We start from the raw sequence: 125,914 nt of genomic DNA on the forward strand, positions 1-125,914 counted from the left end.
AAGCTATTTCAGTTTTTAGTTTTAATTAATCTTCTAGAATTTTTTTTTCACTTGGAAGTTGTGGGGTAGAATGTGTAGATAAATGGAAAAAAAAAAAATTCCAGGCTATAATGCAACAAAAGGTGAACATTTTGAAAGGTGGTGTATACTTTCTATAAGCACTATACCCAGCCTGGCCTTGAGAGGACCTTGAGGGTTTCATCTCTTCATGTTGAGAAGTTAAACATGTTTACTCAAACAAAACAGGCCCGGCCATTGACCGACTTTCTGTTCTAAATACCTTAGAGCAAAAAACGAACAAGCGGACGGACTCTCCAGCTCATCAGATGTGTGAAGGACTTGGTGGAGAGGATGACGTATTCATCAAGGAGGAACCCTGTACAGCATTGCAATTGATTTGAAGACAATCGAGTGCGCAGTCAGTAAGATGGTTTGCTGCTCTGGACGATGGTCAGTTTAGGGGTGAGAATGTCAGGGCAAGTTTGTACAACAAAAGCAGTCAATGCATTACACTATGTAACACAATTTTTGTTCCTGGGTAGTAAGTGTTATTTCTTAATTGCTTATGCCTCAAAAGTATAGAAAATGGCTATTATTCCCCACAAACTTTGCTTTTGTGACCAGGACAGGTAAATTTCAAAATATCACTATTTCCAATGGGAAAACGGGCGAATTTGTGTCTTTTTGTTCACATAAAGTCAGAAAAAAACAACATATGAATCCAAATTAACATGTATTTATACTAAAGTAATACAAAAATGACTACAAAAGATTTAGAAGTGAGTAGTTTTTCGAGATTTACGATTATACTGTAAAAAAAAACAGCCATCCTTTTCTAAAGATGTTTTCTCTATTTTATTCCAATCTACTTCTGTTAGTCTCTGTTTCAAACCATCATAGTTTGCCTTTCTAAAATTGTAAACCTTAGCTTTAGTCATTACTTTTTGGGTTTTAAAAATCACTTCAAATGAGACCATGTTTCTCTGACCTCTGTTTTAGTTACTCTGTCTTTGTTATTTGAAAAGACTAAATCAAGGCATGCCTCCCCTCTAGTCGGTACCTTGACAAATTGTGTTAGGAAGCAGTCATTTGTCATTTCCACCATTTCAATTTCGTCCGTCGTGCTCGGGTTTTCGCATTTTATATGGGGAAAGTTAAAATCCCCCATTAGTATGGTACACACATTTCTAATGTAATTGTTTAACAGATTATTTTGCTCTGTGCCTGAATTTGGTGATCTATAACATGCTCCTATTATTATGCCATTTGTTTATTATTCTGACCCATATAGATTCATCCAGATTTAACACCTGGGCTTCAAGACTGTTTCTCATGTATGGGTCTACCCCTTCACCTCTTCTGTCCTGCCTGTCTTTCCTATACAGTCGATATCCACAAATATTATATTCGTCCCCATCACTTTCAGACAACCAAATTTCTGTAACACCTATCACATCATAGTTACTTGTTAGTTCAGTAGCTTCAAGTTCTAACATTTTGTTTCTGATACTTCTAGCATTTAGATAAATACATTGAATGGCTTACCTGAGTTGTTGTTCTTGTTTTGATGCGGTCTCCCTTCTGTTTTTTTGTTGATTTCTCCCCCCTTCCTTTCTAGTTTAAATGCTTCTGAACCTGCTTGAGGATCATATATAGATAGTCCTTGTTGTAGAATGAGGTCCAATGTTCAAGATAGATGAAACCTTCTCATGTGCACCACGTTTTCAGCCATGTGTTTAGATTATTTATTTCCAATTGTTTGTATGCTCCTTTGCAAGGTGCCAGCAGTATCCCAGAAAATACCACTGGTCTTGTCTTTCAATTTCCTTCCTAGCTCTCTGAATTTGTTTTGCTGTGATTTTGGTCTGTCTCTTCCAATGTTGTTTGTACCGATGTGGATGACCATTACCGGGTCATCTCCTGTTTGTTTTAGCAGCCTGTTCACGTTCTCAGTGATGTGTGTGACAAAGGCTCCTGGAAGGCAGCACACTGTTGTAGTAAGGAGGTCCAGACTGCTCACTGAACTTGCTGTGTTTCTCAATATGGAGTCCCCAGCAATCATGACCTCCCTTCTTTTTGCTGTCTGGTCATCACTATTAATATGGTCCTGGATGTTGTTCCTTTCGTTTTCTTGATGTTGGTTTTGATCATCTAAATTTTGAAGAGGCTCAAATTTGTTGGATGTTTTGATTTCTGGTGGTTGTGTTTGACAAAGTTTCTTTTTTTCCCTGCTACTGCCTACCTGAACCCAACTGTTTTAATCTTCTTCTATCTCCCTGGTGGCTTTCATTCTGTTAGGGGTGATGCAGACTTCCATGAATTGTGGGTGTGTCAGCTCCTCAAGATCCTGTTGCTGTCTCATTTCTTCCAGCTTCATTTCAAGCATAGTTACTAGTTTATGTAAGTCCTGGATCGTGTTGCACTTTACACACACTTTTGCTCTGCTGGGTTTTCTCGGATTTCCCACGTCATGCAGGTGTCACAGATTACTGGCTTGAAGACCATGTTCATTTTATTTTTTTTGTAAGTTTAGTTTAGCTTCAGCAGCTGTCAACCTTCTTTCAAACTGTTTCTAACTGCTTTATACTTTTCCACGCCTGAACTTCTCCCACGCTCTCGCTTCCACTTGCAAAACCAAATTGACTACAATGTCTCTGTTGTCTGATGACATTTTTTTTTTAATTTGTAAAAAGCAATTTTAAATATTACTTTGAAGTGCTCAACGACTGAAGTTCAACTATTCTTACACCACTTACCCTTGAATTTTGCATGGATTGAAAGTTCTAGCTATAATTAATAATTAAGCTGTGAATGTTTTTTTCCAGGACTGTGGGGAATTAAGTCAAGAGCAAGAAAAACATAATAAAATAATAAATGTGTGTGTTTGTGTCTGTGACTTGCCACAAAACGCACACACACACACACACACACACACACACACACACACACACACACACACACACACACACACACACACACACACACACACACACACACACACACACACACACACACACACACACACACACACACACATGGCAGTTAAGATTAATAGGAATTAATTTTCAGCTTTATTAGAAACTCACTGACCAGCATTGTTGAAATGTCTGATTATGCTCATAGTAAACCAATTTACTATGGGTTTGAAAGCACAACATGGACATTATTTTTTCTGAAGACAAACTTTTGTCAAAGTTTTACTTCTAGCATTTCCAAACCAGCACATAACAAACAGAAATTAATGTGACGAGCCACGCCCCTGGATCTGTGTGTGTGTGTGGCGAGCTATGCCCCTGGAGCTGTGTGCTTGTGACGAGCCACGCCCCTGGAGCTGTGTGCTTGTGACGAGCCACGCCCCTGGAGCTGTGTGCTTGTGACGAGCCACGGCCCTGGAGCTGTGTGCTTGTGACGAGCCACGCCCCTGGAGCTGTGTGCTTGTGACGAGCCACGCCCCTGGAGCTGTGTGCTTGTGACGAGCCACGCCCCTGGAGCTGTGTGCTTATGCCTATTGTTCATGAATCATCCTGTACAGAGAGATACACATTGCCTATTTTCTCCTGTAATTCTGCTATTTGCTGTGTACCGTTGGCGTGTTGGGCGATGTTCATGAATCACCCTGTACAGAGATACACATTGCCTATTGATCATGAATAATCCTGTACAGAGAGATACACATTGCCTATTGATCATGAATAACCCTGTACAGAGAGATACACATTGTCTATTGATCATGAATAACCCTGTACAGAGAGATACACGTTGCCTATTGATCATGAATAACCCTGTACAGAGAGATGCACGTTGCCTATTGATCATGAATAACCCTGTACAGAGAGATGCACGTTGCCTATTGATCATGAATAACCCTGTACAGAGAGATGCACGTTGCCTATTGATCATGAATAACCCTGTACAGAGAGATGCACGTTGCCTATTGATCATGAATAACCCTGTACAGAGAGATACACGTTGCCTATTGATCATGAATAACCCTGTACAGAGAGATGCACGTTGCCTATTGATCATGAATAACCCTGTACAGAGAGATGCACGTTGCCTATTGATCATGAATAACCCTGTACAGAGAGATGCACGTTGCCTATTGATCATGAATAACCCTGTACAGAGAGATGCACGTTGCCTATTGATCATGAATAACCCTGTACAGAGAGATGCACGTTGCCTATTGATCATGAATAACCCTGTACAGAGAGATGCACGTTGCCTATTGGTCATGAATAACCCTGTACAGAGAGATGCACGTTGCCTATTGGTCATGAATAACCCTGTACAGAGAGATGCACGTTGCCTATTGATCATGAATAACCCTGTACAGAGAGATGCACGTTGCCTATTGGTCATGAATAACCCTGTACAGAGAGATGCACGTTGCCTATTGGTCATGAATAACCCTGTACAGAGAGATGCACGTTGCCTATTGATCATGAATAACCCTGTACAGAGAGATGCACGTTGCCTATTGATCATGAATAACCCTGTACAGAGAGATACACATTGCCTATTGATCATGAATAACCCTGTACAGAGAGATGCACGTTGCCTATTGATCATGAATAACCCTGTACAGAGAGATATACGTTGCCTATTGATCATGAATAACCCTGTACAGAGAGATACACATTGCCTATTGATCATGAATAACCCTGCACAGAGATACACATTGCCTATTGATCATGAATAATCCTGTACAGAGAGATACACATTGCCTATTGATCATGAATAATCCTGTACAGAGAGATACACATTGCCTATTGGTCATGAATAACCCTGTACAGAGAGATACACGTTGCCTATTGATCATGAATAACCCTGTACAGAGAGGTACACATTGCCTACTGATCATGAATAATCCTGTACAGAGAGATACACGTTGCCTATTGATCATGAATAACCCTGTACAGAGATACACATTGCCTATTGATCATGAATAACCCTGTACAGAGAGATACACATTGCCTACTGATCATGAATAATCATGTACAGAGAGATACACATTGCCTATTGATCATGAATAAATTGTACAGAGAGATACACATTGCCTACTGATCATGAATAACCCTGTACAGAGAGATACACATTGCCTATTGATCATGAATTGCCGTGCACAGAGATACACATTGCCTATTGATCATGAATAATCCTGTACAGAGAGATACACATTGCCTATTGATAATGAATAACCCTGTACAGAGAGATACACGTTGCCTATTGATCATGAATAACCCTGTACAGAGAGATACACATTGCCTATTGATCATGAATAATCCTGTACAGAGAGATACACGTTGCCTATTGATCATGAATTGCCCTGCACAGAGATACACATTGCCTATTGATCATAAATCGTTCCACTACACACAAAGATACACATGGCCTATTTTATTTATTTTTTACAAAATTGGACTTCTGTAGCCAAGCAATTGACCTCACGAGACAATGGAGTTCCTTAATAAAACAGCCAGGATAGCAGGAGTTACCCACTGAAAACTCATTTCACTAATCAGAAACGAAACCCACAGGTGATCAGGACTTGAAGGGCTTGCTCATAAAACCACAGTTTAGCTAAAAAAATAACAGCCTTTGATTACCAGAAGCAAAACGATGTCTGTTTGGCAATAATGGAAAACATGTAGATTTTTTTTTTTTTTTCTTTCCCTTGTCTGCTAGCTGGAGGCATTAAAACATCCAGTCAGGCTGAGCTGGATTGAACAGTATCAGCTGGGTTGGGGAGTGACCAGTCAGGCTGAGCTGTGTTGAACAGTATCAGCTGGGCTGGGGAGTGACCAGTCAGGCTGAGCTGTGTTGAACAGTATCTGCTGGGCTGGGGAGTGACCAGTCAGGCTGAGTTGTGTTGAACAGTATCAGCTGGGTTGGGGAGTGACCAGTCAGGCTGAGCTGTGTTGAACAGTATCTGCTGGGCTGGGGAGTGACCAGTCAGGCTGAGCTGTGTTGAACAGTATCTGCTGGGTTGGGGAGTGACCAGTCAGGCTGAGCTGTATTGAACAGTATCTTCTGGGCTGGGGAGTGACCAGTCAGGCTGAGCTGTGTTGAACAGTATCTGCTGGGCTGGGGAGTGACCAGTCAGGCTGAGTTGTGTTGAACAGTATCTGCTGGGCTGGGGAGTGACTTGACCACTGATATGGGACATCATGATTAGACAGGAGGAAAGGTGACAGAGTCAAACGCAACACCCAGGAATAATTAATACTGAGATTATTGACTGTGTCTAGCCAGGCTAATGCTGAGTCAATATTCTCCAGATAGGAGTATGAGACGTTCACACCCTGACTTGTAATGCAGTGAGAGTTCAGCTCTGTTCTGAGGAGGAATCAATAGCTGGCCAACGTTCCAGTGTAGATGTCAAGATCCTATTGATCGCTGGCTCGCTCGAGCACGACAACGTCTCAGAGCCTCTCAGCTTGTCAGGCTGCATGCTTTCCTGCTCCTTGATGCCTGTCCGTTATGAGTATTCAGATGAGCTCAGTCATGACGAGTATTATTCAGCTGTAAACAACAGTCATATTATTTATAGGAGTGATAGTGTAAGAGCAGAGTGCAGCACGGACACACGTCACCTTTCACTGCAGTGACAGTGTAACAGCAGAGTGCAGCACGGACACACGTCACCTTTCACTGCAGTGACAGTGTAAGAGCAGAGTGCAGCACGGACACACGTCACCTTTCACTGCAGTGACAGTGTAACAGCAGAGTGCAGCACGGACACACGTTACCTTTCACTGCAGTGACAGTGTAAGAGCAGAGTGCAGCACGGACACACGTCACCTTTCACTGCAGTGACAGTGTAAGAGCAGAGTGCAGCACGGACACACGTCACCTTTCACTGCAGTGACAGTGTAACAGCAGAGTGCAGCACGGACACACGTCACCTTTCACTGCAGTGACAGTGTAACAGCAGAGTGCAGCACGGACACACGTCACCTTTCACTGCAGTGACAGTGTAAGAGCAGAGTGCAGCACGGACACACGTCACCTTTCACTGCAGTGACAGTGTAACAGCAGAGTCCAGCGGGGGAAACATCACTCTTGGAGGATGTCTTTGTTAGGAATGGTTTGCTTACAGCAGCATGATGCAAACCTTTCAGGTGGCTTTTTAATCTCCCTGGGAATTGTCTGATAGCATGAACAGTCTTGATTGCAGTTTTTGTGCAATTAAAAACGAAATCGTTGATGTCTCGCCAGCTCAGATTGGACAGCTCATATTGATCGTCGTCACAACTGGTTGAGAACATTTTAAAATCTCACATAAAAAAGGGCACACAATGAATTTTAATATCACCAATTAAATGTGTGCATATAATTAAGACCCCAGAGATATGGATTGAAAGCATTTTAGAAAGCCAGCCTGGCACAACTGTGTTTTGTGAGCATACTGGCAATCCATTCGGGTGGGGTCTGTTCTGTGTGTTGCTTTATCAGCGGAGCTGTATGGTATGTTATACACTGCAGACATTCACAAGCACAGATTACTTTACACTTACCCAGATGGAGCAAATCCCACACACAGCAAAAAAAGCAATCGCATCGTTTGTAAACAGTGCAGATAAAAAAAAAGAGCCAGCTGTAATGACGTGAATCTCCAGCAGAGGGCATCAAAACACAGCAGCAGGGTAGGAGAAGCAAGTCAAAAAATGTTAACGGAATATAGAAGCGTGGAAGAAACAAAACATGTTAACAAGCTGTAGAATAAAACAGATTTTGGTCTGGAAAGCATGAACCAGCACACTGCCAAAGCATCTACCCAGAACACTGCCACAGCATCTACCCAGCACACTGCCACAGCATCTACCCAGCACACTGTCAAAGCATCTACCCAGCACACTGCCAAAGCATCTACCCAGCACACTGCCAAAGCATCTACCCAGCACACTGCCAAAGCATCTACCCAGCACACTGCCACAGCATCTACCCAGCACACTGCCACAGCATCTACCCAGCACACTGCCACAGCATCTACCCAGCACACTGCCAAAGCATCTACCCAGCACACTGCCAAAGCATCTACCCAGCACACTGCCAAAGCATCTACCCAGCACACTGCCAAAGCATCTACCCAGCACACTGCCAAAGCATCTACCCAGCACACTGCCAAAGCATCTACCCAGCACACTGCCAAAGCATCTACCCAGCACACTGCCAAAGCATCTACCCAGCACACTGCCAAAGCATCTACCCAGCACACTGCCAAAGCATCTACCCAGCACACTGCCAAAGCATCTACCCAGCACACTGCCACAGCATCTACCCAGCACACTGCCAAAGCATCTACCCAGCACACTGCCAAAGCATCTACCCAGCACACTGCCAAAGCATCTACACAGCACACTGCCAAAGCATCTACCCAGCACACTGCCAAAGCATCTACACAGCACACTGCCAAAGCATCTACAGCACAGCACACTGCCAAAGCATCTACACAGCACACTGCCAAAGCATCTACACAGCACACTGCCAAAGCATCTACCCAGCACACTGCCAAAGCATCTACCCAGCACACTGCCAAAGCATCTACCCAGCACACTGCCAAAGCATCTACCCAGCACACTGCCAAAGCATCTACACAGCACACTGCCAAAGCATCTACCCAGCACACTGCCAAAGCATCTACCCAGCACACTGCCAAAGCATCTACCCAGCACACTGCCAAAGCATCTACCCAGCACACTGCCAAAGCATCTACCCAGCACACTGCCAAAGCATCTACCCAGCACACTGCCAAAGCATCTACCCAGCACACTGCCAAAGCATCTACCCAGCACACTGCCAAAGCATCTACCCAGCACACTGCCAAAGCATCTACACAGCACACTGCCAAAGCATCTACACAGCACACTGCCAAAGCATCTACACAGCAGCATCTACACAGCAGCACACTGCCACTGCCAAAGCATCTACACAGCACACTGCCAAAGCATCTACACAGCACACTGCCAAAGCATCTACACAGCACACTGCCAAAGCATCTACACAGCACACTGCCAAAGCATCTACACAGCACACTGCCAAAGCATCTACACAGCACACTGCCAAAGCATCTACCCAGCACACTGCCAAAGCATCTACACAGCCAACATCTACACAGCACACTGCCAAGCATCTACACAGCAGCACACTGCCACTGCCAGCATCTACACAGCACACTGCCAAAGCATCTACACAGCACACTGCCAAAGCATCTACACAGCACACTGCCAAAGCATCTACCCACAGCACACTGCCAAAGCATCTACACAGCACACTGCCAAAGCATCTACACAGCACACTGCCAAAGCATCTACCCAGCACACTGCCAAAGCATCTACCCAGCACACTGCCAAAGCATCTACACAGCACACTGCCACAGCATCTACCCAGCACACTGCCAAAGCATCTACCCAGCACACTGCCAAAGCATCTACACAGCACACTGCCAAAGCATCTACCCAGCACACTGCCAAAGCATCTACACAGCACACTGCCAAAGCATCTACACAGCACACTGCCAAAGCATCTACCCAGCACACTGCCAAAGCATCTACCCAGCACACTGCCAAAGCATCTACACAGCACACTGCCAAAGCATCTACCCAGCACACTGCCACAGCATCTACACAGCACACTGCCACAGCATCTACCCAGCACACTGCCAAAGCATCTACCCAGCACACTGCCAAAGCATCTACAGCAGCACACTGCCACAGCATCTACCCAGCACACTGCCAAAGCATCTACCCAGCACACTGCCAAAGCATCTACACAGCACACTGCCAAAGCATCTACCCAGCACACTGCCAAAGCATCTACCCAGCACACTGCCAAAGCATCTACCCAGCACACTGCCAAAGCATCTACCCAGCACACTGCCAAAGCATCTACCCAGCACACTGCCAAAGCATCTACCCAGCACACTGCCAAAGCATCTACCCAGCACACTGCCAAAGCATCTACCCAGCACACTGCCAAAGCATCTACCCAGCACACTGCCAAAGCATCTACCCAGCACACTGCCAAAGCATCTACCCAGCACACTGCCAAAGCATCTACCCAGCACACTGCCAAAGCATCTACACAGCACACTGCCAAAGCATCTACCCAGCACACTGCCACAGCATCTACACAGCACACTGCCACAGCATCTACCCAGCACACTGCCAAAGCATCTACCCAGCACACTGCCAAAGCATCTACCCAGCACACTGCCAAAGCATCTACCCAGCACACTGCCACAGCATCTACCCAGCACACTGCCAAAGCATCTACCCAGCACACTGCACACTGCCAAAGCATCTACCCAGCACACTGCCAAAGCATCTACCCAGCACACTGCCAAAGCATCTACCCAGCACACTGCCAAAGCATCTACCCAGCACACTGCCAAAGCATCTACCCAGCACACTGCCAAAGCATCTACCCAGCACACTGCCAAAGCATCTACCCAGCACACTGCCAAAGCATCTACCCAGCACACTGCCAAAGCATCTACACAGCACACTGCCACAGCATCTACCCAGCACACTGCCAAAGCATCTACCCAGCACACTGCTACAGCATCTACACAGCACACTGCCACAGCATCTACCCAGCACACTGCCACAGCATCTACCCAGCACACTGCCACAGCATCTACCCAGCACACTGCCAAAGCATCTACCCAGCACACTGCCAAAGCATCTACCCAGCACACTGCCAAAGCATCTACCCAGCACACTGCCAAAGCATCTACCCAGCACACTGCCAAAGCATCTACACAGCACACTGCCAAAGCATCTACCCAGCACACTGCCAAAGCATCTACCCAGCACACTGCCAAAGCATCTACCCAGCACACTGCCAAAGCATCTACCCAGCACACTGCCAAAGCATCTACCCAGCACACTGCCAAAGCATCTACCCAGCACACTGCCAAAGCATCTACCCAGCACACTGCCAAAGCATCTACACAGCACACTGCCACAGCATCTACCCAGCACACTGCCAAAGCATCTACCCAGCACACTGCCAAAGCATCTACCCAGCACACTGCCAAAGCATCTACCCAGCACACTGCTGCAGCATCTACCCAACACACTGCTACAATAAGGAGGGCCAAGGAAAGACTCCGACCCAAATACGCTGCATCTACTGCAAGGCTGTACGTTTATATAGATTATTTACCAGTAAATACGCTGTCCAATCATGTGTGCAGCTTGCGTTAGTACGATACATGCCTGCAATGTTATCATTTATAGTATCTTGATATGTTACATGCACATCACGAATATATTCAATAAATCATTCAGCAGGTTTAATTGCCAGTCTGTTCAACATATTTACAAGCAAATTGCATATGATACTGCCAAAGCATCTACCCAGCACACTGCCAAAGCATCTACACAGCACACTGCCAAAGTTTTTGAAAAAAAAAAAAAAAAAAAAAAGGTATTTTATATAAAGCATCTACCCAGCACACTGCCAATATAAAAAATCACCCACTCACAAAAGGAAGAGCAATAAAAGCAGAGCTGGAAAATAATTCAACTGAAGCAACAATGAGGATGTCAGTCTCACGGTTCTTTGATTGTTCTTCTCTTTACATTCCCTGCTGTGCTCTGCAAGCATCAACATAATCATGAGGAATCAACAGGGAATTGTCAAGTTGGAAAAATAAATTAAAAAAACCTAATAGAATCCTCTCTAAAGAAATTAAAACATTTTCAAAAGCGAATGAAAGCAGTGCTGCAGCACTATTCATATCCCTCTTACCCAGAGAAGAGTACATCAAGGTCCAAGGCTTCAAACCCAGCAAAACAAATCCACACACTAACTGTATGTTATCTGTTAATAATAATAATACAAACACCCCCCGCATCTTCCTGTTCCACAATGTTTCAATCAGAAATCAAGGCAAGAATTAAAAACAAGACTAAATATTTCAAAAGATTGGAGATGAGCCATTGCATTTTATGAAAATCGTTGACTGACCAGCAAACCGAATGTTAAATGACCTCTTCAAACAACCCACATGGGGAAGAGAGATAATCAGCGTCTTTGTTATTTCAATGAATGTTTAAAGCATAGTGAAGTCAGACGCTGGGTAGTGGAGTTTGTTAATGAAGTCAGAGGCTGGGTAGTGGAGTTTGTTAATGAAGTCAGAGGCTGGGTAGTGGAGCTGGTTAACGAAGTCAGAGGCTGGGTAGCTGGAGGCTGGTTAATGAAGTCAGAAGTCAGAGCTGGGTAGTGGAGCTGGTTAATGAAGTCAGAGGCTGGGTAGTGGAGCTGGTTAATGAAGTCAGAGGCTGGGTAGTGGAGCTGGTTAATGAAGTCAGAGGCTGGGTAGTGGAGCTGGTTAATGAAGTCAGAGGCTGGGTAGTGGAGCTGGTTAATGAAGTCAGAGGCTGGGTAGTGGAGCTGGTTAATGAAGTCAGAGGCTGGGTAGTGGAGCTGGTTAATGGTTAATGAAGTCAGAGGCTGGGTAGTGGAGCTGGTTAATGAAGTCAGGCTGGGTAGTGGAGCTGGTTAAATGAAGTCAGAGGCTGGGTAGTGGAGCTGGTTAATGAAGTCAGAGGCTGGGTAGTGGAGCTGGTTAATGAAGTCAGAGGCTGGGTAGTGGAGCTGGTTAATGAAGTCAGAGGCTGGGTAGTGGAGCTGGTTAATGAAGTCAGAGGCTGGGTAGTGGAGCTGGTTAATGAAGTCAGAGGCTGGGTAGTGGAGTTGGTTAATGAAGTCAGAGGCTGGGTAGTGGAGTTGGTTAATGAAGTCAGAGGCTGGGTAGTGGAGCTGGTTAATGAAGTCAGAGGCTGGGTAGTGGAGCTGGTTAATGAAGTCAGAGGCTGGGTAGTGGAGCTGGTTAATGAAGTCAGAGGCTGGGTAGTGGAGCTGGTTAATGAAGTCAGAGGCTGGGTAGTGGAGCTGGTTAATGAAGTCAGAGGCTGGGTAGTGGAGCTGGTTAATGAAGTCAGAGGCTGGGTAGTGGAGCTGGTTAATGAAGTCAGAGGCTGGGTAGTGGAGCTGGTTAATGAAGTCAGAGGCTGGGTAGTGGAGCTGGTTAATGAAGTCAGAGGCTGGGTAGTGGAGCTGGTTAATGAAGTCAGAGGCTGGGTAGTGGAGCTGGTTAATGAAGTCAGAGGCTGGGTAGTGGAGCTGGTTAATGAAGTCAGAGGCTGGGTAGTGGAGCTGGTTAACGAAGTCAGAGGCTGGGTAGTGGAGCTGGTTAATGAAGTCAGAGGCTGGGTAATGGAGCTGATTAATGAAGTCAGGCTGGGTAGTGGAGCTGGTTAATGAAGTCAGAGGCTGGGTAGTGGAGCTGGTTAATGAAGTCAGAGGCTGGGCAGTGGAGCTGGTTAATGAAGTCAGAGGCTGGGTAGTAGAGCTGGTTAATGAAGTCAGAGGCTGGGTAGTGGAGCTGGTTAATGAAGTCAGAGGCTGGGTAGTGGAGCTGGTTAATGAAGTCAGAGGCTGGGTAGTGGAGCTGGTTAATGAAGTCAGAGGCTGGGTAATGGAGCTGGTTAATGAAGTCATAGGCTGGGTAGTGGAGCTGGTTAATGAAGTCAGATTATTGGACAATTAAACTGGACAGGTGGCAGTTTTTGGTAAAAGCAAGTCAAAACACAAAAATATAATGATGTGTGCATGTGTTTAAACATGTAGCATTTAAAACAGCACATGAATATTGAAGAAGTGCAGAGGCTGGCCAAAAGCGATGTCTCTCTAAGGATTGCCTGGAAGTCAGGAAGTTGTGTCTAGAGTTGTGAATGTTTCAGTACTTGTAGTCTTTATCTAAACTCAGCTGGCCTCTAATCAGCTCTGCTATTGCTTTAGTCTGGGTTCAGCTTGTGATGAACATGTCACAATGCACAGTAGAGGAGTTGTATTGAGGTTTTTGTGAACAGGTCACAATGCACAGTAGAGGAGTTGTATTGATGTTGTTGTGAACAGGTCACAATGCACAGTAGAGGAGTTGTATTGATGTTGTTGTGAACAGGTCACAATGCACAGTAGAGGAGTTGTATTGAGGTTTTTGTGAACAGGTCACAATGCACAGTAGAGGAGTTGTATTGAGGTTGTTGTGAACAGGTCACAATGCACAGTAGAGGAGTTGTATTGAGGTTGTTTTGAACAGGTCACAATGCACAGTAGAGGAGTTGTATTGAGGTTGTTGTGAACAGGTCACAATGCACAGTAGAGGAGTTGTATTGATGTTGTGAACAGGTCACAATGCACAGTAGAGGAGTTGTATTGAGGTTGTTTTGAACAGGTCACAATGCACAGTAGAGGAGTTGTATTGATGTTGTTGTGAACAGGTCACAATGCACAGTAGAGGAGTTGTATTGAGGTTGTTGTGAACAGGTCACAATGCACAGTAGAGGAGTTGTATTGATGTTGTTGTGAACAGGTCACAATGCACAGTAGAGGAGTTGTATTGAGGTTGTTGTGAACAGGTCACAATGCACAGTAGAGGAGTTGTATTGAGGTTGTTGTGAACAGGTCACAATGCACAGTAGAGGAGTTGTATTGAGGTTGTTGCACAGTAGAGGAGTGAACAGGTCACAATGCACAGTAGAGGAGTTGTATTGATGTTGTTTTGAACAGGTCACAATGCACAGTAGAGGAGTTGTATTGATGTTGTTGTGAACAGGTCACAATGCACAGTAGAGGAGTTGTATTGATGTTGTTTTGAACAGGTCACAATGCACAGTAGAGGAGTTGTATTGAGGTTGTTGTGAACAGGTCACAATGCACAGTAGAGGAGTTGTATTGATGTTGTTGTGAACAGGTCACAATGCACAGTAGAGGAGTTGTATTGATGTTGTTTTGAACAGGTCACAATGCACAGTAGAGGAGTTGTATTGAGGTTGTTTTGAACAGGTCACAATGCACAGTAGAGGAGTTGTATTGAGGTTGTTGTGAACAGGTCACAATGCACAGTAGAGGAGTTGTATTGAGGTTGTTTTGAACAGGTCACAATGCACAGTAGAGGAGTTGTATTGAGGTTGTTGTGAACAGGTCACAATGCACAGTAGAGGAGTTGTATTGAGGTTGTTGTGAACAGGTCACAATGCACAGTAGAGGAGATGTAGTGAGGATGTTGTGAACAGGTCACAATGCACAGTAGAGGAGATGTATTGAGGTTGTTGTGAACAGGTCACAATGCACAGTAGAGGAGTTGTATTGAGGTTGTTGTGAACAGGTCACAATGCACAGTAGAGGAGTTGTATTGAGGTTGTTGTGAACAGGTCACAATGCACAGTAGAGGAGTTGTATTGAGGTTGTTGTGAACAGGTCACAATGCACAGTAGAGGAGTTGTATTGAGGTTGTTGTGAACAGGTCACAATGCACAGTAGAGGAGTTGTATTGAGGTTGTTGTGAACAGGTCACAATGCACAGTAGAGGAGTTGTATTGAGGTTGTTGTGAACAGGTCACAATGCACAGTAGAGGAGTTTTATTGGTACACGGGAGGTTTATCCCTCTAAGATACAAAGGACGCATATGTCCCACAAATAAAGATATGCTAACTTACTTATTTTTGTAACAAGGTGCACAAAACAGGTTTCAAAAGCTGCTGACAGGTTGAATCTGGTCTTGTCAGTTTCCTTCTTATGATATTTGAATAACTGTCAAATGTATTCTAAAAATGCACAGTAGAGGAGTTGTATTGATTTGTTTTGAACAGGTCACAACACAGTAGAGGAGCCATTGCAGTCATTTTGACGGTTTTCACTTTTAAAATGTAAATTACTGTGTGTGAAAGATACATAGTTGTCCATTCTTGACTTTTCCTAAATATATGTATTAAATACCCTGATGGCATTTGAAAGGCAGGATCGTAAAAATAAAAATGTTATAATCCTTTCTACCTAGAACCGCCAGAGCAGTCATTTTGATTGCCTTTTACAATACATGCTTTTATTTTGACTATAACCTGCAATATTCTATTTTGTTTTTACATACAAGCCTGTTGTTATCTCTACTGGACCTGGCAGCCATCAATTCCTTCGTTTTCTACAAGGAATGCACCAGGGAAAATATCAGTAGGAGATTTCATCTTGAAGCCTCTAAAGCAGCAGCTCAACCTGGATTCAATGCTGCACCAAGTTACACACGCATACAAGAGAAAAGATGTTGCTTTCATTTTAAATAAACTACTACTTTTGTTTTTACAGTTTTGCATGTACATATTCATTACCTGTTTACACACTAGTTTCTTTTGAAATTATTATTTATTACAGTTTTTGATTTTTTGAAGTAGTGCTTTATATGTGGTAAGTAGAAAATAAACCATTTCATGTTTAATTGTTCATTTAAATACGCCGTTTGGGCTGTGCAGATGTTTGATATAATGTGCTTGAATAAAACTTTTGTCTTTCATTTTAGTATTGATGCTGTTTAAAATGTCAAATGTCACAAAGATGCTCGGATACATTGTGAAAAGTGTTGAATTTAAATCAAGGGAAGTAATTTTAAAACTGTACAATGCACTAGTAAGACCTAATCTTGAATATTGTGTGCAGTTCTGGTCACCTCGCTATAAAAAAGATATTGCTGCTCTAGAAAGAGTGCAAAGAAGAGCGACCAGAATTATCCCAGGCTTAAAAGGCATGTCACAGGCTAAAAGAATTGAATCTGTTCAGTCTTGAACAAAGAAGACTACGTGGCGACCTAATTCAAGCATTCAAAGTTCTAAAAGGTATTGACAGTGTCGACCCAAGGGACTTTTTCAGCCTGAAAAAAGAAACAAGGACCAGGGGTCACAAATGGAGTTTAGACAAAGGGGCATTCAGAACAGAAAATAGGAGGCACTTTTTTACACAGAGAATCGTGAGGGTCTGGAATCAGCTCCCCAGTAATGTTGTTGAAGCTGACAACCTGGGATCCTTCAAGAAGCTGCTTGATGAGATTTTGGGATCAATAAGCTACTAACAACCAAACGAGCAAGATGGGCCGAATGGCCTCCTCTCGTTTGTAAACTTTCTTATGTTTTTATGACTGTCGGCAGTGGTTACAGGTATGAGTACCGCAAATACAAAATAAAACAATAAATCATTATAAAGCAAACAGAATGAGAGGTGTATACAAACAATACTTTAAATAAATATTTGTAATCACACTTGTCAAGACTCAGCCGTTACCATAGATGTGGTCTGAAGGGAAATGGAAGCTCTGACTAGCATGGGTACATGTGTATAATATGCACCAGCACCAAAGATAAAAACAACAAAGAAATGTCTTGTGATTCAGTATTTCAAAATCACAGTTCAGTACATCATGCAACACTATTTAACTGCAGTTCACAGGTCAACATGTTGAGAATAAAGTGATCTGCCACAAGCATCAAACCCCAGCTCTAATGCATCGAGGTACACTGCATCACACCCCAGCTCTAATACACAATGAGACACACTGCACACACCCCAGCTCTAATACACACTGAGACATACTGCATCACACCCCAGCTCTAATACACACTGAGACATACTGCATCACACCCCAGCTCTAATACACACCGAGACACACTGCATCACACCCCAGCTCTAATACACACGAGACACACTGCATCACACCCCAGCTCTAATACACACCGAGACACACTGCATCACACCCCAGCTCTAATGCACCGAGACACACTGCATCACACCCCAGCTCTAATGCACCGAGGCACACTGCATCACACCCCAGCTCTAATGCACACTGAGACACACTGCACACACCCCAGCTCTAATGCACCGAGACACACTGCATCACACCCCAGCTCTAATACACTGAGACACACTGCACACACCCCAGCTCTAATACACACTGAGACATACTGCATCACACCCCAGCTCTAATACACACTGAGACATACTGCATCACACCCCAGCTCTAATACACACCGAGACATACTGTATCACACCCCAGCTCTAATGCACCGAGACACACTGCATCACACCCCAGCTCTAATGCACCGAGACACACTGCATCACACCCCAGCTCTAATGCACCGAGACACACTGCATCACACCCCAGCTCTAATGCACCGAGGCACACAGCATCACACCCCAGCTCTAATGCACACTGAGACACACTGCATCACACCCCAGCTCTAATACACACTGAGACACACTGCATCACACCCCAGCTCTAATGCACCGAGGCACACTGCATCACACCCCAGCTCTAATACACTGAGACACACTGCACACACCCCAGCTCTAAAGCACACTGAGACACACTGCATCACACCCCAGCTCTAATACACACTGAGACACACTGCATCACACCCCAGCTCTAATACACACTGAGACACACTGCATCACACCCCAGCTCTAATACACCGAGACACACTGCATCACACCCCAGCTCTAATACACTGAGACACACTGCACACACCCCAGCTCTAACGCACACTGAGACACACTGCATCACACCCCAGCTCTAATACACACTGAGACACACTGCATCACACCCCAGCTCTAATGCACCGAGGCACACAGCATCACACCCCAGCTCTAATGCACGGAGGCACACTGCATCACACCCCAGCTCTAATGCACTGAGACACACTGCACACACCCCAGCTCTAATGCACCGAGGCACACTGCATCACACCCCAGCTCTAATGCACACTGAGACACACTGCACACACCCCAGCTCTAATGCACACTGAATCACACCCCAGCTCTAATGCACACTGCACACACCCCAGCTCTAATACACTGAGACACACTGCACACACCCCAGCTCTAATGCACTGAGACACACTGCACATACCCCAGCTCTAATGCACAGACACAGACTGCATCACACCCCAGCTCTAATACACTGAGACACACTGCATCACACCCCAGCTCTAATACACTGAGACACACTGCATCACACCCCAGCTCTAATGCACGGAGGCACACTGAAAAGTCCTGTCTGAATTCAAAACACACATAATTCAGAGACAAGCCTGAAAACAGCAGGTAAAGTACATGTTCCTATTATTAATGTGCATGTGAACGTTTCTCTGCTGGGTGTACCGTCAATCAGGATTCTTAATTGAAACTCCAGACTGTGCTGCTTTCACTTCCCCCAATCTTCATCTCACCTGCAACCGACTGCACGACAATCTGACCTGCTCTTCATTTTCTTAATTGTTGTTTCCCATTAAAACTCAGCAAGTGCTGGAAACAATTTTTTAACTGCATTGAATTTTGCAAACGGATATGGTATCTTTTTGAACCGTGTGCTCTGATGAGAATAGTTTATTTGTTGAAAATATATCATTAGTTCAGACATGGGGGAGGAGGGTAATGGGCAGTGCTGTCTGATGCACTGGAATTATGGAGTCTAGTCCCCTTGTCGGTGAGATGAAATTATGAACTTTATAGCCAGGAATGCAGACAAGCCCGGCTCTTTTGCATAGTGGTTAAGACTCTCTCTTGCAGTGGGTGTGGTTAGCATAATATATGAGGAGAGTAGGACATACACATAGACTTCATATATGGGAGCTTTCTTCTGGGGCAAAAATTTGCTGTGTGGTTAAAATGTTATGGGGAGCAAAGGGACAGAACATTTTTCTTCTTGTAGACAATCTCTCTGTTCTACATTCCCCAGTCCTTCATGTTTGTCTGCACAGCATTGTGCTCTACATTCCCCAGTCCTTCATGTTTGTCTGCACAGCATTGTGCTCTACATTCCCCAGTCCTTCATGTTTGTCTGCACAGCATTGTGCTCTACATTCCCCAGTCCTTCATGTTTGTCTGCACAGCATTGTGCTCTACATTCCCCAGTCCTTCATGTTTGTCTGCACAGCATTGTGCTCTACATTCCCCAGTCCTTCATGTTTGTCTGCACAGCATTGTGCTCTACATTCCCCAGTCCTTCATGTTTGTCTGCACAGCCCCTTGCTGTTCTTTTCATGCTACCCCCTCCCTCCGACATGGTTTCATAAAGCACTTTCCATAAACTCAGCAATGACTGGCTTCTTCGGCTATATCCCTACTCTTTCAAAAGGAACACCTCCATTATGTTTATAGTAAACATGTCTGAATTGCTTTTCTTTCATGTTAAACCCCCCCCCCCCCCCAAAAAAAAAACCTCACATCATCATTATCAAGCAGAGCCAAGGCAATAAGAATCTCTCAGCAAACATAGCGCTGCCTTAATGGACCCTGATAAACTCTGAGTACTGCAGCGCATCACAATGAAGACACACTTTGAAAACTGCCGTTACTTTCTCTCCAAGAGATGTTCCGTTCTCTCTTGAAGCCACTTTGTTGTTCTATTCATTGATTCTCACAAGCACCTCCACGCTTGTGTGTCCAATCCAGCAATGCTCAGGCATCATTGCTCCTGCTTTAATATCCCTGGGAAGACTATAAGGCAACATGACAGTATCTTCAGCCTGCTGCTCCAGCCTTTGTTTCTTCTTTTTGGTAAAGCACAAGCAACTGGTCGGAGTTCTTGATGTGGCACAGAAATAAATAAACAAACAAGACACCACAAACACAAAGTTAACAAGAACGACTACAAAAAAAAGGAAATCAAAACAGGAAAAATAAATGAATACAAAAAACGAAATGAAATAAAACACTTTGAAAGAATGTGGGACCAGGTATTTTTATTGCAAACAAAACCAAAAACCAAAAAGTAAAAAAACAACATAATAAAAAGAGAAGAGAGGGAAATGGTCCCGGGAGTGATCAGGCAGAGTGCGCCGCAAGCTAGGAGTTTAAAAAGCTCTTGCACTCTGCCTTAATGGCAGCACAGTTAATGGGAACGAAGGGCCGGCGCGCCGCCTGGCGAAGCCGCAGCAGGTCCCGGCACACGTGGCGTGCCAGCTTGGTGATGCGCGTGGCCTGCAGCAGGAAGGTTTGCCGTGTCTTCGTGGACGATCTGGGGCTGCCGCTGTTGCGAATGGGGATGGAGTACGCAGACTGGCGCTGCCCATGCCCTCGAGACCGCACCTCCTGACAGAGAGAGACGGAGAGAGGAGAGAGCAACCCACATACACACAGGTTAGACTCAGGAGAGAGAAAATTTAATTACAAACCCGGCCTTCACAGCTCAACGCCACTGCAAATCCTACAAAACACACAATGAAATTCCAGGAGGGTTGGTTATTGACTACTATTCTTTTGGGCTTTACCACAAGGCAGTCTGGGTGAATGCATACCATTTTAGCCCTAGCCACTAGAGCTGAATGCAACGACCTTGGCGATGTTTGAAAAAAAAAAAAAAAAAAAAAAAAAAAAAAAACGCAAAAACGTGTGACAGCCTTAAAGAAAACTACAGTTCTGCAGGTAGGAGTACAATGAATACCAGCTTTGTACATCAAGAGACTGAAGTGAAGTGTGGAGAGACGTCTTATAGATGAGCTGCAGTACTCTGAACCCCACCCTCTACCTTCACTTTTAAGCACTGGAGTTCAGTTTTAATTGGATGCATACATTATGTGGAAGTGAACAAGGGCAGCACAGAGCAGGGCACAGCAGCTGTTTTCATAAGCTCAAGGCAAGAGAAAACACAGCGGACAGGGAAGGTGTGGACGAAGGGTTGAGGCCAGTAGTGCAAGCTTGCAACGGCTAACTCAGATCTGTAATGCTTATGAAACGCTGATCTTATGCTCATTACATCAAAATTCACTTGTGAAAATTAAAAAAATTGGCAGGGCACCCAAATTGCGGTTTGAAAAACAGGGTTCCGGTTGTGTTTTTCTCCTCTTTGATTATACACAGAATACGAATTTTAGGGCACATGCATAATCTAATGAACAGGATTCTCAATCGCAGAGATCTGGCCTAGCTTATGAAAAGAATTTTAAATGAACAGGATTCTCAAATCGCACAGATCTGACCTAGCTTATGAAAAGCATTTTAAGACTTAAAAGCTTGTACCGTGGGTACTGGTCTGGGCATCGGCTTCTCTTCTCCCTCCCCTTCATCCTCATCCTCCTCTTCCTCCTCCTCCTCCTCCTCCTCTCTCCTCGGCTCGGCATCTTGAGACCCCCGTACTTCTTCCAGTACGCCCAACAGGACACACACAGGCGGCACTGCATGCTGGGGGGTCCCCATGAGTACCACTGCGGAGACTGCAGAGCTGGGGAGGGAACGGAAGAGAGCAATGCAGTTAGTTACACAGGCATTTCTACCAAAAACACAGCATGCAAAACACACACACACACACACAGAAAAAATGAGCACAAATGTAGAGATCTAAAGGGGGACTGTCTCACATGTGCTGTAAGAGAGCCTCTCCAAATTTCCAAGCCATTAGTAAGCTGAGCTCATTTGAGAAACAAAAAACTAGAACACAGAACAGCCCTCATGGGCTTGCATGCCCTCGTTCACAATGACCGCAGCTGAACCCCACACACAGGCCAGCAATTCAGACTAATAGGGGTCATTTCAATGAAAAGAAGGTTAAACAGAGAGCAGAACTGCTGTGAATTTCATCTGGACAGTAATGCTGAGGCTACCGATGGAACATGCCGACCGTGAGCACCAGCAGCACACAGTGTGGTCCTGAATTCACACCAAGAGGGCATTTCATACAAGCTGCTGCCACGTGGATTCGCACACAACAGCTTGAACGCCACACACACAGTACAACCAACACCATTTGTGCAACATGGTACCCTCATCTCATTTCACAATAAGGGTATTAAAACCATAAAGGTTTAAATATGTTCAACACATTGTAGATTTCAATGTTCAACATGTGATTAATTCTCTCCAGCTGGATGACTTAACCCTGAAGAAATAGCTGTTGGGTTTTGACTACCGTTCGCAGTTCTACACCCTTGCCATTGCAGAATAGTGTTAATAACCTCCAACACTATGCACAACAGGCATGGCTATGAGACTCCCACTGTATAGCAGTTTGATCAGCTCCTGGTTTCACAACGAGTTTAGACGACACACCTGAGCTTGTTACCTACACACTGTGAAATCAAGCTCATATTAAACCCTGGAATGGGTGCATCTGCTATGCAGAAGGAGTCTCATTTCCACCCTGCAAAGGCTGGAGCTTTGTGGCTCGGTCCAGATACTCACAGAAGCAGCTCTCACAGGCCCGACCCGGCCCGGAGTTCTGAGACTGGGTCCCCCCGGCGCTGGATGCACCGTTCATCGCCAGCGGCTTCCCATTGCTCACTGAGATCTGATTGGGGTTGGGCTTATTACTGAAAGTGAAAGAAACACAACATGATATATATACAAAACGAAAAGCTCCGAGACTTCACTAAAATAAAAAAAAACTATAAAAGCATGCTAGTAAAGCAATGCACAGGGCACGGTACTAATCAAGCGCTCCTGAGCAAAGTTAGTTTTCTTCTGAGACTAATAATGTAAACATCTGCAGGACTGACTAGTTCACTTGGGTTGAGAAGCAACATTAAAAAAAAGCACAGCCTAAGCAAATATGACAGTGTCAATAATGTGCAATAATAAAATAAAAAAAAACGCAAGAGCCCTGGAAACACAACACATACTTACTAGGTTGGGATGTAAACTTGTTTCAGCTTGCTCTCAGCCTCTGAAGCCTTAAGGCGTTTCTAATTTTAAAAAAAAAAAAAAAAAAAAAAAAATGAAATAAAATTAAAAAAATGATATTAAAAGAACATACTGGATCTCATTTCTAATTAATTTAAGAGAGAAAAGATCCTCGAGCAGGTTCAGAAGCATTTAAACTAGAAAGGAAGGGGGGAGAAAATCAACAAAAAAACAGAAGGGAGACCGCATCAAAACAAGAACAACAACTCAGGTAAGACAACCATTAAATGTATTTATCTAAATGCTAGAAGTATCAGAAACAAAATTCTAGAACTTGAAGCTAACTAGCAGGTAACTATGATGTGATAGGTGTTACAGAAACGTGGTTGTCTGAGAGTGATGGAGACGAATATAATATTTGTGGGTATACACTGTATAGGAAAGACAGGCAGGACAGAAGAGGAGGAGGGGTAGCGCTATACATAAGAAACAGTCTTGAAGCCCAGGTGTTAAACCTGGACAAGGAAAATAAAACCGAATCAATATGGGTCAGAATAACGGACAAAAATTCAAAAGGCATAATAATAGCAGCATGCTATAGACCGCCAGATTCAGATGGTGAGCACAATAATCTGTTATACAATGACATTAGAAATGCGTGTAGCAAAGGAGAAGCCATACTAATGGGGGATTTCAACTTCCCCCAAATAAAATAGGAAAACCCGGTGGGTAGCGCGAAGGATGAAATAGAAATGGTGGAAATGACAAATGACTGCTTCCTAACACAATTTGTCAAGGCACCCACTAGAGGGGAGATAGAATAACTAAAACAGAGGTCAGAGAACCACTGGCAAACTCAGACCACAACATGGTCTCGTTTGAAGTGTTTTTTAAATCCTCAAAAGTAATGACTAAAGCTAAGGTTTTCAATTTTAGAAAAGCAAACTATGAAGGTATGAAACAGAGACTAACAGAAGTAGATTGGAGTAAAATAGAGAAAACACCCACAGAAGAAGGATGGTTGTTCTTCAAAAATGTAGTACTAGAGGCGTAAAACAATTATATCCCTGAAAGTAGACAAATCTAAATGTAAAACTAAATTGCCAAAATGGTTTAATAGATCAATTAAAAAAAATATTCAGCAAAAAAAGGCACTTTACAGAGCGTTAAAAAAGGACCAAAAAGAAAGTACGCAGAAAGTTAGAAAGGCCAAGAGAGAAATAGAAATGAACATTGCTAAGGGAGCTAAAACCAATTCCAAAATGTTTTTCCAATACTACAACAGCAAGCGAACATTCAAAGAGGAGATTAAATGTTTAAGAGATACAAATGGCAAAATCGTAGATGAAGAAAAAAAAAAAATAGCAAATATATTAAATGATTACTTTTCACAAGTTTTTACAAAGGAAGATACTGACAACATGCCCCACATGTCATCCAGTTCCTATCCAGTTTTAAATAACTTTAGCATAACTGAGGCAGAAGTGTTAAAGGGACTAGGAGCTCTTAAAATAAACAAATCCCCTGGGCCGGATGAGATCCTCCCAGTAGTACTCAAAGAAATGAAAGAAGTAATTTACAAACCGCTAACCAAGATCATGCAGCAGTCTCTTGACATAGGGGTGGTACTGACAGACTGGAAAATTGCAAACGTAATACCGATCCACAAAAAGGGAAACAAAACAGAACCAGGTAACTACACACCAATAAGCCTGACTTCTATTATATGCAAACTTATGGAAACTATAATAAGATCCAAAATGGAAAATTACCTATATGGTAACAGGGTACTGGGAGACAGTCAACATGGTTTTAGGAAAGGGAGATCGTGTCTAACTAACTTGCTTGATTTTTTTGAGGATGCAACATCGATAATGGATAATTGCAAAGCATATGACATGGTTTATTTAGATTTCCAGAAAGCTTTTGACAAAGTCCCGCACAAAAGACTAATTCTCAAACTGAACGCAGTTGGGATTCAAGGAAACACATGTACATGGATTAGGGAGTGGTTAACATGTAGAAAACAAAAAATACTGATTAGAGGAAAAACCTCAAAATGGAGTGTGGTAACCAGTGGTGTACCACAGGGATCAGTATTAGGTCCTCTGCTATTCCTAATCTACATTAATGATTTAGATTCTGGTATAGTAAGCAAACTTGTTAAATTTGCAGACGACACAAAAGTAGGAGGGGTGGCAAACACTGTTGCAGCAGCAAAGGTCATTCAAAATGATCTAGACAAGATTCAGAACTGGGCAGACACATGGCAAATGACATTTAATAGAGAAAAGTGTAAGGTACTGCACGCAGGAAATAAAAATGTACATTATAAATATCATATGGGAGATACTGAAATTGGAGAAGGAATCTATGAAAAAGACCTAGGAGTTTTTGTTGAATCAGAAATGTCTTCATCTAGACAATGTGGGGAAGCTATAAAAAAGGCCAACAAGATGCTCGGATACATTGTGAAAAGTGTTGAATTTAAATCAAGGGAAGTAATGTTAAAACTGTACAATGCACTAGTAAGACCTCATCTTGAATATTGTGTGCAGTTCTGGTCACCTCGCTATAAAAAAGATATTGCTGCTCTAGAAAGAGTGCAAAGAAGAGCGACCAGAATTATTCTGGGCTTAAAAGGCATGTCATATGCAGACAGGCTAAAAGAATTGAATCTGTTCAGTCTTGAACAAAGAAGACTACATGGCAACCTAATTCAAGCATTCAAAATTCTAAAAGGTATTGACTGTGTCGACCCAAGGGACTTTTTCAGCCTGAAAAAAGAAACAAGGACCAGGGGTCACAAATGGAGTTTAGACAAAGGGGCATTCAGAACACAAAATAGGAGGCACTTTTTTACACAGAGAATTGTGAGGGTCTGGAATCAACTCCCCAGTAATGTTGTTGAAGCTGACACCCTGGGATCCTTCAAGAAGCTGCTTGATGAGATTTTGGGATCAATAAGCTACTAACAACCAAACGAGCAAGACGGGCCGAATGGCCTCCTCTCGTTTGTAAACTTTCTTATGTTCTTATGTTCTAATGCAATAAGAAAATCACCACTCAATACTCTAACTTAAAAATTATCCTCTCCAAATAACAGACACCCATCCACCACATGGAACTGGTGCCCACACAACGCCTTTTACATTTGCTAGATAAAGGAGTGCAGACTCATTTCTTGACATTGTGATTCAGAGTCTACACCACTTTTCTTTTTCGGAGAAGCAATCGACAAAGTATGTGATGCTACATTTCATACATTCAATACAGGCTTGACACTGGCTTCAGCAGCCAAAGTTTAGCACCCTCCCGCCAAATCTTCAACAAATAAAACTAATAAAAAACATACAACACAAAATCTTTTATTCCGATACAAGACTATAGTTCTGAGACGTTCGATGCAGGATGCACTTCTACTTAAGATACACTGATGTTTCGTTGGGGGCTCTGAAAGTTTAAAGTTTGAGTATTGAACCAGTGGAGTACAGACACCCATGAAGAACTCGACTGAATGGAGCTGCAGATCAGAGACCGGCTGTCACAGCGAGCAGCACTCCCAGTAAACACGGCTGACAAGCCAGACTGGAAGCACTCGGACTCTCTCTCCAACTCACCTGCTGCACGTACCGGTCGGTCGTCTTCCACATGTAGTAATATTCAATGATGCTAGTGAGGGACTTCCAAGGAAGCTGCAACAAGGAGACAAAATGTGCATTAAAATAAACGGGGAGAAAAGGAGGACAGAACGTACAGTGTCATTCACTTGAAATAAAACGAAATAAAACTGATTTTGTTACAAATTTTGCAGGTAGCCACATGGTGCTGCAGCCACTACATAACACAAACTAGCAAGAGATCAAGTCAGAACATTACGGGGTAAGGAACGGAACCCTGCTGCCATTGCGAGAAGAGCGGCACATCAGTGCCTGGAGCAGTTTGTTAGATGGGCTTTAAAATGAAGGCGGCCAACTTGTAGCTGGGGTAGCATTCTAGCCAAGTAATCAGTGTTCCATGCATTGCAGAATTAAACAATCTAACATAATTTAACTACAAGCACCAGCACCAACACAGGAGGGTAACTCGGAGAAATAATGACATGGGTTCAGAGTCTTATGTAAATGTTACACTGGTTTAGTGAGCTGAGATTATCCTGAACATCGTTTTTTCTGGAAGGGGGGAGGGGATGCTTCATTGCAAGCATGTACTACGTGATGAAGGGAAAACGTATTTGTCTCCACCACATTAAAACGCCGAGTTATTTTAAAAAGGATGCTTTTGATTCCAGGGCACTGCTGTAGTGGGTATGATGCTGTATTAAAGAGACTGTGCTTTTGATTCCAGGGCACTGCTGTAGTGGGTATGATGCTGTATTAGAGACTGTGCTTTTGATTCCAGGGCACTGCTGTAGTGGGTATGATACTGTATTAAAGAGACTGTGCTTTTGATTCCAGGGCACTGCTGTAGTGGGTATGATGCTGTATTAAAGAGACTGTGCTTTTGATTCCAGGGCACTGCTGTAGTGGGTATGATGCTGTATTAAAGAGACTGTGCTTTTGATTCCAGGGCACTGCTGTAGTGGGTATGATACTGTATTAAAGAGACTGTGCTTTTGATTCCAGGGCACTGCTGTAGTGGGTATGATACTGTATTAGAGACTGTGCTTTTGATTCCAGGGCACTGCTGTAGTGGGTATGATGCTGTATTAAAGAGACTGTGCTTTTGATTCCAGGGCACTGCTGTAGTGGGTATGATGCTGTATTAAAGAGACTGTGCTTTTGATTCCAGGGCACTGCTGTAGTGGGTATGATGCTGTATTAGAGACTGTGCTTTTGATTCCAGGGCACTGCTGTAGTGGGTATGATACTGTATTAAAGAGACTGTGCTTTTGATTCCAGGGCACTGCTGTAGTGGGTATGATACTGTATTAGAGACTGTGCTTTTGATTCCAGGGCACTGCTGTAGTGGGTATGATGCTGTATTAAAGAGACTGTGCTTTTGATTCCAGGGCACTGCTGTAGTGGGTATGATGCTGTATTAAAGAGACTGTGCTTTTGATTCCAGGGCACTGCTGTAGTGGGTATGATACTGTATTAAAGAGACTGTGCTTTTGATTGCAGGGCACTGCTGTAGTGGGTATGATACTGTATTAAAGAGACTGTGCTTTTGATTGCAGGGCACTGCTGTAGTGGGTATGATACTGTATTAAAGAGACTGTGCTTTTGATTGCAGGGCACTGGTGTAGTGGGTATGATGCTGTATTAGAGACTGTGCTTTTGTTTCCAGGGCACTGCTGTAGTGGGTATGATGCTGTATTAAAGAGACTGTGCTTTTGATTCCAGGGCACTGCTGTAGTGGGTATGATACAGTATTAAAGAGACTATCCTTTCAATTCCAGGGTATGATACACTGTACAGCTGATCTACAGCCCAGCCGGCCTGCACTCACAAAGTCTTGCCGAATGTCATTGAAGTCCTTGCCATACTTCTCCAGCGCCTCCTCGAAGAGGTTTGCCTCGGAGGCGGACCACTCCTCCATCTCGTCCCGGCACAGCACTGGCCCGCCCTGAGGCACCAGGATGCTAATCGCGGTCGTCAGGTCGTAGTTCAGCCGGTGCAGGGTGTCCATTGCGTGGAACTGGAGGGGAAGAAACACAGTCAATATTTTTCATTTATTAATTGCTATATTGATTTGCCCCCTGAATCCAAGTCACACCCCTAAAAAAAGAGACCCCAAATACTGAAGTCAGTCAAATGTGAAGACACTATCTCAAAGCTTGTTATCTGTATGATATGACCAAGTATTAAAACACAATGTAGCAGGGAAGGGCACATTTCATAGCGTACCTGTAAAGGAACGTGTCAGAATCATAGAGCACAGCTGTGTAGCAAACATATTGTGTTAGAGGTCAATCTCATTTAGCATGCAGTGTTAATATAACCCTGCACATCTGGAGCTAGTATCTCAAATTGTTGAGATACTGGCCTCAGAAACTTTGAAAAGTTACTGCCAGAAAACAGCATTATATTTTCTGTACGATACCCACGATCAGATCTGACCTAGATAACCCCACCCTAAAGGATGTGTACTGAATATGAAGCCAGTATCTCAAGGGTTTTGTCGTCATCACCCGGAAACCACAAAATCACATGACCACAATACAGCAGCCAATGCGTCAACGTCGAAGGGTCCCGGTAGATTTTGATGGGGCTGCTTTTGAGAAGAGCTGCTTAACAGCCGCTTAAGAGCCAGCTTTTTAAATATGCCGAGTTCTGCAACAGGGTGAGGATAGCTTCGTTAGAGTGAGCATTCAGGTTAACTTGGAGGTAAAGGAGAAAAGTATTGGAGAAGGTTTATCAATAGCAGGCTCCCTTACCATCGTCATGTCTCTGAACTAGGGGGTAAAGGAGAAGTATTGAGAAGGTTTATTAATAGCAGGCTCTCTTACCAGCGTGATGTCTCTGAACTAGGGGGTAAAGGAGAAGTATTGAGAAGGTTTATTAATAGCAGGCTCTCTTACCAGCGTGATGTCTCTGAACTAGGGGGTAAAGGAGAAGTATTGAGAAGGTTTATTAATAGCAGGCTCTCTTACCAGTGTGATGTCTCTGGATGCTGCGGCAGCGCTCATGTGTAAACTGGGCTGCCTCACAGAGCTGCTGCAGTCAAGGGCTCGGGCGAACGTCCCCACCGCTCTGAACAGGACAGAGAACAGAGGTCAGCACAGCGCACTGAATAGGGCAGAAGAGTCAGCATAGTGCACTGAACAGGACAGAAGAGTCAGCACAGCACGCTGAACAGGACAGAAGAGTCAGCACAGCACGCTGAACAGGACAGAAGAGTCAGCACAGCAGCACTGAACAGGACAGAAGAGTCAGCACAGCGCACTGAACAGGACAGAAGAGTCAGCACAGCACGCTGAACAGGACAGAAGAGTCAGCACAGCGCACTGAACAGGACAGAGAACACAGGTCAGCACAGCGCACTGAACAGGACAGAAGAGTCAGCACAGCACGCTGAACAGGACAGAAGAGTCAGCACAGCGCACTGAACAGGACAGAGAACACAGGTCAGCACAGCGCACTGAACAGGACAGAAGAGTCAGCACAGCACGCTGAACAGGACAGAAGAGTCAGCACAGCGCACTGAACAGGACAGAGAACACAGGTCAGCACAGCGCACTGAACAGGACAGAAGAGTCAGCACAGCACGCTGAACAGGACAGAAGAGTCAGCACAGCGCACTGAACAGGACAGAAGAGTCAGCACAGCAGCGCTGAACAGGACAGAAGAGTCAGCACAGCGCGCTGAACAGGACAGAAGAGTCAGCACAGCGCAGTGAACAGGACAGAAGAGTCAGCACAGCGCGCTGAACAGGACAGAAGAGTCAGCACAGCGCAGTGAACAAGGCAGAAGAGTCAGCACAGGACAATGAACAGGACAGAAGAGTCAGCACAGCGCACTGAACAGGACAGAAGAGTCAGCACAGCGCGCTGAACAGGACAGAAGAGTCAGCACAGCGCGCTGAACAGGACAGAAGAGACAGCACAACAGCGCTGAACAGGACAGAAGAGACAGCACAACAGCGCTGAACAGGACAGAAGAGTCAGCACAGCGCGCTGAACAGGACAGAAGAGTCAGCACAGCGCACTGAACAGGACAGAAGAGTCAGCACAACGCGCTGAACAGGGCAGAAGAGGATCCACGATCCAAGTCTGTAGAACCTAGTAAAGTATGAGGAGTAGCCCACACTTTGACAGAGGCACCCTGGAAATAAGGCCATGAAGTTGCCATGCCCCTGGAGGAATGGGCTAGCGAGCTTTCTGGAGGGGGCAAGTTGGCCAGCTTATAGGCAGACAAGACTGTCTGCTATCCATCTGGACAACCTCAAGTGAGACAGGACTTGACCATGGGACTTTGTCCATGGACTGCCTCCAACTTTTCATCCTGTCAACTTAGGATGCCAGGGCCCGCACTGGGCAGAGCGGAAGGAGCTGGAGCTCCCTGTCAGACTGGAAAGGAGGAAGAAGGTAGCCTCCATTTCCAGACTGGTTGACATGGAATGTCGAGATTGTCTTTGGCACAAGGCAGGATTGATGTGGAGTGTAACCTTCGGTTTTCATTCTGGAGAATGCCTGCATCTCGCTCACCTGCTTTGCAGAGGTGACAGCAAGCAAACAGTCACTTCAGCGATAAATATTCCAGCTCAGCTGAATTCACCAGCTCAAAATGGATTAAGCACCACGTTTAACCTCCAGCGAGTAACAATGATTTCACTGTGTAACAAATTTGTTTTTGTTTTGTTCCTGGGTAGTAAGTGTTATTTCCTAATTGCTTATGCCTCAAAAGTATAGAAAATGGTTATTATTCCCCACAAACTTTGCTTTTAAATACAGTATAATCGTAAATCTCGAAAAACTACTCACTTCTAAATCTTTTGTAGTCATTTTTGTATTACTTTAGTATAAATACATGTTAATTTGGATTCATATGTTGTTTTTTTCTGACTTTATGTGAACGAAAAGACACACATTTGCCCGTTTTCCCATCGGAAATAGGGATATTTTGAAATATCACTGTCCTGGTCACAAAAGCAAAGTTTGTGGGGAATAATAGCCATTTTCTATACTTTTGAGGCATAAGCAATTAGGAAATAACACTTACTGTCCAGGAACAAAGATTGTGTTACGTAGTGTTTTCATAGGCCGCCGAAGCTGCTGAACCCCATTCAAAAATTGCTCCGGCCTGCCTGCCTGTTCAGCTTTGACACACAAAGTAGGTTCTTATTAACCAGGCACAGCTCATCCAGCTGTTGTGGTGAGGGCCTGTGACTGTCAGAGAGGGACCTCAGCAAATAGGACAGGTAGACTACCAGCATAATAAAGTTGCCCAGAAGTGCGGCGAACACACTGGCTGAATAGACATGCTTGAGGATCACCTCCGAGTTGCGGCACTGTTTGTTGGTGCAAATAGCGTCTTTGGACGGCAGCGATGCATTAGGTGACTGTACCAGCTTGGCAATTTATGCCTCTACCGGTGTAAATTGGACCAGGCCCAGCTTCTCCACACCGTGCACCCTATACAGGGTGTCCATAGAGCGGGAAACAGCAGATGATGTAGCCGGGTGACCCCTGGAGCTCAAAAACAAACTCCGGGTGCACTGGGCGACGGGGGGGACACGGGAGAGGTGGCAGGCTCGTCATCAAAAATGGACTGCCTTGTCTCATCTGTTGAAGGCCAGGGCACTTGCAAGACTGCAGTGGCCCTCTTGATCAGTGGTAGAAGCTCTGCCAACAGGAACAGCTTAATGTGCTGTCTGACTTCATGTCCTTCTACAGGAAAGCTGGCTCCTGTTTGCTCACCTCCTCAGATGTCATCCTGCTGCCAATCTGTGCTCGTAGCCCCCTACGACCCCAGGGGGCAGGCAGAGCCGAACGTTCATGCAATGACTGTGGCTCCGTTCCTTGATGGGAAACTGCTGCACAGAGCTTCTCCATCTCCATGAGAAGGAGAGGCAGAGGAGAATGAGGAAGACTGTGAAGAACGCTTCCTGCGTGGGCTACTTTTCCGGGTGCGTCGTCTCCCTTGGCACAGAGCCATGGGGGAGGACGCAGCCACCTCTCTAGTAGATGGTGATGGGGAAGAGTGCTGTGCAGGAGTGAGGGATGCAGAGCACGCTGTAGAGCTCTGGGAGAGACGTTTCTCCAGTGTGCACAAAATGTGCACGAGACTTGCAGAAGTCTTTATGCAAGTAGCAATGTAGTGTACAGTAACACTGTACCTGTGCTGCCTCAGTCTGCTTAAAGACAGGAATGGGCTGGGGATGCAAGCCCTGAACTGGGATGGTACCAGGACAGTTCGGTGACTTTAGTACCGGGTCAGTAAGGTACAGTACCGGTGCAGTAACCTCAGTCCCGGTTATGGTACCGGGAACGGATGGGGTCAGTGACCTCGGTATCGGTACGGGTCTTAATTGTTATTTCACTCCATGAATCCAGAGCCCCACACTGTGTCACTGGCAGTAACAAAACAACGCCAGTGCAGTGACTGCAGTCCACAGAAGATTTTGTAAATGTTATTTTGTCTCCCTGCTGGCAAAAAGATTATTTTTCCTGTTTGATCAAGACTACTAATTGTCCTCTGCAAAACCAAAGTTTTTTAAAATTTTTTTGCACCCACCCTACAAATTTGTATTAGTAATTAACACTGCATTAATAATTAGTTATGCAGTATTTAGACAGCTGACAATGTTCTTAACAGCAGCAATCGAGCGAGATGAATAAAGGCACCAGTAATGACAGAGCATGAGAGATTCTAGTGTCTTCCAAGTGAGGCTACTTACAGCAGCTGAGAGAAGACACACAGACAGACAGACAGACAGACACAGCGGTGGAGGGCTTAGCATATTGTGCATTAGAACTGCTACGATTAACTTGAAAATCAATTCTTCCATCGATTCCATTCCTCATTATATTACAGTATTCCTGCCAAAGACAAGCAGTGGGGGGTGCTCTTCTTTTCCTGCCAGTTAACTCGCACCTGATTTGCTGGTCGCATCCTTCCAATGAATCAGTTTTGAAAATGCTTTGTAGGTAAGCCCCTCTGTGTGTTCGATGTAAACAAAAACAAAAAAAATCACGCTGCCTTGAATCCAGAGCAGGACGCCAGGCTTGTATTCCTGGTAAACAGTCTGTTTTCATAAATTCGTGTCTAGTTTATATAGATTTCATTCCAAAGTAGTGTAAACTGTTTTGAATAAACATTTAGTAACACCCCTGTAGTACGTTAAACCTGCTTTAGGCTTGTTGTGAATGCTGTGGGGTTTTTTTTTTTCTCCTGACGGTACCAAGGCATAATTAACCCTTGCATTCAATTGTTCTGCACAAGCTTTTACTTAACAGCAATGATATTAAAACAATCACGTCTGAGGGAGAGGAATGGAGCGAAAATGTATGTGGGCGGTACAGTCATCGATATTTATTGGAATGATTATATTTTGTGTGCCCAATTAATCTATCGCTATTTTGAGCCCTATTGTGCATATTGGCAGCACCTTGCAATTTTAAATCTCTCCTCGCTACCTACATTATTGGGAATACAGAGACAGACCTGGCCCAGTCATTTTCTGTGACACTGTCTCCATGGCTACAGATTGCGTGCAGAGGGAGAGTCAGACACTGCCTGGCTGAACAGCACATACAGGCTGCGTGCAGAGGGACAGACAGACACTGCCTGGCTGAACAGCACATACAGGCTGCGTGCAGAGGGACAGACAGACACTGCCTGGCTGAACAGCACATACAGGCTGCGTGCAGAGGGACAGACAGACACTGCCTGGCTGAACAGCACATACAGGCTGCGTGCAGAGGGACAGACAGACACTGCCTGGCTGAACAGCACATACAGGCTGCGTGCAGAGGGACAGACAGACACTGCCTGGCTGAACAGCACATACAGGCAGAGGGACAGACAGACACTGCCTGGCTGAACAGCACATACAGGCTGCGTGCAGAGGGACAGACAGACACTGCCTGGCTGAACAGCACATACAGGCTGCGTGCAGAGGGACAGACAGACACTGCCTGGCTGAACAGCACATACAGGCTGCGTGCAGAGGGACAGACAGACACTGCCTGGCTGAACAGCACATACAGGGCGTGCAGAGGGACAGACAGACACTGCCTGGCTGAACAGCACATACAGGCTGCGTGCAGAGGGACAGACAGACACTGCCTGGCTGAACAGCACATACAGGCTGCGTGCAGAGGGACAGACAGACACTGCCTGGCTGAACAGCACATACAGGCTGCGTGCAGAGGGACAGACAGACACTGCCTGGCTGAACAGCACATACAGGTTGCGTGCAGAGGGACAGACAGACACTGCCTGGCTGAACAGCACATACAGGTTGGGTTCAGAGGGAGATACAGACAGTTAAAATTGAACAGGTTTACTTCACGGCTGGTGCAGGACACCACGCTGATTTGCTCAGATTTCAAGTGGAACAAATCAGTAAATAAAATCAAACGTCTGATGATGTTTTTATGTATTTATTTATTTTTAAAGCCAGTGCTGTTGCCCACAAGTTTCTAATGACATGGAGACAACAAGATACAGCATCAGAAAATATACGAGGAACACATCGATGACTATCTCATCAGGTAAACTGCTAATAGAAATGTGAGATGAAACCACTGTACCAAGCCCCCCTGATCATCTCCACATGAGAGAGAGAGGGGGGGTTCCACAGTTTAGTTAAGTTTTTTAACCCTTTGTGGTCCTATGTCGGACCCTGTCCGATATCATCAAAAAGACGTAAAGCACAGGTCTCTAGTCGTTTTCGCTGCAGAAAAAGCAGAGAAAACCTTTCCATGGTCGAGTGAGACCGATAGGAGCCAAATGAAGATGAATCCGAATCCAGTGCTCAAAGACTATTACGGACATTTGCAAAGCTTTTTGAGATGTTATAGTAATAAAATAATGACTTTGATCACATTATTGAGGAGTTTAGTGATAAAACGAATGAGCAGGAGAGGATTTATCAGTATGCACGTCTATAAAGAGGTATGTGAAAAACAGCCAACAATTGGTGGGGCTTGGCTGGAGATACAGTACTGAGTGTCCTTTTGTGATTAAACCTGTTTTACTCTGAAAAAAAAAAAATGTAAACAGTGCACGTAAAATAAACAGCATGTGTGAAAATAAATTGGACCTGACGAGCCTGACAAGTGTTGAATAAATGGACCGCTAAGGGTTAAATTAGCCTCTTCATATTATACAGTCCTGTTCCCGATACCCAGGTGAGTCGCTCTGCTGTACAGTCCTGTTCCCGATACCCAGGGGAGTCGCTCTGCTGTACAGTCCTGTTCCCGATACCCAGGGGAGTCGCTCTGCTGTACAGTCCTGTTCCCGATACCCAGGTGAGTCGCTCTGCTGTACAGTCCTGTTCCCGATACCCAGGGGAGTCGCTCTGCTGTACAGTCCTGTTCCCGATACCCAGGGGAGTCGCTCTGCTGTACAGTCCTGTTCCCGATACCCAGGTGAGTCGCTCTGCTGTACAGTCCTGTTCCCGATACCCAGGGGAGTCGCTCTGCTGTACAGTCCTGTTCCCGATACCCAGGGGAGTCGCTCTGCTGTACAGTCCTGTTCCCGATACCCAGGTGAGTCGCTCTGCTGTACAGTCCTGATCCCGATACCCAGGTGAGTCGCTCTGCTGTACAGTCCTGTTCCCGATACCCAGGTGAGTCGCTCTGCTGTACAGTCCTGTTCCCGATACCCAGGGGAGTCGCTCTGCTGTACAGTCCTGTTCCCGATACCCAGGGGAGTCGCTCTGCTGTACAGTCCTGTTCCCGATACCCAGGTGAGTCGCTCTGCTGTACAGTCCTGTTCCCGATACCCAGGTGAGTCGCTCTGCTGTACAGTCCTGTTCCCGATACCCAGGTGAGTCGCTCTGCTGTACAGTCCTGTTCCCGATACCCAGGTGAGTCGCTCTGCTGTACAGTCCTGTTCCCGATACCCAGGTGAGTCGCTCTGCTGTACAGTCCTGTTCCTGATACCCAGGTGAGTCGCTCTGCTGTACAGTCCTGATCCCGATACCCAGGGGAGTCGCTCTGCTGTACAGTCCTGTTCCCGATACCCAGGGGAGTCGCTCTGCTGTACAGTCCTGTTCCCGATACCCAGGGGAGTCGCTCTGCTGTACAGTCCTGTTCCCGATACCCAGGGGAGTCGCTCTGCTGTACAGTCCTGTTCCCGATACCCAGGTGAGTCGCTATGCTGTACAGTCCTGTTCCTGATACCCAGGTGATCATATTTCCTGCTAGGAGTACTGCATACACACACTGTATATGTCATTGGAAAGCTCCTACTCTGTACTTTTAAACAAGCCAGGTAGGTGTCTGAGTAATATGTGCATACTCACAGGGCTGAGTGTAAAGATTTAAATAAATATTTGCATGAGTACAATATAATGGGTCATTTTTGTAAAACTGTATTATCTGGCTGAAGAGTCAGGGACATAACCCCAATTTATAACATTGTTCCTATGGGAAAATGTGCTTTGACTTGCAACGCGACTTTCAGGAACCAATTGTATTGTAAGTGCGAGGACTGCCTGTACTGCTATTTCTTCTCCAGAACTATTAAAACACTACTAAACAGTGCTGAATTTGAATGATGGAAATACAACAACTCACACTGCATAGCAGTTTGATCCATTGCTGGTTTTACTAGGAGTTTAATAAGACACACCTGTGCTTGTTACCTATACACTGGGGTGAATTAAGTTCATAGTAAAACCTGGAATGGGTGAAACTGCTGTGCAGTAGGAGACGTGTTTCCATCCCCAATGATAAATGTTTCCTCTAGAAGTCCTATTCAGTGAATCCTATGTTTCAGTGCACCTGTTTGCAGCTATGTCATAACATCTTTTCCTCTTTGAGTTTACCTGTTTGTTCTATCAGAAAGGATTTAAACATTTTATAAACAGCCATACGAGCTCTGGGTGTAACACTGACCCCAGTTTCCGAGCTTCATGCTTGTGTGATTTTGAAAGTGATACTTCCATTACCAGGTGAGGAGTGTTTAAGGGAGGCACAGTGATACTTGCATGACCAGGTGGGGAGTGTTTAAGGGAAGCACAGAGATACCTGCATACACCAGGTCGCTGCTTAATGCCTCAACCTTGGCTAGTCTGAAGAGATTCCTTCCCATTTACTCTTCAACAGTAAAGATTAACATTTCAGATCACAGGCAGCTTGCACAGAGCCCATATCTTGCTATTGAAAACACTGTGTGGGAGGGGCATGGTTCAAAGACAGAATTACACTTCAGCAAACACTGTAATCATTATCATTTTAACTTTGAAATGTAAATTGCAGGATGAAAGGAAAGTCCAATTACAGATAAAAGCTCTAAAAGCACATACATCCATGTATAAAATTATATATTTTATGTATGTATTTATTTAGTATATTATTTAATAACATATACTGGGTGTGTACTTTGGGTGTGCAGGGACAGTATATATTTCCATTGAAGTCTGTACCCATGCCTCCAGTGGATCAGTTACAGCGGTAAATACAGGGTGACAGTGTGATCTCAGATGGGTCTCTTTCAAAACCACACATCCAGTCTAATGTGTCCCCAGTGTTTAAACCCTACTGTGTCACCTGGTAGGCTAGTCTGTGCATTTATAGCAGTGTAAAAAATGTTACGGTTATGGTTCTAAACATTTCACTCAGCAAAATGTAGATGACAAAAGCAGCAACACAACTACGCATTCACAGCACAGGGCAGCATTACAGGTGCACTTTTTAATTAGGTCCAGCTGTAGTCAAACCCCACATAATAAAATCCTGCTACACCGATGAGCAAAAGGTGAACAAAGGGGGGCATAAACGGTTAGGGTTCAGGCACAAACTGCAATTCTAAACACGTCTCAAATTCTGCAAACCCATAACAAGAGTCTTACAGGTGTGTTTGTGTGATTGAAGTTTCCAGTGAAAATGTCCATTTCCAGTCTGCCCAGGTTGTTTCTGCAGTTCCGAGAGGGATGCCTGCCCGGACTGTACATTTATAACCCTTACCTTCAGTGAGGATCAGAGACCTCACTGACTGACTCCATAAAACAGAATATAAAATAATACAACACGGAAAAAAACAAGCAGAAAAAAAAAATCTTTGAAACCTGTGATGCATTTTTTTTTTTTTTTTTTTGTAAAACAGTTATTTTGAGAAACCCTAAACACTGCTGGAGATAAAAAGAAGTCTGCACTTAAATAACACTGTGTAACAAACCGGCTTTGTGTTCCTGGGTAGTAAGGGTTATTTCCCAATTGCTTATGCCTAAATACAGTATAATCGGAAATCTCGAAAAACTACTCACTTCTAAATCTTTTGTAGTCATCTTTGTATTACTTTAGTATAAATACATGTTAATTTGGATTCATATGTTGTTTTTTTCTGACTTTATGTGAACGAAAAGACACACATTTGCCCGTTTTCCCATTGGAAATAGTGATATTTTGAAATATCACTGTCCTGGTCACAAAAGCAAAGTTTGTGGGGAATAATAGCCATTTTCTATACTTTTGAGGCATAAGCAATTAGGAAATAACACTTACTACCCAGGAACAAAAATTGTGTTACATAGTGTAATCAAACAGCAGCAGAGGTGAAATTGGAAGCCTCACCGAGCAACAACGAGAAACTGGTCTATCTGCCTGTCCGTCAGCGGGCAGTCTGGGTCCCAGGTCTTCACTTCCAGTTTCGAGAGGTCGCGGTCATCAGGTTCACCTGCAGAATAAAGAAAGAGAACAGAAATAAATACAGGCTGGAAGTCAATCTCCACAAATCGCAAAGGAAAACTGTTCCAAAGATTTCCCTTAAGACAGGAGTCAGTCCTGGGAGCTCCTGAATGGTGCAGCCAGTGAAGATGCTCCGTGTGGAGTGCAGGATGCACCCTATAGTCTGGACGTCGCCGGTTCGAGTCCAGGCTATTCCACTACCGTCCGATGACGGGAGCTCCCAGGGGGCGGCGCACAATTGGCCGAGTGCCACCCGGGAGGGGAGGGCTAGGTTGGCCAGGGTGTCCTCAGCTCACCATACACCAGCGACCCCTGTAGATTGGCCTGGTGCCTGTGGGCTTGCCTGTAAGCTGCCCAGAGCTGTGTTGTCCTACGACAGTGTGTGTTCGTCTTCACTGCTCCCGAGGGTAGGGGTGGCAGCGGTGGGCTGAGCCAAAATACAATTGGGCATTTCAAATTGGGAGAAAAACGGGGTAAAAATGTATTGGCGACTATAAATTAAAAAAATAAATAAAAAATACCGTCATTCCCTCTGGATTCACACCCTGAACTCCGTCGCCCTACCATGCACACAGACCGGAGCGTGAATCTCATACTGTCATTCCCTCTGGATTCACTCCCCGAACACAGTCGCCCTGCCATGCACACAGACATCCAGTGTCTCAGGGTTTGTCCCCAAGGAGGTCTTTCCTGTTGGAACAGCCTGGCCGGCAGCGTCTGTGCCGACACACAGACTCAGGCTCACATCTGGGTTACAATGAGGCTGCAACACGAAAGCAGATATGCAAAGTGCAGCGGATTTTAAAGGACTGGTGACATAACGTGTGCAGCAGTCTATCACTTCATATCCAAGTCCAGTTGGCATGTTAGATTTGTCCATCACAAGTAAAGAGTCTTGCAAACTATGGGAGCCAAGAGATGCTGCATGTCAAGGAGGTGTGTCAGTCACACACATTAACACTCAAAGTGAACCCCCTCCCCTCAGAGGTTCGACCTGATTACAAACTGCAGTCTTGATTCAGAACGCCACTGTAACACCTTCTGTATGTCTACTGCCTTAAGCATTCACTCGAAGAAGGAAAAAAGCAATTTAACAAAAAAAATATATAATCATCATCATGGCATGTGTGGAAGGATGCAAGGAAAATGGAAATCCAGTTTGAACTGGCTTGTATCACTTGGGGCACCTTTTGAAAAACGTATTTAATTAAAATTAAAGAAAAAATACATGAAAATGTCACCATTTGTCTTTCCCTAGATTAAATTCAAACGAGTTAAATTATGTCAGTAATACTGCCTGCATCCCCGCGACTATCGATACAGAATAAGATCCACTTGGATCACGAGTAGATCACTACCCACAGTACAGCTACATGTCATACTGCACGTTTTGATCATGAGTAAATCACTACCTACAGTACATCCACATGTCATACTGCACATGTGACATTATGTACTTTTTTACATGATATATATTATCGCAATAGTATCACTTATTTTGTGTCCAAGTGTGGCGTTAAATCATTAACACTAACTATACAGAACACAATAAATACAATAAATAAACAAATCAATCAGAAATATTTACAATAAATCCACAACTATAATAAGAAATGAAGTGAAATATCTAAAGTATATAATAAAGATGGCAATGTGACCCTGTACCCCCACACCTGGAGGTGCAGGTTGAATATCAAGCAGTTAATTAGCTGCCAGTGTCCGTTTATTAAGCCACTGCATTAATATGAATGTGCCCACCATCCTCTTTCACAGTGTAAATGTGCTGCCAAAACTGATCTACTCTGAAGTCTACCCTCCCGAGGGGATGGGTCTATGCAGGGTCAAGTTCTTTATATGGGAATCAATATGAAGAGCGCATCGAGGTCAGCAATGAACTGATGCAAAACAAAAACCTAAAAGTTTAAAATTAAAAGAAACCACACAGGATGCCTGTCCTAGACCTGGATTACATGTAAATAATTCTTTATTAAGCATGTCCACAGCGGCGCCATAACTGTTATAATAGCATGGACAGGACATGTGTAATTTAGCCCTCAGTTACTGAGATTTACAGAACAGGGCAGGACTGAGTTATGGGTTTAAAAGTAAAGGGGTTGTATCAAATAGATTTGTTAGGAGATGTCTTGATTGGGAAAGTCACAAATAACATCAGGTTGTAAATTATCTGAACAATTCAAATCTATGAACAGCCCCAGGTCTCAGTTATTGTAATAGATGTATGTATGTTTGTATATAGAAATGGGATGCCTAAGGGCATTCAGGGTTAACAGTGGTTGACAGATGATGAGGTAGCCATATTAGTCCAGACATGATAGACAAAGGAGATGTGATACATTTTATTGGACTAACTAAATAATTATTCACAAGCATTCAAGGCCTCAAAGGTCTCAGGTGAAAGTAGGAAAGAGAGACTGATGTTTACATTCAAAGGCTGCATCAGAACCAAGTTGTCTTGTCTTGTGTGTTTTTGAAATTGCCCTTTAAAACAAGAACCATCATGCAGAGAATGGTTAGGCATGTTAAAATGGTTGCCAATAGGAGTGCTGGTAATGTTGTTGCTGAGGGTGTGTCTGTATAGATTCATCCCTGTCTGAAGATGTTGTTTGGTTTCTCCTATGCAAGTACCATCAGAGCATTTGCTACATTTAATCATGCAGATAACATTTTTGGATCTGCAGGTAAATGATCCTTTTATCTCCAGTTTCCCTTGCGCTGTGAGGATGGTATTGTGCATAGAGCTACGGGGACAGGTTTTGCATCTCTTGCTACTGCAGGGTTTAGTTCCATTGTGTGCTTTGTTTAGGTCAGTTGGTAGTTTGCTCCGGATGATAAGCTGGGTCAGGCTAGGTAGTTATCTGTAGGATAGGAGAATGGGGTGTAATTGTCAGATGATTTTGCAGAGGTCGTAGGGTTGGATTGTACATAACAAACGAAGGGTACTCTATTAGACTCAGGGTTTACTTTGTATTCCAACAAGTTTTCTCTTGGTATTCTGATGGCACATTCCATTTCTCTGTCAATCTGTTTTGGAGAATATCCTTGTTGGACGAAAGCATCACGAAGACTGCAAAAGATGTCTGTTTCTGTCAGTAGGTTCAGAGCAGTTTCGGGGGTAATGAATCGACTGTAAATGACAGATTTATGTGTGCGATGTGGATGAAAACTACAGATGTGTTGGTATTATTGGCTTTCGGTGGGTTTTCTGAAGATGGATGAAGTAATATTGCCGTTTTTGATGGTTATTGTTGTGTCTAAGAATTGAATCATTTCTTTTGAATAATTCATTGTCAGTTTAATGGTGGGATGGTAATTATTGAGAGCGCGGTGGAATTGGTGTAATGAGGCTTCACTTTCTGTCCAGTTAATAAAGTTGTCATCTATGTATCTTAGTATTAACAGTGAAATAGATGCATGGCTAGACAAACTGCTGCGGTTTTTACTTATGTAAATGGAATTGCTTTAAATTATTTTAATCTATACCGAGTCAATCTGCCGCAATGCTGTTTCTGGTGAATGTGTGCATTAGTTCTGTCATGTGGTCTAGAGTGAATGTGCAAGACGTCTAGGCTATCTCCAGGGATACAGTGACCTAGCATTCCTCCAGCGGAGGGGCTCAACCAATCCAGCACCAGCACGCACTCCCCTCTGTCTGATCCAGCACCAGCACGGCACTCCCCTCTATCTGACCCAGCACCAGCACTACACTCCCCTCTATCTGATCCAGCATGAGTAGGGCACTCCCCTCTCTGACCCTGCACCAGCACGCACTCCCCTCTATCTGACCCAGCACCAGCACGGCACTCCCCTCTATCTGATCCAGCACCAGCACGGCACACCCCTCTATCTGACCCAGCACCAGCACGGCACTCCCCTCTATCTGCCCCAGCACCAGCAAGGCACTCCCCTCTATCTGCCCCAGCACCAGCACGGCACCCCCCTCTATCTGATCCAGCATGAGTAGGGCACTCCCCTCTCTGATCCAGCACCAGCACTGCACTCCCCTCCCCTCTATCTAAAGAAAACAGCTTGTTCAGCAATAGAGCAGCACTGAGATCCACTCTTAACCCATTAATGATCTTTCGGGCCTGTGGTACAGTACACTATTTCAGGAGCTGTTGTGTTCACTATTGATACTTGAGCTGCACATCATAGCTCTCAGGTTTCCTGTTTTCTGGAAGGATCCTTCCGAGGAAATATTTCTTCCAACCCTATCCATGAGAAGTATATTGGAGGAAAAAAGTTCACTGCAAATTAAACTCATGATACAACCACAAAAGCAATTACATTATCAGCTGCAGCCCACAAACTGCTGACCTGTACTGTTCAAAATCTTTTTTTATTAGGATACAGACAATGAATAACCATAAAACAATAACAAAAACCTGACTCACTCTCTGTGCTTCACCGGCCTGGAGATATTGTACAATATAGCCACCTGAGACTGGAGATATTGTACAATACAGCCGCCCGAGACTGGAGATACTGTACAATACAGCCTGAGACTGGAGATACTGTACAATACAGCCGCCCGAGACTGGAGATACTGTGCAATACAGCCGCCCGAGACTGGAGATACTGTGCAATACAGCCGCCCGAGACTGGAGATACTGTGCAATACAGCCGCCCGAGACTGGAGATACTGTGCAATACAGCCGCCCGAGACTGGAGATACTGTGCAATACAGCCGCCCGAGACTGGAGATACTGTGCAATACAGCCGCCCGAGACTGGAGATACTGTGCAATACAGCCGCCCGAGACTGGAGATACTGTGCAATACAGCCGCCCGAGACTGGAGATACTGTGCAATACAGCCTGCGACTGGAGATACTGTACAATACAGCCGCCCGAGACTGGAGATACTGTACAATACAGCCGCCCGACTGGAGATACTGTACAATACAGCCGCCTGCGACTGGAGATACTGTGCAATACAGCCGCCCGAGACTGGAGATACTGTGCAATACAGCCGCCCGAGACTGGAGATACTGTGCAATACAGCCGCCCGAGACTGGAGATACTGTGCAATACACCAGACTGGAGATACTGTACAATACAGCCGCCCGAGACTGGAGATACTGTGCAATACAGCCGCCCGAGACTGGAGATACTGATACAGCCGCCCGAGACTGGAGATACTGTGCAATACAGCCGCCCGAGACTGGAGATACTGTACAATACAGCCTGCGACTGGAGATACTGTACAATACAGCCTGAGACTGGAGATACTGTGCAATACAGCCGCCCGAGACTGGAGATACTGTGCAATACAGCCGCCCGAGACTGGAGATACTGTGCAATACAGCCGCCCGAGACTGGAGATACTGTGCAATACAGCCGCCCGAGACTGGAGATACTGTGCAATACAGCCGCCCGAGACTGGAGATACTGTACAATACAGCCTGCGACTGGAGATACTGTACAATACAGCCTGCGACTGGAGATACTGTACAATACAGCCGCCTGAGACTGGAGATATTGTACAAGGCAGTGTTGTCCAGTGCTTGTAACCAGAAGGTCACCAATTCAAATCCCACCTCTGCCACTGACTGACTCACTGTGTGACCCTGAGCAAGTCACTTCACCTCCTTGTGCTCCATCCTGCGGATGAGATGTTAAATCTTAAGCCCGACTTAAAAGTAAATTCCACTGCAAGTGCACCGGAGCAGAATCATCCCTGGTGTAGCAACAACCGTGTTGCGACTGAGGCACAGCAGAGAAGAAAAATAACCCTAGCTTCACGCATTCTCGAAGCAAAAATGTAATGAAGAAAAAAAAAACACTTTACATATCAAGAAATGCACACACTGCTGTCTCTATATAAAGAGAACAAGGAAATTCTTCACTCTAAGCTTAACACAACAGTACCATTGAGTCAGAAGGCGGCAGCATTCCTTTGGTTCATATACTGAAGGTCACAATGCATTTCATCTAGAAGACAATGGAGATTGTGTCTTGGTAAATCAATAGCGCTGACAGAGCTCAAGATCAAACATATCCAGTGGATTCAGTCTGTCCCGTATGATTCTTTCGATGCATGCACAGTGTTACCGTAAATTAGGGTTTTTAAACCTTTTTTAAAGCTGTACCTTTTCTGTCAGGAGGTTCCAATTAAAGTACCCTTTACAATTTCCGCTCACTGAATGGTACCACAGTTGCAATAAAAGGCAGAATAATCAGATTAACACATTGCTTTTTTCTCCCATTTATTTAACGTACAGTATAATTTTATAGTGGGACTGAAATTTCTGGAAACCAAAAACAGTAGGCTTCATTCTTAAAACTTAATTACATGTCTTTGGATGCAAAGAATTAAAAGGTAGTATTTAGGAATCTTTGGAAAGACTCATTCACTTTCTATTGGGAAAAGTCATTACAAATAATACAACAGTCTGCACTGTAAATGTTTATCACGTTACTATATTTACTTCCCACCTCAACAATTGTGTGTCGTTTAAAATGTTTACAGTATCAAATACATTAACCTCAAGATAAAACTATAACTAAAAACAATCCAAAAGGGTCTCTGTACAGCTATGTCGCTTTGCACGTTCTGACTCGTGTTTTCCTTCGCTTTTCTATTGCAAGTAAGAAATGTATCAAACACCAAACACACATTCAACCAGCCTCCCATTACTGTTAATAAAATGCAGCCGCGTTAACAAACAAAAACCATCAGAGTATGAATACTGTGATGAATACCAGAGCATTTATAATTCTAACAAAAACACTGTGCTTCACTGATACGACAAGATGAAAACAGCAAAGATCACGAGCAGCACAGACTGCTCTCTAGACACAATTGCCAGGTGCCTGCTTCAGCTACATATGAGAGAGGAAATCCACGCGATCGAAACCGGGCATGCGAACAGGAGGAAAACGTGGACTTGATAGATTCTGTGTTTTATTTTTCATTAGCTGTTAACTTCGAGCTGCTAACCAAAGATTAAGTAAGTATACACCGTGGTTTAGAGAATATATAATCCCGTTAAAAAAAATTAAATATCATTATTTTCTCTTACTTTTGGGGAAACTAAAAAGGGGTTTAGCAGACCGCTTTATGGAACATTTCTGAAAATTATATATATATATACACACACACACACAAACATTTCTTCACAAAGTTGATGCACAAGTTTTTTTTTTTTTTTTTTTAAAGGCATTTACCTTATACACACACATATAAAGGTTAATGTCTACAAGAGAAGTGCTCACCTGCCGTGTGGAACAAATGACAATGTCAAGGTACTTGCGTCGTCTATTTTACAAACTTTACAATGGAACTGCTGCTTGGACCACACAATTTAAAGAGACATAAAATAAAATCTATAAATCTATTAACAAAACTAAATGTAAAAACTACTGTAAGCTCATTATTTCACTTTGTGCAGTTTCCTTCCCTTGGTCCAACACTTCAAAGCCCAGCATGAAGTAGGATTTCTCTTGCTTGATGCATAACATTCGTTATGCTGCAACAAAACCAGGCAAGCCTTTCAACATTGCAACAAAACCAGGCAAGCCTTTCACCACTGCAAAGAAACCAGGCAAGCCTTTCACCACTGCAAAGAAACCAGGCAAACCTTTCAACATTGCAACAAAACCAGGCAAGCCTTTCAACACACTATCCTCTGGATTTATCATCCCAGTTCATTTCTGTTTCAGTGAAACAGATTTAAAAAAAAAGATTGGTAGCCCATTACTTTCAGCAGCATGAATCACACTATTTATTTATTTATTTATTAAGTTATAATTAATGACACCTAAAATAGCGAGAGGTTTCATAAATCACACAGATTTAAATCAATGCATTTAATATTCACTCAATATGTTACTGCCGCTGAACATGTCTATTTTCACAATTTGGAATTAAAAGTTTGTTATTCATTATTATTATTTTAATCTTTTCAGATGTTCAAGGAAACTTCATAGTTCTAAAATCCATGGAATTCACAAGACATCTTTTATCAGTGTTAAAGCAAATTAATAAATGTCAACACGTCTCAACCATTTTTCAAAAAAGTTGCATAAGCTGGGCAAAGTCCCCAGCTACAACTACCAAACCAGTGTCACATATATAGCATCCTTCATGTGCAAGCATCCCAGGGCGCTTTACCATTTGCTTGAAAAAAGTGCACAATGAAAGAGGGCTGCAGGAGTCTTTAAAAAGTAATGCCTCAGCTAGAGAATTCCGTTTCAAGATGTGTATGTAGAATGAATCCAGCAGCTGTGGCAGAGCTCCCAGAACACCACAAGCCAACAGCACCTCATGTTCTAGGGGAAGAAACAGTTACTCACACCCGCCAGTTAGTTTCAACTGTCCAATTGAGCCTCGAGAAAAGGGAATAACAAAACAAGGAGAAGGAGAGAGGGGGAGAGACAGTGCGATAGGGGTTCTTGTGGGAGCAGAGCGCTTCTGTGTTTCCATCCCCAGGCTGATTGCTCTGTAGGAGCAGAGCCCTTCAGAGTTTCCATCCTCAGACTGACTGCTCTGATGGAGCAGAGCCCTTCTGAGTTTCCATCCTCAGACTGACTGGTCTGAGGGAGCACAGCGCTTTTGCTTCAGAGTTTGTTCACAAGCATGCCTGCTTTGCTGAGCAAACGCTCGCTCGGGACTGATGCTGCAGGGATACTTAACATGCTCTTTGCCAAGGCTGCTAGGTTGGGAAAGTGTGTCTGGTTATTTTCCCACCAAATCAGGGGATCTTCGCTGATGTTAAATGGAGTTTCAAAAACATAAATCGTCATGTCATTTTCGAGGTTGTCCTGCACCAGCTTCACTAGTTTGGAGGACAGTGCTTCAGACACATGGGCTTTCGCTTGTTCGGATGGCGAAATCGTGGAAATGACACAAAAAGCAGTGGCATAACCTCATTACTTGGGTCATTCAGCTCATGTAAACAAAATCGCCGAGACAAATTACGCAGTAGCTTCTCTCTCAAACTCCATGTAACCGGAATTAGCAAATCAGTTGAATTTGAAGACGACTGTGTCTGCTTTCATCAGGAACTTCAGTCGGTCAGTGTTTTATCCCTGTTGCAAGTGGGTACAAAGAAATAGCCATAATGTTTTTCTGTGCACTCAACAGTACTGTAGCCAGTTGGAATGGCTGTAGTAGAGGTATTATCTCCCCTATTAGCTTCCACTGCTCAGCTGCAAGATCTAAAGTAGCTGCGTCAGACTTTTTGGTCAAATATAGGTTTGACAAAACAGCAATAACTTGTCATTTTAACTCAACATATAATAAACAGCGTTCCACCTTGTTTGTATGTCATGTATTAACTTGAGTGGTGCTTTCTGTGTTCAGCATTTCTGTGTTTCCTATTTAAAGCACTTGTTGCCATCTCATTCTTTTTAAAATATGCAACCAGTCTCCTTGCTGCTGCCACTAACGTATGGACTCGTCGTACATCCTCCAAAATTTTCTGAATGCAGAGATTTATATTGTGCCCTGCACAGCTCACACTTGCCTGCAGAAAGCAAAGACATTGCTCTGCACATGCTGGCCACGTGGTCATGAACACAAGCTATTACTTTTGTAGCCACTTAAAACTCTGTGTTTATCTGACTGATCTCTTCTGATAAATTCACAGCTGTGTGTCTCTCGTGCTGTTTTCGTGTCGCAATACTTTTGACTCGAGTTCCCAGTTTTGCTTACGTAATGGCAGGTGACTGTTAAAAATGCTTCTTGTGCCATGCTTGTCCATATGTTGGTAGTCATGGACATTGAACTACACTCCTGACAAGTCCTGTCAAAGCTTTTAGTTGGAAAACATGGAACGAGAATTGATTAGTAGTTTGCTACGCATGCAGACTGGCAGGGCTATAATGGTGTTAATATTGCAGATAGCAGACTATCTGGTTCAAATTGCATGTACTGCTAACAACTGATGAGAGCCTTTGTACCTACAAGCTTCATGCCCAGCATTGACTGCTGTTGGACCCAAAGGGTCTTGGGGAGAAATCAAGATAATGCCACAGGACTCAAAGGATCTCAAGCAATAAGGAGAAATATGAAGAAGGTAACAAAAAGCAGGTGTAGACCTTTTGGGGCACCAGGGGTCTGAAGAGGAATGCACTGAGTTCAGAGGTCGCCACACACACACAAACACTAAATTAAATACATATGGTAAATAGTAACAGAATAATGTCTTGTCCCTTTGCTGTTGGTTAAGTTCAGAGAGAGCGAGAGAGAGAGAGAGGGGAGAACCATCTATACAGAAGGGTATTTAACATCAAGCAAAAATTGTAAGAACGAGTGATGTTTGCCCTGTACCTGGGACCAGACTCCCTGTATGTTTCAATAAACCTAAAACACTTACAGAAGAAAAAGACTGTGCATGTTCTTAAATCTACTTACTCACTTTCCCCCCTTTTTTTTTGTAAAATCACTTTTCCTTTGCACTTTCGTGATCCAGATTAATGAATTTGGAGATTGTCTTTCGACAAGGCATTTCATAGCCTGGTGCAAGATTCACAATCAGATTTTTAAACGCAGCTCCCTCTTCTATACTAACAGGTCTGATATCTTGTGTGACAGCATCCACTATCAGGCCTGTTATTTCTTTTGCTCTGACCCTTTTTGGATCAACTTTCTTTCCAAAATAAGCTGTCACTGAAGGTGTTGCTTCCTTTAGTTTTTTTACTTGTGTTTTGTGGGGTGCTGTCTTACTAGATGATCCCACAGGTTGGTGGTTTTGCCACAGAAGCTCATTAAAGCAACACAAACAGCGTATTTTACCTTTCCATTTTGTTCTTACGTAAAAAACTTAAATGTCTGACGGCATTATTTAAAATTAAATCAAAATTGACAATTTAACTAACAAAATCTGATCCTGAAATGCAGCCTACCTCTAGGATTTGTTTCTTTTGTCACGCTTATTACTCTGAAAACGGACGTGCTGCATAGTGGGCGCGTAACGTTATTATTATTATTATTAAAGGAGCCTAATGAATGGCAAGGAGTAAGAGTGTAGATTTCAATTTTGCCGGTCCCAGTAAAAATACGATCCTATTAAATGAACTGATGCATTTTTTTTTATTTGTGGTACACCCACAATTCTTGCACCCCTAACAGACTGAAAGCCACCAGGGAGACAGAAGACGGTCAAAACAGCTGGGTTCAGATAGGCAGAGGCAGGAGAAAAAAACCAACAAATAAATAAAATATGTAAATAAATAATTTGTCAAATACAACCACAACGGGGCTCCAGTAAAAGGTGCTCTGCGGGGAGTGCAGGATGTGCCCTATAGCTTGGAGATTGCAGGTTCAAATCCAGGCTATGTCACTGCCAACCGTGACCAGGCATTCCCTGGGGTAGGGAGGGCTTAGGTCGGCAGGGCAATCCACGGTTCACCGTGCATCAGAGACTCCTGTGGCCGATAAGACGTCTGTGGGTCTGCAGTGTTGTCCTCGGTGCCATCGGTCTGATGGCTTCGCTGTAGATCCACAGTGCGAAAAAAGATGGCTTGGCAGGAACATGTCTCTGAGGATGTGTGTGTCATCCGCTGTTCCGTTCCCCCCAAAATTTAGATGATCACCCTATTAACAGTGCTGGCTAGAAAGCAAAAAGGAGAGGTCATGATTGTTGAGAAACAAATCAAGTTCAGTGCGCGGTTTTTACCCTCTTACTACAACAGTGTGCTTCCTTCCAGGAGCCTTTATCACGCACATCAGTGAGAATGTGGACAGACTAGTCGTCCACATCGGTACAAACAACATTAGAAGAGACAGACCAAAATCCCTGCAAGACAAAATCAGAGCACTAGGAAGGAAACTGAAAGACAAGCCCAAAACTGTGGTATTTTCTGGGATACTGCCGACACCTTGCAAAGGAGCAAACAGACAGCTAGGATCCCCTTAAAATAAACAGATCCCCTGGGCTGGGTCAGATCCTCCCAATAGTACCCTCAAAGAAACGAAAGTAGTTATTTACAAACCATTAACCAAGATCATGCAACAATCTCTTGACACAGGGGTTATACCAACAGACTGGAGAACTGCAAACGTAATACCAATCCACAAAAAGGTAGACAAAATCGAACCAGGTAACTACAGACCAATAAGCCTGACTTCTATTACATGTAACCTACAATAAGCTCCAAAATGGAAACAAAGTGGTAACAGTGTCCTGGGAGAGTGTCAGCATGGTTTTAGGAAAGGGAGATTGTGTTTAACTAAACTGCTTGGTTTTTTTGAGGATACAACATCAACAACAGATAATTGCAAAGCATACGACATGGTTTATTTAAATTTCCAGAAAGCTTTTGACAAAGTCTACATAAGTTTAATTCTCAAACTGAACGCAGTAGGGATTCAAGGAAACACATGTACATGGATTAGGGAGTGGTTAACTTGTAGAAAACAGAAAGTACTGACTAGAGGAGAAACCTCAAAATGGAATGAGGTAACCAGTGGAGTACCACAGGGATCAAATTAGGTCCTCTGCTATTCCTAATCAAAATTAATGACTTAGATTCTGGTATAGTATGCAAACCTTGTAAATTTGCAGATGACACAAAAATAGAAGGATGAGTGGTACACTGTTGCAGCTCAAAGGTCATTCAAAATAATCTAGACAGCATTTAGAACTGGGCAGACACACGGCAAATGACATTTAAGAGAGAAAAGTGCAAGGTACTGCACGCAGGCAATAAAACCTAAAATACAAGTTTAGTGTTGATACAGAATAGATCTGTTAACAAACCCTTCGATATTTTTTTTCCGGTTGTTCTACAAGCCTTTTTTTACAAAAACACTTTTTACAACCGTTAAATTAGCCCCCCTTCTCAATAACAATTCTTTGCCCAATGTTTACGTCATTATGTCTGGAGTAGATCATTATGACACTACAATTACCCCGTTCTGGTCACCTCGCTACAAAAAGGATATTGCTGCTCTAGAAAGAGTGCAAAGAAGAGTGACCAGAATTATTCCTGGTTTAAAAGGCATGTCATACGCAGACAGGCTAAAAGAATTGAATCTGTTCAGTCTTGAACAAAGACTACTAGAGAGCAATCTGATTCAAGCATTCAAAATTCTAGAAGGTATTGACAATGTCGACCCAAGGGACTTTTTCAACCTGAAAAAAGAAACAAGGACCAGGGGTCACAAATGGAGATTAGACAAATGGGCATTCAAAACAGAAAATAGGAGACACTTTTTTACATAGAGAATTGAGGGCCTGGAACCAACTCCCCAGTAATGTTGTTGAAGCTGACACCCTGGGATCCTTCAAGAAGCTGCTTGATGAGATTCTGGGATCAATAAGCTACTAACAACCAAACGAGCAAGATGGGCCGAATGGCCTCCTCTTGTTTGTAACCTTTATATTCTTATGTTCTAATAGAAAAAAAAAAACACATTATGTAACAAAATTTGGAGTGCCATACCATTTAATGTAGAGCATTTACTACTGTACTGCCTTACACAAAAAGACATTGAAGCAGACAATCAACTTCACACAGGCAGGATGTCTTTCAGTGTCCTACGAGTGAGTCTGACAATGGAATTTAAACCCCCACCCACACACACTTTATTCTTTCTTTTTTTCTCTCCAACATGTTTCTTGAATCTGTATCCCTCACACAAACAACTCTTTGATTTCTACAGATGTGCGGTGGAGGAGATGTTACAATCATAAACGAGATCCAATACAGCAAGCCTTGTAGTTATTGCTACAGATTCAATTGACGATGACAATCTGCCAACATCGGGCTCTGAAAAGCAGTACCCAGCTGTCTGAAATGTATTTTTGTCAAGAGGTACAGTTGCTGTTTAGTTTATTAAAATACAGAAAAAAAATCATATTAACAGTTACATCTGGCTGGCAGTGGCAGCACATCCACTGGGACTCTGCTACACGAACACCCATCACGAACTGCTGGTGCACTTCACCTGGGACATGCCTAAAGAGATCCTGAACACTGACTGCTGGTGCACTTCACCTGGGACATGCCTAAAGAGATCCTGAACACCGACTGCTGGTGCACTTCACCTGGGACGTGCCTAAAGAGATACCGAACACCGACTGCTGGTGCACTTCACCTGGGACGTGCCTAAAGAGATCCCGAACACCGACTGCTGGTGCACTTCACCTGGGACGTGCCTAAAGAGATCCTGAACACCGACTGCTGGTGCACTTCACCTGGGACGTGCCTAAAGAGATCCTGAACACCGACTGCTGGTGCACTTCACCTGGGACGTGCCTAAAGAGATCCTGAACACCGGCTGGTGCACTTCACCTGGGACGTGCCTAAAGAGATCCTGAACACCGACTGCTGGTGCACTTCACCTGGGACGTGCCTAAAGAGATCCCGAACACCGACTGCTGGTGCACTTCACCTGGGACGTGCCTAAAGAGATACCGAACACCGACTGCTGGTGCACTTCACCTGGGACGTGCCTAAAGAGATCCTGAACACCGACTGCTGGTGCACTTCACCTGGGACGTGCCTAAAGAGATCCTGAACACCGACTGCTGGTGCACTTCACCTGGGACGTGCCTAAAGAGATCCTGAACACCGACTGCTGGTGCACTTCACCTGGGACGTGCCTAAAGAGATCCTGAACACCGACTGCTGGTGCACTTCACCTGGGACGTGCCTAAAGAGATCCTGAACACCGACTGCTGGTGCACTTCACCTGGGACCCTAAAGAGATCCTGAACACCGACTGCTGGTGCACTTCACCTGGGACGTGCCTAAAGAGATCCTGAACACCGACTGCTGGTGCACTTCACCTGGGACGTGCCTAAAGAGATCCCGAACACCGACTGCTGGTGCACTTCACCTGGGACGTGCCTAAAGAGATCCCGAACACCGACTGCTGGTGCACTTCACCTGGGACGTGCCTAAAGAGATCCTGAACACCGACTGCTGGTGCACTTCACCTGGGACGTGCCTAAAGAGATCCTGAACACCGACTGCTGGTGCACTTCACCTGGGACGTGCCTAAAGAGATCCTGAACACCGACTGCTGGTGCACTTCACCTGGGACATGCCTAAAGAGATCCTGAACACCGACTGCTGGTGCACTTCACCTGGGACGTGCCTAAAGAGATCCTGAACACCGACTGCTGGTGCACTTCACCTGGGACATGCCTAAAGAGATCCTGAACACCGACTGCTGGTGCACTTCACCTGGGACGTGCCTAAAGAGATCCTGAACACCGACTGCTGGTGCACTTCACCTGGGACGTGCCTAAAGAGATCCTGAACACCGACTGCTGGTGCACTTCACCTGGGACGTGCCTAAAGAGATCCTGAACACCGACTGCTGGTGCACTTCACCTGGGACATGCCTAAAGAGATCCTGAACACCGACTGCTGGTGCACTTCACCTGGGACATGCCTAAAGAGATCCTGAACACCGACTGCTGGTGCACTTCACCTGGGACGTGCCTAAAGAGATACCGAACACCGACTGCTGGTGCACTTCACCTGGGACGTGCCTAAAGAGATCCTGAACACCGACTGCTGGTGCACTTCACCTGGGACGTGCCTAAAGAGATCCTGAACACCGACTGCTGGTGCACTTCACCTGGGACGTGCCTAAAGAGATCCTGAACACCGACTGCTGGTGCACTTCACCTGGGACGTGCCTAAAGAGATCCCGAACACCGACTGCTGGTGCACTTCACCTGGGACGTGCCTAAAGAGATCCTGAACACCAAGCCTGGTTCATTTTAAACAACATTCTGTGCTTTTAAAAAGGAGAAGGATAATTAAGTTTGGACTCGAGTTAGTTATTTATTTATTGCTGGTTTTAAGAATACACAGTTGGGCAGATATTTATTTTTTGTATTACATTTCTATAGCAATAGTCAGGGCAGATGCCACTAGGTCAGCTCAATAAATCACACCACCTCTGCCTCAGCAAAGGAAACTAACACAAGAAAATGAACAGATAAAAATGCATGAATGAGAGGAGGCCATTCGGTCCATCTATACACTTCCAGTTCCTCGTAGCCGATTGATCAAAAACTTCAAGTTTGGTCTTGAAGGATCCAAGTGATTCTGCCTCCAGGTAACCCATTTCATCGCCTCACTACTCTCTCTAGAAGCATTTCCTTCCCCCTGTCCTGTCTGCACTGTGACTAGGTAACCCTTCCCCTCCCCACACTCTGTGAAGTGTCTCCTTCCCCCTGTCCTGAGCAGCGTTCTCTCTAAGGCTAAAATACACACATTTTTCGCAGTAACTGGCAACAACCTTTGCACTCAGTTTACTAACTTTTGCAAGTTATTATCATAAATATCAACCTCAAATCGAGACTCCAGTCTCTCGAGGTGAACCTATTATTTTGAGACCATTCTTACAAAGCATTAACATAAGCATATGCGTGTGTGTCTTGCAGCTGATTCTCTGATTTCCCTGTGTAAAAATCCACGTCACATTAGTGCAGAGCTCGCTCGGGCACCAGCGAATCTACAGGCTGGGTGAAGCAGGCGTCTGGCGATTCTGCCTCTATAGAGATCTCGCTGCTCAGTGCTGCTCATGAACTTTACTGTTTTTAACTCGTCGTATAATTGAATACTAAAATCAGTGAAGCACAATCATCCTGCATTATTTAGAAGTATACATACTCAGGTAAACAAATATAAATCACAACACTCACATGTCTTTTTATTTATTTCCCTTTTAAAAAACGTCCATTTCAGAAATCTCTTCATGCGTTTTGAAACTGATAAAAATGTAATCGGCACATTAGTCGAAATACACATTTAAGTGTATAGTAATTGAAGGGATACCATGTCCATTATTTTATTTATTCATCATGTGACTTCGCTCCATGTCACTGCTGAAACTCAACCCAACGAAAAAAAAAAAACGCGGTGTTTCAGTAAGACAGAGCTAAAAGAAATCGGATTATCTAAATGAGAATGGTGCGATAGTATTCTTTAAGTTTTGCTGTAATTCATGTGATCATGTACAAGCCAATACCATTAAATATCGTAATGCCAGGCAAACACTCAGAGAATAAGAAAGCAAATAAGACGGCAGCGTTGTAAAGCACTGCGTTCTCTGCTGAGGTCCTGCGCTCAAGGCAGAGCTTTCCAGAAGTAAGCTAAATTAAATTGTGTATTTCATTATCGTTTAGTTTATTTCCTTCCACGCTACCTGCCTTTAATGAAGTTATAATCAGCAATTTTAAACCATGGCCGTTTCTTAATTGAATTATATTTTCTGACGACGAAGAAATTGGCTCAAAACAATTTTTCTAGCTATACAATAATTAATGGAAACTGATCACTTTACTGTGTAAAGGATGTAGTCACTACACTACACACCGCTGGCTTCATAAAGACATTCTGTCTGGAGACACATCTTTAAATCTTGCAAATAACACTGCAGAATTAGGAAAGACAATTCCAAGGATTAATTATGCGTTTATTAAAAGGGCCGCTATTTAAATTACAATCAAATTACAAAGCAACAAGTCAGTCAACACACCTTTATCAGTGTTTCACATTTTATCCTGGTTATTACTATAATGCCAGTAAAACGCTAAACTGAATGTGTGGAGTACTGTACATAGGATTACTCTCACATGACATTGCTGGACTGTTACTAAGCTGTTTCATATTGTAATGCCAGCAATAAGCTAAACAGGTCTTTTCAAAACACCTTTATTTGTAGATTGAACTACTGTGTTAGTGGAAGACTGTAAATATGATTCACACAACTGTGCTGGACATTTGGTTTTCTGAACCTTTGTAATATAATTCTTAGGTTTTCCTGCTTATTTTAATGCCAGCAATGAGCCAAGTGATGTCTACAAACATTATGACAAGTGTCTGCAGGTACTTTACTTTAAAAAAAAGAAAAGTGCAAGGTACTGCACGCAGGCAATAAACCTAGGAGTTTATGTTGACTCAGAAATGTCTTAATCTAGACAATGTTGGGAAGCTATAAAAAAAGGCCAACAAGATGTTCGGATGTATTGTGAAAAATGTTGAATTTAAATCAGGGGGAAGTGATGTTAAAACTTTACAATGCAGTAATAAGACCTCATCTAGCATACTGTGTTAAGTTCTGGTCACCTCGCTATAAAAAGGATATTGCTGCTCTAGAAAGAGTGCAAAGAAGAGTGACCAGAATTATTCCTGGTTTAAAAGGCATGTCATATGCAGACAGGCTAAAAGAATTGAATCTGTTCAGTCTTGAACAAAGAAGACTACGTGGCGACCTAATTCAAGCATTCAAAATTCTAAAAGGTATTGACAGTGTCGACCCAAGGGACTTTTTCAGCCTGAAAAAAGAAACAAGGACCAGGGGTCACAAATGGAGATTAGACAAAGGGGCATTCAGAACAGAAAATAGGCACTTTTTTACACAGAGAATTGTGAGGGTCTGGAATCAACTCCCCAGTAATGTTGTTGAAGCTGACACCCTGGGATCCTTCAAGAAGCTGCTTGATGAGATTCTGGGATCAATAAGCTACTAACAACCAAACGAGCAAGATGGGCCGAATGGCCTCCTCTCGTTTGTAAACTTTCTTATGTTCTTATGTTCTTACTATCTATTATATCAACAAGAGTCTGATTGAAAAAAATATATATTTATGTTCAAATGCCATATGTACTTAATACATTGATATAAAAGAGGGAACAAATGGAATTGGCCATTTTTGAAAAACGGAATTTGGTATTCCCAAGAATGGAACAATTAGTAGCCCTAGAGATGGTTACAACTGAAGGCAGTGCAGATGCCAGTGTTTTACGCAGTAGTATCAAGCAATTATATGCAGGCAAACAGTTAAGCATGCCGTCTAAATCTATGATAACCGACAGCGCTACACAGGATCAGGGGATGATTCAAAATCAGAGGCAGAGCCACAATAAATGTCTTGTTTAAAGTAAACTTTAAAATTGTTGAGAAGCTTGTGTTGGAATATTGTTTCAAAATTGTATAATGCAATCAAAATATATTAAAAGGGTTAATGCATGGCCAAAGGTTTCTCATTGCTAATGTAGCCTTCCTCAGTCCAAAGTTTCTCAGTATCTACAAAGCTTAAAGGGAACGCTGGTCCTGAGTCTGTCTCCACTATGACGAGGTAACCCCTCCCCTCCCCAAGTTCTGTGAAGCATCTCCTGCCCCCTGTCCCGAGTCTGTCTTCACTATGACTAGGTAACCTAACTAATTATACACATTCAAACAAGCCTGGAGCAGGGCTTGCATACAGAGATCGAACAAGAATGAAATAGGGCTCCGATACAGACAAATCAAACAAGCCTGGAGCAGAGCTCCGATACAGACAAAATAGGCCTGGAGCAGGGCTCTGAAACAACTAGATGAGCCTGCAATACATCCACCTAAGCAGGTCTCCCATAGAGAGATCGAACAAGCCTGGAGCAGGGCTCCGATACAGACAAAATAGGCCTGGAGCAGGGCTCTGAAACAACTAGATGAGCCTGCAATACATCCACCTAAACACACTACAGATACATTCATTCCACAAGAATCTGTACAGTACAGTATTATAATGGCATTGCCTGCCCGGAGATTACAGACAAGTCAACAGCAGTTTAAAGATTGCATGCAGAATGATGGCAGATAAGATTCACTTTGCAGAACGCAGTATTAGCAAAAAATCACCTGGAGTGGGTTTTGATTCTGTAATACAGCCCATTCATAGTGAAAGAGAAGCTGTCTTTCAGGAACTCCTCAAATCATTACAAAATGTTAACATGATCCTGTTATTAAAAGGTCATTGCAAACAAATCCAGTCGTAACTTGCACCTAATATGAATCAAACTACTTGCCTCACAGCGCTTTACAGACACAAAAATAACTAAATTGAGAAATAGTAAGAGACAAGATGATAAAATACTCCTTTAAAATTACACACGTTAAAATGTATTGGTAATCTTACTTTAAAAAGCAGTGACAAAATGTACATCACTATACAAAAGAAATAGTGTAAAATAGGATGATTAATTTTCCCTTTAAAATGTGTATGTTAAATTATAAAATCACTATCACAGTTTGCTATATAAAAAGACAGCATCTGGTAAATTAAATGAGATTTATTTTATAGCATTTGGTATTCAAAAAAATAAGAGCTCTTTTAGTACACATTACAGCCCACAGTTGTGGGAAGTCACACGAATTCAAAAGATACTGAAAACCCACATGCCACTAGGAAAATAACGACTGACTCCACACTCACTGCTTTCACCAGCCAGACCACCCTAACCTCTCCACACTCACTGCTTTCACCAGCCAGACCACCCTAACCCTCTCCACACTCACTGCTTTCACCAGCCAGACCACCCTAACCTCTCCACACTCACTGCTTTCACCAGCCAGACCACCCTAACCCTAACCTCTCCACGCTCACTGCTTTCACCAGCCAGACCACCCTAACCCTCTCCACACTCACTGCTTTCACCAGCCAGACCACCCTAACCCTCTCCACACTCTGATTTTACCAGCTACTAACCCCTTCTCCACACTCACGCTTTCACCAGACGACACCTACCCTAACTCGCCAAGGCGCACTGACTTCACAGCAGACACAACCTAACCTCTCCACACTACTGCTTTCACCAGAGATCACCCTAAACACTCTCCACATCCACTGCTTCACCAGCCGGACAACCCTAACCTATCCACACTCTTGCTTACCACCCTAACCCTCTCCACACTCACTGCTTTCACCAGCCAGACACCCTAACCCTCTCCACACTCACTGCTTTCACCAGCCAGACCACCCTAACCCTAACCTCTCCACGCTCACTGCTTTCACCAGCCAGACCACCCTAACCTCTCCACACTCACTGCTTTCACCAGCCAGATCACCCTAACCCTCTCCACACTCACTGCTTTCACCAGCCAGACCACCCTAACCCTCTCCACACTCACTGCTTTCACCAGCCAGACCACCCTAACCTCTCCACACTCACTGCTTTCACCAGCTCACCCTAACCCTCTCCACACTCACTGCTTTCACCAGCCAGACCACCCTAACCCTAACCTCTCCACGCTCACTGCTTTCACCAGCCAGATCACCCTAACCCTCTCCACACTCACTGCTTTCACCAGCCAGACCACCCTAACCCTCTCCACACTCACTGCTTTCACCAGCCAGACCACCCTAACCTCTCCACACTCACTGCTTTCACCAGCCAGACCACCCTAACCCTCTCCACACTCACTGCTTTCACCAGCTCACCCAAACCCTCTCCACACTCACTGCTTTCACCAGCCAGACCACCCTAACCCTAACCTCTCCACACTCACTGCTTTCACCAGCCAGCCCACCCTAACCTCTCCACACTCACTGCTTTCACCAGCCAGACCACCCTAACCTCTCCACACTCACTGCTTTCACCAGCTCACCCTAACCCTCTCCACACTCACTGCTTTCACCAGCCAGACCACCCTAACCCTAACCTCTCCACACTCACTGCTTTCACCAGCCAGATCACCCTAACCCTCTCCACACTCACTGCTTTCACCAGCCAGACCACCCTAACCTCTCCACACTCACTGCTTTCACCAGCCAGACCACCCTAACCTCTCCACACTCACTGCTTTCACCAGCCAGACCACCCTAACCTCTCCACACTCACCCTAACCCTCTCCACACTCACTGCTTTCACCAGCCAGACCACCCTAACCCTCTCCACACTCACTGCTTTCACCAGCCAGACCACCCTAACCTCTCCACACTCACTGCTTTCACCAGCTCACCCTAACCCTCTCCACACTCACTGCTTTCACCAGCCAGACCACCCTAACCTCTCCACACTCACTGCTTTCACCAGCCAGACACCCTAACCCTCTCCACACTCACTGCTTTCACCAGCCAGACCACCCTAACCTCTCCACACTCACTGCTTTCACCAGCCAGCTCACCCTAACCTCTCCACACTCACTGCTTTCACCAGCCAGCTCACCCTAACCTCTCCACGCTCACTGCTTTCACCAGCCAGCTCACCCTAACCTCTCCACACTCACTGCTTTCACCAGCCAGCCCACCCTAACCTCTCCACACTCACTGCTTTCACCAGCCAGACCACCCTAACCCTCTCCACACTCACTGCTTTCACCAGCCAGACCACCCTAACCTCTCCACACTCACTGCTTTCACCAGCCAGACCACCCTAACCTCTCCACACTCACTGCTTTCACCAGCCACCCTAACCTCTCCACACTCACTGCTTTCACCAGCCAGACCACCCTAACCTCTCCACACTCACTGCTTTCACCAGCCAGACCACCCTAACCTCTCCACACTCACTGCTTTCACCAGCCAGACCACCCTAACCTCTCCACACTCACTGCTTTCACCAGCCAGACCACCCTAACCTCTCCACACTCTCACCCTAACCTCTCCACACTCACTGCTTTCACCAGCCAGACTCACCCTAACCTCTCCACACTCACTGCTTTCACCAGCCAGACCACCCTAACCTCTCCACACTCACTGCTTTCACCAGCCAGACCACCCTAACCTCTCCACACTCACTGCTTTCACCAGCCAGACACCCTAACCTCTCCACACTCACTGCTTTCACCAGCCAGACCCCTAACCTCTCCACACTCACTGCTTTCACCAGCTCACCCTAACCCTCCTCCACACTCACTGCTTTCACCAGCCAGACCACCCTAACCCTAACCTCTCCACACTCACTGCTTTCACCAGCCAGACCACCCTAACCCTCTCCACACTCACTGCTTTCACCAGCCAGCTCACCCTAACCCTCTCCACACTCACTGCTTTCACCAGCCAGACCACCCTAACCTCTCCACACTCACTGCTTTCACCAGCTCACCCTAACCCTCTCCACACTCACTGCTTTCACCAGCCAGACCACCCTAACCTCTCTCCTCTCCACACTCACTGCTTTCACCAGCCAGACCACCCTAACCTCTCCACACTCACTGCTTTCACCAGCCAGCTCACCCTAACCTCTCCACACTCACTGCTTTCACCAGCCAGCTCACCCTAACCTCTCCACACTCACTGCTTTCACCAGCTCACCCTAACCCTCTCCACACTCACTGCTTTCACCAGCCAGACCACCCTAACCTCTCCACACTCACTGCTTTCACCAGCTCACCCTAACCCTCTCCACACTCACTGCTTTCACCAGCCAGACCACCCTAACCCTAACCTCTCCACGCTCACTGCTTTCACCAGCCAGATCACCCTAACCCTTTCAACAATCAGCAGCCTAAACCCCGGGAAAGATTGAGTTGACTTTTCCACACAGATAACTGACCGAGGTCCCGGAGGCAGGAGCAAAGCTGGCCTCATACACTCAGTGTTCACTCTCTTTGTTCACTGTCCTACAGTTTGGAGAAATCCTTAGATTTATATTAAAAAAGCAGCTACTGTACAATACCTCTCTGCTAGTAATCAAAGTGTCAGCAATAAAACCCACAATCCAATTCCATCCAATCTGTAGCACGCCATCACCTCAACCCTATAGTTTAGAGGCTCCTGTGGGATTTTAATGACATTTCAAATGGTCTCCATTAAGTGCTAAACATCCCTGTGCAGCTACACTGTTCTCTGCTGCTGGCTCCCCTTTGCTTAACCTTTTGCTTTCCCTCCTGTGCATTCAACACACTCTTCAGCTACGAGAAAGGCATTCCAAACTCAGGGCAGGCAGGTTTTCCAGAAGTCATGGAGATGCGAACGTACCATACAGGAGGTGTCGCAGCAGCTGGCTCATTGTAGGCAGGGTATTAAACTTAGAAGCCATCGGAGCAATACTTATTTCAAATCTAACTATGATAATAAGGCACACACAAACAAATACATATATATAAACAGAGTTTAAGGGAAATGTACCAGGTACACTGTGCTGACAGGGCTTCTGCGAGGAGGACAAGGGAAATGTACCAGGTACACTGTGCTGACAGGGCTTCTGCGAGGAGGACAAGGGAAATGTACCAGGTACACTGTGCTGACAGGGTGTTACGCAAGAACAAGTCAAGCTATTTCTACTGTGTAAAATTCCCCATTACTGAAACGCACAAAGGATCCCAGACGGTCTTTCTAAGTAATTGCAAGGATATCAGCACCTTGTGTCAGTAATGTACATTGCAAAACAGAATCTCAAGGTCACAAAGGCAGCTACAACATAAGTGTGCCAATCCCCCAGGGAGGGATTAGAGTAGGTTGATATTTGGTCTCATACATTTACATTTCATCTACATTTAGAGTTTGTCTCGGCTGTGCCGTTACACCTCTGGGTCTGGCTGGGTAAACTACCTGCCATCATCACCTGCTTTCTCTATTTAAAAAAAAAAAAAAAAAACCTTCAACTGAGCAAGCCCTGTAACTACAAGAAACTGTCCCTCTGAATGACAGCTGCTGTATGGTGCTGCAAGAGCAAAGTGATCTTGCATTAGATCGGACTGGATTCAAAATCAACCACGTGTTCCTGTGTTTCAAAAGACCACATGAAATATACCAGGGATGGAAATAAGAATCTTACTGCTTAGCAGTTTCATGCATTCCTGGTTTTACTAGGAGTATAATAAGACAAACACCTGAGCTTCTTACCTTCCTATACACACTGCGGTTAACCAAGTTGCTAGTAAAACTGCTGTGCGATAGGAGTCTTATTTCCACCCCTGTACACAGATGGGAGCAGCAATGATTTGCTCCCTTGGAGTCAATGTAACAAACCCCACCCTGTCCTCCTCACTGTTTATTAGTAAATGTGGAGTACAGTGACAGAGTTTACTACTTCATCTCTGAAACGTTGGGTTTAAGCATCATCATCATCTTTCCTGGAAAATAGCCCCCTTTAAAAGGCAATTTAGTTTAGGGGAGGGGAGCGGGTCTTCAACAGGTCACACTTTCGTTACCTCAACAGAATAACTAGAGAGCGCCTCTTCTATGCCCATTACAGCACCCATGGTAAAGAAACGCCATCAGCCTGGCCATCAGCAGCAGATTCACAGCGGGCTGGGAGTTGTAACGTGCTTTCAAAGGAGGAAAGAATGAGTGACAAGAAACATATATATAAATCTAAAAAAATTCATTTAAAAAAGAAAAAAAGTTATCCTTGAAAGAAAAATAATCTCTAAACCACTCCAGTCAGAATTTTAATTAAGGGACATGGGAATTGCTGTTATGAGGCGATAACGAAACTCTCAAGTTTATTTGAACGAAGGAGTTCCAGAATTATAGAGAAACTAAGTTATATATTTATTCCTCACAGCTGGTCTGAAATAATCACAGTAGTCCACTGATAAGAGTTCTGAGACGCATTTCATCAACTAAGCAGTGCTTTTGGAAGAGGTGTCATTAATTAGTGTCACATCCGCTGCTCTTTATTCACAGTTCCGCTATTGAGAACAGGACAGCAGTGTCTGGTCGTTGTGTAACACAAGAAGTATATTTTCCAATGCAGGGATGGAAATAAGACTCCCACTGTATAGCATTTTGATCCACTCTTGATTTCACCACAGGTTTAATAAGACCTACCTGAGCTTGATATTACCTATACACTGGCACTAATCAAGCTTGTATTCAAAACCTGGAATGGGGGAAACCACTATGCAGTTCCATTACTTTATTTGTTAAGAACTAAATGTGCACCAAAATGTCAAATTAAAATGCAATAGGGTTGAGTTGCTTATAAACACTAGGACTGTGTGACAATCGGAACGTGACGATGGAATACCATACACACTCTCCATTGTTCACACTGCACAGCGAGGTCACAGCGAGGTCACAGCCTGTACTTGACCACACTTCAGCATCATTGCTTCTCAACAGCCATACATCAAAATGAAATGGAGAGAGAATTGCTTGAGATATCACTCAGTTACATTCGGGTGATTAAGTCTCAGAAACCCTCCCTCTCAGTGCTGCTAACTGGGCAAGAGAGTTCTTAGATATTCAGTGCAAAGACAAAGAACTCCCCACTCAAGAACCCCCCCCGCCCCCCAATGACATTCTCTGAAGCTGCAGGTATTATCAATGCTCCTGTAGTTCCTATCTTAGTGCCAGTAATTGGCTGGTCAGGCTCCAGCACACCTGATGACTACATTTTCTCTGGAATCACTGAATGGGCATAATCATACTTTTCAATTCCCAGGAGAATCTAGGCCAGCAAGCTGTTAACTGCATTTATATAGAAAAAAACAAGAAAAGAAAAAAAATCTCTTCTGATGACAAGGGGGGGAGGGGGAAGGGATATATCGTTGTAGCTTTTATCATTGCTTATAAACATCAAACACTGAAGACTTTGTTAGTGGTGGTGAAGTCTGTCCTAATGTGGAAGAAACAAACAAAAAAGCTATGCAAGTATTTTATTATTATTTCGGAACTGCACTGGAATAGCCAGACTCGCCTTCCAGCAGCTTGTCAGGAACGTCTGCCTGGAATCGAGGTCCCACTCGGATCTCCCCCTTGTCTGCCAGAAGAGTCTTCTGTGTGGGGTCGTACACCAGGGAATAGAAAAACAAGTCCTGCAGGGGAGAGAAGGGAAGAAAGGGGGTTCATGAGTGCTATCTGCTGCATTATTACAGCCATCAGCTAATACTCACCCAGATTACAGGGCTCTGTGCTTCTAAATGGAATGAAATACAGACATGCCCCCTCGGACTCAAACAGAATACTCTCATGAAGAGGCTCAATACAAAAAGCCCATTCCTTATTGTTTTGCATTGCCAGACTCATCTCCTTATCCACCCTCGTCTTTCTACTGCAGTTCCTCAACCTAATTAGTTAGGTCTTTTGTATTTACTGCTCATCTTTCTACACAACTACCTTAAATACATATTTTATGCAATTGAAGTATCTGCCTATTAGATGTGTGCGTGATCTTATCTATGAGAAATAAATAAATCAAAGCTCTCTTTGGTTAGAAAAACAAACCCATGAAGTTCCCCACTTGTTGAGACAGAAGGATCCGGCTGCCTCATCAGCACTGATTAAGGATGAAGGGAACATCTGCAAATTATAACTGGGAAGTGGAGCAGAGGGTTCCTTTAAATACACCGGTGGAGGAAACCGAGAAAGTAAAGGGCAAATGAAGAGGGAACGTGGAGCCCTCTAGCAGTACAAATTACCAGGTACAGAATTAGAATAAGAATGAACAATTCCATTTCAAATCAGACAGTCATTTCGATTTCAACCCATTCATTAGTACCAAATACATTTCTTTGAAAAAAATACCACAAGCTGCATTTATGTAATTTGATATATTATAGATTAACTTTCGCAGTTAATAATTTAGAGTAAATTATCATTACAATATAGTTAGGGCTTCAGGTTTTGGGGTTTTATTAATTGCATTTTTAGGTGCTTATTTTGAGCTATTTTTGAGTTTTATGTTAATTGTTTTTTCGGGGTTTTCTGTGTGAAATTAGTGCTTTCGGTTACTTTCAAAAGTACTTGAGCTTTTTTTTTTGGGTCGAAATATGTATAGTAACTAGACAGTACTTTCACACTAAAGCTGTACCTTCTTTCCTTTGCTGTCTTTCACAACACAATCCCTGTGGTCACGGGCACATTCTCCTTGGGTTTTTGTGTGGAGGCATTTTACAGGTTTTAAATCCTCCGTATCTTAACTGTAATACAGGTTTAAATCCCACTAACAAGCCTCAATCCTGACTGAAATCTCATTTTAAATCTCGCAAGTGGAGTCTCCAATAGAGACATAGGAATGTGCTATCACTCAGTAGTTGGGGCGGGTTTAAAGTATTCAGAACTAATCAATGACAGATACAAGTCAGGAAGGCGGGATATTGCCCAGCAGCACTGGGAAATGTTTTTATTATTATTATTTTTGTAGTAGGTTTTATTTTGCTATGTGAAAAGGGTAAAGTCAACGTGAATTGATGAACCATTTTCACAGGCTTTCCAGTGTTTGTTAGCTAGCCACCGATTTCATTTTTTTTGTATTGGGGGTGTTTTATCGGTTAAAACTGAAAATTAGAGGCCCTAAACATACTTAAAGGGAAAATGTAAGTAGACGGTTGATGCCAGTTAAATGCTCGCTATAAAGCAGCCTGTCCTGAAATGAGGACAACGACACTGAATGGGTTAAGGAGAGTGAACGTGTCCTTGATCTCTACTGCGAAACATCCTGGGGACTATGAACTGATTTAAGCAGTGGCAGACCTACAGACCAGTAAAACACCAGGTTTGTTCAGATTTAAAATTAAAAGACTAGAGACTCGCACTCAGTTACAGATCTCGAATATCTTGGATAGACCTCTTCTTTTTAAATGATTGAATTGACTGTGGTAATCGACTGAATAAACCCCCTCGCGTTATTAATTTCAGCTCATACTGCCCCTTACCTCTTTGTCAAGGTAGCCGAGCACAGCTTCCGTTTCATTCAGGAGGGCCACGCTGCACTTCCCCCTGCCAAGGAAGAGACATTGAGAGAGTTCACGGAAACGTCTCTGAAGCAAAGCGTAAAACAGGGTTCCTTGTGCATTCTCGACTCATCCGAATCGAAAGAAACGTCACTGAAGACAGACAGCAAGCTCACAGTTATGTGAAGATAGCGACTGAGATGCTAGACAGGTCCAGGCACTGTCAGGCAAACACAACCCCACACCAATCCACTTCCATAGTCTAACACATTAACACTCCTGAAGTTCACACTGGTTTAAAAAGGGGGATTGGTGGGTATTCAGAGTGAGAAAATTGCATGTATCCAATATTGCCTTTGCTTCATTGGTTCAGAGAATTAGGGATATAACAACACACTAGTCTCACGATATGCAGCTTGCAAAATGATACATGCGATTGTCCCAATTGGCTAGCAGGTTGCAATATGATACATATCACGATACATGAGATTGTCCCGACTGGCTACTTGAGATCATTGATTGATGGACCATTTAGTTAAAACTAGTGTTAAATGAGTTTGGGAGAGTGTGTATACCATCTATAAAACACACTTATTCTTCATCCAAGAACCACGTGCTGAGCTGCAATGAGCTACAGTATGTGTTGTCACGATACCTATGATACAAACCCCTATTACAACAAGATACATCAAGTAACGAAAGTATCACGATTCAGCGATACATGGTGAATCGTTACACTCCTACAGAGAATATAATACTTAGAAAGGGTTTTCAAACTAGCTGCCACTGGACTTGGACTTCACTTGTACTGACTGGTCTGGAGAAGTTCCTGAACCTGACAGGGCCAGAATGGAGTGTCTGCAGACAGGGAAGACAAAGAAATGCAAGAAAGAGCAAGACTGTCCGTTACACAGCTTCACAGACTCGGGATCAATAAGAGATTAGAGCAAACATCACTGTGCCACTAATTTCACTTTGTCAAAATCAACAAGGCTGGAAGTAAAACGTTTTGTTGAATGAACATGTACAGCATGTCACACACATAACTGCCACAATCAGACCACTTAAATAACAGTACACACAATACAAAAGCAGCAATTTTAAAGTTACATTATAACCCACTAAGATAAGAAAGCCATTTTATAAAAGTGCGTTTTTGTTCTTAACTTGAAAACTGTAATGTTCCCAGCTTCCCTGACAAACGAAAGCAGAGCATTCCATAATTTAGGAGCGCTACAAGAAAAAGCCCTCCCTCCTCCCGTATACAGCAGCCCTGTATCCTGTGATCTCTGAGTGCGGCTTGGAAGACATGGGGTCAGTAACTCCTGCAAATAACTAGGTGCTAATCCACTCAGTAAGTTAACAGCAAAGGATGTAAATAGCATATCTACACTCGACTGACGGTTTGGACCTGAGACTGTTGCTGCACTAAGTAATGTAAGTTACAAGCAAGCACCATACATTTAAAATAAAATTACCGGTACATTTTATTAATGACATTAAATAAATAAAAAAAGGGATGTCAACATGCTACGTGCTAAATCTGAGTCACAGATAATAACTATTGTATTCGATTTTTTTTTTTTTTTCTGGGATGGGAAATAGCGTTAACGATTTAATAAAGGTAACAAGCTAACAAAATGTGAATCTTAGTGAACAGAGTACTATAGCTTGTAATTCCAGTCTGTAACATTGTTTTAAAAAAAATCATAGCCTTCAATACAAAAGTATATATTTTTGCTGTCGCAGTGTCCATTTTACCTTTCGTTTCACTGCAGCAGACAGTCATGTGACATACACCGGTGTGCTGACTAGATAAGACTGCTTGAGTTGTTACACGGGGCAATCCTCGCGGGATATGGTCACAAGCAATGTGTACGTGTACGTCACCCCGGAAATCACTCAAGCATTACCAATGAAAAACATTGATCCCTCTAAACGGGTTTTACCAGGATGATCTGTGAGCGGAATCTCGATTGAGAAACCGCTGCTTGATTAAAGCACAGAATGTTATCTTGTTAGAGAGTAAAATAATCAGGATTGCCTGTCGGGCAAGCAGCCAAAAAAAAACATGTTGTCCGACAGATTTTTTTGGTTGTCACGGAACGTCGGGCTAGCGATTTTGCGAGCCCTGCTCTGTTTTATCTGAATTCAACATAAGAAATGCTGTGACATCCAATGCTTGACGTCTATAAGGCAAGTAGCTAACAACATCCAGGCAGAAGAAATATCTTCAGCATAGCAATGGAAGTTCACTCCGTGTCTGTGGATAATGTCACCTAACGGTAGCATGTATAATGAAAACAACAAGAGACCTGGAACGGAGCCCTGTGGAATACCACAGACAACTTCCGATAATGCTGATTTTACCACCCCAATAGAGACAAACTGAAACTATCAGAAAGATAAGATTTGAACCAGGATAGGACAGACAATCCTCCTGTGCTTTCAAAACGATTCAGTAGGATTGGAATGGTCTACAGTATCAAAGGCAGTACTTAGATCTACAAGAACTAAAACTAATGGAAAGCTCGAGTCACAGCTTACAGGCAGATAATTTCTAGAAGGTACTTCAGTTATATGCAATTTTAGTTTATATACAAGACCCTGAATCTTCTGTAATAAAAGTCGAGATCTTCTAAAGACACACCACATTGCACTTTGAATTCCAAGCCAAAAAAACCAAAAGCACACCACTGGCTTTGAAAAAAAATATATCCATATATCGCACAGACTGCAAAGCCAACCATGCCCTGACTGTTCGACATCCAAATTAGTCAATTAAAGTGCTGCCTGTCCCCCAAGAGGGTTCATTTATTCTGCAGTGTTGATATAACTGCGTGGGTCCAGATATTGAAAGCAAGCATAGTAAAACTTAGCAGATTTGTTTTTTCTGGAAACAAAATCCTTCATTTTCTAAAAGCCCTGCACCGAAGGAGAGCTTTGCTGCCCTTTAGCAGCTCAATGAGCTCCAGGGCTCTGCGTTCACACCCCGGCTGCACAAAGGCAGGGCTCTTCAGGATCAGGGTTCTCAGAGTTGGGGTTGATTTTCAGTGATCCAGATTTTGTAATATTTTATCTGGATCATTTGACCCAGTTTTTCAGAAAATGTCACTGCTGGATTACATTTATCCAGATAACAAATAATCATGACTATGAAATCCACTTTTTGAGTAGGCTAGTTTAAAGAAGCCTTATTTATGATTAGACTTGTACTATTTGATTTTAATTTTTTTGCCAAATCGGCGATTAATATTGACGTTTATGTTAGAAAGAATTTACTGGGTTTTTTTTATCTTTGTTTTTCAATTCAAGCAGAGAATGGGTGAAAATCGACCTTTATGCTTTAACACTAGAACTGGCGGACTTTCGAACTTCCTAGAACCGCCACGTGGGTCACTTTGACCCATACATTTTTAAACTGTTTCATCATGAAAATGAAAGACATACTATCAGATACAACCGAAAAGAAATTAGTATTGTAATGCATGGGTAACATTGACCCACGTGTTGGTTCTAGGTAACTGTTTAAAACTATAATTTTTGCGATTCTGGTTATCAAACGCAGTCAGGATATTTAATTCATATATTTAGGAAAGGTCAAAAACAGACATACACATATGATTAACAACGGAAGAGTAATTAACATTTTAAATGCAAAATGGGTCAAACTGACCCGCATGGCGCTTCTAGTGTGTTAAAAAAAAACAAAAAACAAAACAAAACAGACTTTTTATGCCGTTGAGAAACGTCTCATTTAGCAAAACCCCTTTATCATATTTGACATTCTACAAAACCATGGTTACTAACATTCTAATTGAAATAAAGTCTGGTCACAGCTGAGCTAAACATTAGATAGTGGAACAGAACTAACTTATCATTCGGAGTCTGAGCTCTGCCCCTCTCATGCTTCAGCGCAGCTGAACTCAGAGTCACAGGAGGCAAGGCAGACGGGTCAGCTTCGTCCTGCCGCGGAGACTTCAGCCGTCGGTCAAGCTATTGTGCACAATATTCATTAAGTGTTTTTCTCTTGCACCCCGTTTTCAAATCAAACTATTAACTGTCACCGTATAACAAACAAAAGCTTACCTACTGCTTAACCCGCTAATTTCAAAGTAGGCGCTTTGAATGACAGGCACTCATGGATACAAAACTTAAATAAATGGGTAAATATTATATTCTAACACTATTTGGCCATATAGCGTGTGTTTGCTAAGACAATTCAAACAAAATATCAATGTTCTATGACCATTGAAAAGCTAAATCCACCTGGATCAAAGTAATCCCGATTTCTTTAAATTCTGAAAAACCCAATAGCACAACATAATCCAGATCAAAACACAGAAATCCGATTACCACATTTTTGAAAAACAGCAGCCTGGATTGCTGGAGGAGGGCAGCACTCTGGCTGAAACAGCCCAGTATACCCCACAATACAGCCCAGTATACCCCCCCCCCCAGCCCAGTCCACTCCACGACACAGCTCACTATACCTCCCCCGATACAGCCCACTCTACAGCCCAGTATACCCCCCCAATACAGCCCAGTCTCCTGGGGGTCTCCATGTCGGGTCAGCCCAGTATAACCCCCCCAACACAGTGTATACCCCCCCCACTGGGGGGGCTATGCCCAGTCATACCTCCCCCGGGGCTACAGTCGGGTACATATGGGAGGGGGTGTGTCGATGGCATATACCCCCCCCCCCCGATACAGCTCAGTATATACCAGATTCCTTTATTCTCAATAACATGTTCCAAAACAAGTCCAGGTTCACTTGATATGTAAAAAAATAATAATAATTTAAGTGTGATATGGAGCCAGCACCCACATATCCTCTACAGACTAATGTACACTAAAAAGAAATCACGCTAAAGAAGCAAGTTTCATCACAATAAACACTAGTATAAGACTTAAAGACGTAAATAAACAAAGTGCTCAGCAAGGTCGAGGGTGTCTCTGTGACTGTGTGCCAAAGGAAAGTGTGGCTACGTGCAGGGCAGCACAATGTCTGAAATCACTGGGGCACAGACACAAAACCTTCTGGAACCAAATAATCAAACATTTATAATTAACAAGAGACAAGTTATAGGATACACTTAATATTTCTATTTCACTTGTGTCTGAGTGATTACTCATACCTGATGGGTGGGTGGGTGTGTGTGTGAGAGAGACTGCTCATACCTGAGGGGTGTGCGTCTGTGAGCGATTGCTCGTACCTGAGGGGAGTGCGTCTGTGAGCGATTGCTCGTACCTGAGGGGTGTGCGTCTGTGAGCGATTGCTCATACCTGAGGGGTGTGCGTCTGTGAGCGATTGCTCGTACCTGAGGGGTGTGCGTCTGTGAGCGATTGCTCATACCTGAGGGGAGTGTGTCTGTGAGCGATTGCTCATACCTGAGGGGAGTGCGTCTGTGAGCGATTGCTCATACCTGAGGGGTGTGCGTCTGTGAGCGATTGCTCATACCTGAGGGGAGTGCGTCTGTGAGCGATTGCTCATACCTGAGGGGAGTGCGTCTGTGAGCGACTGCTCGTACCCGATGGGTGTGCGTCTGTGAGCGATTGCTCATACCTGAGGGGAGTGCGTCTGTGAGCGACTGCTCGTACCCGATGGGTGTGCGTCTGTGAGCGATTGCTCATACCTGAGGGGAGTGCGTCTGTGAGCGACTGCTCGTACTCGATGGGTGTGCGTCTGTGAGCGATTGCTCATACCTGAGGGGAGTGGCCCTGTCATGCCTTTGGGGAGTGGCCTTGTCATGCCTGAGGGAAGTGGCCGTGTCGTACCTGATGTGAGTGGCTGGCAGCGACTCATACTGCCGGGACAGGAAGAGCTCCCGGTGTCTCAGCTGGTGCTTGTGTTTCTCCGTCAGCTCAGGCGCGCTGGGGCTCCGCTTCTCCTCTTCCAGGTCCTCTGAACACGACAGCAAAACAGACAGGTTAAACACAGAACAAATCGCACCGCACACTGCAGAGACTGCATCCCCAGGGCTGTGCCAAGCTGCACACACACTTACATGCATATACACAACCCTGGTCAGCCCCAGCCTGTGCAGTGCAGCAACACAAACAGATCATTCAATTGTTGGGATTGAGCTCTAGCTGCCTGGGTTTGTGAAGATTGACGTTTTTCTTAAGAACAGCAAGCCAGACAAATCCTAGCAGCTTTTTCCTCACTTGTTTCACTTGGAATAGCCCAATCAACACCAATGGCCCTCACCTGTAGAGAGCTTGATCTGGACAATCGAATAATTGTTTTGAATAGCGGCGCAGTGGAGGGCAAAAACAAGAACCACCACATAGCGTGTAGCATCCCTTAATAAAGGCAGTAGCAATTAATGCCAGACACTGTCACGAAATGTCTTAATTAGATGTGCCATTAGAACATCAATTGCTTTCAATTACTGCTTATTAAGAAAAACAACAGCGTGTGGATTGCAAGACAAGATCTCGACTGATCATTGACTGTAGAGTGTCTCCTTGCAGCTGTGCAGGAAATCATAACGTGAGGGTCTCTGTCAGAACAGTACTCAGCCTCGCTGGAAAAACCTTGAAAGTTACTACAAAGCCCATGACATGTGTAACCAACAGATTCCAGCAATGCTGTCTGCTGTAGCCACTACACTTCATACCAGCACTCTCCTTCACAGTGCATGCAGCCACTACACTTCAAACCAGCACTCTCCTTCACAGTGCATGCAGCCACTACACTTCAAACCAGCACTCTCCCCTTCACAGTGCATGCAGCCACTACACTTCAAACCAGCACTCTCCCCTTCACAGTGCATGCAGCCACTACACTTCATACCAGCACTCTCCTTCACAGTGCATGCAGCCACTACACTTCATACCAGCACTCTCCTTCACAGTGCATGCAGCCACTACACTTCATACCAACACTCTCCTTCACAGTGCATGCAGCCACTACACTTCAAACCAGCACTCTCCCCTTCACAGTGCATGCAGCCACTACACTTCATACCAGCACTCTCCCCTTCACAGTGCATGCAGCCACTACACTTCAAACCAGCACTCTCCTTCACTGTGCATCAGCCACTACACTTCATACCAGCACTCTCCCCTTCACAGTGCATGCAGCCACTACACTTCAAACCAGCACTCTCCTTCACAGTGCATGCAGCCACTACACTTCAAACCAGCACTCTCCCCTTCACAGTGCATGCAGCCACTACACTTCAAACCAGCACTCTCCCCTTCACAGTGCATGCAGCCACTACACTTCATACCAGCACTCTCCCCTTCACAGTGCATGCAGCCACTACACTTCAAACCAGCACTCTCCTTCACAGTGCATGCAGCCACTACACTTCATACCAGCACTCTCCCCTTCACAGTGCATGCAGCCACTACACTTCAAACCAGCACTCTCCCCTTCACAGTGCATGCAGCCACTACACTTCAAACCAGCACTCTCCCCCTCACAGTGCATGCAGCCACTACACTTCAAACCAGCACTCTCCTTCACAGTGCATGCAGCCACTACACTTCATACCAGCACTCTCCCCTTCACAGTGCATGCAGCCACTACACTTCAAACCAGCACTCTCCTTCACAGTGCATGCAGCCACTACACTTCAAACCAGCACTCTCCCCTTCACAGCATGCAGCCACTACACTTCAAACCAGCACTCTCCTTCACAGTGCATGCAGCCACTACACTTCAAACCAGCACTCTCCCCCTCACAGTGCATGCAGCCACTACACTTCAAACCAGCACTCTCCTTCACCATGCAGCCACTACACTTCAAACCAGCACTCTCCCCTTCACAGTGCATGCAGCCACTACACTTCAAACCAGCACTCTCCCCCTCACAGTGCATGCAGCCACTACACTTCAAACCAGCACTCTCCCCTTCACAGTGCATGCAGCCACTACACTTCAAACCAGCACTCTCCCCTTCACAGTGCATGCAGCCACTACACTTCAAACCAGCACTCTCCTTCACTGTGCATGCAGCCACTACACTTCAAACCAGCACTCTCCCCTTCACAGTGCATGCAGCCACTACACTTCAAACCAGCACTCTCCCCTTCACAGTGCATGCAGCCACTACACTTCATACCAGCACTCTCCCCTTCACAGTGCATGCAGCCACTACACTTCATACCAGCACTCTCCCCTTCACAGTGCATGCAGCCACTACACTTCAAACCAGCACTCTCCTTCACAGTGCATGCAGCCACTACACTTCAAACCAGCACTCTCCTTCACAGTGCATGCAGCCACTACACTTCAAACCAGCACTCTCCCCTTCACAGTGCATGCAGCCACTACACTTCAAACCAGCACTCTCCCCTTCACAGTGCATGCAGCCACTACACTTCATACCAGCACTCTCCCCTTCACAGTGCATGCAGCCACTACACTTCATACCAGCACTCTCCTTCACAGTGCATGCAGCTCAATACGGAATCAAGAGGAGCCATTGCTTTTTGATATCATTTTTTTTCCTCTTTTGTGTCTCAAGGGGAAACCAGGCTTAGATCTGACAGAACTCATTAAAGGTGAGAATTTAGAATGACCTGCATTACCTCTCCCACAAACATACAATTCAACTAAAGCACTGGGCGGCTGAATCACAGAAATAACCATTTCCGTGCACATTGATAGTCTGATGAAGTGTGATGTACGATCTATTATTATGGTGTTGCACCTCTAGTTCATCAGTTGATTAACTGATCCCGGAGGCAGCACACAGGAATGGAAATAATTGTATTATAAAATAGCCAATGCACAATATTAGCTATACGGCCAGGGCTTAACATGCAGTATTCTATGCCTTCACTGGCTTCAGCTTTGCCACAAAACTCTGCCAAAAGAACCAAAATTACTGAACGGTGGCTTTGTGATGTGAGCACCAAATCAAATCCAGGTTTATTTATAAAGCACCTTTCATTACAGAGAAGTATCGCAAGCACTGCAAGACAATACAAAGTCAAATGCATTTGTAATGATTTAAAAAAAAAGAAAAAAAACAGACAGAGAAAAATAAAAGCAATAAGAACGTGTACAGATTAAAACAATTACATTTTTTTTTAATAAAAAAAATGCATGTTTAATTTTGCACTTCTGTTATGAGGTGACAATGCATTCTACAATAGGGATGGGACGGTATGAAATTTACACGGTATGATTAAAAAAAATACAGTGGTAACCTTAACATCACGGTACACAGTACAGCATGCAAGCTATCAAATACAGGCTCAAATGAAGAAAGACTAATGCAAATCACTTAAATGACTAATTCATGAAAATAAAGCCAACAAAACACACACTTCCTTTCATGGAACGATTTAAACATTTGGTATTGAGCATTTTACTAAATAACTTGGTACGTTTCTTTTTCATAAAAACAATCAGAATAATAATTTTAAAAAAAGTGAAGTTGTACACTCTCAATGTTATACTACAGCAGTATTAAGATCTATTATTTGTTCAAAATGATGTGGTGCTGTAGTTTGTTAAAACATTAACATATAAAATTAAATAAACAAACAAATAAATAAATACTTTGTTTAGCTGATGGCAAACAGAATTGGGAAATGATCGGTCTTATTGCTTAAAACACAAACATGTACCCTTACAGGATATTATTTAAGAGCAGAGATGAGTCTTTTTTTTTTTTTTTTTGCTATATATATTTTATTTATCTGGTCGAAAAAAATAAAGTATTTTAATACTAAAATGTGTTAATGGATTTACATTTACGACACTGCACAAGTAAGCGTCCAATGATTATTATGTGGAGTTTGGGGGAAAAAAAAAATCTCTTCACTTAAGAAAATTGTAATACTGTTACAACTTGTTTAAACACAACTACGTTGATAATAAGTAGGCTACCCTGCTGCAGTCGCGGGTCTGTGCTAGTTTTGTTTGAGGCATCGGTCGTGTTCTTATAGCGCAGATTTCTGCAGTTCTGCACAGCGCTGCACAGAATCACAGAGATGCACTGTAGACGTCACTCAACACCCACAGAAATCTGTGCAGATTCTGCAGAGCCCAGCGCAGCTTTGAAATGTTACTGCGGGAGGCTGGCTGCGGCTGTGAACCAAAGGGACGAGGCAAAGATCACGAGTTACCTGCTAATCATAATGCAAATAACCACTAAAACTACTGCTGCCACCTTGTTAACGGAGGCGAACGACATTTTATCATTATACAATGAAGCCGGAACAGCCTTGTCCACACTATATTAAATAAATAAATCAATTATTTAAAAAATAAATCAGTGATAAGTGATGTATAATTTTACAATAAAGTTAATGTTTATCTATTACATTAAACTGACTGTTGATAATCCAGACAGCTACAGCACGTTGAAAATGTGTGCTACGCTGCAAGTTTTGGAGAAGGCGTTTCTCTAAAAGCTGCGTGAGGTCAGAAAGACAGCAGGCAAGAGCAGCCGGCACAGCAAGCTCAGAGTAATGGAACGCAGCAATTGAAATGTGCATTCTGCGTCGTTGACAGTGTCCTTCAAAACCATTATCAAAATACAGTATCAGTTCACAAACAGATCTTCCTCAGACACTTTGCTAAGGCTGCAAGCACCATCACTTGATTTAGAAGAAGTGTGTTTGCAGTTGAAAAAATGTGTTAACCGGTGTATAACCAAATTACGATAACTGTGGTTTAGAATAAAACGGTATTAATACCGTAATGTACCTAAACTATGGTAAACCGAAAAACCGGTATACCCACCCATCCCTATTCTGCAATCTTCTAGCACAAAAGCTACAGCTGAGGAAATCCAAACTCTTCACTTGTAACTCCTGCACCCCAGACTACTTCAAACCCAGACCAGTGCATGGACTCACTGTGCCACCTGCACACTTCATTAGTGCTGCCCAGACCAGGACCCCCGAGCGGGGTGCCCTGCCCAGACCAGGACCCCCGAGCGGGGTGCCCTGCCCAGACCAGGACCCCCGAGCGGGGTGCCCTGCCCAGACCAGGACCCCCGAGCGGGGTGCCCTGCCCAGACCAGGACCCCCGAGCGGGGTGCCCTGCCCAGACCAGGATTCCCGAGCGGGGTGCCCTGCCCAGACCAGGACTCCCGAGCGGGGTGCCCTGCCCAGACCAGGACTCTCAAGCTGTCAACTTGTAAATGGTGTGGCACAGAATCCAGGGTTAAGGGAATGCCTGAACTTACTTGCATGCTTATCCGCGAGCTGTATCAGACTGTTTGAAATGTCTCGTCTCCTGTAGAAGCAGACCACCTTCGCTTCAACGTTGCCGTTCGTGGTCTAAAATAAAGCACATAAAAAATAGTTAACTTAGAATTTACAATACAAGACTAAAAACTGCACTTACTGAAGCAGTTTACAAGTGAAGACGTCTCCCCAATCACGCTGCAGTAACTGCATGCGGTCTACTCACAACTTTCTCTGTGAGCAATTTATTGCAGAGCTCCACCTATAAAATTACCAGCAATTTCAGATAGAATAAAAAATAAAACAAATACATTAGGCACAATAACTGACATGCCACTATCACAACATTAAACATTATATATATACACACATACAGTGCTTACAGAAAGTCTACATCACCCTTTCAGAATGTTTACCTTTTGTTGCCTAATAGCCTGGAATTTAAATGCATTAATTAATTTATATATATCTACACATCCTACCCTACAACTTCCAAGTGAAAAAAAATTCTAGAAATTTGTAGAAAATTAATTAAAAAAATAAAAACTGAAATAGCTTAGTTGGATAAATGTCCACCCCCTTGTAATAGCAATACCAAATTAGCTCAGGTGTAACCATTCGCCTTCAAAATCACACACTAAGTTAAGTGGTCTCCACCTGTGTTAAATTGTAGTGATTCACATGATTTCAGGATAAAGTCAGCAGTTCCTGTAGGTTCCCTCTGCTGGGTAGTGCATTCCAAAGCAAAGACTCAACCATAAGCACCAAGGCACTTTCAAAAGAACGCCGGGACAAAGTTGTTTAAAGGCACAGATCAGGGGATGGGTATAAAAAATATCAAAGGCCTTGAATATCCCTTGGAGCATGGTCAAGACGAGTATTAAGAAGTGGAAGGTTTACGGCACCACCAAGACCCTGCCTAGATCAGGCCGTCCCTCCAAACTGGATGACCGAGCAAGAAGGAGAATGATCAAAGAGACTACCAGAGGCCAATGGCAACTTTACAAGAGCTACAGGCTTTTATGGCCAAGACCGGTCAGTGTGGATGTGACAACAATATCCCAAGCACTCCACAAATCTGGCCTATATGGTAGGGTGGCAAAAAGGAAGCCATTACTCAAGAAAGCCCACCTTGAATCCTGTTTGAAGTATGCAGAAAACACTCAGGAGATTCTGTATCCATGTGGCAAAAAGTTTTGTGGTCTGACAAAACTAAAATGGAACTTTTTGGCCTAAATGCAAAGTGTTATCTTTGGCGCAAATCCAACACAGCGCATCACCCAAAGAACACCATCCCTACTGTGAAGCATGGTGGTGGCATCATCATGTTATGGGGATGTTTCTCATTGGCAGGGACCGGGACACTTGTCAGGATTGAAGGGAAAATGAATGGAGCAAAGTACAGAGAAGTCCTTGAGGAAAACCTGCTGCCCTCTGCAAGGAAGCTGAAACTGGGACAGAAGTTCACCTTTCAGCATGACAACAACCCAAAGCACACAGCCAAAGCTACAGTGGAGTGGCGAAGGAACAAAAAGGGAAATGTCCTTGAGTGGCCCAGTCAGAGCCCCGACCTAAATTAAACCGAAAATTTTTGGCATTAATTGAAGATTGCTGTCCATCAACGCTCTCCAAGGAACTTGACAGAGCTTGAACAGTTCTGTAAAGAAGAATGATCAAATATTGCCAAATCTAGGTATGCAAAGTTGGTAGAGACCTATCCCAACAGACTCACAGCTGTAATTGCTGCCAAAGCTGCTTCCACCAAGTATTGACACAGATCTTTCAGTTTTGTATTTTTAATATATCATTTTTTTCTCAATAAAAACTTTTTTTCCCCCTTAACAGTGTGGAGAACGGTGTGTAGATAAGTGGAAAAATCTTCATTTAAAAGGCATAAAACTCTGAGGCACTGACACAACAAATTGTAAAAAAAGTTCAAGGGGGTGTAGACTTTCTATAGGCTCTGTATATCTGCACCAAATCCAAGTTTTTGGGATTCGTCCGAATACCGAGTCTACAAAATCTGTCAAGAAAACTGAAGGAAACCACTGAATGAAAAATAGACAGGCAGCTACTAACAAAAGACGTGCACAATCTATAGTTTTGAGCCTTTTAGTTAACAGTATTTTTATTACCGAATGGAAATACATCCCTGAATAAGATTTCAGTTTGAAACGTACACAGTTTACCGCTAGCCTCCACCCCTCACAGCAGAAACATCAAAATACAGAACCGTTTACAAGAAAGGAGAGCTGCATCTTTGCGTAACCCAACGTTTTCTTTAATGGCATTTCAACTGAATTGTTTTACTTAGTTGTTACTAAAAGCACATACATGCCTGCGAGGATCGTTTCCATCAAATCAGACCTATTATACAGCAGCTGATTGGCTTTCTGAGTCTCTGACTGGGTGGGACTGTGTGAAGCAAGAAATATTAAACAAATAGAAACTTTACCTGCTGTCACAAGGTTAAATGAAAGAGTACAGGTGAGTGCAAAGTTATCTATAATAATGGTTTTGCACTATTTTGATAGATATTGTTTACTGTATAATTTTTTTTTTTAAATCAAGCAATACAATTAATCATTGTTATGAGGCTCTCCGGATAGACTCACCACCACAATTTAACTAAATACATTTACTAAACGCCTGAAGCAATTCACACTCACTTGAATGTCAAATACATTGTAGTTTAGAGATGCAAGAGCTATGAGGAAAAAATTACCATGACGAGTGACCTGAATCTCCCTGTGAAATAAAACCCATGTTGATTTAACACATATATCAAATAAGCTACGAAATAGTTTAAAACATATTTTAATTAAAAACACAGCAGTTCCCAAATAAAATGAACTTGTACTAGTGCATTACAATAACATAATTTAATTTACCAAGGCATATTGTTCAACAACGCCTTGCACATCTGACAGTTTTAAAGTTACAAAAAATATATACCTCTGTGCACCGTTTTATATTATATATATATATATATATATATATATATATATATATATATATATATATATATATATATATATATATACACACACACACACACACACACATTACTGCGAGTATAAACTCACGTTTGACAGACAAAGCAACAAAGGGCAAAAGTCTACAAGAGTTTACCATTACTATATATTACAGGTTTACTGCATAACTTCACTCCATGAAAAGTGTAATGTGAACATTCTGTTGCATACGGGGGTATGTTTGCAGCTGAGTGACGTGTTTAATGCGTGCGCCACCAGTAATAGGGAGTTGACAGCTGTGACAGAGTTCATCAAACGTGTTCTTGTTATTAAATACAAGTTATGTTCAATACCAGATTCGTGTCTTTTACTTAAATAAGAACTGCACACATTGGATAGATGTATCGATTTGCGTCTGGGAGGATATAGGATTCGGTTCACCGAATATATATAAAATTAGGGCTGTTCCGATTAACAGATTAATCAACTAAATAGTTGATCACAGATTTATTTATTTTTTTAACGATTTAAAATAATAATTCTTTTTGGCTAGGCATTTTGAACTCCATTTTCCAACATCCGCTGCTGAGTAAGAATGTGCATGAGAAGACTTCCTGCGTCAGTTTGCATCTGGTTTGTTGCTGCTACACACACCTGCAACAACAAGTTTACTGCACTGGGTTTACAAACTGGTTTACAAACTGGTTTTCATTCAAACCTGTTGCGGTTAAACTGAACATTTATATGAGGAGGAGGTTAAACGTCAGCAAAACTTGCAAAGAAAATGTACAAAATGAAATTTACTAGTTGCATAAGTATTGAGCCCCTTAAATCAAGGATCCTCATCAAACCTCAAATGCACAGGTATGGTAAAAGTAACGACACCAGTAAGTGGTGGCAATATCGTCAAATTATTACTAAGAAGGGAAGCCCTCTGGATCCGTGCTTTAAACACGGTTGAGCCTGATGGTCTTAATGAGACGTTGGAGCTACAATCCTATCTGTAAAACCCTACTGACTGTGTTCTGAACACAGGTGCCCCCGGAATATGTTACTGGTTTGTTTTTGTTGTTAAATGTTTTTAATTCTGTATTCTTCAAGTTAATGTTAATTAATTACAAATGATATGATCAATTGATACAGAGGGCTATATATGAGCCAGGTGATCACAAAATCAGCTAGAAGTCTGACCTGATGAAGAGACCGCTGGTGTCGAAACGCCTTGTTGTTTGATGCTCTTTTTAACGTGAATAAAAGCTGATTTTAATGGGATACCCCTTGCTTCACCTCTCTTATCTGTTCAATCATTATTTTACACACACACACACATATATATATATATATATATATATATATATATATATATATATATATATATACACACATACACACACACACACACACACACACTGGTATGCAGAAGTATTCACCCCCCTGCTAAGTTTTTACACTTTGTTGGCACCTGACCGTACTCCACAATGCTTTTCAAATTAGACTTTACATGTAGAATCTACACAAACTACTCCACATTGATGACGTTAAAATATGAATATAGAATATAAATAAGTAGAAAAACAGATTAATTTCAGTTGCATAAGTGTTCAATCCCTTTGCTACTGCAGCCCTAAATCATCTCAGGTGCAAATGATTTGTTTGAAATGGTCACAAAATTAGTGAAATGGTTTCAGCCTGTGTGTCCTCAAAGCAGTTCAACTTGTTGATAATTTCCCTCAGGTATATAAAAACTTTCAAGCTACAACAGTGATGCAACAAAGCAACCACGAAGACCAAGGAGCTTTCAAAACAAATGAGGGATAAAGTGGTGGAGAGCCACTTAGCAGGAAAAGCGTACAAGAAAATTTCAAAAGGCGCCGATTATCCCTCTCAGCACAGTGAAATCCATCATTAATAAGTAGAAGATGTATGCTACCACCGAGACACTATCCAGTTCTGGTCGCCCTCCCAAACTGAGCAGCGGGGAAGCAGAAAACTGGTTCGGAATGTCACTCTGAAGCCAACAATGTTCTGTGTCTGAGATGGGAGTCAGTGTTCACATGTCAACAATAAACCGCTCCCTACATGAAGCTGGCCTGTATGGACAGGTGGCAAGAAAGACAAGTCCATCAACATGTCTGAAGCACAGCACCATACAAACAAGAAAACTGCTTCTCGTGTACACTTGACGCTTCTACTAAATCGGACATTATTACTTAGAAGCACGCAGGCCATAAGTGTATAACATGATCACAGCCGCACCATTCAGTGCAAATGCAATGCTTTCTTCATGAGCAGCGTTCCCTCTAAGCTTTTTTGATACTGAGAAACTTGCCATTTTGACTGAGAAAGGGCAAATTATCAGTTATTAACCTTTGGCCACGCATTAACCCTTTTAATATATTTTTGTTGCATTATACAATTTTGAAACAATATTCCAACACAAGTATCTCAACAAATTTACAACTTACTTTGAAGTTAAACAAGACATGCATTGTGACTCTGCCTGATTTCGAATCATCATCTGATCCTTTGCAGCCCTGTCAGTTGTTATCATATATATAAAATTCAGTTTTTCAAGACTGTCCAATTCCATTTGTTCCCACTTTTTATCAACGTATTAATTAAATATGGCTTGAACATAAATATAAATGTTGCTATGGTTAAAATAAGTACATTTAATCATCCCCCCCCCCCCAATCAGAACGTAAAGCACCTGCAGACACTTCAAACCTGTCAATGTTTGTAGACATCACTTGGCTCATTGCTGGCATTAAGATAAGCAGGAAAACCTAAGAATTATATTACAAAGGTTCAGAAAACCAAATGTCCAGCACAGTTGTGTGAATCATATTTACAGTCTTCCACTAACACAGTAGTTCAATCTACAAATAAAGGTGTTTTGAAAAGACCCGTTTAGCTTATTGCTGGCATTACAATATGAAACAGCTTAGTAACAGTCCAGCAATGTCATGTGAGAGTAATCCTATGTACAGTACTCCACACATTCAGTTTAGCGTTTTACTGGCATTATAGTAATAACCAGGATAAAATGTGAAACACTGATAAAGGTGTGTTGACTGACTCGTTGCTTTGTAATTTGATTGTAATTTAAATAGCGGCCCTTTTAATAAACGCATAATTAATCCTCGGAATTGTTCTTTCCTAATTCTGCAGTGTTATTTGCAAGATTTAAAGATGTGTCTCCAGACAGAATGTCTTTATGAAGCCAGCGGTGTGTAGTGTAGTGACTACATCCTTTACACAGTAAAGTGATCAGTTTCCATTAATTATTGTATAGCTAGAAAAATTGTTTTGAGCCAATTTCTTCGTCGTCAGAAAATATAATTCAATTAAGAAACGGCCATGGTTTAAAATTGCTGATTATAACTTCATTAAAGGCAGGTAGCGTGGAAGGAAATAAACTAAACGATAATGAAATACACAATTTAATTTAGCTTACTTCTGGAAAGCTCTGCCTTGAGCGCAGGACCTCAGCAGAGAACGCAGTGCTTTACAACGCTGCCGTCTTATTTGCTTTCTTATTCTCTGAGTGTTTACGACTGGCATCACGCGAATTACAGCCAAACTTTAAGAGTACTATCCCACCATCCTCATATAGACAATCACTTATTTTAGCTGTTTACTGTAACATTGCTTCTTTTTTTTTTCTTTGTTGGTGCAGCCGCCATGTTGAGTTTCAGCAGATACATGGTGTGAAGTCACATGATGAATACATTTGCAAAAAAATAAATAGTAATGGACAATTACCATACACAAGTGTATTTACGACTAAATGTGCCGAATACATTTTTATCAGTTGCAAAACGCATGAGATGATTTCTGAAATGGTCGTTTTTTAAAAGGTAAATAAAACAAACCATCAAAGTGTGAGTATTGTGATTTATATTTGTTTACCGGAGTATTTATACTTCTAAATTGCAGGATGATTGTGCTTCACTGAATTTAGTATTCAATTAGACGACGAGTTAAAAACGGTAAAGTTCATGAGCAGCGCTCTCTATAAAGGCAGAATTGCCAGACGCCTGCTTCACCCAGCCTGTAGATTCGCTGGTGCCCAAGCGAGCTCTGCACTAATGTGACGTGCATTTTTACACAGGGAAATCAGAGAATCAGCTGCAAGACACACACACATATGCTTATGTTAATGCTTTGTAAGAATGGTCTCAAAATAATAGGTTTACCTCGACTGAGGTTGATATTTAGGTTAATAACTTGCAAAAGTTAGTAAACCGAGTGTGAAAGGTGGTGCTAGTTACTGCGAAAAATGTGTGCATTTTCACCTTAGAGGGAACGCTGATGTTCAGTAAAACCTCCAGCAGGTTTAGTTGCTATGGTGTGCAGATACAGCGTGTTCAGTACCACCTCAAGCAGGTTTAGTTGCTATGGTGTGCATACAGCTTGTTCAGTACCACCTCAAGCAAGTTTAGTTGCTATGGTGTGCAGATACAGTGTGTTCAGTAAAACCTCAAGCAGGTTTAGTTGCTATGGTGTGCAGATACAGCGTGTTCACTAAAACCTCAAGCAGGTTTAGTTGCTATGGTGTGCAGATACAGCATGTTCAGTACCACCTCAAGCAAGTTTAGTTGCTATGGTGTGCAGATACAGTGTGTTCAGTAAAACCTCAAGCAGGTTTAGTTGCTATGGTGTGCAGATACAGCGTGTTCAGTACCACCTCAAGCAGGTTTAGTTGCTATGGTGTGCAGATACAGTGTGTTCAGTAAAACCTCAAGCAGGTTTAGTTGCTATGGTGTGCAGATACAGTGTGTTCAGTAAAACCTCAAGCAGGTTTAGTTGCTATGGTGTGCAGATACAGTGTGTTCAGTAAAACCTCAAGCAGGTTTAGTTGCTATGGTGTGCAGATACAGTGTGTTCAGTAAAACCTCAAGCAGGTTTAGTTGCTATGGTGTGCAGATACAGTGTGTTCAGTAAAACCTCAAGCAGGTTTAGTTGCTATGGTGTGCAGATACAGTGTGTTCAGTAAAACCTCAAGCAGGTTTAGTTGCTATGGTGTGCAGATACAGTGTGTTCAGTAAAACCTCAAGCAGGTTTAGTTGCTATGGTGTGCAGATACAGTGTGTTCAGTAAAACCTCAAGCAGGTTTAGTTGCTATGGTGTGCAGATACAGTGTGTTCAGTAAAACCTCAAGCAGGTTTAGTTGCTATGGTGTGCAGATACAGTGTGTTCAGTAAAACCTCAAGCAGGTTTAGTTGCTATGGTGTGCAGATACAGTGTGTTCAGTAAAACCTCAAGCAGGTTTAGTTGCTATGGTGTGCAGATACAGTGTGTTCAGTAAAACCTCAAGCAGGTTTAGTTGCTATGGTGTGCAGATACAGTGTGTTCAGTAAAACCTCAAGCAGGTTTAGTTGCTATGGTGTGCAGATACAGTGTTCAGTAAAACCTCAAGCAGGTTTAGTTGCTATGGTGTGCAGATACAGTGTGTTCAGTAAAACCTCAAGCAGGTTTAGTTGCCCACTCGGATCACAGAATGCCAGGTTGCTTACAGTCCCACAAATAATAAAAAATAAAAAAAACGCCCAACAACAACAACACAGGTGGTAGAGCAGTTAGTTATAGGGCCCCACAATCGTGAACAACAACAATAATAATAATAATAATAGTTCTTTATTTTTATATAGCACCTTTCATAGTGGTCCACCATCACAAAGCGCTTTACATGATACGAGACTAGGGTGTGTGAACTATGCATCAGCTGCAGAGTCACTTACAAAAACGTCTCACCCGAAAGACGGAGCACAAGGAGGTTAAGTGACTTGCTCAGGATCACACAATGAGTCAGTGGCTGAGCCGGGATGATCTGCCTCGCTCTGCATGGGAAGCACCAAGTGTCACTGCTTTTAAAACAAGATTACAAACACATTTTTAAAATTGAGTGTTTTTATGCTAAAATTATGTTCCTTTTATTCGCTGCCTTGTTTTACTGTTCTGTGTTTCTTCTGTTTGTATCGCTTTCTTTTATTAATATTTGTTAGTGTTTTTATTCAAGTGACATGCTTTGCAGCAATTATGGTGAAAGGCGCTACATTAAAGAGTATTATTATTATTATTATTATTATTATTACATCCATCGTGTATGGAGACAGAAATCCTCTCCATGTTTCTATTATTAAAAGCTGGTACCTTGTTGAGCTCTTCTATTCTTCGGATGAGGTACGGGTTACTGGAAGAGTTCTCAAAGAACACGTAATCTGCAACAAACAAGAGGCACACATTTAACACTAAACAGGAAACACAACACAATTTATTTCACAGGGCAAGAGCATAAAGAATTGACAATAGCATGCCAACACGGCATAGGAACATCCACAGCAATGGAAAGAAGACACATTGCATAGCAGTTTGATCCATTCCTAGGGTTTAATAAGACACACCTCAGCTTGTTACCTCTACACTGTGGCTGGCCAAGAATATACTAAAACTTGGAACGGATGAAACTGATATGCAGGAGGACTCTTCTTATACCCGATACATACAGCAAGGAATCTTATCATAGTAGTTTAAGAGACTGCATAAATCAATATATATGCTTTTAAGTGATGTGTAATACCCTCGCAAAATTAGTGCCTTGCCGGAATTAAATGTATATTTCCTAACACGGCACAAAACAGTTGCGCGAAGTTGGAAAATAGCCGTTCCTTGCTCAATTCGCAAATGTGTTTGTGCCTCGTAAAACTACCCGCGCATGCAATACCAGTATAGCAGAAATGCACAAGAGCTACATGTGAATGCACAGAATTGGAATACTACACGACAAGACTGTTAACAATACCCAGCCAAGCAGCTATCATAGGTGTTCAGTACATACTAATATACCTCAGACAAATCTACACTCAAATGTAACCTGCACATGGAATGCAGAGTCAAAGCTCAACACACATCGGTAGCACTGGCACCCCCGAAGTTGCATGCCCACCTCCACAAATATATAAACAAGCTACTAAATGGAGAAACGAAACAATGGACCACAGGATAGTGAAGGCTATGCAACATATAACTTAAATAAAAAATATATTGGAGCGACTTTCTAACTGGATAAGTGTCAACATGAAGGAAACGGACAAAATATCTCTGTAGCATCAAATCCACTCTATTTTACAGAAACACGGGAGATTTTGAGAAGGAAAGGGAGCCTTTGGAGAACGCAACTACAGAGGTATTTAGGGATTGAGCCCTTGGCACTGCGGCCCTTTGCCGGTGTTGCTGAGGATAGGGCCCTTGGCTAAAACGTACTTAATGGAAACATTCTGGAAAGGGAGCCTTTGGAGAACGCAACTACAGAGGTATTTAGGGATTGAGCCCTTGGCACTGCGGCCCTTTGCCGGTGTTGCTGAGGATAGGGCCCTTGGCTAAAACGTACTTAATGGAAACATTCTGCACATTGCAAGCCTGTCACGCTTATCGCAAAACTTACCCACTTTGATTCAAATTTGGCCTTCGGAGGAAATCAAATACTCGTGTGCTTAAGCATATGAAATTTGTGCACATGCATATATTTGCATCTAATGTTTATCATTATCACAGGCATTAACATGGCTAATCAACTAAATATTTAAAGGGCCATCACAGATTCTACAGAATTCAAATAGCTGTCTCTGCTGTGCTGTTTGCTGGGAAGTGAGTTTGATTCCTCTTCTTCTGTCTCCATAATTCTGAAAGCTGTCACACAAATATGAGTACATGTTACCTAGTCTAATTCTTTTACATTTTTCAACTTTGTTTTCTGTTACAGTACCATCCGTTTTCTTTTCTCTCTCACTATTAGCTGTGATCCCTCTTATCAAGCCGCTATTGCTCCCTGTCTGGACTGATCTGATTTTTGTAATGTGTTTTTTTGTATGAACTGTAAGTTGCTCTGGATAAGAAAATACATACATACGTTAACAACAAGAATAACATTAATAATCCTGCTGCAATCACCTGTTTTTATAACACACACACACACTAGTATTGCAACAGCATCTCACTGGTAAAGACATTCCAAAATGAGGTGCTCCCAGGTTGGCAGTCAGAGAAGTTTTATCACAGCTCCTGGACTAAAACAGCATAAGAGTAAAACCTTTGAAAGAAAAACATTTATCCAATTTAAGGCTGTTTAAATTAGTTTGAAATTGCATCGGGTCTTATGACCCAAAACATAACAGATGTTCCTAAATTCTGAACATAATAGGAGAGTTAACACTAGTGATGCTGCTATCACAATCGTTCTTTTGAATGTAATTATACAGATGTGGACTGAACCTTGTATGATCGCTGGGTGTTTTCCATTGTTGTAGGAGTACTGGAGTGATGTGCGCAGAGTTAAGGCTTGATTTTTTAAAAGTGTTATTTTGTCCCTTGCAAAACTGGCTTTCTGCTTGGCACATAGTTTAGAACGTGGCAGGATCAAGCAAACTGCTATGCATACATTATACTTGTGCACAGCACAAAACAGACTGTGGCAGGCAAAAAGAAGTTTCGAATATGGCACATTTTGCACGGTGCACAAACCTTTCAAATATCTGGGCCTATATGCCCGGTCTCAGTGACCTGGATGAGCACAATGTTATTGAAGGTACTGTCGTCCAAGACCAATGTTAAAATCGGGGTGAAAGCGTAGTCACACTTCAAATGTTAACAAACCTAACTTGGCATTCTTCATCTCCATAAAAACAAGTTTAAAAAAAAAAGGAACAAGAAAATAAATACAACAGTCTTTTATGATGGACCAATGGCTGGGCAGTCTCCCAGGAGTCACATTATTCTTTGCATAAAAAACCCTGAAACACCTGGATTGGACTGCGAATGAGAAGTTAACGCAACAGAAGCTGCAATCCAGTCTGGACTGATCTTCGTCCAGTGAGCTGTTAAGGTTAGATTCCAGTGAGCTGTTAGGGTTAGATTCCAGTCAGCGGTTAGGGTTAGATTCCAGTCAGCGGTTAGGGTTAGATTCCAGTCAGCGGTTAGGGTTAGATTCCAGTGAGCTGTTAGGGTTAGATTCCAGTGAGCTGTTAGGGTTAGATTCCAGTGAGCTGTTAGGGTTAGATTCCAGTGAGCGGTTAGGGTTAGATTCCAGTCAGCGGTTAGGGTTAGATTCCAGTCAGCGGTTAGGGTTAGATTCCAGTCAGCGGTTAGGGTTAGATTCCAGTCAGCGGTTAGGGTTAGATTCCAGTCAGCGGTTAGGGTTAGATTCCAGTCAGCGGTTAGGGTTAGATTCCAGTCAGCGGTTAGGGTTAGATTCCAGTCAGCGGTTAGGGTTAGATTCCAGTGAGCTGTTAGGGTTAGATTCCAGTGAGCTGTTAGGGTTAGATTCCATTGAGTTGTTAAGGTTAGATTCCAGTCAGCGGTTAGGGTTAGATTCCAGTGAGCTGTTAGGGTTAGATTCTAGAAGAAGTCACCCAATACTCTCAAATCCTGCTGCAGCAGTACAGGTGGGGTTGCAATCTGCAGGGCTGCAAATAACACTAGCAGCCTGATGCACTCCTGGCTTTACTACAAGTTTAATCAGACACACCTGAGCTTGTTACCTATATACACTGGGGCTAATCAAACTGGAAGTACAACCTGGAATGGGTTAAACTGCTGTGCAATGGGGCTTGCATTTCCATCCCTGAGTTTGACAGGATTTTTCAGACATCATTACCACACACCCACAACTGCAAACTAACCTACAGCATAACACAATGAAATAAAGCAAGGCCTAGAGATCACATGGGAGACAACAGCCAGCAGGACTCACAGCCTATGAATAAGGATGCATTTCTAATCCAGTTAACAGGAGCGGCTCCTCATTGTCTTTACTATAACCACTCCAGCCAGGCCTCCCATCAGCCAATTAAAAGAGTTTACCTGTGCGTGTGTACATGACACAATTACCGGAGGCCTAGAAACAACCACGGCCTTACCGGTGCACTGGACCGCCTGCTGCTGGGTTTATAACGCAGAGAAACAAAACATTCGCGTTAGAAACAGGTCCACGTTGTTCTGACGCACAAATGGCAGGGCTCGACAACCTGCCAGTATATTACACAACTCACAACTAAGTTAGGAGAGACTGAAAAGAGAAAGGGGGCAGGGGGGGGTCATAGATAAACACTAGGTTGGTTTCTCAGCGATTAACCTACAACTGTCTGCCGATGGCGATTGACTACAATGTTATTTTGTTTATTTATTTTTAATGTACATGGACAGTGAAACAATCAAACCCTTCCTCATATTACAATACAAAATGGCCGGATTGGATTGTACTACTAGAAAGCAGAAATATATCAAGCATGACTGTAGGTGTATTGTTGTACTGCTTAGTGACATACGTGATAATGCAAATAAACAAATACATAAATAAATAAAGCCCACTGCCGGTTAACACAGCCGTACCCACCACGGGTCGACTTTTTAAACGTGTGTGTGTTGTGACCCCAGCAGCTTGCTATACGAATGTTTGCTTGTTTGTTTGTGATTCTGTTAAATACAATTTGGGTTAATCAAATAATAAATACGGTTTTTAGTTAAACGGACACTGCAGAGCGGTCGACACACATACAGGCCCGATCCAGGTACTTCATCCTGAACTGACTGGCGCCGCAAGGGAGTCCATTGCCTCTTCCCCACACAATGCACTTCTGCAAAAATATTCTAAAATAAAGCGCACTGACCAATTGCTAGTAAGAAAGGATCGCTTTTGCATTTCAAAACTGAGACACATACCTCCTACCCGGTACATGTTGGCCGCCATTTCAGCCCTCGCGGTGTGTTAGAAAAATAAAAAATAAAAGCTTGTCTAGTTCCGAGCGAGATATAGTGCAGTTGAGCGGGAGAGGTTTAAAGAACTCCCCCTTTCCCCTTTCCCTCTTCCCTGGCTGCACACGCGAAAGGGTTTCAGTACATCATTAAACCAGAGGAATGTTTCATGTAGCGGAGGAGGGATGAGGGAAAAGAGGCGGAGCCCTGAGCGTGACTCAACGCAGCAGGCTGTCTTGGGGGGCGCGATCTGTGGAAATCTGGACGTTCGGGAACTTCACGGAGAACTACGAACGCAGCCGAGTGGTGCTATGAAACGACGATGCTAGACTATCTGCAACAGATGGAGCTTGGCACTTTTTTCTGTCGCTTAAAATATTTAGACTGCTAAATGTTTATTAAAGTAGAAGAGCTCTTTTTTTAAATCAGACGCTCTGGTGGTACGTTACTTTGTGAAGTCTGTGTGCATTGGTTTTGATCAGAAGTAGTACTTCCCATTATCTCAGTTTCAAGGGCCGGTGTCAGTAAGTTTATACGCGTGTGATAAATCTGATTATTTAAGGTTACAGCAGAAACAGACCAGGCCCTCATATTTTACATGCCTTACCGTGCTTTATCACCGTGTCTGTCTGTCTGTCTGTCTGTCTGTCCTGCTGCCTTGTTAACCCATCTGCCTGCCTGTCTGTCTGTCTGTGTCTTTCTGTCTATGAGAGGTAGTCAGCTGGAACAATTGGACAGACAACCATCTGCTGGTCTGTCAGACGGTGAAGAATTGAAAGTCTATCTCTCGTTGGTCTGCACAGTGTGTCTTGTGTCTGTGTGTTTGTACTGCATGTCTGTAACCCATTTTTCTTGCCCACAGTGCTTCGGTGCATGCCAGTGTTACTGTGCTCAGTCAGTGCCTGTGTTATTGTGCTCAGTCAGTGCCTCTGTCGCTGTGCTCATTCAGTGCCTGTGTTATTGTGCTCAGTCAGTGCCTGTGTCGCTGTGCTCAGTCAGTGCCTGTGTTATTGTGCTCAGTCAGTGCCTGTGTCGCTGTGCTCAGTCAGTGCCTGTGTTATTGTGCTCAGTCAGTGCCTGTGTTATTGTGCTCAGTCAGTGCCTGTGTCGCTGTGCTCAGTCAGTGTCTGTGTTGCTGTGCTCAGTCAGTGCCTGTGTTATTGTGCTCAGTCAGTGCCTGTGTAACTGTGCTCAGTCAGTGCCTGTGCTATTGTGCTCAGTCAGTGCCTGTGTTATTGTGCTCAGTCAGTGCCTGTGTTATTGTGCTCAGTCAGTGCCTGTGTTATTGTGCTCAGTCAGTGCCTGTGTTATTGTGCTCAGTCAGTGCCTGTGTTATTGTGCTCAGTCAGTGCCTGTGTTATTGTGCTCAGTCAGTGCCTGTGTTATTGTGCTCAGTCAGTGCCTGTGTTATTGTGCTCAGTCAGTGCCTGTGTTATTGTGCTCAGTCAGTGCCTGTGTTATTGTGCTCAGTCAGTGCCTGTGTTATTGTGCTCAGTCAGTGCCTGTGTTATTGTGCTCAGTCAGTGCCTGTGTTAGTCAGTGTGCTCAGTCAGTGCCTGTGTTATTGTGCTCAGTCAGTGCCTGTGTTATTGTGCTCAGTCAGTGCCTGTGTTATTGTGCTCAGTCAGTGCCTGTGTTATTGTGCTCAGTCAGTGCCTGTGTTATTGTGCTCAGTCAGTGCCTGTGTTATTGTGCTCAGTCAGTGCCTGTGTTATTGTGCTCAGTCAGTGTCTGTGTTATTGTGCTCAGTCAGTGCCTGTGTTATTGTGCTCAGTCAGTGCCTGTGTTATTGTGCTCAGTCAGTGCCTGTGTCGCTGTGCTCAGTCAGTGCCTGTGTTATTGTGCTCAGTCAGTGCCTGTGTCGCTGTGCTCAGTCAGTGCCTGTGTTATTGTGCTCAGTCAGTGCCTGTGTTATTGTGCTCAGTCAGTGCCTGTGTTATTGTGCTCAGTCAGTGCCTGTGTCGCTGTGCTCAGTCAGTGCCTGTGTTATTGTGCTCAGTCAGTGCCTGTGTTATTGTGCTCAGTCAGTGCCTGTGTCGCTGTGCTCAGTCAGTGCCTGTGTTATTGTGCTCAGTCAGTGCCTGTGTTATTGTGCTCAGTCAGTGCCTGTGTTATTGTGCTCAGTCAGTGCCTGTGTCGTGTGCTCAGTTGTGCCTGTCAGTGCCTGTGTTATTGTGCTCAGTCAGTGCCTGTGTTATTGTGCTCAGTCAGTGCCTGTGTTATTGTGCTCAGTCAGTGCCTGTGTTATTGTGCTCAGTCAGTGCCTGTGTTATTGTGCTCAGTCAGTAGCTGTGTTATTGTGCTCAGTCAGTGCCTGTGTTATTGTGCTCAGTCAGTGCCTGTGTTATTGTGCTCAGTCAGTGTCTGTGTTATTGTGGTCAGTCAGAGCCTGTGTTATTGTGCTCAGTCAGTGCCTGTGTCGCTGTGCTCAGTCAGTGCCTGTGTTATTGTGCTCAGTCAGTGTCTGTGTTATTGTGCTCAGTCAGTGCCTGTGTTATTGTGCTCAGTCAGTGCCTGTGTTACTGTGCTCAGTCAGTGCCTGTGTTATTGTGCTCAGTCAGTGTCTGTGTTGCTGTGCTCAGTCAGTGCCTGTGTTATTGTGCTCAGTCAGTGCCTGTGTTACTGTGCTCAGTCAGTGCCTGTGTTATTGTGCTCAGTCAGTGCCTGTGTTATTGTGCTCAGTCAGTGCCTGTGTCACTGTGCTCAGTCAGTGCCTGTGTTATTGTGCTCAGTCAGTGCCTGTGTTATTGTGCTCAGTCAGTGCCTGTGTTATTGTGCTCAGTCAGTGCCTGTGTTATTGTGCTCAGTCAGTGCCTGTGTTATTGTGCTCAGTCAGTGCCTGTGTTATTGTGCTCAGTCAGTGCCTGTGTTATTGTGCTCAGTCAGTGCCTGTGTTATTGTGCTCAGTCAGTGCCTGTGTTATTGTGCTCAGTCAGTGCCTGTGTCACTGTGCTCAGTCAGTGCCTGTGTTATTGTGCTCAGTCAGTGCCTGTGTTATTGTGCTCAGTCAGTGCCTGTGTTATTGTGCTCAGTCAGTGCCTGTGTTATTGTGCTCAGTCAGTGCCTGTGTTATTGTGCTCAGTCAGTGCCTGTGTCGCTGTGCTCAGTCAGTGCCTGTGTCGCTGTGCTCAGTCAGTGCCTGTGTTATTGTGCTCAGTCAGTGCCTGTGTTATTGTGCTCAGTCAGTGCCTGTGTTATTGTGCTCAGTCAGTGCCTGTGTTATTGTGCTCAGTCAGTGTCTGTGTTATTGTGCTCAGTCAGTGCCTGTGTTATTGTGCTCAGTCAGTGCCTGTGTTATTGTGCTCAGTCAGTGCCTGTGTTATTGTGCTCAGTCAGTGCCTGTGTTATTGTGCTCAGTCAGTGCCTGTGTTATTGTGCTCAGTCAGTGCCTGTGTTATTGTGCTCAGTCAGTGCCTGTGTTATTGTGCTCAGTCAGTGCCTGTGTCGCTGTGCTCAGTCAGTGCCTGTGTTATTGTGCTCAGTCAGTGCCTGTGTCACTGTGCTCAGTCAGTGCCTGTGTTATTGTGCTCAGTCAGTGTTGTGCTCAGTCAGTGCCTGTGTTATTGTGCTCAGTCAGTGCCTGTGTTATTGTGCTCAGTCAGTGCCTGTGTGTTGTGCTCAGTCAGTGCCTGTGTTATTGTGCTCAGTCAGTGCCTGTGTTGTTGTGCTCAGTCAGTGCCTGTGTTATTGTGCTCAGTCAGTGCCTGTGTCGCTGTGCTCAGTCAGTGCCTGTGTTATTGTGCTCAGTCAGTGCCTGTGTCGCTGTGCTCAGTCAGTGCCTGTGTTATTGTGCTCAGTCAGTGCCTGTGTCGCTGTGCTCAGTCAGTGCCTGTGTTATTGTGCTCAGTCAGTGCCTGTGTTATTGTGCTCAGTCAGTAGCTGTGTTATTGTGCTCAGTCAGTGCCTGTGTTATTGTGCTCAGTCAGTGTCTGTGTTATTGTGCTCAGTCAGTGTCTGTGTTATTGTGCTCAGTCAGTGCCTGTGTTATTGTGCTCAGTCAGTGCCTGTGTTATTGTGCTCAGTCAGTGCCTGTGTTATTGTGCTCAGTCAGTGCCTGTGTCGCTGTGCTCAGTCAGTGCCTGTGTTATTGTGCTCAGTCAGTGCCTGTGTCGCTGTGCTCAGTCAGTGCCTGTGTTATTGTGCTCAGTCAGTGCCTGTGTCGCTGTGCTCAGTCAGTGCCTGTGTTATTGTGCTCAGTCAGTGCCTGTGTCGCTGTGCTCAGTCAGTGCCTGTGTTATTGTGCTCAGTCAGTGCCTGTGTTATTGTGCTCAGTCAGTGCCTGTGTTATTGTGCTCAGTCAGTGCCTGTGTCAGTGCTCAGTCAGTGTCTGTGTTATTGTGCTCAGTCAGTGCTCAGTCAGTGCCTGTGTTATTGTGCTCAGTCAGTGCCTGTGTTATTGTGCTCAGTCAGTGTCTGTGTTATTGTGCTCAGTCAGTGCCTGTGTTATTGTGCTCAGTCAGTGCCTGTGTTATTGTGCTCAGTCAGTGTCTGTGTTATTGTGCTCAGTCAGTGCCTGTGTTAGTGCTCAGTCAGTGCCTGTGTTATTGTGCTCAGTCAGTGTCTGTGCTGTGCTCATTGTGCTCAGTCAGTGCCTGTGTTATTGTGCTCAGTCAGTGCCTGTGTTATTGTGCTCAGTCAGTGCCTGTGTTATTGTGCTCAGTCAGTGCAGTCAGTGCCTGTGTTATTGTGCTCAGTCAGTGCCTGTGTTATTGTGCTCAGTCAGTGCCTGTGTTGTGTGTGCTCAGTCAGTGCCTGTGTTATTGTGCTCAGTCAGTGCCTGTGTTCTGTGTTATTGTGCTCAGTCAGTGCCTGTGTTATTGTGCTCAGTCAGTGCCTGTGTTATTGTGCTCAGTCAGTGCCTGTGTTATTGTGCTCAGTCAGTGCCTGTGTTATTGTGCTCAGTCAGTGCCTGTGTTGTTGTGCTCAGTCAGTGCCTCTGTTGTTGTGCTCAGTCAGTGCCTGTGTTATTGTGCTGTGTTATTGTGCTCAGTCAGTGCCTGTGTTATTGTGCTCAGTCAGTGCCTGTGTTATTGTGCTCAGTCAGTGCCTGTGTTATTGTGCTCAGTCAGTGTCTGTGTTATTGTGCTCAGTCAGTGTGTGTTATTGTGCTCAGTCAGTGTGTGTCGCTGTGCTCAGTCAGTGCCTGTGTTATTGTGCTCAGTCAGTGCCTGTGTCGCTGTGCTCAGTCAGTGCCTGTGTTATTGTGCTCAGTCAGTGCCTGTGTTATTGTGCTCAGTCAGTGCCTGTGTTATTGTGCTCAGTCAGTGCCTGTGTCGCTGTGCTCAGTCAGTGCCTGTGTTATTGTGCTCAGTCAGTGCCTATGTCGCTGTGCTCAGTCAGTGCCTGTGTTATTGTGCTCAGTCAGTGCCTGTGTCACTGTGCTCAGTCAGTGCCTGTGTTATTGTGCTCAGTCAGTGCCTGTGTTATTGTGCTCAGTCAGTGCCTGTGTTATTGTGCTCAGTCAGTGTCTGTGTTATTGTGGTCAGTCAGAGCCTGTGTTATTGTGCTCAGTCAGTGCCTGTGTTATTGTGCTCAGTCAGTGCCTGTGTCGCTGTGCTCAGTCAGTGCCTGTGTTATTGTGCTCAGTCAGTGCCTGTGTTGCTGTGCTCAGTCAGTGTCTGTGTTATTGTGCTCAGTCAGTGTCTGTGTTGTTGTGCTCAGTCAGTGTCTGTGTTATTGTGCTCAGTCAGTGCCTCTGTCGCTGTGCTCAGTCAGTGCCTGTGTTATTGTGCTCAGTCAGTGCCTGTGTCACTGTGCTCAGTCAGTGCCTGTGTTATTGTGCTCAGTCAGTGCCTCTGTCGCTGTGCTCAGTCAGTGCCTGTGTTATTGTGCTCAGTCAGTGCCTGTGTCATTGTGCTCAGTCAGTGCCTGTGTCGCTGTGCTCATTCAGTGCCTGTGTCGCTGTGCTCAGTCAGTGCCTGTGTCGCTGTGCTCAGTCAATTCTCAGTTTCTGAGGGTTTAGCCTCCCCTCTCCATCTCATGGCCTATAAACATGAGTGCATATATATATTCTATTACCATGGCAATTTATTTTTAGAACAAGTTGGCCGGATCTAGTTTGAAATAATTTGGATTCCTGGCAGTGCATGTGCTTAACACAATAGTGTAACCTCTTTACCCATAGGTGGGATTTGGAACCAAAATATGGGGGAGCAAACTACTATTAAATTCTGTACAGAAGAAACAGTTTGCCTTTCCTGTTCTGGCAGGTGTTTCTGCTGAAATGATGTTGAGTGCACAGATCTAACAAGAGTAAGCACATGAAATGGAAGTGCAGTTACATCCTTTAGTCTAATGTTCCCAGCACTTAGGCAGAGTTCAGCTGGTCTGTGTGTATTCGATACCTTAATTCAGAATAATGTAGGGCTTGAGAGAGGGCCCATATTAACATTAGTGGAAATTGATTAACTGTGCCATCTACACACACACACACACACACAGACACACACACACACACACACACACACACACACACACACCATTTTAGGTTTCTTTTCCCCTACACAGTACACAGCTTTCTATTGAACTTCTAGATGAGTCTTTGACAAACTATATAAAGAACACTATAAAATACAATAAACCAGAAGCAATATTTGAGAAGACGCTGAATATTGGGTGCTATGGATAATAAGCACAATGACGGTAATGCGGAAGGCTTTTGGAGTTGGTGTCTGGGCCATTACTCAAGGACAGTGCTGACCGTTCTAGATAATGAATGCAATTGATATCGCGGCAGAAATGTGCCAATCAATACATAATGGTGGTGTTTGGGTGGGCTCTCCTAACACCCAGCTCATCCTGTCATTACAGTTGGAAAGAATGGAAATGAGAAGGGGCTGTGTTTGGCAGCGTGGCCACTGATGGGGTTTGCTGCATTAAACTAAGTAACAGTAGCTGAGGATTGGGTGGCAAGGCCAACATTCAGTATTGTCACTATCACTCTGCTATTCTGCTATCTGATATACAGAATAAACAATTAAACATCATGCTTAAAAATAGAATGATACATGATAGTGTTTAAATATAGACGTTGTGGGAATTCATAGGTATTTACCTTCAACATAAATCAATTGGCTAAGTGTTAGTCAAACAGGTTACTATGGGTTATTTAAAACAATATAGCACAGTGTATTATTATTATTATTATTATTATTATTATTATTATTATTATTATTTATTATATTATTATTATTATTATTATTACTACAACAATTCTCATGAAATAGTCCTAAACCTGCATTTTAATACTGACCACAATTTAAAGCGTTCGATTTTAATTCTTCGTCAATACAGTTCTATGGAATCAATCCGAACACTGCAGATAGGATGAATAAGAGGGACACTACTCCTCGTTAAACAAATAACATTTATTTATAGCAGCAAGCAGCAAGCCAGCAAATAGATTGTGTCTGTCTAAAAAGATAACAATACTAGTGAAGTGTGTGGTTTGTTATTAAGTGCTTTATTAACCCTGATAACATCTTATTCTCTGCCCTACCCTGTCTAAATCTTAGTATTAGTATTTCTAATTAATATTCAACCTTCATTCAATCACTTCCAACGCAGAATGCGACAGGACGCAAACTATGCCAAATTTACATTTTTAATTGGAAAGAAGATAGTCCTATCAATAACCACTTATAATAAAGTAACAACAGCATGTGTAATTCACCATTCTCGATTGACAGCAGATTATACCAAGTCTTTAACAAACTAACAAGTCCGGTAGCCACTGAAGAGCAACAGAGCAGTGCAGCTTTCCCCGGTGCGTAAAGATGCCGGGAGAGTTATTCCAGTTGCTGTACAGTGCGGAGGTGTGTCTGTGCGTGACATCACTCACTAGAGAGAGAGAGCGACTCGACTTGAGAACAAGTACACAACTATAAGCGCTGCGGACGCTTTTGCCAGAAGTGACTTTTTCTTTTTTACAATTCGCCAATTGAGCGTTCACTACTTACTACTGCATTTTAAAAGCGGAAAGGATAACTGGCATCTCTGTACTGACATCTCACTGGATTTCGTCTCGTCTGGAAGTGCATCATATGGTCACCTGTATCTGGACTCGGGAAGAGAGTGTGGGGATGATGGAAGAGATCTTTGCCGACTCGAACAGCCCCTCTGCGGTGTTCTCTGCTTCAGTTTAAGGGGGTTGGATGGGGGTCTGTCTGGACTGCATCTGTGCGTAAGTAGTATTTGCTGTGTGACTTGCACTAAAATGAAGTTTGGAAGCCGCACTTGCATTCTGAATGTGGGTGGCACCAAGTACGTGTTCCGCAGAGATGTGATCAAGGATTTCCCTCTCAGGAGAGTCAGTCGTCTCCACGGCTGCGTGTCGGAGAAAGAGGTGCTGGAAGTGTGCGATGACTACGACCGGGAGAGGAACGAGTTTTTCTTTGACCGACACTCGGAAGCTTTCGGCTTTATCATGCTCTATGTGAAGTATGGCAAGCTCCGCTTCGCCCCGCAGATGTGCGAGCTGGCTTTCTACAACGAGATGATCTACTGGGGGCTGGAAAGCGCGCACCTGGAGTTCTGCTGCCAGAGGCGACTGGACGACAGGATGTCCGAGACTTACACCTACTACTCAGAGGAAGACACGAAAACAGAGGACGAGCTGAGAGTGGAGGAAGAGGGCGAGGACCCGGCGGGACGGGGCAGAGGGAGCGCACAGTGGCTGGAGAGGATGCGGAGGACTTTTGAGGAGCCCACGTCCTCCATAGCCGCGCAGATTCTGGCCTCGGTGTCGGTAATATTTGTGATTGTGTCCATGGTGATCCTATGTGCCAGCACGCTGCCAGACTGGAAAACTGCAGAGAACAGAAGCGTGGACGAGCACAGGTACACAGAGCACTTAACGGACCACTCTGGGTATTTATATTTTATTTCATTTACCTAGCATGACATACACTTAGCCTGACTGTTAACATTATTGCAATGTGTGATTGCTCAGCGGGAGTTATGGATCTGATCAAACCATTTGTAACCCGTTTGAACAAGTGCCACAGAGTAGATTAAAGCAGCTAAATTATGAAACAAACGGAGCCTCCGCCACTGTTTTTTCCAGTCAGTGACTGACACAGAGCAAACCCGATGATCGCACCGGGGCTATTTGCAATAACGCTGATTTAGATCACTGATATCTCAGTCAAGAAACCGTGTCCTATATGTTTGTTTTCAATAACATTCATTTGGTTTCAGGATAAAGTCATTTAACGTCAGAAAACCCCAGATGGGAGCCTGTGGTTTGAGTAATGCTGTTATTTGCCTGAGTGCGTGACACATATTACCGGTAGTAGAAAACACGATTAGCTTCGATTTATTTTCTATAGAAGAGTATTTCGAATCTGCAAATATTGAATTGATGAAAGTTAACAGAATAAATAGTAGTGATTCGCTGTAACGCTGGCTGAAGAGGCAGGGGGTATTCTCTTGTCTTGAGCGCCACAAAACCCTTTGTTCAAATATTCTAAGATTTTCAAAGTAGTGTTTTGGGTATTCGTTTGTATTTTCTATTATGTTTGTTTATACGCAGTACTTGAATGGATAATGGGAAAATATATATATATATATATATATATATATATATATATATATATATATATATATAATGTAAAAAAAAAAAAAAAACTGTGAAACCTGTTCATTTTACGGTTTAAAAAACCTGCCAGCTGGGTTGCCAGTAATATACAGTGTAAAAAACAGTATCACAGTACATCATATTATGGTAAGAGTTTCTTGATAACCGTCATTTGTACAGTAAAACAGTGTCAGCTGGTGAGCGAATTACCGTATAATGTTATTACAGTAAAACCGTGTAAAAATAGTAGCATACTTCGTGTTTTTACATACATTCGGGTAATCATTTTTAGAGATTTAAAAAACATACTTTTACAGTAAAAGATCATAGCGATTAGTAAATTTCAGCAAATTAACTCTTAATAAAATGAGTTTACATGAACGACAACTCCTCCACAGCAATAACCGCCCCTCGGATTTACTTAATAAACTACGATACAGCCAGCATTGAACCCAGCAGGGAACGAAAACACCAATAAAGGGAATAGATGGCTTGCCCACTCCAACATCTGACCTGCCACAAAATGGTGACCACACAAAATATGAACAAAACACATAAAATGGTGAGGAAACACAAAGGACGTGTACATTTACATATAACTGTGCAACCGCACATCACATTTAACACACAGTTAACGCTGTTAAAACGCTGCTATTTGTAATCAGCCTGCAATGGATTCTGGGATTCCAGTTTTAACGTAATTAGAGGTAATATCGACGGTATTTAACAGTCGACGCTACGCATGTTTTTTTTTTTGTTTTTTTTTCTTTCAAGAAACGTGCTGTTAAAACAACGAAAAATATCTGTTTTTACTTTTTAAATGTAAAAATCTGTTTTTTTTTTTAAAGGAAATGTTCTGTAAAAATAAACATATTTTCTTCTTTTTAGTATGAAGGTAATTTGCTGTTAAATTGAAGGTAAATTGTCATTTTATAAGAGAAGGCAATTTACCTTCACCGTTTAGCGTAATTTTAACGTTGAATTTACGGACATATATATATATATATATATATATATATATATATATATATATATATATATATATATATATATATATATATATATATATCCTTTAAGTTAGGCGTATTTTAAAAATCTACTTTCCTAAAAATAAATGTAAAAATACAAATGTTAAAGGGTACTTCTGTCGTTCCTCCTAGGAGACCCTCACTCGAAACATCACAGTATCAGTTTTCAATGTTATTCATCGAACAAGTGTCGCTGCTGCGGTTTGCTATATAGCAGCTGCTTATTGGAACACAGTGCAGGATTTACTGTTTACACAGCCAGATAAGATGATAATTCAATACCAGCAGATGATACTGCACTTTATCGACCAAGCTATACGTTTTATTTAAAGGGAATGTATGATGACGTCCTTATTTAAACTGTATGTCTGTTGGTAGGGTGAGATTGCTGTTATCGATTTTTAAAAAACGCTTATTGTAGCTAGTTTTGTTAAATACCTTGCATTAATAATCACGGCACAATTATCCAGTTTATATTTCTAGAGCTTTACAGCACAATGAAACCAGACAAAGGCGTCTTGCTGGGGGTGCTTTCCTATGCATTTACTCGGGTTAAACGAAGCCGTAAGCAAGTTATAAATACTCAACACAACGTAAGCAAATTGAAAATCCAGCATATTCAGGATTGCTTTTGGTATACCCAACTATTGGGCATGAGTCCACCTGTGTAATTCTGTTTTGGTATTATTATTATTATTATTATTATTATTATTATTATTATTATTATTATTAGTTTTAGCCTCACATTTTAGGGACTCTCTTCCCCGTGGTGGTGATAAGGTGTTCCACAGGATTAGAAATCTTTCAAGAACTTAAGAATTCCTAAAGGATTCAGCTGGTAAGTCATTTTAAAGACAAATTTCCCATTTACAGTAGTCAAGTTAATTCAATAATGTAAGTAGCCTAATTATCGGATATATATATATATATATATATATATATATATATATATATATATATATATATATATAAAATCCAACTATAGTCCTTGTATCCAGATAGTGCAGAATAAAATGAAAGCATCGCCCCGTTCAATCAGAAAATGAAAGTAATCTGTGAAAAGGACGAGGGGCCTGCTGGAGGGAGAGGAAGCAGGGCTGGGCTCTGTTGAAAGCTGAATCGAAAAGTTCTTCTCACTGTGTGGCAGCGTTAACATTTTATCAGAACAAATACAGTGTAGTGTATGCGTTTTGATTCCAGATCCTTTTTGCTGAGAACACCAGCTATGCAGTCATACGTGCATAACACAATAATACATACACAAAAAAAACAGCGATGTATTTTAGGAAAGGGGTGCGTCTTTATTTTATTTCTTGGCTTTATTTACTTTCATAAGAACATAAGAAAGTTTACAAACAAGAGGAGGCCATTCGACCCATCTTGCTCGTTTGCTTGTTAGGAGCTTATTGATCCCAGAATCTCATCAAGCAGCTTCTTGAAGGATCCCAGGGTGTCAGTTTCAACGACATTACTGAGGAGTTGGTTCCAGACTTCTGTTCTGAATGCCGCTTTATCTAATCTCCATTTGTGACCCCTGGTCCTTGTTTCTTTTTCAGGTCAAAAAAATCCCCTTTTAGCATTCTGAATGCTTGAATCAGATCACTGCATAGTCTTTGTTCAAGACTGAATAGATTTAATTCTTATAGCCAATCTGCATATGACATGCCTTTTTAAATAATTTTGGTTGCTCTTCTTTGCACTCTTTCTAGAGCAGCAATATCCTTTTTGTAGCGAGGTGACCAGAACTGAACACAACATTCTAGATGAGGTCTTACTAATGCATTGTACAGTTTTAACATTACTTACCTTGACTTAAATTCAACACTTTTCACAATGTATCTGAGCATCTTGTTGGCCTTTTTTATAGCTTCCCCACATTGTCTAGATGAAGACATTTCTGAGTCAACATAAACTCCTAGGTCTTTTTCATAGATTCCTTCTTCAATTTCAGTATCTCCCATATGATATGTATAATGCACATTTGTATTGCCTGCATGCAGTGCCTTACACTTTTCTCTATTAAATGTCATTTGTTGTGTGTCTGCCCAGTTCTGAATGCTGTCTAGATGATTTTAAATGACCTTTGCTGCTGCAATGGTGTTTTCCACTCCTATTTTTGTGTCGTCTGCAAATTTAACAAGTTTGCTTACTACACCAGAATATAAGTCGTTAATGTAGATTAGGAATAGCAGAGGACCTAATACTGATCCCTGTGGTACACTGCTGGTTACCTCTCCATTTTGAGGTTTCTCCTCTAATCAGTACTTTCTGTTTTCTACATGTTAACCACTCCCTAATCCGTGTACATGCATTTCCTTGAATCCCTACTGCGTTCAGTTTGGGAATTATTCTTTTATGTTTGCCTGAGATATACAGGGCTGGAGAGTATTACTCATTGTTATCCTCAGGTGCTTTACTGCACATGCAGACCGCTCTACAGTGCCACCTCCCACCCAGTGTGCCCAAGCTGAGCACGTGCTTGTGCAAATCGTTGTAGAAATACCTGTTTGTGGCCCCATGCAGTGGTGGTCTGTGAACAAGCGAGTGGACTCATGGTTTCAGCAGTCTTTTTTTTTTGTTGTGCAGCCCTGTATGCTAATGAGTGATACCACAGGTGTAATGATATACTATGATATCACAGCAAAGCCTATTAAAACATAGAAAAAGTCTAGACAAGTATGGTAATAAAGAGTAGGGTAAAGCACTGTAACAATCTAAACAGTAGATGTATAGTATAACGCAAGAAAAGCATGGTGCAATGCAAATATCATTGTGTTTGTGATTGTGAATTTATTCATGTTGTGTAATTATGCTTGTATTGATACCATGCATTTTTATTCTGTATACTGTACTTGTGAGTCCTGTCCAGATTCTCATCGTCATGATTCCGGTGGGCAGACTTGTTATAAAATGAATTAAACTACCCTTCTGCTGCCAAGAAGGAGGCTACCGGCTGAACTAAAGGAGCTCTCCTTCTCAAGCTTGACAAGCAGAGTCCATACCAGCAGCCACGGAGAGGAGTCCCAGGACCTGACAAGCAGAGCTGTCTATCAGTTCTGTTTTATCAGGTTCAATGTACTGTAACATGCACTAAGCCATTTATAAATTGAAGCCAATAAGAGGAAGCTCACTATGGCCAGTAGCAGGAACAGAGCAGCCAGCATGCAGTACAGTGCAGCTCATTGTATAACACACTTCAAAGACTAGAGTGCAGCTCTCATTGCAGACCACACTGCAAAGAGGATTCACTAGAGTGCAGCTCACTGTGTAACACACTGCAAAGAGGATTCACTAGAGTGCAGCTCATTGTGTAACACACTGCAAAGAGGATTCACTAGAGTGCAGCTCATTGTGTAACACACTGCAAAGAGGATTCACTAGAGTGCAGCTCATTGTGTAACACACTGCAAAGAGGATTCACTAGAGTGCAGCTCTCATTGCAGACCACACTGCAAAGAGGATTCACTAGAGTGCAGCTCATTGTGTAACACACTGCAAAGAGGATTCACTAGAGTGCAGCTCTCATTGCAGACCATACTGCAAAGAGGATTCACTAGAGTGCAGCCCTCATTGCAGACCACATTTCAAAGAGGATTCACTAGAGTGCAGCTCTCATTGCAGACCACACTGCAAAGAGGATTCACTAGAGTGCAGCTCTTATTGCAGACCACACTGCAAAGAGGATTCACTAGAGTGCAGCTCATTGTATAACTCACTGCAAAGAGGATTCACTAGAGTGCAGCTCTCATTGCAGACCACACTGCAAAGAGGATTCACTAGAGTGCAGCTCATTGTGTAGGTTACTGATTATTATTATTATTATTATTATTATTATTATTATTATTATTATTATTATTATTATTATTATTATTATGTTTAAAGGAGATTAAATACGGTAAAATATACAAATAAATAGAAAACCAAAAGATTTGGTTTTCTAAACAAAGGCCACGTTAATTGTTGACACCCCCCCCCCCCCCCCCCCCCCCCAGAAAGCCCCAGTTTGTGAGGGTGAGTTGATATGAAACTGTACTTTTGATCAGATCTAAACAAGGCACTTGTGAGACGACGGTACGTAGGAGATGCCCGTGACTCTCTGCCAAAACTCCTTTTACTCCCAGATGCAATCCCCATGATAATCAGCATTGCATCCTTTTAAAAGTGCTGTTGTCAACTCCATAATGAGAACACTGAGATCTGTAAGTAACACAGGGGGACACGTTACTGTGGCTTTGGGTAGGTACTGCAAGGGCATTGTTTACTGTCCTATATCCCTTCTGATAGATGATTGACACCGTTGCTTTGTGCAGGGGTTTAACTGTTTAAACACTGCAGATCTGTAAAGAGGTCTAAGAAAAATGATCCCACTCAAAACTGCTTGTGCACTTTAAGGAAATAAGCCCAGTCAACAAAACAGACAAACAAACTGGTCCCGCTGTTGGGTGTGACCATAAATAACTTTTTTTTCCACATAGGACACCAATTAATTAGTTATAGTATAGTTTTACATTAGGTTTTGTAATGGAGTTTTTTTTAAGTTATGGAAGTTTTTAAACACCGAAAACCAAGTTCAAAACAGACAGAATAAGTTCCATGACATTGGTCTTCTAATCATTACCCTAAACATCTATGAAGCTGAGACACTACAGAGCTGTTCCTCCTCACTCTGGAACGTCTTTGAAGCTGAGACACTACAGAGCTGTTCCTCTTCACTCTCAAACATCTATGAAGCTGAGACACTACAGAGCTGTTCCTCTTCACTCTCAAACATCTTTGAAACTGAGACACTACAGAGCTGTTCCTCTTCACTCTCAAACATCTTTGAAGTTGAGACACTACAGAGCTGTTCGTCTTCACTCTCAAACATCTTTGAAGTTGAGACACTACAGAGCTGTTCCTCCTCACTCTGGAACGTCTTTGAAGCTGAGACACTACAGAGCTGTTCCTCTTCACTCTCAAACATCTATGAAGCTGAGACACTACAGAGCTGTTCCTCTTCACTCTCAAACATCTTTGAAACTGAGACACTACAGAGCTGTTCCTCTTCACTCTCAAACATCTTTGAAGTTGAGACACTACAGAGCTGTTCGTCTTCACTCTCAAACATCTTTGAAGTTGAGACACTACAGAGCTGTTTCTCTTCACTCTGGAACATCTTTGAAGCTGAGACACTACAGAGCTGTTCCTCTTCACTCTCGAACGTCTTTGAAGTTGAGACACTACAGAGCTGTTCCTCTTCACTCTGGAACATCTTTGAAGCTGAGACACTACAGAGCTGTTCCTCTTCACTCTCAAACATCTTTGAAGTTGAGACACTACAGAGCTGTTCCTCTTCACTCTCAAACATCTTTGAAGTTGAGACACTACAGAGCTGTTCCTCTTCACTCTGGAACATCTTTGAAGCTGAGACACTACAGAGCTGTTCCTCTTCACTCTCAAACGTCTTTGAAGTTGAGACACTACAGAGCTGTTCCTCTTCACTCTGGAACATCTTTGAAGCTGAGACACTACAGAGCTGTTCCTCTTCACTCTCAAACATCATTGAAGTTGAGACACTACAGAGCTGTTCCTCTTCACTCTGGAACATCTTTGAAGCTGAGACACTACAGAGCTGTTCCTCTTCACTCTCAAACATCTTTGAAGTTGAGACACTACAGAGCTGTTCCTCTTCACTCTCAAACATCATTGAAGTTGAGACACTACAGAGCTGTTCCTCTTCACTCTGGAACATCTTTGAAGCTGAGACACTACAGAGCTGTTCCTCTTCACTCTCAAACATCATTGAAGTTGAGACACTACAGAGCTGTTCCTCTTCACTCTGGAACATCTTTGAAGCTGAGACACTACAGAGCTGTTCCTCTTCACTCTCAAACATCTTTGAAGTTGAGACACTACAGAGCTGTTCCTCTTCACTCTCAAACATCTTTGAAGTTGAGACACTACAGAGCTGTTCCTCTTCACTCTGGAACATCTTTGAAGCTGAGACACTACAGAGCTGTTCCTCTTCACTCTGCTCACCACGCTGTGTCTTTCACCTGATTAACAGCTCTAGTACAGTGTTAGAAATAGAACATTCATGGTTAGCCTTGGGCTGTAACAAGATTTCTGGACACAAGATTTGTTTTTACATTTGATTCTGTTTTATTCCCCTCAATTTCAAATTGAATTATTCTGATTTGCACGTTATATCTGTCTGTATGTCCCTTGTTCAATGTTTAATTCTCAATTACAGTGCCACTCTGAAATAGATAGGAAGACCAGTGGTATAAACTAATGTCTTTTTAAATCAGATTATCAAGTTATTAAACTTTTTTTTAGAGCTTCTTTCGTATTTGAGTGGCCCTGCTATGTACACACAAACATTGATTCTCTCTCAAACACTTGAACACCTGCTAGACTGCAATATGCTTTCTTGGCTTGAATATGAACATGTGAAGCTTATTACAAACTTAGTCAATCACTAATTCCATCTGTCCAGCCAGTTGGTTGGCACCGTGTTAACTATTCTAACATTTTCCAAAAATAGGAAGGTTTTATATATATATATATATATATATATATATATATATATATATATATATATATATATATATATATATATATATTAAATGGTATAGATTAACCATTAAGTCTTTTAATAAATAACCGTAACAATTACTTTAGGTCAGTAATTGTGGATGTTACAAAAAACATTGTTCAGCAATTGATTCAGAGACGATGCATCATTGTGATAGGGGAATGAGAGGTGTGATGCCCAGATATAACTGCTGTATATGGGACATTCATTTTTCTATTTATTTATTTTTTTAACAAAAAGGATCTTCTACACAACAAATGGTTATGTCAGCTTGAATCACCTTAACATCTGTGAATGCCTTGTTTCCATCTGACTAATCACAGTGTTAACTTCCCAGTCTATTACCACATTAAACCTCTTTCATCGCAGTCACACAGAGAGGTAATGTACAGGCACGCCATGCTCACAGTGGAGCGTGACTGTGACTGTGTGGGATCAGCAGACGGGGACAGCACACAGCACACCTCCCCAACACTGACCCTGACGAAGGTAAAATATGAGCCGTGCAGGGGGAGTCAGATTGAAACAGGACCAGCAAGGAGGGAGAGGTTTGTGATCATCATGGGAGAAGTGTGCAGCTGAAAATGTGGGAAGCATGGAAAAGGAGAATAAGAATCCAGGCAGAGAACAGGGGTCAGGAGAGAAACTTTCAGCACATGGGGAGAGAAGGACAGGGCTGCTGCTTTATCATCATCTTCATAAATCATTCACTATTATGATAAGAAATCATGATCAATGATTGCAACCCATATGCATCTGTCTCATTGAAATCCTGATCAGAATGTGGTTTATTGTTTGGGTCTCTGTATCTCTGCTGCAACTTGAAATGCTTTTGAATCAGTTCCTTATTTAATGGCTTGGGAACTAATAGTTTTGATCATCAAATACTCATCCTAGATGAGAGATGAGTCATTTTAGATGATCGGTTTCAATTCATGATTCAGCAATGCCTGTAGTCAGACCTTGATCATTAACCAGTTTGTATTAACTGAGGTGCTGATTGTCTGCTGGCCGAACTCAATTCACCGTATTCCCACAAATGGCTCCCATCCTTTGAAATAAACTCCTAAGAAATAGTCCCACCCCCTCCTTTACTGCGCTTTGTGTCTTGCAGGATAATCGAGGCGGTGTGCATCGGCTGGTTCACGGCGGAGTGCATCGTGCGCTTCATCGTGTCAAAGGACAAGTGCAAGTTCATGCGTCGGCCCCTGAACATCATCGACATGCTGGCTATCACCCCGTACTACATCTCTGTGCTGATGACGGGGCTGACCGGTGAGAACTCGCAGCTGCAGCGGGCCGGGGTGACCCTGCGCGTGCTCCGCATGATGAGGATCTTCTGGCTCATCAAGCTGGCCCGTCACTTCCTGGGGCTGCAGACCCTGGGGCTGACGCTGAAGCGCTGCTACCGTGAGATGGTCATGCTGCTGGTCTTCATCTGCGTGGCCATGGCCATCTTCGGGGCTCTGTCCCAGCTGCTGGAGCATGGGCTGGACCTGGACATGGGTAACGAGGACTACGCCAGCATCCCCGCTGCTTGCTGGTGGGTTATTATCTCCATGACCACGGTTGGCTATGGAGACATGTACCCCATCACCATGCCCGGGAGGGTGCTGGGAGGGGTCTGTGTGGTCAGCGGCATTGTCCTGCTGGCATTGCCCATCACCTTCATCTACCATAGCTTCGTCCAGTGCTACCAAGAACTCAAATTCCGCTCCGCGCGCTGCAGCAGGAGCCTGTCTGCAGAGTTCTTAAACTGATCCTGACACCTCCCCAACCACTCAAGGGAGCTGCAATCAAAGAAGGTGCCAGATTTCATTTAAAAGAGACAATGACTTTGTCTTTCCAAGGATGTCCCTGTAGTGTCTCTGTTTTTTACGAGGTAGGCGTTTAGGAACAGGAAGTAAAGAGTCGGATCTACACAGAACTGAAGACTACTAGGGAGTGAATTTCAGTTTCCTCACAGCCTTTTACAGCTTTAAACCACAAAGGCTTTTTCAACATATTTATTTGCTATGAATATATACAATCCATATTTTGAGATTAAAAACAAACCAAAAAAATAGCAACACCTACAAACTTCGGCTCAAGAGGAAGCTGACGGCTTGAATCACTAAGCTTCTGTTACAAAGCACACTGCAATGTTACACCAAATATCATGGGATGAAAACTTGCGATCTGGTTGGCTAAAACACAATGCATAATCCCAAGTAACCTGCATGACACTTTGTCAATGGAAGCTGGATGGGCAGAGTGAATATTGGCTCATCTGGGCACTGTGCACTGCTGCTGGGGAATAACCTTTCAGCATCTAAACATGGAACCTCTCCTCCAGACTCATGGGGCCTTTCCCAGCAGCTACATTGAGATGAATCACCAGCAGTGCTCTGTGGACCAAGAATATTGTAACTCTTCCTTGTCACCTTTACTTGTCTCATTGTTCCACGGCAGTAGTGCAAAGTGGTCAAGTGCCTTCATAATCACCCAGTGTGCAATATCCCTACACACCACAATAACTAAACCTTAGATACAACATAGCAAATTCTATCTGTATCCGTGATGTACCAAAGCAGTAATATTCAACATCTGGAGCGAGCAGAATTATGGGGCAGCAAATGTCTGGTGATTCTCTCTGCTTTCGGTTCTGACAGAGGTGATTACAGGACTATACTGGCTGATCTGTGATTCAGCTCATTGCAGATACAGAGGGTACTGCTGCTATTGAAGGTCAATGTGATGTATCTGAGGCTTCACTGTTCTCCTTGTGGTCTGCAGCCCAGGTATCGCTTCCAGCTTCTGTGTGCGATGAGGCGTCAGGTGGGCTGCAGGGAATTATGCATTAGCTTTGAGCCAATCAGATTTAGAGTTTTCGGTCCAGTGACATCACATGCTGAAGAGCTGATGGTTCTGTACACATTGAGAGTCAAGCCAGCGTCTGGACTCTATTCTTCTTTACACAGAGATCAGCAGGGTCCAAGAGCTGCTTGTTCTCGTTTTATGAAGAAAATCATGATAAAGGTTCCTTCTGTGAAAAAACAAAGTCTCTTAACAGTGCGTGAGTCTCTTTAGCTTGTGTGTAAGTGTAAGTTAAATGCACACAAGGGTTCTATTTTAATAGCTTAAACATGGGCAGTATTGACTGTAGGGCAGCTGTTGTGGAGATGAGTAAATGTGCCTGTTCCAGGAAACCAGCAGGTATTCGTATTGGGACAAGGGACATGCTATTTATTTATTTATTTATTTATTTATTAAGTATATTTCTATTTGTGTTTATTGATTGAATCCACCACTAGGATTAATTATCCCATTCGAAGTGGGGTTGGTTCTGTTCCAGTCATTGTGTCTATCATTGTGTTAGTTAGTTTGTTTCATAATGCTGTATATACAAGGGTAGAAACCCGTTCTTTAAGTCAAAGATCACACTCTGTCCGAATCCGAGTTACTAGAGTATCAACATGCTTCAGTGTGATTATTTGTTAATATATAATGTTTTTTTTCCCTAAGGATTGAGATGGCACTTGTTACAGCCCAATTTTTGTACTTTAATAACTTCAACCCTGTTCAATTGATTTGCACAAAATATTGCATGCCATAGCAAGACAAATGCCATAGGTTAGATCTCTTGACATGTCCAATTTTGTGCAATGTCATGGGTTAGATCTCTTGACATGTCCAATTTTGTTCCATTCAGATGGTCGGATTCCGAGATCCGGATCGTGAAGAAATGTAGAAAATCAGTGTTGAGTTATCTATACCCTGATTTCTGACTGTGTTGATTGAAATCTGAACATTGACTGTGAACGCATTCAGTATGTGATTACAGAAGTCATTCAGCTGTAAACAATATGGCACTTGGATTTTCATCAACTGTCTGAAACTTTGGTGATCTCATGACGATCCGTCACAAGCTGTGCATGAAAACGCACCTTGATCTGTGGAGCCGCTGTGCAGAGCATTCAGAATTCAGATCCTCTCTGAGCCCATCTGCTAGAGGGAACATGCATGTAAATCCAGCTAATTAAAATGTGCCAATGAAAGGAAGTAACCAGCAAGAAAAAAACAAAAAAGACAAGCTGCTCAAGGAAACTGTCAGTTAGTTAACCTGTGTGATTCATCAGGGGATATGCCTTCATCAGTAATCTGGAGCATGTTACATTGCAGCTGGTCCACATTGGCCTTAAAGAAAAGGTTTCCCCACTGAGGGTTACACGGCAACCACGTTTGATGAATAACTATTCAGGAGACTCATCAAATGCTTAGCTGTTTCCTGTTTGTTTTTATAACTAATTGCCCTATTTGTTTCCTAGATGAATATTGAACTGCTTGTTGCTTTAACTGTGGACACAGAGGCACTAAATTATCAGAAGGGATCTGAGATGTAGTGGTGGGGCTGAATGATGGTGCTGCTGTGTTTTAATGATGCTGTAGCAATCTGCAATACACATGCATATATAAAGATGTGCTTTGGATGATTTAGGATGAATATTCCATGATTTTCAAAGGCATTGCTGATCTGTGGTGATAAACAGTCAATGTCTAGTCACAGCCTCACATTAGCAGACTGGACTGATTAGCACAGATAATGATAGCGACGCTTAGGACCCTTTAATGGTCAATTATTAGAGAAGAGCGACTGCTATTACAAACCGTTCCAGATTTAACACCTAAAATGTCACAAAACTGAAGCTCTTTCAGGGTGACCTTTTACACCGATGATCCAGTCAGGCAAGTGTGTAAATGCTGCCTTCCAGAAAGCTAATTAAATGTCTTCATTTACAAGCTCTGTCAGCGTTGTCTGGTCATAATGTATTTAGTGAGGCTGAATGGTAAGAGCAGAGAATGTTCTGGACAGCTAAAACAAGATAGGCAGCTTCCTGCCACATCCAGACCCTAATGAGCAAGGGCCTGTTATTATAAAGCAAGAGGTTACTGCAGTGCGCCATGGGATAGTGAAGTGCGGTCAAGCAGAGAAAGGGTTAGCATGCTAGGAACCTTACAAGAGGTTACTGCAGTACACCTTGGGTTAGCGAAGTGCGGTTTGACTTTTTACATAATTAAATGAAGTAAAAACAAACTGCTAGTGTTATACAATTATTGAGAAACAACTTCTGAACACACGATGATTTAGGAATCCTTAAATTACAATTCTGAATATTTCTAGCATTTTATATATATATATATATATATATATATATATATATATATATATATATATATATATATAATATAAAATAGGTCAAAGTTTTTAAGGTTGTGATCCAGTGAAAAGATTTATCTGTCACACGAAACAAATCCATATTGCAGATTGTATTGCTTCCCATTTTCAATTCCCAAGTTTTCAATTAAAAGTCTGTTTGCTCTTTTGGAACTTGCATGGGAGCCAAAGTGTTTATATTATTACATTGTTGTCTACCCTTCCTTGTCTTACTGCATTGTACTGTACTGTAAGACAGAGTCAATTAGTGTTTGCTTTCCCCTTTGTTCATACAAGCCCGCTAGAGGGGAATTCAATCAAAACAAATACAGCTCCACTTTATGGCTCATGTTATTTCCATTCTATAGCGATATTGAATTCAAATGCTAGGCACAGGAGGACACACACCCTGAGCAAGCAAGAAACGTGCTGTATCTGAAAAGCCCTTAATTGAGAACTGATCTAATGTATGACACCCCTTAGCAGTATTTGATTGAATATCGGCACAGAACGGGGTTATATAGCAGTGCTGTAAGTTTTGATTGAATTCTCCCTAAGTAGCAATGCTGGCTCTCTTATGTGTTACAAACAAACAGAACATGACATGAAACAAATAGAACATGCATAAAATGCACATGGGAAACAGGTACAGTCTGACTTAATTTAGACCCTGTGCTCTTTACTTCTGTATGAGTTCCCAACATTCATTAAGAGACCCTGTCATTTGGACTCTGGGCCATGTCTATTCTTGTACTGCAGAGCACTGGCTAGTCCTATTCCATCGTCCATTTCTATTCTTGCACTGCAGAGCACTGTCTCATCCTGTTCCATCGTCCATTTCTATTCTTGCACTGCAGAGCACTGGCTCATCCTGTTCCATCATCCATTTCTATTCTTGCACTGCAGAGCACTGGCTCATTCCTGTTCCATCCTGTCCATTTCTATTCTTGCACTGCAGAGCACTGGCTCATCCTGTTCCATCATCCATTTCTATTCTTGCACTGCAGAGCACTGGCTCATCCTGTTCCATCGTCCATTTCTATTCTTGCACTGCAGAGCACTGGCTCATCCTGTTCCATCGTCCATTTCTATTCTTGCACTGCAGAGCACTGGCTCATCCTGTTCCATCATCCATTTCTATTCTTGCACTGCAGAGCACTGGCTCATCCTGTTCCATCGTCCATTTCTATTCTTGCACTGCAGAGCACTGGCTCATCCTGTTCCATCATCCATTTCTATTCTTGCACTGCAGAGCACTGGCTAATCCTGTTCCATCGTTCCATTTCTATTCTTGCACTGCAGAGCACTGGCTCATCCTGTTCCATCATCCATTTCTATTCTTGCACTGCAGAGCACTGGCTAGTCCTGTTCCATCGTCCATTTCTATTCTTGCACTGCAGAGCACTGGCTCATCCTGTTCCATCATCCATTTCTATTCTTGCACTGGAGAGCACTGGCTCATCCTGTTCCATCATCCATTTCTATTCTTGCACTGCAGAGCACTGGCTCATCCTGTTCCATCATCCATTTCTATTCTTGTAGTGCAGAGCACTGGCTCATCCTGTTCCATCATCCATTTCTATTCTTGCACTGCAGAGCACTGGCTCATCCTGTTCCATCATCCATTTCTATTCTTGCACTGGAGAGCACTGGCTCGTCCTGTTCCATCGTCCATTTCTATTCTTGCACTGCAGAGCACTGGCTCATCCTGTTCCATCATCCATTTCTATTCTTGCACTGCAGAGCACTGGCTCATCCTGTTCCATCATCCATTTCTATTCTTGCACTGGCACTGGCTAGTCCTGTTCCATCGTCCATTTCTATTCTTGCACTGCAGAGCACTGGCTCATCCTGTTCCATCATCCATTTCTATTCTTGCACTGGAGAGCACTGGCTCATCCTGTTCCATCGTCCATTTCTATTCTTGCACTGCAGAGCACTGGCTCATCCTGTTCCATCATCCATTTCTATTCTTGCACTGCAGAGCACTGGCTCATCCTGTTCCATCATCCATTTCTATTCTTGCACTGCAGAGCACTGGCTCATCCTGTTCCATCATCCATTTCTATTCTTGCACTGGAGAGCACTGGCTCATCCTGTTCCATCATCCATTTCTATTCTTGCACTGCAGAGCACTGGCTCATCCTGTTCCATCGTCCATTTCTATTCTTGCACTGGAGAGCACTGGCTCATCCTGTTCCATCGTCCATTTCTATTCTTGCACTGGAGAGCACTGGCTCATCCTGTTCCATCGTCCATTTCTATTCTTGCACTGCAGAGCACTGGCTCATCCTGTTCCATCATCCATTTCTATTCTTGCACTGCAGAGCACTGGCTCATCCTGTTCCATCATCCATTTCTATTCTTGCACTGCAGAGCACTGGCTCATCCTGTTCCATCATCCATTTCTATTCTTGCACTGGTGAGCACTGGCTAGTCCTGTTCCATCGGCTGGCTCATCCTGTTCCATCATCCATTTCTATTCTTGCACTGCAGAGCACTGGCTCATCCTGTTCCATCGTCCATTTCTATTCTTGCACTGCAGAGCACTGGCTCATCCTGTTCCATCGTCCATTTCTATTCTTGCACTGCAGAGCACTGGCTCATCCTGTTCCATCATCCATTTCTATTCTTGCACTGCAGAGCACTGACTCATCCTGTTCCATCGTCCATTTCTATTCTTGCACTGCAGAGCACTGGCTCATCCTGTTCCATCATCCATTTCTATTCCTCCACTGCAGAGCACTGGCTCATCCTGTTCCATCATCCATTTCTATTCTTCCACTGCAGAGCACTGGCTCATCCTGTTCCATCGTCCATTTCTATTCTTGCACTGCAGAGCACTGGCTCATCCTGTTCCATCGTCCATTTCTATTCTTGTAGAGCAGAGCACTGGCTCATCCTGTTCCATCATCCATTTCTATTCTTGCACTGCAGAGCACTGGCTCATCCTGTTCCATCATCCATTTCTATTCTTGCACTGGAGAGCACTGGCTCGTCCTGTTCCATCGTCCATTTCTATTCTTGCACTGCAGAGCACTGGCTCATCCTGTTCCATCATCCATTTCTATTCTTCCATTGCAGAGCACTGGCTCATCCTGTTCCATCATCCATTTCTATTCTTGCACTGCAGAGCACTGGCTCATCCTGTTCCATCGTCCATTTCTATTCTTCCATTGCAGAGCACTGGCTCATCCTGTTCCATCATCCATTTCTATTCTTGCACTGCAGAGCACTGGCTCATCCTGTTCCATCATCCATTTCTATTCTTGCACTGGAGAGCACTGGCTCATCCTGTTCCATCGTCCATTTCTATTCTTGCACTGCAGAGCACTGGCTCATCCTGTTCCATCATCCATTTCTATTCTTGCACTGGAGAGCACTGGCTCATCCTGTTCCATCGTCCATTTCTATTCTTGCACTGCAGAGCACTGGCTCATCCTGTTCCATCATCCATTTCTATTCTTGCACTGGAGAGCACTGGCTCATCCTGTTCCATCGTCCATTTCTATTCTTCCACTGCAGAGCACTGGCTCATCCTGTTCCATCATCCATTTCTATTCTTGCACTGCAGAGCACTGGCTCATCCTGTTCCATCATCCATTTCTATTCTTGCACTGCAGAGCACTGGCTCATCCTGTTCCATCATCCATTTCTATTCTTGCACTGCAGAGCACTGGCTCATCCTGTTCCATCATCCATTTCTATTCTTCCACTGCAGAGCACTGGCTCATCCTGTTCCATCGTCCATTTCTATTCTTCCACTGCAGAGCACTGGCTCATCCTGTTCCATCATCCATTTCTATTCTTGCACTGCAGAGCACTGGCTCATCCTGTTCCATCGTCCATTTCTATTCTTGCACTGCAGAGCACTGGCTCATCCTGTTCCATCGTCCATTTCTATTCTTGCACTGCAGAGCACTGGCTCATCCTGTTCCATCATCCATTTCTATTCTTGCACTGCAGAGCACTGGCTCATCCTGTTCCATCGTCCATTTCTATTCTTGCACTGCAGAGCACTGGCTCATCCTGTTCCATCATCCATTTCTATTCTTGCACTGCAGAGCACTGGCTCATCCTGTTCCATCGTCCATTTCTATTCTTGCACTGCAGAGCACTGGCTCATCCTGTTCCATCATCCATTTCTATTCTTGTAGAGCAGAGCACTGGCTCATCCTGTTCCATCATCCATTTCTATTCTTGCACTGCAGAGCACTGGCTCATCCTGTTCCATCGTCCATTTCTATTCTTGCAGAGCACTGGCTCATCCTGTTCCATCATCCATTTCTATTCCTCCAGAGCACTGGCTCATCCTGTTCCATCGTCCATTTCTATTCTTGCACTGCAGAGCACTGGCTCATCCTGTTCCATCGTCCATTTCTATTCTTCCACTGCAGAGCACTGGCTCATCCTGTTCCATCATCCATTTCTATTCCTCCACTGCAGAGCACTGGCTCATCCTGTTCCATCATCCATTTCTATTCTTCCACTGCAGAGCACTGGCTCATCCTGTTCCATCATCCATTTCTATTCTTGCACTGCAGAGCACTGGCTCATCCTGTTCCATCATCCATTTCTATTCTTCCATTGCAGAGCACTGGCTCATCCTGTTCCATCGTCCATTTCTATTCTTGCACTGCAGAGCACTGGCTCATCCTGTTCCATCATCCATTTCTATTCTTGCACTGGAGAGCACTGGCTCATCCTGTTCCATCGTCCATTTCTATTCTTGCACTGCAGAGCACTGGCTCATCCTGTTCCATCATCCATTTCTATTCTTCCACTGCAGAGCACTGACTCATCCTGTTCCATCGTCCATTTCTATTCTTCCACTGCAGAGCACTGGCTCATCCTGTTCCATCATCCATTTCTATTCTTGCACTGGAGAGCACTGGCTCATCCTGTTCCATCGTCCATTTCTATTCTTCCACTGCAGAGCACTGGCTCATCCTGTTCCATCATCCATTTCTATTCTTGCACTGCAGAGCACTGGCTCATCCTGTTCCATCATCCATTTCTATTCCTCCACTGCAGAGCACTGGCTCATCCTGTTCCATCGTCCATTTCTATTCTTCCACTGCAGAGCACTGGCTCATCCTGTTCCATCGTCCATTTCTATTCTTGCACTGCAGAGCACTGGCTCATCCTGTTCCATCGTCCATTTCTATTCTTGCACTGCAGAGCACTGGCTCATCCTGTTCCATCGTCCATTTCTATTCTTGCACTGCAGAGCACTGGCTCATCCTGTTCCATCGTCCATTTCTATTCTTGCACTGGAGAGCACTGGCTCATCCTGTTCCATCGTCCATTTCTATTCTTGCACTGCAGAGCACTGGCTCATCCTGTTCCATCGTCTCATTTCTATTCTTGCACTGCAGAGCACTGGCTCATCCTGTTCCATCATCCATTTCTATTCTTGCACTGGAGAGCACTGGCTCATCCTGTTCCATCGTCCATTTCTATTCTTGCACTGCAGAGCACTGGCTCATCCTGTTCCATCGTCCATTTCTATTCTTGCACTGGAGAGCACTGGCTCATCCTGTTCCATCGTCCATTTCTATTCTTGCACTGCAGAGCACTGGCTCATCCTGTTCCATCATCCATTTCTATTCTTGCACTGCAGAGCACTGGCTCATCCTGTTCCATCATCCATTTCTATTCTTGCACTGCAGAGCACTGGCTCATCCTGTTCCATCATCCATTTCTATTCTTGCACTGTTCCAGAGCACTGGCTCATCCTGTTCCATCATCCATTTCTATTCTTCCACTGCAGAGCACTGGCTCATCCTGTTCCATCATCCATTTCTATTCCTCCACTGGCTCATCCTGTTCCATCATCCATTTCTATTCTACCACTGCAGAGCACTGGCTCATCCTGTTCCATCATCCATTTCTATTCTTGCACTGGAGAGCACTGACTCATCCTGTTCCATCATCCATTTCTATTCTTCCATTGCAGAGCACTGACTCATCCTGTTCCATCATCCATTTCTATTCTTGCACTGGAGAGCACTGGCTCATCCTGTTCCATCGTCCATTTCTATTCTTCCATTGCAGAGCACTGACTCATCCTGTTCTATCTTCCATTTCTATTCTTGCACTGCAGAGCACTGGCTCACCCTGTTCCATCGTCCATTTCTATTCTTGCACTGCAGAGCACTGGCTCATTCTGTTCCATCATCCATTTCTATTCTTGCACTGGAGAGCACTGACTCATCCTGTTCCATCTTCCATTTCTATAGAAGACAGATTTTCTGCTCGGATTCGCCTAAAATAGTAGCAATCAATTATTTAAAATCCCTTCAGTTTAATTCAGCTGCTGTGTTCCAAATTACCTTAATTTAACACAGTCGTTTAAAACATTGGGCTGGAGGTATATATTTTTTAAAAACAGTGCATGTCATATTTGCCTGATCTACGGTGATACACAACTAAAGAGAGGTAGTATTGTACAGAATTATTTATGGAGCAAAAGCAGAGGCGATGAAGAGGACACCTTTGCTCAGTGTGCTGTACTGTATGCATCATATTCTCCTTTCTCTTTTAAACATGTAATATACTGTGTTTGTGTCAGAACCAAGCTCTTTGCTGGTTCACATGGCAATGACTGTCCTTTCTTGACTAAATCATGATTTAGCGTTTGAGATTTTAATGAACTGACAAAGCTTCATGTTAAATATACAGTAGATGTTACTTTAGGACAAAGGGATTAAATATCTATTCTTTAAATGTGACTGCCATTTCAGCAGAATCTTTTTGTTATTAGGAAATAAAAACAGAAGTTTATAGTTTTAAATTTTATAAACATCTATTTTATATATTGCTTATGTTTCCAGTATCCAGCTTATATACTTAAAAATGAATAAAAATGATGCTTCTCAATTGTGCTTCTCTTTATTAAAAACATAAGAACATAAGAAAGTTTACAAACGAGAGGAGGCCATTCGGCCCATCTTGCTCGTTTGGTTGTTAGTAGCTTATTGATCCCAGAATATCATCAAGCAGCTTCTTGAAGGATCCCAGGGTGTCAGCTTCAACAGCATTAATATTATTATTGTACTACTTCAATGGATAGCAATAATACAAAAAACAAAAAACATGATCTCTTGAAGGGGTAAACACAACTTTCTTTTCTTAAGACTGGTGGACTCGATTTATAATAGTGGGCAAAAAAGCATGTTATACATTTACTATGGAGTGGGATATTTGCTCACAGTGGAAATATAGATCGTGGTTCCCACAGCAGGTGAGTTTACCTGGTACAAATATGCATGATAGATTACTGAGGATGACAGACTGCTAAGGAGCCTGTCAGATCTATGCAGTTAACTGACGTGAGAATGGGGCCATGCAGTCAGGTGGGAGTTAGACTGCAGTCCAGTCTGTGACAAAAGGTGCTTCAGAAACTCACTGATCTCACTTACAGCAGCCACTAGCATGCAGAAGCAAAAAATAAAATAAATGCTTGTTTCGACAGCTTGACATTTCTACAGAGTGGGAAACTCAGGCTGGTTAAAGACTTTTAAAGCTTCATATTTTATTGATCAATTACTATCAGTGTCTTTAACATTTCAACACACCCCCCAGCACACAAGTCTTGCATTCACTCTGAGTTTCCTGTACACCATCGACATGCTGTATCTTTATCGATCCTGCATGGCCAAAGGCTGACACAAGAAACAAAATGAGATACTGCCAACATGTAGCTCCTTGCATTATTAATGCAACAGTGGTGTAAAACAAAATGATTGATTAACCTTACATTAAATAGAAAAGGGGCACACATATTTCAAATACCCCCCCCCCATGAATCCAGTAAAGCGCTGGGGGTTGGGAGTCTGTGGATTAACTATAGAATTCACCTCTCAATCTTCTGCTTGATTCCGGGCACAGGACAGAACGGCAGGGTGTACATGTCTGGATTGAGGGATGCTCACTCCCACAGCTGTTAGGAGAAGCTCTCACTGTGCCTGCCTGCAGCCAGTGACATTGGCCATTACCTTACTCAAATTAAAACCATATTATTATTATTATTACGAGAAGAAGAAGAAGAAGAAGAAGAAGAAGAAGAAGAAGAAGAAGAAGAAGAAGAAGAAGTATTCAGCCAACAGCATGTTCATGGCATCAGAAATTAAAAACAAAAACATAAAATTTACAATGGCAGTTTCTAAAGATTCCAGGTTATAGAGTATTTATCAAGCACATACAATCTATACAATGCTGTAGAAAATAAATAAATAAACATGCACACACACACACACACACACACACACACATACAGTACTGTGCAAAAGTTTTAGGCAGGTGTGAAAAAATGCTGTAAAGTAAGAATGCTTTCAAAAATAGACATGTTACTAGTTTATATTTATCAATTAAGAAAATGCAAAGTGAGTGAACAGAAGAAAAATCTACATCAAATCAATATTTGGTGTGACCACCCTTTGCCTTCAAAACAGCATCAATTCTTCTAGGTACACTTGCACACAGTTTTTGAAGAAGTCGGCAGGTAGGTTGGCCCAAACATCTTGGAGAACTAACCACAGTTCTGTAGATTTAGGCAGCCTCAGTTGCTTCTCTCTCTTCATGTAATCCCAGATAGACTTGATGATGTTGAGATCAGGGCTCTGTGGGGGCCATACCATCACTTCCAGGACTCCTTGTTCTTCTTTACGCTGAAGATAGTTCTTAATGACTTTCGCTGTATGTTTGGGGTTGTTGTCATGCTGCAGAATAAATTTGGGGTCAATCAGATGCCTCCCTGATGGATTTGCATGATGGATAAGTATCTGCCTGTACTTCTCAGCATCGAGGAAACCATTAATTCTGACCAAATCCCCAACTCCATTTGCAGAAATGCAGCCCCAAACTTGCAAGGAACCTCCACCATGCTTCACTGTTGCCTGCAGACACTCATTTGTGTACCTCTCTCCAGCTCTTCGGCGAACAAACTGCCTTCTGCTACAGCCAAATATTTCAAATTTTGACTCATCAGTCCAGAGCACCTGCTGCCATTTTTCTGCACCCCAGTTCCTGTGTTTTCGTGCATAGTTGAGTCGCTTGGCCTTGTTTCCACGTCGGAGGAATGGCTTTTTGGCAGCAAGTCTTCAATGAAGGCCACTTCTGACCAGACTTCTCCAGACAGTAGATGGGTATACCAGGGTCCCACTGTTTTCTGCCAATTCTGAGCTGATGGCACTGCTGGACATCTTCTGATTGCGAAGGGAAATAAGCATGATGTGTCGTTCATCTGCTGCAGTAAGTTTCCTTGGCCGACCACTGCGTCTACGGTCCTCAACTTTGCCCGTTTCTTTGTGCTTCTTCAAAAGAGCTTGGACAGCACATCTGGAAACCCCTGTCTGCCTTGAAATTTCTGCCTGGGAGAGACCTTGCTGATGCAGTATAACTACCTTGTGACTTGTTGCTGTGCTCAGTCTTGCCATGGTGTATGACTTTTGACAGTAAACTGTCTTCAGCAGCCTCACCTTGTTAGCTGAGTTTGGCTGTTCCTCACCCAGTTTTATTCCTTCTACACAGCTGTTTCTGTTTCAGTTAATGATTGTGTTTCAACCTACATATTGAATTGATGGTCATTAGCACCTGTTTGGTATAATTGTTTATTCATACACCTGACTATATGCCTACAAAATCCCTGACTTTGTGCAAGTGTACCTAGAAGAATTGATGCTGTTTTGAAGGTCAAGGATGGTCACACCAAATATGGATTTGATTTGGATTTTTCTTCTGTTCACTCACTTTGCATTTAGTTAATTGATAAATATAATCTATTAACATGTCTATTTTTGAAAGCATTCTTACTTTACAGCATTTTTTTTCACACCTGCCTAAAACTTTTGCACAGTACTGTGTGTGTGTGTGTGTGTGTGTGTGTGTGTGTTTATTTATTTATTTTCTACAGCATTGTATAGATCGTATGTGCTTGATAAATATTCTATAACCTGGAATCTTTAGAAACTGCCATTGTAAATTTTAAGTTTTTGTTTTTAATTTCTGATGCCATGACCATGCTTTTGCACAGTACTGTATACACACACGTCAGACTGCTTAATTACGTCATTGAAGTGTGAGTGTGTTCAATGCAATGCATGCTGCTGCTCATTACTCCCTGTGTGGTGCTTTAATAGTCATGCCTCCAGCATCAGCAGCATTGATAGCACACAGCTGCGTTGGGCTCTGGATCGAGGGTTGTGATGTGTTCACAACCTGGCTTTTTCTCAGCTCCAGTTCACATTATAATGTCTCACTGACATTGAATCTTCCCCAGTCACAGTAATGCATTTCTACAATGTTCTTCTGCAAAGTCACAAGCTGTTGACATGAACCCCAATATGCATGTGTGTACTGTAGCGAAGTGCCAGCAGAGACGTACATGTAGATATTGAGGCTAAAAGACGTTATTCTTACACAAGCATCTCAAGACCGGCACTGGCTAAGCTGGCACAATGCTGGTTAAAGCATTGCAATCTAAAGATTTATTTCACAGTGCTATAATAGTCAACTCACTGTCTTTGAATAAATCACACATGGTTTCCATTCTCCGCTGCCATGGTTACCAGCACACT

At 43.3% G+C, this 125,914-nt stretch overlaps 2 protein-coding genes across 3 annotated transcripts; one reads left to right on the top strand and one right to left on the bottom strand.

Annotated features, from left to right (window-relative positions):
* Nucleotides 1-20,565: 20,565 nt before the first annotated feature.
* On the bottom strand, nucleotides 20,566-93,160 carry LOC121316668 (metastasis-associated protein MTA3-like). 2 transcript variants are annotated; one of them, XM_041251714.1, is made up of 15 exons: nucleotides 92,926-93,160; nucleotides 88,363-88,430; nucleotides 79,231-79,324; nucleotides 73,850-73,976; nucleotides 68,054-68,117; nucleotides 66,097-66,214; nucleotides 39,642-39,744; nucleotides 30,048-30,147; nucleotides 28,904-29,092; nucleotides 27,073-27,147; nucleotides 23,456-23,514; nucleotides 23,015-23,142; nucleotides 21,941-22,058; nucleotides 21,857-21,896; nucleotides 20,566-20,929 (listed from the first exon to the last, which is right to left on the bottom strand). In XM_041251714.1, exons 1-15 carry the CDS (start codon nucleotides 92,951-92,953, stop codon nucleotides 20,684-20,686), a joined length of 1,557 nt encoding a protein of 518 aa, XP_041107648.1. In that variant the 5' UTR covers nucleotides 92,954-93,160; the 3' UTR covers nucleotides 20,566-20,683. The 2 variants fall into 2 exon arrangements, with proteins under 2 accessions (XP_041107648.1, XP_041107647.1); XM_041251713.1 differs by having other exon boundaries at nucleotides 21,857-22,058.
* An 8,013-nt stretch (nucleotides 93,161-101,173) lies between these two features.
* LOC121316497 (potassium voltage-gated channel subfamily G member 3-like) lies at nucleotides 101,174-111,908 on the top strand. The gene is made up of 2 exons (XM_041251531.1): nucleotides 101,174-101,826; nucleotides 111,255-111,908. Exons 1-2 carry the CDS (start codon nucleotides 101,174-101,176, stop codon nucleotides 111,898-111,900), a joined length of 1,299 nt encoding a protein of 432 aa, XP_041107465.1. The 3' UTR covers nucleotides 111,901-111,908.
* Nucleotides 111,909-125,914: the final 14,006 nt, after the last annotated feature.

This window comes from Polyodon spathula, chromosome 6 (genome assembly GCF_017654505.1).
Source record: "Polyodon spathula isolate WHYD16114869_AA chromosome 6, ASM1765450v1, whole genome shotgun sequence".
NCBI lineage: Eukaryota > Metazoa > Chordata > Actinopteri > Acipenseriformes > Polyodontidae > Polyodon > Polyodon spathula.

Bases quoted from the DNA above. Each gene is read 5' to 3' on its own strand.
- LOC121316668 (XM_041251713.1), bottom strand. From the start codon at position 92,953: ATGGCGGCCAACATGTACCGGGTAGGAG. The intron at 68,118-73,849 runs GTACGACACGGC...CTTCCTTGGCAG, and splicing joins CTGCCAGCCACTCACATCAG to GGGGAAGTGCAGCGTGGCCC. The intron at 30,148-39,641 runs GTGAGGCTTCCA...TGTCCTGTTCAG, and splicing joins CAGTTTCTCGTTGTTGCTCG to AGCGGTGGGGACGTTCGCCC.
- LOC121316497 (XM_041251531.1), top strand. From the start codon at position 101,174: ATGAAGTTTGGAAGCCGCACTTGCATTCTGAATGTGGGTGGCACCAAG. The intron at 101,827-111,254 runs GTATTTATATTT...TGTGTCTTGCAG, and splicing joins CACTTAACGGACCACTCTGG to GATAATCGAGGCGGTGTGCA.